Raw genomic sequence first — 141,029 nt, 5'->3', positions numbered from 1 at the left:
GGTTCCCAATAAATTATTGGACATTATTATCACCGAAAATTGGGTGAAGCCTGAAAACAATTAAGATTTTACGGGTAACAAGAGGATAATATAATAAACTAGGGTTTGGCCCGCCCTACGGGCGGGTGAATTTACACTAAAAAACTATTATACTAAAATATATTTTAATTTTATAAAACATGAGAAATTTTTTATTTTTATCTGATGGTATGAGTTGAAAAGAATACTCATATTGTTTTGTTAGAAACAAAATTATTAAATTAAAAATCAATATAGTTGAAGAAAATCTAAAGTAAGAATAACTAATATATTTTAATTTCTAAGAGTATTAGATTTTAATATTGAACGTCTAAACAAATTTTATTATATGGGCATGCACGGTTTTAAATGAACCGCTGTGTTTGATATAATGATAGTAAAGTTTTCTATGTTTTGCATGTATTCAAAAAAAGTTTGCGCATTTACTCTTTTGTTTTGTTCTGAAAGTGCGTTATTTAATTATATTGATGATGGTGAATAATTTGCGGTTGTTACATATTCACTCCTAAAGTTCTCATCTTCGTCTCTAGCCCCTCTCAAATATTGATTCGCTTCCCTTCCTTATAACTTAAAAGTGTTAACACTTCATCTCATAAACCAATAAAAATTGATTTCATTTACTTTACCGTTAATGCTCACACCGTCAATCATCAATATTCCTTTCTTTAGTTTGTGATGGCTACAAATTCTTGCTTTTCTCAACTGAAAATCACACCATCTTCTTCCCAAAACTATCTTCACGTGTTCAGAATCGAACAGTTAACTGATCCCTTGTAGATATATCTCATCCTTACTTTATTAAAAAAATAATCACCAATGCTAACAGATCTGAAGATTAATAACAAACCCAACTATATAATTGAGAATTCATAGTGATGTAATGGTTGATACAACAAAGAGTAATGCAACTTAATTACATAGTCAAAAGCAAAACATTTCTTGATGCTAACTCTTATACAGAATCTTTCACTTGATGTTTCCCGTTAAATTCTTCAGAAAACACTTGCCGCTAGTGTAATGTAAATAGACGGAGTCATAGGTGATGGGAACTACAAACTTAATATAGACCTGCACTGAAGAAAAAAATTTGGTCGCAGAAAGAAGACAAAACAGAAACCATCATCTATTAACTTCTTCAATACTCTAGCAATCTAGTTAGTGGATTCAAGGAGAACGTAACTTACAGAGGCAGGAAACTTCAACCACACATACTTCATAGTGTATGGTCTCTCTCAAATTCTTCGATATTAAAAATGTTTACCTCTTTCTCGTGACCATATAACGAAGTACAACCGATGTGTTTCTACCCAATCTAAAATCGAAAAGAGAGTCTATGTAAGTCCAAATCAAATACAAAAGGCGCAAGACAAAAACCGAAGGGTTGACGTGTAATACCTCAATCGCTTGTTTGATTGTTGACATAACCAAGGTTTCGAGACTTAACGAAGGTAACTTGGCACCAATACTCTTCCTAGTGAAAATCTGAATCTTCTTCTTTCAGCTCAGTTGCTTCTTCCCCTTTCCCTGACAGTGACCTAAACGTCCACGTTGAAGCTGGGCAAATTTTCATGAAATATTACTGTTAGTGCGTCGAACACACTCATGCAAACAAAAGATACATCCCTATACAGGTGTAATGATAGAAGTGGAGTTAATCGTTTCAATGTTTATTATAGATGAAGCTTCTTCAATGAAGAAGTGCTCACACAGGACGTTTTCACTGACCTTTGAATTCTAATAGTTTCCATGACACGTTCTTTGTCGTGTGTGGCATCATTCAACTTGTGCCTGATTGCTTTCAGTTCGCCAATAATGTCTTCCCGAGAGAGAAAATGAACATTGTCAATAGCATAATGATATCTGAATTCTCTGTTTTAAAAGCAAAGGATAAGAGACTAACCAGTAAGATGTATATTGGTGTTTGCCAAAAAGTAATTATTCTTAATTTCGGAACCGGAACAGCTCCGTAGGGAGTGGATTAACCGGGTCGGTTATCTCAGTGTAGGCGGTCTCTGGTCATTGAATCATATGGAGAGATTAGAGTCTGAGAGCTTGAAGTTACCATTGCTAAGCTTTATGTAGGATTTTCTGATGGATGCTAATAGAGCCCTAGATGAGCGTGTCTGCATCAATAAAAGATCTGAAGAATTTTAAATATCCACAAGGACTTTCAGAAAAACATATTCAGTGAACAGAAAATACCTTCTCACAACCAAGGACGAATTAACAAAATCTCTAGGCACGGCTCTGCTTCACATTCCCTGCTTCCATTCACATTCTCTGTTTCCCAAAAATGGAGGAGGCGTGTGACATCAATATCCTTACACCAACCAGCCTTCAGCTTCATACAGAAGCTGTAGCCATGATTATACCAATTCTTACACATAGTTTGGTATAATAGAATAGCGGGACGAACAGATGAACAGAACCCTCTTTGATGTCAAAAGAAAAAAAAAGAACAGAACCCTCTCCTTCAGCTTCATATATATAGTGTAGTTTGGTATAATAGAATAGCGGGACGAACAGATGAACAGAACCCTCTTTGATGTCAAAAGAAAAAAAAGAACAGAACCCTCTCCTTCAGCTTCATATATATAGTGTGAAAAATTTGTGAAGAAGGAAGGGAAGCTGGAAGGATGTGGAGTTGTAGATTGATGTAAGTCGTCATTAAGAACTTACAATAAATCGCCGGTCAGTAAAGCTCAAAGTAACAGTGACGGTTACAAAGAGGCAGGGGAATGAGGAGTACAGTACTCTCGAACTCCAAAGTTATTAATACTCTATCCCCATCTGGGCCTACACAAAACATTAGCATAAAAGTCCAAATACAATACAATATCTGCTAAAACATGAGAAACGATTGGGTCATACGCTTTTGTCACAAAACGAAGAGAAAGTTATAATATTAGAAGAAGCCACGTGTCTCTATTTGCCCATCTCTACATGCTGATGTGGCTTAATGAGGAGAGACCCAAATCTCCTTTATTATATAAGATAGGAAAAGGAAGGAAAATAAAAATCAAAAAGAAATTTCTCTACTTCTCTAAAATACATTTTATAACTTCAAATATGAAGTTTTTTGCTCTATGAAAAAAGAACTTCAAAACTTCAATTGACGTTTCATATTTGTTTACATTTTGGTTCCGACAGTTACACATCACATTTATGATTTTTAAATATTTTTTTTGTTTATCTTTTTAATCTTTAAAAATTTTATATCTCATAAATTTTTCATTTTTTTTATAAATTTAAGTTTTACAATTAAAATTAAATAAAACTTTAGAATAATATTTAAAATATTTTAAAACTAAATTTAGAAAACAACATTATATAAAAGAAACTTACAAAAACAAGCATTAAAAATTACATGAAGACATAACTATTACACAAATCTTAATATTACATCAACACTAATATTCATGTAATTTGACCTGAAACCTCCAAAATATTGTTCAAACAATTTTTTTTGTAACCGAAAATGTTTGTTGTTGTTAGTTGATGTCTTTTCCGTATAAATCATTCTTATTCAGATCGAATGTATTCACGTGAATAATTGTTAAATAACTAGTTAAGTCTTTTAACAATATTTTTTTCCTATTTTACTTTCTTGTTCAGATCTAATGTATTTACAAGTATTAATATCACTCGATTTCACTATTTTTTAGTTCGTAATCTACAAATTAAAAATAAAAAAGTCATTTTCACTTCGAAATGCATTACAGAAATAATTTTATGGATAATATGGTATTTTTTTTTTGAAATTTATTATTAATTATGTATTTCTATTTAAAATTTTCTATTTTAGTGTAATATTTTATCAATTAATATTGTTGTTGTAATTTTATATACGTGCTAGTTATTTACAATTTTTTATGAATTTAAATTTATTATGACAAATATAAGGACTATAGTGTAAAAGACAAATAGTTTTGAAGTTAATTTTGAAGTTTTGCTTTTGGAGAACACATTTAAATTTCAAATATAGAGTTTTGGAAACTTCAAAATAGAGTTTTTTTAGATGCTTTACATAAGTTAAGTGAATGTTTACAATACGATCAAAACAAATTTAAAATTAAAAAAATAATATTTCTTGAAAATTTATAGAGATTATAGAATAAAAATTTAAAATTATGTAATAACAAAAACAGTTTTTTTATACTTTATTGTCCCTTGAATAAAGGCAGAACTTTGAAATCTAATAAGATGCCAAATTTTAAATTTCTAATTAAAATTTAAATAGAAAAAATGATTGGTGGTTACTTGAAGTATTGACCATCACATGGCTAACTATTCATACTAAACTAGTGTATGCCTAACTACATAAAGTATATGTTATTCATGGCAACATCTCTCAATTTAATAAAATTATGTAGTTAACATCACAAGCTTAATTTCATTAATTAAAAAATAACGTGGACTTCTAAAACGTTAACTCTATTTAATTCTCTTCTTGATCAATAAACCATTGTGAAGACTTCAAAGACTTGCATGTAGCTAACATGCAAGAGTGATGTATCTGTACTTTTCTCTAATGTAGACAACAACGATTTATTTGCATGTAGTTAACATCACAAGTTCAATTTACCTGAAAAGTCTTCAAGGTTGACTTGCAATGTAATTGTCTGAAATCCCTTATATCCAAGAATCTAGCCATCCCAACAGATTCCAAAAACCTGAATCGAGCAAACGTAAATCTACTGTAACGTTGTCAACAACAACAAAAAAAACATTTGAACATTAAGTTCTTCAAAATTTCATATTCGGAGTAAGACTTAGTTATTAGAATTATGAAGAATGAAAAAGTTACAAGTCTCTGAAGAGTCTTGTCATGAAGAGACATCCACCAGAAAGCATTGATTGCATACTAAGAGCAATGTTAGGGATATGAATGCTCTGCCTTATGTGCACGGTGCACCCACCCATACTATTCCCCACTCTTCAATCTTCATCCCTCACCTTTACCCTGAATTATTATTTATGTAAATTAATAAGTTGAATTTCTAATATCATCATATGATATAAAGAATCTGTAAACAAAATAAATTACCTGTACATGTGAGCATCAATGGCAGATTGATGATCATTTGAGTCCACTATGCAACCTTCAATTATCCAACATTCTCCACAAGAGTCTAGTTCCCATCCTTTTAGTTTTCCTTCCTAATAACCATTTAAATTATAATTCTGAAATTTAAAGCTACATCCACAAGGACCACAACTAATCGGATTACTAATAAAGCTATGATACCTCGATATATTGACTGAATGTCGCAATAGCTTCAATGCCTTTTTCTATTGCATCTCTTGGCTCTGACAAAATATTCATCCGCAGCCCAAGCGCTTCTAACGGCTCCTCAAGATCTTTGATCAGACTATCTATACATTCATTTGATCCGGCAAGTCTCATTCTCACCATTTCAATCATAATTTTCACCACTATGTATGCAGCTAAAAACATTAGAAGATTATAATTTAATAACCATATATCAACATAAACCCATAAGAACAAAAGAGGATTTGATCCATGATTGTTTATTTGCGTTTACGTGGAACACACATGCAAATAAACCATTCTGGCCTACATCATAATTAACTAACCATCATCCAAGTAGTGGTTCTCTTTAACAGTACCATGTCTTGAAGTCTCCATAATGACTCATGAGATGTGTCTCGATGCCCTCTCTGTTCAACTCTACTCCCTTGTCGATCACGTTTCTATACCCTACTCTGTACAAACAATGTCTCCCTCCTCTCTCCGTTATAAACCTAGTGAGCCCCATACTCGTTATTGCATTCGTCACTACTGTAATTCCTATATCCGTACTAATTATTATAAGTCGCATAAACTATAATCAATCGATAGGAAACATCCCATCTGGATTAAGATAGAGTGAACAGAATGTTTCGGATCCTAACTTGTCTAGAACGTCCCACGTAAAGAACCCTCCTGACCCATTACCAGCATTCACTACTATCTAATAACATACACCAACAAAAAAAAAAGAATGTTATAATATGTATAGAAACATTAAAGCAGGGAGATCTTATAAAGCTAGACTCTTGCCTTAATTCCTTTGAGAGGAGTATCATAGTGATTGATTCTCTCTTAAATAGTTTATCTAAGGTGCTTAGAGTAAGCGCGACTTTAGACTGTCTATTTGCGTACTTTAATGCAGCTAAATCACATAGTATCTTCTCCACTTCAGAAAACGTTAATCCTCCTCTCTTGGTAAAGAACTTGAGACCGTTTCTTGTATACGGTAAATGAGAAGTTATCATGATATATGAATCATCAGAATACGTCAATCTCTGTCTCTCAGAGTTCTTTACCACCACATTCAACGTTCCTCGACAAAAGAATCAATGTCATGAATGATATTGCCAATATGGTAGACGATTTTGCTCTCTTTAGACTGTCTTGATCTCATTTCCATGCCAACCCAATTTGTGAATCTTAAGGGAACGGCTTGATGTCTATCTGTGCATCTCCTATCTTGACAGTGGATGAAAGTCAACATCGTTGACCTTTTTGTGCTTCGTCCAGCAATATATATATATACATATTCATTAGCAGAAACTAAGAAAAACTTGAAGAGTTTCTAGAAAGTTTGCTTCAATTTTTCAATAGTAGAAATATATACAAATGTACATATATAACGGGTTGTTTTATATTCAACATGTACAGCTAAAGACCAAAGCAGAAATAAAGGCAAACTTGTCTTTCCATGAGGAGAAGAAGAAAATAACAACCACATCGTCACGGTCTCTCTTGAACATTTCTGCACCTTAGTCCAATCGTTTAGTTGCATCCATGGTGTCTTCTTGGATCATGAGATCCTTGTAGCCTGGACCATCAGTCCACTCGAGCATGATCTCCATTTCTCCACGCTCTCCATTCTTTAGTCTAAGAATCATGTCTTGTTTGACCTTCCCATTGTTCCAATTGATGCTGCTCTCTTCAGCCAAACAGTTGGTCCTTCCTGGACGGATCCTCTTGATTGCACAACCATTGGGGAGCTTCTGTAAATCTTAACTCCATCTGATGGGCTTCTAAGAAAGGACTTATGTCTATTTCCACATCACCCATTCATCTCCCGAGAATCAGTTTTTATCTGACATCATATAAGCCAAAAGTAATGCATCAAGTCATCAACAATGTGAAGCTAATAGATTAGGTCAACTAAACATGTTGTGTTGTGTAAATAGTAGGTGAAGATAAAAACGCAGTCACTGGTTTCTCAGGGAGACCATTGTAATAGACGTGAGAGAGCTTACCAGACGGATTGGATCATCCAGATCTTTAATGGAAAGGGTCAGTTGTTCGTTCCACACTGGATTACAGTTACTATTGATCACACGCGTCTTCAGTTTCTAAAGAAACGACCAAATAAAAGGGTTTCAAAAGAGATGAAAAATAAATCCACAAACAGAAAATCAAAAAGTAGTGATGATGCTTCACAGGGTACACAAACTCATGGATACAATCAACTAGGCCAAGTCAGTGATTCAGTCATGTCTCGTTTTCCTTAATACTCGATCTCAGATAACAATTTTCCGCAACTACCCACTAGTGAATTTGAGAGATGGCCTTCAACAAGATTGTGCGTAAGCCTGAACTTATGTTAATTAGCTACGGGAGATGACCTTTGAACAAGATCATGTCGAAACTAAGACACATGTATCGATTACAAAAAGAAAATGCTATAAATTAAAGGAGATTGACCCTTAAACCAGATTATGTACTAGAAAACAAAATGTAGTCTGTTGTTTAGCAAAGAAACGAAGATCAAACTGAGATCTTGCTCACATGGTGGCCACCAATACCGTCACATTGTGACTCCGCGATGTAACTATAACTCTATACGATCTATAAACCTATATTCAATGCTCGAAAGGTCCAATCTTTAATTCAAAAAGCAATAAGCTTTGTTCACTAAATATTAAAAATATTAAAACAAAAAGTGAAAGCAGAGAACATGAAACAAATATTAAAACTTTAGTAACTCTTAATAAGTTAAATAGTCTTACAAAAGCTTTCCAAAGTCGTACCAAAACTTTTGTTATAACTTATTAAGATTTATACTAAACTTTTGGTAAGATTTTGTAACTTATTAAGTGTGTTACTAAAGGTTTAATATTTTTTTATGTTCTCTGGATATGCTTTCAGTTTTTGTTTCCTTTGTTAAAAACTGATATTTTCTGTGAACGGTGAAAACATTTAATAGATTAATATATTAGTCCACTAATTTTTAAATAAAATTATAATATAAATATTTTTAATTAGTTTTGATAGTTAACTTAATAAAACAGTAAAATAAATTCAAAATTTTAAAGATATATCATATTTAAATAAGAGAAGAGCATAACAACATTTGCAACGAAAATAAACTAAGAAAATGTAAAAAGTGAATTCTTAAGTTTAAGAAGTTTAGTCACTTTTAATTTGATACTGTTTTTCTGTTGTTTTCCGTTAGTTACAAAAAAATTGTATTAAATATTGTTACGGTGAATTGAGAGTTTAATATCAATCAATAATAAAATATCTCTCTAACTAAATCTATTTTATTTATAAGATTTTTCGTACAATTATTTAATAAAAAATTATTTCTATTTTATATATCACCATATATTAATAAGTTATTTTCAAATGTGGAATTATAAGTAGGGTTAATTTTGACAATTTCAATTTTGGGGCATTTCAATTAAAAAGTTATATGGACTAAAATATAATAAATTTAAAAATAAACTAGAGTTTATCCTGCACATCGTGCGGGTATATTTTTATTTTATAAATATTTAATTTTGATATTATTATATAAATTTAAATATACAATTTATATCCTAATGTTATGTATTTTATAACTCTTTATTTATTTTTTAGGTTTCTTATTACTTTATTAATATATGGGTTTGTTTTATACATTTTACCTTTTTTATTACGTTTTTGAGTTTTCATAATTTTAAATAATCAAATAAAAAATATTCTTCAACATATGATTTTTAAAAATATATAGCTGTAGAAATAAATTTTTAATATATGTTAATAACTTCATTTGTATAAAAAAACTGACATGATTAACAATTTGAACCCGTTTTAGTGGTAGATGATAATTTATTTAAACGAAAGTATTATATTACTTAATTACGAAATTAATTAATGCAAAATTTAATAAAAATTATTTAAAAATTTAGTAGGATTTTGTTAGAATTTTCTCAACAAATTTTATTATAACTGAAAATAAAATTCAAATCTATAGTTAAAATTAATTTATTATTAATATTTCTATTAATTATTATGTCATATTATGTGATTAATGAAATGGTCTTAGTAGACTTCTAAATAGTAGATAAAAATAGTACTTCTCTTTTAATAGGGAAGATTAATCTATTTTAATTTGGACGGACACCTGTCAGCTAAAAGCATTAAGCATGTTAAAGCTCGCTATAGAGTAAATGTAGATACGTAACTCACATTTATTTTTTAGTGTAAGAAGGTTTTGGCACACTGATATACGTATCTTTTCTTTTCTTTTTTGAAAAAACTGAAATACATATCTTTCTCCATGTTTTCTTTTGGTCCCTAATTTTTCTTTAAGTTTACAGTCTTAACCAACTATGTTTATTTGTTAAAAAAATCTAGATTTTGATCCGCGCTTTGAAAGCGCGAGTTTATTATTATTATTTTTTTTCAATTGACAAATATTTAGTAAATGTCATATGTTCATATATTTGTGTTTTATTTTATAAAATACTTAAACTTTTTATCTTTATTTATCATATTTTATTTTAAATGACTATTTATGTTTAAAAATTAAACTTTATTTTTTAATAAATTAAGTTGGTATAACTTTGATAAATTAGTTCTATTATGTGATTAATATTTTAATAAAAAGTTTATATACTTTTAATAAAGATTTATACTTTTCAATGAAAAAAATTCAATTTTTTTTTATGAATGCTTAAATTATATTAAGAAAAGAAAAAATAATAATTAAGAATAGTTGAAAAAAATTATTTGAACTTAGACTCAATGGCCAAAAGGAAAAAAAATGTGAGAATTGGATCTGATTTCTTAATCGGCCCATATGGCCCAAGAGAGATCTGATATGGGCTGGATCCGAAAAAAATGACCCAATATAAAAGTGTTATTAATATTACTTGATTGCCCTTAATGAAACATACAATGTTAGTAAAGAAAATGACAGGTTAAGGTAAAAAAGATAATAGAATCCTATTTTAATAATATAGATTTAGCACTAAAACAAAACAAATTGGTGTCTCCAAATTGGCTTTTTATGTACACATTTGGTAATTATTTTTCAAATTACATATGAACTATGATATGGTGTCTACAAATCACTAGGTTTTGAACTTTCAGTTTGATGTATCCTTTTGTTTTCAGATTTTCTTCAGTAAAAAAAAAAATTCAGATTATTTCACATTTTAATTGTATTGTATTTTCTTTTAAAAAATATTGTATTGTATTTTCATTTTTATTGTATTGTATATTAATTAACTGTTTTTAAGACAAAATAATTGAGAACGACTGAAGGATTATTGTTGTATAAAGCTGATTAGCAAATCTTAGGTGGAACTCACGTTTATACATCTAAGATATTTTGTTTAATATGGATGAAGTGATACGATATAGACTGATGGATGACAAAAACAACGTGTGACATGTTGAAATGAATGCACCTACTACGTACCTTTGAATCGAGAAGAATTTGTTGTGCGAATGATTCTAAATCAATGGATGTAAGGACATTGAGGAATCTGGCTAATGGCTAATTGAACAGACACATACTGCCTGGAAAATAATTAAAGAGAAGATGTTTATTATTTTATTTTAATTTCTTGATTTCTTCCTAATCGTTACGTTTGAATTAAATTCATAAGATGCCACATTAATAATTTATTTCTAAGAATAATATTAGTTTCGAATATGCTCTTGAGTTTGTAAGTGACATGTAATTATAATATTAAGTATGTACTATATAATTTATATATATAAAGAAATGTTCGCCTCTCTTCCGTGAAGCCACGTCATCAATTCATGCGTTCTGGGAGTGACACGTGTCCCATTTTATATTTAGGACCAAAATAAATGAATGCAGTTAAGGGTAATTGAACCCAACACCTCTAGCACTGGTAATTTCTCTTAGAACCAATAGGCTAAAGTCACTTTTTATAAATATGTGGCTGCGAAAATATTTATTATCGTGTCAGCTGGAAGCCCATGCTTCTTCTGCTTGTGGCCAGGGCCGACACTGAACTGACGTCAAGATGAAGATCGTGAAGTTAAAAACTTTGCTCCAAACAGTTTTGCAATGTTTCCAACCTTTATAACTTGATGCATATAATATATATCAAAATACATTTGTTGTACACGCTTTTATTAGTTTTGCTTTTAAAAGAAGGTATTTACAGTTATAAATGTTTTGTGCCAGTGAAGTAATGGTTGAAAAATCTCTATACATATGTCATTTTAAAATAACACCCAACTTCTATATATAGTCAATACATATGTCCATGTTATATTCTAGACTAAATATTTTCTCTTTTAAAAATATAGAAAACAATTTTTTTAGTCTACAAGCAAATGTTGTAGAGCAAGTATGCATTATACAAAATAATATATATTTAAAATCCATACACAAAAACATAAAAATTGTTATAGGGCTCTTTCTGACACATGCACACTCCACTATGAATAAGAATTAAAAAAAAAAACAGTATTGTCATCAAACTTTTTCACAAATCCACATTTGTACATCTATAATTATGAGTTGGACAATTAGTTAATTTGATACAATACCAAAGCAAGAATAATCGAAAAATAACTATACCACCGCATACTAATAAGTAAGACATAACAGATAACCAAATTCTTGAATCTTAAAACAAATTTCAACTCGAACATTTAGTGAATATCAAATTAACTAATATCCCGTCCGTAGGGCGGGCCGACCCTAGTATGTTAATAATGACATGTTATTATAACATGCTTCTTGTCTTTTACTAGAGGGAAATTCAAAATTTGGCCGTTTATTTGACTGGCGTATAATGTTTAAATATCTATTAACGTACAAATATGATTTTTAACTTGCATGTAATTTTGTTGGGGTCAGCCTAATACAATGGTCGCAAGGCCACTATCATAACTTTCAGGTAAATTAGGACTGACATGGAAGATTTTGGAGCTACTAGGACATCTACTCTCATCATGTATTAAATTTAAATCAATAAATTTTTGTTTATTTAGGTAGAGGTGCATAAATCATAGTATTAGAACTAAAATAAAATGATTTCATAAACCAAAAATATAATCAATTTTACATTTCCAATATAACTTTATATATTAAATCTATTTTTATCCTTTTAAATAACCAATAGAATTTTATTTAAAACATTTTCATGTAACTAATCGCACATTAAATAAATATATATTAGTCTATCATACAGTTTTCTTAATTTCCGTGAAATATATCAAAATGACATTGTTTAAGAAATCAACAAACATTAGTGACACATGCATAAACATTCTAGTTGATTCAATATCACTGGTTTGGCTTTCCGAACCGGTGGGTATTTTATCATAGTTTAGTCATTGTTGTCATAACAAAAAAAAAACATCTACATGAAAAGCACAATCAATTTTCTCATAAGATGATTTATGTAGGTAAGTGGAAGTAACATGGAAGTGGTATTGTACGTTAAAAAAAACATACTCGGGGTAATCAAATATTTTTCTTTCACTAGGACGGTGTTCGAGCTCAGGTTATATTTCTCCACAATAAATTTTTAAGTCCGATGGCAGCCGCAACTATCCTCCAAAGAGCCACATGACAGCCGCAAAGAAAAGAAAGTTTGTGTCTCCAACGGAATATGATTTTCTGTCAATTAAACTTAGAGTCCGATGGACAAAAAAAGAAAAGAGGGAGGGAGCATCTTCACGGACCGACGTCAGACGCCGAAGACCGGATAAGCTCCTCTCAGATTGAGAATTTGGAAAAAAAAATTGAGAAAAAATGTGCATGAGTTTACTCGCCACTCAAACACCCTTGAAATTATAAAAAGAGAGTTTGATGTGCATGTCAGAAAAGAAACACATCATCTGGAGATAATCGATTAATTTCTTTTATGCTGTAAATATTGTATTTTGGATAAATTAGAGTCTAATCTTATATGATATAAGTTTTAGTGAGACACTCTAGAAAATCTCTGTATATCTCTACTAGCCATGGCTATTTGCATAAATATGTAAAATATATATGTGAAGTTAAAGGCAATGTAAAAAGGATTCTCTTTCTAATAAACACAAATGTAAACGCAGTACATATCGTACGGAAATTCATCTTCACGCTAAAATATTGGTAAACAAAACAAGTTGCTTCGGTCTAGTGGTAAAGGAGCTCCAGCTGGAGTATCCGCCTCTGGGTTCCAGTCTTGGCCACAACGAAATTTACATATGGGCTGCAGCATCCGAGACCAAAGACCGTTATACGGTGAGCCACCTGATGACCTTCGGATCCATGCTCACTTTAGTCTCTAGTCTGGACCACCACGGTAGAATCAGGATACTCTGTTAGCAAAAAAAAATATCTTGGTAAACAAAAAGGTAACTGGTTGGACTATAAAACTTTTCTTAATCTTTAATTTCTCTCTGGTCCGCCTAGTAATTGTAAAGGATCATATTCAAAATATTAAAATAGACCCTTGTTTTATATGTAAACTAGATGACTTCCCACGATAGCGCGGAATAATATCATCTAAACATTACTTGTATTAAGTAAATTTTGTATATATTTGAAATTTATAACAATTTTGATAAATTAAATTTGTTAATAAAAAATTGATAGAGAGATTTTTATTAGTTAACAATGAAAGAATAACTTTAAATTTATTACATTATATTAATCATTTTAACAAATGAATTTCCGACGAAATCCGATTAACATATTTCTGACAAAATTTTGACAGACAGAATTCTGACGAACTTGAACTTGAAATCCCTATTGAAATCCCAAAATTATAATATTCTGTCGAAATTTTATCGGATATTTCCGACGAACATGAAATTATATGTTTCGTCGGAATTTCGTCAAAGAAAACCGACGAAAATATTATCCGTCAGAATGTAGTGTGTTTTCTTGTAGCGTAATCCTTTTGTTGAGCCCAAGAAAATACTTCTTTTTTGTCAACAACCCAAAAAAACTATTAAAAATATAGTTGTCTTAATCAGAATCAAGAATCAAGATTGAAAATTCCATATCTATATTCAAATCTACGCGCTTGAATTGAATTCAGAATTTTATCAGGTTCTTACCTTGCTATTTGAATCAAACAAAAACCAAAATAAGTAAACTTAAACCAGACTCAAATTTATAAATAATCAGACGGTTCATATATTTTTTGAACCAAAAACTAAAAACCACAACCAAACCGAAAACAAAAAGTACAATCTAGAAGCGAACCAAAAACCAAATGCACATGCCTAAATATATTAGCTAACAAATCGACATGTTGATAAATTTGTCAACAAAAAATAATCCCGTGCTTTGAAAGCGCGGATTCTATCCTAATATTATTTATAAATCTCAATCCAGAAAAAAATTAGTTGTAAATCCTTATTTACTAAAGTAAATTTTTGCGTTTAGATTTTACAACTATATCGAATAAAGTATAGAAAATTTTTTTATAGATTAAATTTTACACCACAAAGTTTAAAGCTATATTTCACTCAATCATCTTAAAATTTTCATTTAATCGATTTTTTCTTTTATTGCATTGAACCGAACCGACTCTGATTTTCTATTCTGGTCCTGATTACTCGTCAGACACACGGGAGAAAATAAAACACGTTTTAGAAAAAGCAACAAAACGGAATTTTCCCAAAAAAAAACTAAAACCCTAACTAACCTATTTAAACACCCCTCGGCTCAACAATCACATCCATTCTCTGTCTTGGTCACAATCTTGTCTGCTTTCTCGCATCGCCAAAACCAAAAGTGCTTTCTCCCTTCCACGATTTCGATCTTAATCTTACCGTGGAACCGTTTGTGAATGGTGGAAACGAATCCGATCGGTGATAAGTTTACTTTCTCCCTTCACCTCCAAAGAGCAAGCTTCCTCCTCCCCCTCTCTTCTTCCTCTGCTTTCTCTTTCGGTTCCTGTAAAGAAGGCTGGTACTTTCGCTGCCTCGGCCTCGACCCGTGAATCTCAGTCTCATCAACAAGCCCTAGTTTCATCTCGTAAATTTAGGGTTTTATTTCTCTTGAAATTTTTCGAAGATGTTGCTCTACAACAAGCAGAAGAAGAACGCTAAGGGAAACAGAATCCTTATAAGCGTTACCGTTCTCGGTAGCGCCGGTCCGATCCGGTTCCTTGCGTACGAAGAAGATCTCGTAGCTTCGGTTATCGACACTGCTCTCAAGTGCTACGCTCGTGAAGGTCGTCTTCCTCTTCTCGGATCCGACTTCAATGATTTCATTCTCTATTGTCCCATGGTTGGACCTGAATGTAAGTAACCAATTAATTTCCTAATCCTCACTCGAATTGATTTTCTTGTAACCTAATTGGTTTACTAAACCGGTTTTTTGGTTTTGTTTTGACAGCTATAAGCCCGTGGAAAGGGATTGGATCGCTTGGTGCAAGGAACTTTACTCTGTGTAGGAAGCCAGAGGAGAAGAATAAAGTGGTTAAGGAAGGTGATGGAGCTAGAAAAGGAAGCTTCAAAGCTTGGATCAACAAGTCCTTCAGTCTAAGAGTCTCCACCCATTAAAGATTCTTTCTTTTTCAGACCCAACTTTTATTTTCTTATGATTTGAATCCAGAAGCTTCTGTTGACAATATTGGCTTTGTCGGAAATAAAAGTTTCAGTTTTTTTTTCCACTCTTTGGCTTTTATTTGATCAAAGTATTAGCTGTGTCGTGTGAATAACCAAACGTCACTAGTCTATTACTTTATAGTGGTATAATATGTGTTGTGTCCGTGATGGGAATAATATGGTGAAGAGGAGACGTCGTCGCATAATCCAAAAATAAAAATGATCAAATATGCTTTGATTAAAAAAGGCGAAAGAAACTTTGCAACAGAAGAAACAAAAAGAAAAAGTACAGATAATGATCAATACAGTAGAGTAGATTCCGTACTAACCGTGCATCATTCCACAGCCTTGCCGTGCTTCACGTGTTTTACTTCTTCCATCACGAAAACGATCCCTGCCCAACTCTCATTATCCAACACTTATATTTCTAGATGCTTCTAGAAGTACTAAAATGACACGATGTGTTTGTGTCTCGCTGAAACGTGTACATCAAGCTAAGGTTTTGAGACGTATACAGTATATATAGTAAACTATTATGACTAAGCTCTACACAATCACTACACACAATTTACTCGAGAAGAAAATATATTAGATTATCCTTTTCTTTCTTAGTTTCCTCAGGTACCATACTTGCGGTACTTGTTGTTTATGTATGTTGTGAATTCGTACATCTGTAAACTTGGAAAAAATTAACACAACTTCGGTGAGGAAGCTAGAAGAAGAATATGGCGAAAAATATCAACGAGAGATTCAAATAAACTAAGGGCTTTTAAGGTCCAAACTATTAGAAGTTTAATGGGCTGGATAGCTAAAACATACAAGACTCGATTTTTGAACAGACCATTGAATTTCTTCAATAGAGGAAATACAATCTACTTCTCATGGGAGACCAGTTTTTCACTCTCAATAACAATTTGAACTAAGCTAAATTTTCAGTTGATAAGTGAAACTTAAGTAAAATTTAGACCATTTGCACCTGATGCCTCATTTTCAAAACACGTCTATTTCTTCAAAGGGCAAAGCCCAACAATCGTCTGGGCCATATATCTCTTCGTTTTTCCATTTTCTAGTTCTCACAGTCTAAGGGTTGTTCAAAAAAAAAAAGTTCTCACAGTCAAGTCTTTGGAAGACACCGCACCAAGGTCACAAGATCATTCTTGATCACATGTTTCATTTGTTCACACGGACAAACTCACTTAACGAAAAGGTCTTTTGCGACAACAACAATCAGGAGACAAGTACCTCCCCCTCGCAAAAGTTTTAATCACTAGCAACCAATATGTTTTGTCTTTGCACATAGAAGTATGTTTTGAGTTTTCACCAAAGAATTGAAATATGTATAGCAACAGAAAAAGTTGTTGAGAAACTATTCTGTAACTGATTACATAAAAATAGCAGATAGTTAAACAAAAACCAAAGTGGATCCAAACTGAAATATCTTGATATATTTTTTGAGCTACAAAATATTTTATTTTTTATTAATAGTTAGTTAAATGTTGTGCTTATTTGCAAAGTGAAAACTATAGTAGTGGTTAGTGACTGAATAGCCATTTTGATTAATATAGTTAGAGAAATGTTGTGTTAAAATATTGTCTATCACATTACATTTGCTGAAAATAGAATTTAGATTAATCTTTTTGTGATTTAATGGTGAAAAACACAAATGATCACATGTTTTTTTTGTCAACTACCCATTTAGGAAACGAACAAAGATCATGAAGATCCTTCTACTACATATGTTAGGTTGAAAATTTAAAATGGTAATCAAAAATGTTGGAAGTTTAAACTGCCACTTTGAATATTTTTAATGTGATTTTCCCATAACTTATGTTACTTGGGCACATATTTTTGACTATACGTGGTCTAATTCACCACCACCATAGACATCAGTTTCCATATACTGTTCACTCTCTAGAAACATTTAGCAATGAGTTTTCATCTTTTTAGAACTCTGCAGGTTCTTAAAAACATAAACCTTTAATATGAAGAATACTCATTAAAAACTTTATATTATTTATTGTTACCTACATGTGCATGTGGATTTTGTTCTCTCGAGAGAAAAAACATGTACTGATGAATACCGAAGATTTTATTAAAGAATACAGCTATTTTTGTATCGAGTTAGTCGGGGGTTGGGGTTTAGTTGACGATATCTTAGTTGCACTTTAACATGTGGATTTTTGTTCATTTACTAGATAAAAGTTCAATTTTTTTTTTCTTCTGTGGGACCTTTGACGTTTGCTAGCATTAGAAATGACATGTAAATTGAAACGTTACGTATATAAATTTATGCTACTTTATAATTAAAAAGACGAATGATGATTTGAAATTTGAACTTTGAAACCAAGATCATGTTGACAAAATAGGAGTATCCGACTTTGGAAACGTTATCTAAAGTGTAATTATTATTTTTAATAAAAAAAGGTATAAATTCTCTAATTACGTATGTTAGCCTTATCACTTATGTAAATTTTTCCGTCTATTTTGTTGAATTAATAATAACAAGCCGAAACGTAAGACTTTATGAGAGTGACAGGCTAGTGGAAACTCGTGTCATGGATCATTTTACCATATCTCTAAAATAATGAAACAAACGTTACCAAAACAACATATTGGATACCGGATCTTTTAGGTGATCAAAAAAAAAAAGGATATCGGATCTTTTTATTGAAAAATCTGATTAGAATATAGAACATCTATATTTACAGTTAAATAAAGAGTAAATTAGGTGAATATACATAGAATATAAAATGTTTAGGCAATCGGTAAAAACTTTTCAAAATTAGGTTAGATTGTAAGGACCAAAATGTCCGAAAACATTTAAACAGAGGTTGATAAAAAAAAAACAATTTTCACCCTTTTCTAAATCTTTGGAGAAAAATAATCACTAATCCTAAAACAATGAAACTAAAAACGTGATTAATTAAAAAAGAAACAAATCCCAAAATGATTGGCTCATAATCTGGTAGACATATATAACAATGGCAAATTCGTAGATTAAAAGGATATTGTTTTTATCTCCCTCTTCCCTAATTTCCCATATATAAAAAACATTTCTTCCCTCGTCTACTTTGGTCTCTGTTTTTTCACGCCGGAGAGAGAGAGAGAAAAAGCTACAAACTTTACAATGGATCCGATCGAATCTATCGACTACGACGGCTTCGAGACCTACAACGGCAACACCACCCACGTCGACCACGGCTGGAAGAAAGTCGTCTACCCAAAACGCCACCGCAAACAGAAACCGGCGGATCAGACGGCGACTAACGGCCAAAATGCTAACGGCGATAACGTCTTCCGTTCGCTCGAGGAGCAAGCCGAGGATCGAAGGAAGCGGATCCTCGCGGCGAAGATGGCTGCTGTTGACGTGGAGGATGAACCCAACGGCTCGAGATCTTACGGTTACGATGAGAGCGACGATGAGATCGCGGCGATGAATGAGAAGAAGAAGGCGGAGGAGACTAAGAAGCCGAAACCTAAGAAGGAGAAGAAGCCTAAAGTGTCGTTGCCTGAAGCTGCTGCCAAGATCGATCCTTCAAATCTCGAAGCTTTCCTCATCGAAGCTTCGGTAAGGGTTTGAATTGTGATGTGAAATCGAAAACCCACAAATCAAAATTTTGAATTCTGATCTGAAATCGAAAACCCACAAATCAAAATTCAAACTTTTTGTTGAATTCTGATCTGAAATCGAAAACCCACAAATCAAAATTCAAACTTTTTGTTGAATTCTGATCTGAAATCGAAAACCCACAAATCAAAATTCAAACTTTTTGTTGAATTCTGATCTGAGATCGAAAACACAAATAAAAATGTAAACTTTCTTGTTCGTGTTGTTGTTTGTTGATAGGAAGCGTATGCTACTCAGCCGGAGATTCAGCTGATGAGGTTTGCTGATTACTTTGGGAGAGCACTTTCAGGAGTGTCGTCTGTGCAGTTTCCATGGGTGAAGATGTTCAAAGAGTCTCCTTTGTCCAAGTTGATTGATGTAAGCTTCGTTTATGTGAGATTGATTGTCTAATCAGACTTTCGTAAAGCTGACTCCTTTTAACCAACAGGTTCCGTTGTCTCATATTCCTGAGCCTGTCTACAAAACATCAGTGGATTGGATCAACCAACGTCCAGTTGAGGCTCTTGGAGGGTTTGTGTTGTGGGCGTTTGATTGTATTCTCACAGACTTGGCAGCTCATCAAGGAGGTGCTAAAGGTGGGAAGAAAGGTGCACAACAGACTCCTTCCAAATCTCAGGTAACGTTTGAAAACCCGCATCGTTGGTCGTTCCACTCATTAGTTTGGATCAGTGACTCGGTTATGTTATGTTCTCTAGGTGGCAATTTTTGTCGCATTAGCAATGGTGTTGCGTAGGAAGCCTGATGCTTTGACTAATGTATTGCCAACTCTGAGGGAGAATGCTAAGTATCAAGGACAGGACAAGCTTCCTGTTACAGTTTGGATGATGGCTCAGGTTTGTTTGTTTGATTCCTTATGTGAATTGGTGTTGAAATTTGTGTGTTAAATATCTGAAATTTTGTAAAATGTGGAATGTGGACAGGCCTCTCAAGGTGATCTATCCGTAGGGTTGTTGTCATGGGCACACAACTTGTTACCTGTAGTCGGTAATAAGAACTGCAACCCTCAGTCAAGAGATCTCATCCTGCAGTTGGTAGAGAAGTGAGTCATTTTTGTTGTGATCTCCTTTGCCTTTATGTTTGACTACATCATCTAATCTTGTTTTATGCAATTTTTGTTATCAGAATGTTGTCGAATCCAAAGGCTAGGACCATACTTGTAAACGGAGCTGTTAGGAAGGGAGAGCGATTGATTCCACCTCCCATGTTTGAGATCTTGGTCCGGATTACATTCCCTGCTTCATCCGCAAGAGTTAAGGTAAGTAGTAAAGTATTGGAATTTATAAAACAATAAAAGCTTGATTCTGATCACAAGCATGGTCTCTGATGCACACAGGCTACAGAGAGGTTTGAGGCAGTATATCCCTTGCTGAAGGAAGTTGCTCTTGCCGGTGCACCAGGGAGCAAGGCCATGAAACAAGTCACACAACAGATATTCACTTTCTCTCTGAGATTAGCTGGAGAAGGTATTAGTAACAAACGAAGCCTTTAATCTAGGCCTAGACATTGGGTTCCGGTTCGGTTATTAGGTTCTTCAGTTCTTTTGGTTTTAGAGGTTGAGGATCTGTTCGGATATTTAGAAAATTGTTCCCTTGTGGTTCGGTCTTTTCCTTTTTCGGTTCGGTTCAGGTAACAAAGTTAGGAATCGGTTTCATATCCTATTCGGTTGCGGTTTGGTTCAAATTTTTTGGTTAATTCGGGTTAAAAACTTAGAAAATCCGGGTTTTTTCGGATTAAAGATCAGATTTTTCGGGCTTTCGGATAAAATTTTGAATAATTTGGATAATTTAAAATATTTTGGATAAAAAGTATTTTGGTAATTCGGTTTATAATTTTGAATAAAATTTTGGTTCCCGATAAATGTGCTCACCTACTTTAATCCTTGACTCTCTTCTACCAATAGAGTTGTAATGTGTTTCCGTTGTTACAGGAAACCCTGTTCTGGCCAAGGAAGCTACAGCAATCGCTATATGGGCCGTGTCTGAAAACGTTGATTGCTGCAAGCACTGGGACAATCTCTACAAGGAGAATCTTGAAGCTAGTGTTGCTGTTCTCAAAAGGCTTGTTGATGAATGGAAGGACCATTCTGTCAAGCTATCATCATCACCGAGTGATACCGCCACTCTCAACCGAACCATGAAGAGCTTCAGGCTAAAGGTAACGCCTCTTACTCTATTAAACTAACTAATTTCACTCTGAACTCATCTCTGAACTTTCCTGTGATGTTTCTAGAACGAGGAAGCCATCACTGAAGGAAGAGCCAATGTTTCTCTCTACAAAGAAGCTGACAAGTCATGCAAAGTGATATCAGGGAGACTCTCCCGTGGAAGTGGCTGCCTCAAAGGAACAGCCATTACTGTTGTGGTTCTAGCTGCTGCAGCAGCTGTTCTATCATCCAACCCTGAGGTTACAACCGAGCTGAAGAACCTGGTGGACTCATTGGAGCTGCACCAATACTATAATCCAATCATCACAGCTTTAAAGAACTGAGAGAAGAGAGACGAAAACAACCTGAGGACGATAAGTTATCGTCCGTGTAGAGAATTTACTTGAAAGTTAAAAGCCTTTTACTCCCAAAGATACAAAGTTTTGAAAGAAATTTGACAATGAGAATAAAGTTATTTCTGTTTATTATATGTTTTGAGTTTAATAGTCATATGATTATATTGAACATAGAGCCTTAAGCCTGAGTATAAGAAGAGTATATACAGTCACAAGATATATAACAAACTTTCTGTAAATGAAGATTTTAGTAGTCATAATCTTCTGGCTGAGCAAATGGGTACTTAAGGTAACCGTTCTTGATAGTGGAAGGGTCTTTTGGTTTGTCCCAAGGATTCTTCATAGACGGATCTCTTGGGAACTTTCTGAAGTTGAGAAATGGTGCCCATAGAAGTAGCCTGCAAAGTTATAAAACTTTGGTAATAACCAGAGAGAGAAAGCAAGCATCAAGGCGAATAATGTATTAATGTGGTGTGTATGAATACTATACTTACCCGGGGAAGAACAAGAAGACGCACATGAACTGTAGATACATCTCGAAGAACTTCCTTCTGTACCATCTTACTCTCAGCCAGTTCATGATAATTGGCTAATAACACAATTTTGAAGTAATATCGATCAGGAAACATGCAAGTCTTTGAAAATGCTACAATGGTTTACACCATATACTTACTGGCATTACTAGGAAGTACCAGACCGATATGATACCGATATCGAGCACGACGCTGCTCAGTTCCTGCTCGTGGTTGACTCCAGTTATTGCCAAGGCCGGGTGATCAATCTGCAAAACTAAAGTTTTTTTTAGTACTACTCTTTTCTCTCATATTTTTCAATGGTAGATGAGGTCTTATATGTTTCTTTACCGTGGCGAGAACTGTCCCGAGTTGAGCTGCAAAGATTGTCTTCTTTGCTCCAAAGAAGTCACCAGCCTTTGCTCTCATCTTGGCAATATTCTGTGGTAAATCATAAAAGTCAAACCCAAGTTATCAGAGATGGCTCTAATCATCACAAGTTAGAAGGGGAGTCTTACATGAAGAAGAGAATCGGTGTTAGAGATGGGTTTGGTGTGAGATGTAATAGAGAGAGGAGCTTTGACACTGCGAGGGGTTGAAGAAAGAGACAACGCATTCGGGGCACAGAGCCCAAGAGAGCAGCAACGGCTCATCTCTCTCTCTCTGTGTTCTGTCTTGTGAAGTTTTATTTTCCTTATCTCTTGAGTTTGATTCTAGTGGCAGAGGGAGTATTTAGCTTCAAGCAGCCTTGGATTATTTTCTTTTGAATCCTATAAATTCCACATGTCATTAGGGACTAGGGAGGCCTCACGTTTTCTTTTGGCATATAGTATCTTATTGTGGATCCTCAAGGTGTGGTGTTGCAAGTTTAATGATTTTCTAGAATTATTAGTCTTTTTTTTTCTTTCTTTCTCTGTGATTTCACAGTAATGTTGTTTGTTTATAGAGAGTCCTTGATGTGTATAGACTGAGAGATTGAAGCTGGCTACTGAGAAAAACATGTAACTCTTGATTGAGCTAATAAGAATGTTTAGTAGTGTTATTATACAGGCCTGGTTATATATCCTCAGCAGCAGCAAATGCTTGTGAAGAAGCTCACGGAAGTAGAATCCTTTGACCAGATAACACTTTCTCTTTATGTTCATCACAGGAGACGCATGGATATTTGAATGTCAAAAGTCTAAAAGTGAATTTTTTCTATTATTAAATTGTGCTTAAGTTTATGAAACTAATAACAAGGGAACCTCTGGTATAATAATCATGAATTTGGAATGGGATTAATGATTTATATAAAAGATTATTATTTTACTCCATTTTGAAAGAAAAAAAATGGAGTTTACATGCTCTAACTTGGTAGTAACTATGCGTGTAAACTCGATCTGCAAAGGCCAGTCTTTTGTCTTGTTTTCGTTGATATCATCAATCTACTCTCGCATTTGTTAGTATACTTTTTGTATTGTTTATTTGTGTCTTTATAAAAACTCAGACGTATGTTTAGAGAGAAAGGGTTGTAAATTGTTATGCAAATGATTATACGATCGTCGAAATCTGTTGCAGAAGTATTAATGACTACAAAACGTATAAGATTTAATTACTGTTGTTGCTCACTAGAAACTTCAAACAACACATGTCGCTGGCCGCTTTTGATGATCAAGACCTATATTTTTTTTTTGTTTCTTATTCTTAGCTCTATATATGATTTATTGTTTTGTCACTTCCATTAGAAAACAACGGCGCATATATCATACTGGACCGGTATTCTAAACAATATTCTTAAACTATGAAAATAGCATAAAATCTTTTGAGTACATGGTTTTATATGACAACTAGGTAGCCAGATAACACCCAAATCATGCCACAGTCTGCTGAAATCACTAAAACAATAATTACTTTATATTTTAGATAATTTAGAGTCGCATTTCGATCATATTATAAATGTATAAATATGTTATATAAAGCGAGTCCATTTATAGTGGGTGAGAAGAAAGTATGGTTCGTACTTTAATTTCTAAAATAACCGAGAGATCGAAATTTTTACTTTCGGCTAACGATCTTCTTAAAGCTCAGACGCTCATGTGTCCTTAATTATCCGCACAACCTTCAGCTACGCATAATCTAACGTTTTCTTTTACATCAAAAAATCTTTTATTACTCAAATTATATAGTATAATCTATCTAACCAGACTGGAATAAAACAATTGACAATGTATATATAATTTCCTATAAAACAATCTAGTAATCTTAGCTAGTGAATCAACCGTAGAATTTTCTGGTGGAAAAAGTATCCATAGAAATTATGGAATCTTCTTTTTCATGATGATAGCTCATAGAAATTATGGAATCTTCTTTTTCATGATGATAGCTCAGTTCCGTCGAAAAACTAGACCATACTTCTGAATTTGTGAATCATGGTAATCAGGTTTGGCAAATTTGTTCCAAAACCTATACATTGTCTATTCAATTTATTTAACGCCAATGGTTTATAAAATCGTCAATGTAATATTTTTCATAGTTTGTAATAACAGAAAACTCCAACGGTTTTATTTGCACATATGTAACCATCATTTTTTTTTTTGATAAATTCTATCAGCTGATTTGGTCGGCCTCAGAAGGAACGCACTTATTGCTATAGAGTGGACTAGTTACCACACTGCCTTATCCGAGTTTGGAATACCTTCCGGCTATTGTTAAGGGGTGAATCAATCATCTGTTACGATCCACCATGTAAATCACTTGGGCCAAAATCCAAACCCAAATTGGACAAGTGATAATAATTTAGTTACCAGAAAGAATCAAACCCATAACTAATGTGACTACACACTAAACCCCAAAAAATTACCACTAGTAATCATCATGTTATTACTAACATCTTGGTTACATAACAAAAATGTATGTTGTAAAAGTGGTGAGTGATACAATAATTCAAATGGTGTAAAAAGTGTGTTTTTGAGGGAGAAAAAGAATCCCACACTTTCAGAAAATCTAAATAATATAAGACCATCATTGAAATTTTTTTGTTCTAACTAGAAATTTTGCGTAACGATAATGTTATTGTGTTTGTATTAGTTTTGAGGATTTTATTCTATATATTGACACCCCCCCCCCAGGTGAAATATGTGTACCGGATTTCTGATTAATGCAGACAAAGGTGTGCATAATCATCAGTTAATTGACCCGAGTCCCACCAACTGTACGGCCTGATTAGATGGGTGCTTTAACGGAGAACTAGAGAAGTCAAGATATTCATTGTTCACGCGAGGAAAGGACCATTAATTAAGAATACTACATTTGGTCAGTATTACTTGAAGGCTACGCTTCTTTTCTTTTGTAGTTACATATTTGACAAATAAAGCATGTGCGTTGAATACACACACACACACAAAAACAAATACCGTTCGTCTCTTTCAAAGTCTTCTTAAAAATTATGTTTTTCATTGGAAATTATACTGAGGATCCACCTATAAATTAGATTTCTCAGATGGTCGCTCACCTATAAAGATATGATAATCTCTCATATGAGATAATTATCAAAAAGTTATTAGTATTTCTTAGAAACACATATCCTTTATTTAATTAATGATGCTCTTAGAAAGTTATAATAAAACAACATAGTGGGAATAACCAAAAATCAAAACCAAAACCATCTAGATGATTTGAAAACATTAACACACACACACCCAAACAAATAATCGTGTGCATGACTTGGTGTGATATGTTGTACCCTACGACTATTTCAAAGTATAATCTCTTTAAACTAGTCTGTAAGTTTCCAAAAATGTGTATTCCTGTTCCCTTAGATCGCGACCTCCCTTTGACAAATCTGGCCATTAAAGCTTCTAATTATCCAGATAGGAATGTTCATTAATTAACATAAATCAGTAATAGATATAGCAAGCAAGCTAAGCGTTTCAAAAGATTTTATTTCGTTGCCTTGGATTAAATTACTTTGACCGGAGAGGGATTCAAAAGGTTAAGGGAGGTACGATTATGTGTGTAATTTTGTTGTAAGTTACGACTTACGAAATTAAATCCTTCTTAATAGATTCTTCGAAGATACAATTGAATATAGTCTTGTTATTTATTAATTTCTTTTCTAGAAAGTCGTCTTGTTATAACTTAATAGTTTTGGTAACGTTTACATCGGTTTTAGTTCTAAAGTACATACATATGCAGACTAAGAGCATCTCCGATGTAAAACTCCATTTTTTCCTCCAAAATGGAGTAAAAGTGCAAATGGAGTAAAATTGCTCCAACCCTACTCCATTTCTCACTCCATAATGGAGTGATGAACAAACAAAAAATAGATTACTCCATTTATGGAGTAAATTTCATTATGGAGTGAGATATGGAGTTGGGTTGGAGCATTCTTCACTCCATATTCACTTTCACTCTATTTTAGAGAAAAAAATGGAGTGGGGATGGAGATGCCCTAAAACAACTAAATATAAATGCCGCGTAATTTGTATCATATGTGATGTTGTATGGTTTTCGTTGACGATTGTTGCAACTTCTTTTGGTTGGATACTTCAAAACTTTTTTTACGGCCTAAGTTTTCTTGTTTATTTTTCAGTTAGGCAGTGAGCATTAATTAATCTTCACTATATATTATGAGATACTCCATTCGTTTCAAAATGTTACATATTTTAAAAATTTTACACATTTTAATAAAACATTAAATTTGCATATTTTTTTGTGATTATCAATTTCTCATAATTTTAAACCAATAAAAATCTAATAAATACAATTAAGTTTTTTTAAAAAAAAATTGTAATTAGTTAATAAAATATGCATTGTAAATGTAAAAATAGATCTTTTTGAAACAATTTTTTTTTAGAATATTTAATCTTATGGAACGGATAGAATATTTGTTTTTGGTATTTAATTAACGATAATGCTATGGGTTGCATGAAAAACAAACAAAAGAAAACAAAGGGGACAAATTAAACTTGACCGGGTAAATCAAGTAAATAGAAACGCATCTTGGGTGATGGTATTTTATGCCAAGTGGTGTTGAATTTCTACTTTTGAGCGTAATCGTCAATGATGTCATGTAAGATAAGATTTTTGGTCACCATAAAACATAAATTAGAAACCCTACACTAGCTTTAACTTGGTTTTGGGAGAATGACTATAAAATGCATGCTCCTACTAGGCCTAGGCCTGGGCATTTTGGGTTTCGGTTCATTTCAGTTCGGGTATTTCGAGCATCGGTTAGTTCGGGTATTTCGAGTATCGGTTAGTTTAGGTAGAAGGTTAGAGGATCTATTTACTACTGGACATATTTTTGGTTCGGTTCGGTTCAGATAGTTTCGGGTTCGGTTCGGATACTAAAACTAGGAACCTGAAAATACCATAAAAAATCGGTTTTCATTTGGTTTCTGTTCCGGTTTGGGTAGTTCAGGTAGTTCGGAAAGTTCGGATAGTTTGGGTAAAATATCGGTTATTTAGGGTAAATTACTAAAAAAATTAGGATAATTTAGATAAAAATTTCAGATATTTCAGATTACTTTGGATATTTCAGATAATACTATCCGGACAGTTTCAGATACTTTCGGGTAGTTCGGATAATTTATAATTATTTATTATTTTCAAATATTTTTTGGTACTTTTAATAGATTTTTAAATTATAAATATATATTTAGCTATGTTATATGTATATATAATTAATATTGCTATATATTCGGATATCCGTTCGGTTCTCGGTTCGATTCGGATTCGGTTCGGTTATTTTGGATATAAAAATATAGGAACCGTTCAGATATTTAAGGGTCTCGGTCCGGTTTTGGTTTTGGGTATTTCGGTTCGATTCTGGTTCAGTTCTTCGGTTCTGGATTTTTTTACTCAGGCCTAGCTCCTACCATGCGGTCCATACCACCACATATTAAACGGCTATATTAATATGATTCACCCAGTCTGGTTTGTCATAAAATTTAAGGTTAAGTTATAAAAGTTAGAAGAAAAACAAAATGAGTGCACATATTGGGTATATCACAGGGGTGTTCAATCTGGATATCAGTTCGGTTTAGGTTCGGTTTTTTTTGGTTTTTTGTATTTCGGTTAGTAAAATATAACTACCATTCTAAATCCATATTTACTTTGGTTCGGTTCGGTTTATATACCATCGGTTTTTAGTTTATTCGGTTTTATACCAAAAAACATAATTAATTATTTTGAGATCATATTATATGAATTTTAGAGTCATATTGTCAACACAATTATTTATTAAAAATGTATTACATGTTCAAATAAATGAACAAAAAAATAAAAATGCTTCTACCATCAAATAAAATAATCAAATCTATAACTAAAATGAAAGCTTAAACTTTTGAAAATAAAAATATGAAACAAAACAGAAACATGAAATAAAAGTTTTTCCACTCTTCCATATTTAGTGTTCATTAAAGTCATGCTTTTTCAATTGAACACGAAACTCTGTTTATTTACAGATAAAAAAAAATTGTGAAAATTTTCCATTAATTATTGTCCATCAAATTTATAATTTTCATATTAATTTAGTGACGACTAAAATAAAACAAAAAGATCAAAAGAAGACTTAGAAAATAAGATGTGTGAATTGTGATGTATTGTTATTTAATTATAGTTCAAGTGTTCGTTTTTTTTTTTTTTTTTGTCGACTATATTACAGACTCATACAGACTCTATAAACCACACCGGGAGATATTGGTCCATGTGAACGACGAAAGACGGCTGTTTTCTGGCACTGCGTGCTAGACTATCCGCCTTTTTATTTTGCGTCTTTGGTACATGTATTATATCGGAGTATGTGAAGCTCTCTTTCAGATTTTTGATGTCTTCCAAATAACTTGCAAAAGCTGGCCATTCTCCTGGTTCTGAAACTATCTTCACCAGTTGAGAACAGTCCGTTGCAAACGTAACCTGAAATTGTCTTAAGTTTCTCATACATTCCATTTCCCATAGTAACGCCTCGAACTCTGCATGCAGAGGGGAAAGAGACGCTCTGACATTCCTAGCTCCCATTAGACCCGCAAATCCAATCAAAGTACTGAACCATCCCTGACCAGAGAACCTATCCCCCTCCTTCCATGAACCGTCTGTAAAACACCATCTACCTGGGTTCGACGGGGGGAGCATAACTTGAGGCTCTGCTCCCATCTTCTGATTTTTCTGCAATTGGGCATCAGTCCAGAGTGTTGATTTCGTCTCGGCCAATTTAAGAGTATCTCTAGGATCTATCTCCAGATTACTAAAGACCTTACTATTTCTTCCTTTCCAAATGTACCAAAGTATCCATGCAAATTGATTATCTTCCATAGGTGGAGCGACTCTCCAGAATAGATGATCCATATTTGTAAATAAAGAAGCTGTCGGAAAAATAGCTTGATTGGTTGGAATCTTTGACAGAGCCCACACCTGAATAGCTGGAGGGCATTCAAAAAACACATGGTTAATTGATTCCTCCTCTGCTCCACATCTTGCACAGCTTATCTCCCCTTGCATCCCTCTTGCCTGCAAATTCTTCTTGACTGCTATACATCCTGAGATCAATTGCCAAAGAAAGTGTTTCATCTTTGGTGGACATCGAATTTTCCAGCAAAAAGCCTTTAGGGCATCAACCGTAGAACCAATGAAGGGCGGTATTCTCTCCCTATCTGGGTAAGTCCTCTCCACTTGGTACCCTGATTTGACCGTGAATTTTCCATTCTTTGTGAAATGCCATCCATCTCTGTCTGCCATCTGATGCCTACTCAGAGGAATACTCTCTATAATTTTCACATCCTGTGGGTCCACCAAAGTCCGAAGAACCTGCGAATTCCATCTTCGCGAAGTGGAGTCAACAAGGGAATCCACTGTCAGGTCTGGAAACAAATTGTGTTGATTTTTATTTGCTGGTCTCGGGCGAGTGGTTGGGAGCCAAGGATCGTTCCATACTGATATAGAAGATCCTGTTCCCACCCTTTTGATTAGTCATTTGCTTACCAGAGATCTAGCAGAGACAATACTCCTCCAGCCGTATGACGGAGAGTATGATCGAACCGGTTCAAGTGGTGAGGCATTCCTAAAATACCTACCCTTAAAAACCCGGGAAAATAACGTGTGTGGCTTTTCTATAAGCCTCCATAACTGTTTACCGAGCATTGCTGTATTGAAATCAGTTATATCCTTAAAACATAATCCCCCATCTTCCTTGCTGACACATACCTTATCCCAAGATTTCCAATGTAGTCCTTTTGTACTACCTCCAGGGCTCCACCAGAATTTTGCTACCGCACTCGTTAGCTTTTTTGCGGTGGATTTAGGTAAGCGGTAACAAGACATCGTATGATTCGGCAATGCCGTAATCACTGATTTAATAATCACATCCTTTCCTCCTTTTGTGAAAAATTTAAAAGTCCATCCATTTATCCTATTATTTAAACGATCCTGAACAAAACCAAAAACTTGAATCTTAATCAAGTGTTCTACAAATTAAGATTCTTTATTACTATAAAATTATGGTAATAGTTATTAACAAAAATTTAACTTATGTAACAAATAGATTTCATGTATTGTTATAAAATAGATACATATTTACATGTTTCTACTTTTAATCTTTTTTATTCGGTTTATTCGGTTTAATCGGTTATATACCAAACCATATCCAAATCCTACGGTTTTTATAAAATTACATCCATTCGGCTTTATATGGTATATACAAAAACCAAACCATATTGTCTATTTTTTGTTCGGTTCGGTTCGGTACGGTTCGGTCTTACCATATTGAACAGCTCTAGGTATATGCTGCAAGCCCTGGTTTTTATGGAAATTTGTTCAACGCTAGTGGCTTTATAAATGTATAGATAATGTTTATTAATTACGTCATTAGTTAAAGACAGGATATATATACTCCTAGTTTCGGTTTGGTTCAGTTTGGGTATTTCGGGTATCGGTTAGTTTGGGTAAGAGGTTAAAGGATCCATTTACTACTTGACATATTTTTGGTTCGGTTCGGTTCAGATAGTTTCGGGTTCAGTTCAGATAGTAAAACTAAGAACCGGAAAATACCCGAAAAAATTGGTTCTCATTGCGTTTCGGTTCCGGTTCGGATAGTTCGGATAGTTCGGGTAAAATATTGGTTATTTAGGGTAAAATATTAAAAAATTAGGATGATTTAGATAAAAATTTCGGATATTTCAAATTAGTTTAGATATTTTGGACAATACTATATGGATAGTTTCAGATACTTTTGGGTAGTTCGGATACTTTATAATTTAGTTATTTTCAAATATATTTTTTGGTACTTTTAATAGATTTTTAAATTATAAATATATATTTAGGTATGTTATATGTATATATAATTAATATTGTTATATATTCAGGTACCCGTTCGGTTCTCGGTTCAGTTCGGTTATTTTGAATATAGAAATATAGGAACCGTTCGGATATTTGAGGATCTCAGTCCGGTTCTGGTATCGGATATTTCGGTTTCCGTTTTTCTTTTGCCCAAGTCTAGCTCCTATCATGCGGTCCATACCACCACATATTAAACGGCTATATTAATATGATTCACCCAGTCTGGTTTCTCATAAAATTTAAGGTTAAGTTTTAAAAGTTAGAAGAAAAACAAAGTGAGTGCACATATTGGGTAAATATGCTGCAAGCCCTGGTTTTTATGGAAATTTGTTCAACGCTAGTGGCTTTATAAATATAGAGATAAGGTTTATTAATTACGTTATTAGTTAAAGACAGGATTATATATACTGCAGATCGGTACCACTTTTTGCATTTATTCTATCTTAACTCGCTAATCGTTTATATATATATAAACCAAACCTTGTCACTCACGTTCTCTAGGGCTGCACGTCTCTTCTTCTAAGAGATCAATTTTATACTTCTAGCTGGTTTGCAAGTCAAGAGAAACCAACTACTTGGAAAATATAGGCTGCAACTGGATTAACTATTTTTGAAATTGAATGCTTTGAAATAATCAATTTCACGAGTTTTATAAATTGTTTTACTATTTTACATGAATAGAATAAAAATGCTCATTTTATCAATTTAAAAAAAAAATACAAAGCAAATCATTCTATAACAATTTTGTTAAAGAATAAATGAAATGAATCTATTTCATTTTCTACCGCATTTGATTCATTTTATTCAATTCTTCTATATTCTATGTATTCTTGTTTTAATTCACCAGTTATAGCTATAAATTAGAAATAGTAAAAAAATGGAGAGAGAACAAATAGTAAATATATGGATGTTAAATAAAAATTTGTTAGTTTTTCTTGCTTGTAACCTTAGATATTTTTTGCTTGTAATCAATATATGAATGGTAAATCAAAAATAGTTTTTTCTTGCTTGTAAATATAGAGATTTCTTAATGTTTCGTGCTTGTAAATATTTTATTTAAAAATAAAAATTGTTGGAAGTATTAAAAACAACAAATCTGGAACTTTAAAAACTCATTGACCCAAAAATAAAAACTCATCTATGATAAAAACAAGAGAAAAAGACTAAAATAGCACTAAACCAAGTTTTTGTTCCCAAAGTAGCACTCAAGACTAAAAGTCACAAAAAATAGGTTTCATTAAAGAGGTAATATACACTTATACCCTTTGGATTAATTAATCCAAACCTTAGGGTTTAGAGTTAAGGGGTGGGGTTTTGGAATTAGGGTTTAAAATTTTATAAAAAATAAATTCTAAAATAAAAAATAAAAATTTTAAAAACAGTTTCAAAATGTATTTTTAAATTATAAAAAGAAAATTTGAAAAAAAAAAAATTGAAAAAAAATAAAAATAAAAATTTCGAATCTGAAAACATATAATCTGAAACTATAAAAAAAAAATTTCTTTTTTTCATTTTTTTATTTTTATTTTATTTATTTTTATTTATTTTTGTTTGTTTATTTAATTTTAAACCAAGGGTATTATGGATATTTTACCCTTTAATGAATGTCATTTTGTGACTTTTTCCTTTTAGTACTATTTTTGAGACATAAACTTCAAAATGTGCTATTATTGACAATTGCCCTAAAAACAATTTCACCACGTTTTTTTTTTGTCAACAATTTCACCACGTTTTTATTCAGGCTTTAACCCCTTCTTGGACTTTTATTTATTTATACTAATAAATATGTTGAATTGAAGCCAGACTTTGACTTTTATTTATCCATATAACATCCTTCTTACTCACACTTCTTCTTTTACCTCCCTTCCTCCGCTCAGCTCAGCTCAACTCAGCTCAACTCACCCCAAAATTACAATCTGGGATTTTGAGACTACAACCGGTGAAACGTAAGAACTCTCAGAAGAGCAGTGGTCTGGGCATGACCAAGCCCAAGCCCATGAATTTCTTTCAGAATATCATCAAACCCTTCAAACGCACCTCCAATTCAGGTAAATTCTCCTTTGATTCAAGCTTTTCCATTTTTGGGTTTATAATTCGTCTTCGTTGAACCCATAGGTCTTGAAGACGACATCGAGAGAATCGCAGCTCTGGAGCAGAAAGTTTTCTCCTTTCAAGTCTTAGTCTCAGCTACCAAAGATTTCAACCCGACCCACAAACTCGGCGAAGGTGGGTTCGGTCCCGTCTTCAAGGTAAAGATTTAACTCTGAAGGGTGGCTTTTGTTATGTTTTGGCTGATGAGATTGAATTGTAAATAGGGAAGGTTACCTGACGGGAGAGACGTAGCGGTGAAGAAGCTGTCTCAGGCTTCAAGGCAAGGGAAGAACGAGTTTGTCAACGAGGCCAAGTTGTTAGCTAAAGTCCAGCACCGGAACGTTGTTAACCTCTGGGGCTATTGCACGCACGGAGATGATAAGCTTTTGGTCTATGAGTACGTCGCTAATGAGAGCCTCGACAAGGTCCTCTTCAGTAAGTTTTCTCATCTTTTAGTTTTGTCTCGAGATTGGCTTGTACATTAGCATTGGTTTCTGTTTTTGGATGCAGAATCGAACAGAAGGTCGGAGATAGACTGGAAGCAGAGGTTTGAGATCATAACTGGCATTGCTCGAGGACTGCTCTATCTCCATGAAGACGCACCAAACTGCATCATCCACAGGGACATCAAGGCTGGCAACATTTTGCTTGATGAGAAATGGGTTCCTAAGATTGCGGATTTTGGGATGGCCAGGCTCTATCAGGAAGACGCAACTCACGTCAACACCCGCGTCGCCGGCACCAAGTATGTTCTCTATCACTAATGTCATTGTCATGGTAGAATGGTGATTAATGTTAACTTTTTCTTAGTGGTTATATGGCTCCGGAATATGTAATGCACGGTGTTCTATCGGTAAAAGCAGACGTATTCAGCTTTGGGGTTGTGGTTTTGGAGCTCATTAGTGGCCAGAAGAACTCGAGTTTTAGTATGAGACACCCTGACCAGACTCTTCTTGAATGGGTAAAGCCTCTAGTCTCTCTGCTCTCTCATGTTCCATTGTTCCCCGTCAGGGCCGGTCCTAAGCATAGGCTAGTGAATCATTGGGCCATATATAAACTCTTACTAAATTGTTTATAGCTCCCAAAATCTCAGAACTGGCCTTGTCTCTGGGTTGTTTGGATACTAACAACTTCCTAATTTTGACACAGGCATATAAGTTATACAAGAAAGGCAGGACGAACGAGATACTAGACACGGAGATAGCAGCTTCGGCTGATCCTGAACAAGTGAGACTCTGCGTTCAGATTGGCCTGCTCAGTGTTCAAGGAGATCCTCACCAGAGGCCAGCGATGAGACGAATAGCTATGCTTCTCACAAGAAAACCAGGACATCTCGAAGAACCAGAGCGTCCTGGTGTCCCCGGGTCTAGATACGGGCGTCCAAGGCATGGTCCTTCAGTAACATCCTCGGTTGGTACATTATCGACACCTGGATCGAGTGCTGGTTCGTTTGGTTCGAACTTGAAGACAAACACTGGAAGCAACACAGGGAGTGGTGGAGTTACACCAGCTTCTTCTAGGACTCCGACTAGAAGTGTAGGTGGTGCGAGCTCTAGCTCAGACCCTCACGGGAAACGACCTATGAGTTATTAATGTAGATAAAATCTTGTTTCAATTTGTTTGTAAATTAGTATTATTTTTTGGCTGTGGTAGTAAGTGATTTATAGGACAGGGCTTAGTGGTGTTGATTCTCTTCTCATGTAAGAAACAAAAAAATTCATTCATTTGTATATATTGAAACTAATGTTAAGCTGTTGCACTGGTGCGGCAAGATGGTGTGTTTAATCTTATACTTCTAAATCTCTTTTAAAGACAACGCACTGCATAGTTTGATGAGTTGAAATCGTCTTTGGAGGACTGTTGAAATTGTATCATAGTTTGTATAAAGTCTTTGTTCAAAAAAAAAAAAAAGTTTGTATAAAGTCTTGTAAAAAATGAGAAAATATGAGCATTCACGGGTTTTTTTTTTGGTTTTTAAATCCGAAAGACAGGAGAGGTTATCTGTAACCCTCCGACCATCCACGGCTAATGGGTCATCTATGCTCGCTTTTGGTCTGTGGACCTCATCCCGTTCCAACTGTTGGCGAGTAAATTTTCCAAGATTCGGAATCATTGTTTACTAATCCTGTAATTATTATCTGACATTTTTCTGTGCTTTGGTCTTACTCACATATATATATAGTTGATGGGTTAGGCTGTAGCTATCTATTACATATATGAATATTTCTCTTCTGTAATGAAATCATGGAGGGTAAACTTTTTCTAAGTAACACAAATTTGTTTGGTCAAAAAAAAAGAGTTGACTCATAATTTTTAGACGTCAACTACTACTTTTTTTTGTTGATAAGTATGTGAATTCATTATAGAAGTAATGGTCCAAGAGATACATCAGTCCTTGAAGGATCAAATTCTACTGCATCTAAGATTGCTAACAAAGCATGGGTCAAGGAAAGCCCCCAAAAAAAGATAAAAAAGACTTTCAATGACAATAAGGTCTAGTCAACTACTACTTGTTGCTTTGATTGTAGTTCAAAGGATGGTCTTCCGCATAAACCAATTATTTCTAGATAATGGATGTCGAAAGATAGAATGATACCATGCAAAACTCAGACTAAGCAAACTTTTAAATTACTTGTTGAGGAACAGTATAATACTAAATGCATTAAACATTATATATAGTAACATGCGATAAATTCGTCTGTATTACTTTAAATTGTACTATTGTACGAAAATATATGTACAAAGCATATGATCACTAAAACAATACCAAAATTATTGATTGTACTTCCCTCGTTTATCTCATCTTCAAATTATATTTAGATAGTGATAGCGCGTCAACCGAAAGATATGGTATATTGAAAATAAATTATAACAAATTTCTACTATTTTTTATGTATACTATATTATGTATAGAAAATCATGAGTCCAGACGTCCAGTGATTGAATATTTTTATGTTTTCTCATTCGTAATAACATTATAATCTAAACACGAGTTCTGTCATCTAATAATATCCGGTATTTGGCTCATTTCTTATATTTTTACGACAATCGATTAAGGAGAAGTGAATAATATACCTTACTTTTTGGCTTTATGGAAAACTCATATGAATAAGCATATGTAGGTATACCAAACACTATGTGTATATAAGCTTATTCATCTTGAATGAATATATTTTGGAGAGACGTTGAATTATTTTTTCTGGATGTGAGTTGTAGTGAAAGATGGCATATGTGCTTTAAGAAATGGTAACTTTCGCCTATATGAAAAACAGATTTTTACTCGAGGTTCCTAAACGTGTTTTTCTTGGTTATGCTTTCATGTTCGTTGAAGTATTTAACTTTTTGAAAATTGAGAGCCATAATTGAGCGTGTTACTTATATATAGGACAACCGAATGCAAGTTTCACAAATACAGATGAAACCAAGTATATATATTATAATAAAGTTCCAGGTGGAAGTGATCCTAGTGGAATTACAGCGCATGCATGGGCACATATCAAATTATCAATTATGCATCAACAAGTCAAGAATATTATTTATAGACGCCAAACGCATAACTCATACATCTATTTTATCACGTTCTTTTATCGAGCGTATATATATTGATATAATTAATGAAAATCCTTAAACGATAACTGAAGGGAAGAAAAATGAAAAGATTAACTGATTCTTTTCACAAACTCGTTTTGTATTATTTCCATGTAAATAATAATTTCGACACAAAACATATTATACAACTAAGGGAAACTCACATATAGTATTAGCCAACAACGAATTTTACTGTTTATCATTTACATATTTATTTTATGTATAAAGCTCATTTATTCAAGATAAAGGAAGACTTGATCGATGAATTATAAAGGTATTGCCTTATCGGCGTAGCGATTAACTAAAGCAAGCGCAATGCTAGTCAGCTTCTTAACGTCGTCCACTCGTGAGGATACGTCATCTTTGATGGAGCCGTTCTCGTGGAAGTCCTCGAATCCGTCAGTACAGGTATACTGGTTAGTGAGAGCTGCGCTGAGCCAAGTCTTGACGTTACTCATCTGGAACCTAAAGGACTGGACCGAGCCCGTGGAAACAAGCTCCTTCATCTGCTTCATCGAGTCTCTCATCTCGTCGACAGCATCCTTAAGATTCTCAGAACAGTCCTTTATGATAGCAGCGGTTGGGCCATCACAACCATGGTCAACGCAGTTGCCGTAAGCGTTTTGGAGGTAGGAGACAAGGTGGAGAGTGTTGGAGAGAGTGAGAGAGATGGCTACGCGTGCGAGACGGTTTGAGTCGTTGTGGATGGAGTTGGCGAAAGTGGAGAGAGAGGAGAAGCATAGGTCGGGGTAAAGTGTGGTGTTGCAACTCGTACGGATGAAATCTGAGCCGTCTGGTGATGGGAGTGGGGGATCAACGGTGAGGATTGATGGGAGAAGGGATGATAAGAGAAGGAGGAGAATAGGTTTCATCATTGTTGCTACTAACGTTGTGTGATGTGTTTGGATTGATGAGCTTTCCTTAGAGTATTTATAGGGTTTTGAAGTGGCTTTATTCGTTCGTTATAGTATAACTTTAATGTACTTAGCTGAGTTTGGACTTTGGAGGTTAACCGGAATACTCTGCCACCAATGGTCGGCACATAAGTTTAATGGGCCGGGCCGAATCCCAATCTAAAACGTATGATGTATTTTCAATCTAGAATGGTATTTTTTAAATTTGAAGTTGTTTTCGAACAAGTGTAGTTGCATTACTGAATATTGAATATAGACTTCGAATGATGATTAAGGTTTCTGAATATTGAATATAGACTTCGAATGATGATTAAGGTTTAAGATAATGGGCTTTGACTTTGTAATGTTGGGGCAGCTTTTAAGGAATAAAGATGTTACACGATATCGACGTATTACATCCCCTTGACTAGGGCTGTCCAATATGGTAAAACCGAACCGTACCGAACCGAACCGAACCGAAATAGACAATATGGTTTGGTTTTGGTATATACCATATAAACCGAATGAATATAATTTTATAAAAACCGTAGGATTTGGATATGGTTTGGTATATAACCGATTAAACCGAATAAACCGAACAAAACCGATTAAAAGTAGAAACATGTAAATATGTATCTATTTTATAACAATACATTAAAATCTATTTGTTACATAAGTTAAATTTGTGTTAATAACTATTATAATTTTATAGTAATAAAAAACCTTAATTTGTAAAATACTTGAAATATAACTAAATAACAATACATCACAATTCAGACATGTTATTTTCTAAGTCTTTTTTTTTTGATATTTTTGTTTTATTTTAGTGTTTACTAAATTAATACGAAGATTATTAATTTGAGGGACAATAAATAATGGAAAATTTTCAATTGAAAAAGCATGAATTTAATGAACACTAAATATAGAAGAGTGAAAAAACTTTTCTTACATGTTTCTGTTTTGTTTCATATTTTTATTTTCAAAATTTCAAATTTTGATTTTAGTTATAGATTTGATTATTTTATTTGATGGTAGAAGCATTTTTACTTTTTTGTTCATTTATTTGAACATGTAATAATAAATGATTGTGTTGAGACTATGACTCTAAAATTCATATAATATGATTTCAAACAAAATAATTATGTTTTTTGGTATAAAACCGAATAAACCGAAAACCGACGGTATATATACCGAACCGAACCGAAGTAAATATGGATTTAGAATGGTAGTCATATTTTACTAACCGAAATACCGAAACCCGAAAAAAACCGAACCGAAACCGAACCGATATCCGGATTGAACACCCCTACCCTTGACAGACTAACTCGGTACCTGATCTTAGTAAATTTAATTCACGACATATAACCGCCAATCAAACCATGAGCCGTTTTTAACTTCTGTTCTATGAAAAGTAGCTGCTAGAAGTCTAAGCTGATATAGCCTTTTTTCCCGCATATGAGAACCCTTTATATACTTAGGTAATAATACTACAGTATACAGATTTGAATCTAAACAGTGAGGAGTGAAGACACTTATACAAACAACTACCATACATGTATTGATCGTAAAATATAACTATTAGACTAAAATTGATGCTAAAACCTTACTCATTTTTATAAGTAATGTTTATCTAGTTTTGTTTTATAAAAAAATGTTTTCCATTTCTATATAGGAATATTGTATTTGTTTTTTTAATTACCTTTGGAACAAACAAAACACGTTTTAATGTATTAATAATCGATGTAAATAAAGTAGGTACATACTATATTCTCCCTTTTATCATATGAAGAGGAGGAAGCAGTAGCAGAGTTACTATCGCAACCTGTGAAGATGAAGCTTAAGAGTCGGGATAGGGAAGATGAGCTCAACGCTTCCACGATTGTTAGGTTAAGCATTAATGGGCTTGAACTGACTTTTTATCTCTGGACAGCCCAGACGAAAACACAGTTTCTCTAAAGAACAGAAACAGTTATGACGTGTTAAAAAAGAGAGTTTTGATTGACTAATTTTTTAATCATACGTGAATAGCTTTAGGATTGAGTATATCTTCCTTTTAATATAGTTAGATAACTGTATTAGCCAAATATCTATATTATTAAAACTGAAGTACATTTGAGAGTTGTTTGGAAACTTGGATAATAGTATAAATGGGAATTGTTTGGAAACATGGATAGTAGTATAAATGAGAATTGTTTGGAAGCATGGATAACAGTAGAAAATAATACTTGCTTATCTTAATTGATTTTTTAAAAGATTTTTATTATATTGTTAATCAATTCTAACCCTTCATCTATTATATTTACTAAATAAGTTAATCTCATTTATTACAGAAGTACAAAACAAAATTTATTTGTTAAATTTATTTGTTTTCAATTTTTATTTTATCTTTTGCATTCATTTTTCTCAATTTTAATTATTTCTATACAAAATTCAAATCAAAATAATAATTTAAAATTAATTTATATAAATAATTGATTCAAATATATATATATATATATATATATATATATATATATATATATATATATATTTTAAAAAAATTTACTAAAATATTTTCCAATAACCATTTAAAAAATATTTTCACTATATATAAGAAAAATACAATACATAACTTAATTAAAAACACCAACTTAAATTATGGTTTTTATATTTCATATTAAGTTTATAAATATAATATATGTGATTATTTATATGATGGTATGTATAAAATAATATTAATTATATGATTACTTATATTATGGTACATATAAAATATGATTAATTATATGATGACATATATATGATATATAATAGTGACATGAAAAACAAAACTTATTTGTTTTCAATTTTTTTTATTTTATCTTTTACATTCATTTTCTCACTTTTTAACTATCTCATTAATTATATTTACTATAATATTTTGCCAGGATTATTTACATATTAACTATAATAATTCGACATATTTGAATAAAACCACTCTATTTGTGATAAGAATTCAAAATGGTTAACAATTTTTTTTATTTACTTATGTATCGGTTAGACATGGACATTCGGATAACTATTCAGCTACGAGTTATTTCTGTGGGTTATCATGCTTTTTGAGTTTTGAAACTAGACTTCATTTCGGTATTATAAATTTTCGTGTGTGTTTCGAATCGGGTCCAGATGAATTCAGTCTTGATATATACAAACCTACAAATATCCAAAAACTAATGTATTTGACGCCGGTACGGATATTTGTATGAAAAGTAAGAATATTAACCGATTCAATTCAGGTATGTTGAATTCAAATTAAACTAAAAATAACCAAATAACCAAAAGTAATCATATTACTCTATTTGATTCAGGTTCGATTATGATGTATAGAAATCTAAAAGTACTTATGCAATTAATTATATTATGACACATATAAAATATATAATACTAATCATAAAAATAAAATATCGATTTATAAGAAAGTAAAAATTAACACCCGCACGGGCGTGCGGGTCAATCTCTAGTTTTCATTAAAAATAATGTTTTCAATTTTAATTTTGTATTGATCATTAATATAAAATGTGTAGTAACCAAGTGGTCTTGGTCTAGTGGTAAAAGAATTTCAGCTAGAACTTCCGCCATGGGTTTGATTTCCTTTGGCCACCTATAGACGTCTTAAATGGCAAGAAAATCTGGATTTTTATGAGCCTCTTGGTGATTAGTCATTAGATCTAGAAAGCCTTTGGGATAACACCGAGGTTATCAAAAAAAAATTAAAAAAAAAAGCGTAGTATAAGATATTTCTTTGCAGTTACATTACTACGTCTGCATTTGATTTCCAATGTAAAAATATGTTACCCCCACCTCCGTTTTATATTATGCTACTCAGTGTAGCTATTTTTTCTTCATCGTGCATGTTTCACACTGTATTTTTTATGTTTTGAATCATCCAAATGGCTTAAGCTGCATGTTCTTGGCCATGCTAGCGTCAAGGTTTGGGCTTCTAATTTATAAGGATGCTGTTAAGAAGTTATAACAAAAATATTATCTGTAAGAATATATTAGAAAATTGACAAAAAGAAATAAAGTAAAATTAGATTGATGAATAATGTATGTCCAAAAGTTAATTAATTAAAAAATGAAACTATAATGAACTAATATTATATTTTTATGTAAGTTTCATTTTGTTGAAAACTTCATAATCATTTTCTTTAAAACAATTACAAAGCTTGAGAATTATAGTTTATTTAAGATATTTGTGGTAATCAAAATTAGTGTTTTTGGCATAAAATCTAATTTATTTCAGGATGACCTCTGAATCTAAAATTGAAAGTTTATCTCAGACATATGTAATACAGACATGTTATTTATATGATTACAACCAATGGATGAAAGTAGGGTTGGACACGGATCAAATGCTAGTAGAATTTTCAGTATTTATGATTTGCTTCAAATGTTACAGATATCTAATTTTCCGATTTGCTTTGCTTTGGGATAATACAGATATCTGGAAAACCGGATATCCGAAAAATATATAGATATTTGCGGATATTTACAAAATCCTTATGCATATCTCATATATTTTGTTTATGGAAAATAAACTAGAAAAAGATACAAATTTGTTCTTAAAATACCTGTTAACATGATATATAAAATAAAATTAAAATAAGTATTGAAATTACATTTAATGTAAATTTTAAATTTAGTTAAAACATAATAATAAAACAACTTAAGAAAAAGCTATAATTTTCATAAAAGTTATTTTATTTTCTTGATTAATACTTTTATAAATAATAATGTGAATATAATTATTAAACCATGTATTAGAATGAAAATTGTATAACTCTATTCATTTAAAACTCTAAATTTAATCAAGATATTCATGTATTTATATATCTTGTGGAGCAGAGCGGATATCAGCTTCTTAAAATTTTAGTATTTGTGTTTTGCTTCGTTAACGAATATTAAATTTTAGTATTTGTTTTTCTTCGAAAGTTTACGCAGATCCAGATTTTTTCGGATCGAATCGAAACGAATAATGAATAAAATCAAATTTTACGGATAAAATTTTCAGTCCTATATGAAAGTGATACACATATCATTTCGAACAACAACCCGTAAAAGGAAGAAACAAATTCAGGTATATATATATATATATTCCAATTTATTTTTTTGAAAAAAAAGACGTATGTTTTTGGTTAATTTATTTTAAATTGTTGATTGGAGATATTGATGTTCAGTCTTTGTATCGTTGTGTTGTGTTGGGGTGTTTTGAGAAGAACATCTCCCCACAAAGCTTAAAAACAATATGCTCACACAAAATGTAGAGATAATACAAGTTCTTAAACCCGAAAAAAATACTTGAGAGATAATACATGTGTACTTTTGTATTAATGAAAATGTCTAAAATAACACAGACAACAGATATATTGTTTCTTAAATGACATTTGTCAACACTATTTTCAACAGATCATAGATTGACTATTTGTTTGAGTCTAAAATTTTATAGATATCGAGATCTTTCTTAATCGAGTTAGAAGAAGTATTGAATCAAATTGGATTTACTGGATATCTTTCGTATAGTCAAAATGGATTTTAAATTTTTTTTTACAACTAAGTACTAACCACAAGAAATTTAATAAAAGGAGTACTACGTTCTCAGACAAGATACATTTATGGCGCTAAAAGCATCTCCAAAGATACTTTATAACTTCAAATATGAAGTTTTTTGCTTTATAAATTTTTTTTTGAAGTTTTGAGAAGTAAAACTTTATATTTGAAGTTTCACTACTCAAAATTTCAAATTTGAAGTTTAATATATATTTATTTGCATTTTGGTCCTTACAATTACATATTACATTTATGTTTCTTAAATATTTTCTCGTATATCATTTTAATCCTTAAAAATTAAATATCTCACAAATAGTTCGAATTTTGTTTATAAATTTAAATTTTACACATAAATTAAATAAACCTTTAAAATAATATTTAAAATATTCTAAAACTAAATTTAGACAACAACAATATACGAAATAAACTTCACAAAAAAACTTTTAAAAAATTACATGAAGACATAACTATTACACAAATTTAAATATTACAACAACACTAATACGAAGGTAAATTTGATCTGGAACCTTCAAAATTTCCAAATTTTTGTCCAATTTGTTTTTGTAACTGAAGATGGTTGTTGTTATTTTTGATGTCTTTACGTACGATTCTTTTTTTGTTCAGATCGAATGTATTCATGAGTATTAATATTATCGATAAAATTTAGTCTCTTAGCAATATTTTATTTTTCTCTTTTACTTTCTTGTTCAGATCTAATGTATTTACAAGTATTAATATCATCTTATTTCAATATTTTTTAGCTCGTACTCTACAGTTAAAAATGAAGAGAGTAATTTTTTTTACTTCAGAATGCACTTTTTGATCATATATGCATTACATAATCATTTTATGGAATAATATTGTATTATTCTTAAAATTTTATATTAATTATGTTATTTCTATTTAAAATTTAAAATTTTATATTAATATAATATATTATTTATTAATATTGTTGTAATATTTTTATAAGTGAGAGTTATTTACAAAAGTTTTATGAATTCTTAGTTATGACCAATATAAGGACCATATTATAAAATGCAAATAGTTTTGAAATTAGGATTGAAAATTTTCTTTTGGGGAAGAACACATTTAAACTTCAATTACAAAGTTTTAGAAACTTCAAATTAGAGTTTCTTTTTGGAGATGCTCTAAGGGATATTTTATTGAATAGGAACAGTAGCCTATTTAAAAAACTTTTTTTTAAAAAAATCAACAAAAAACTTAACATTTTTAATAAAAGAATTAGTGGCTAAAATTTTTGAATCGCCTAAATAAATAAATTAAAATATCACATGTTCAAATCTTATTGGGAATCATTTTCTTTCCGAAAGAATAAATAAATTACGTGATATAAGCTTCTAAAAGCATCTTCAAAAGAAACTCTATAACTTCATATATAGAGTTTTTTGTTCTCCAAAAACAAACTTAAAAACTTCAAATATAGAGTTTTGAGTAGTGAAACTTCAAATATGAGATTATACTTCAAATATGAAGTTTTACTTCTGAAAACTCTATATCTGAAGTTTCATACTTTTATTTGTATTTTAGTCTTTACATTAATTACATATCACATCTATGATTCTTAAAAATTTCTCTTTTATCGTTTTAATCCTTAAATTTTTTATATCTCATAAATATTTTAAATTTGATTTTATAAATTCAAATTTTACAAATAAAATTAAATAAAAATTTAAATAACATTTATAATATTTTAAAACTAGAATTAGATAACAAGAATATTACAAATAAACTTAATAAAAACACTTTTAAAAGAGGTACATGAAGACATAATTATTATACAAATTTAAATATTACAACAAAACAAGTAGTCTGGTAAATTTTCTCCAGAACCTCCAAAGTCTCCAAAATATTGTCGAGACAAATTTTGTGTAACCGAAGACAGAGAATTACAAAAATATTTTTATGGAATATGGTATTTTCTTGTAGCTTACTATTTGATTATGTATTTATTTTTATGATTTTATATTTTAGTGTGAGATTTTATTAATTAATATTGTTGTAATATTTTTATATACATGCTAGTTATTTTTAATGGATTAATTTAATTATGACAAATATAATTAAGGACTATACTGTAAAATATAAATAAATTTAAAGTTAAATTTGAAGTTTTGATTTTGAAGAAAAGTACCTAGAAACTACAAATATAGAGTTTTAGAAATTTCAAAATAAATAGTCTTTTTGGAGATTCTCTAGTACCGAACTACAATGGCAGAACCTTATAATGTATTATATTTATATGAACAAAAAGTTTTCTTGTGTAAGTTTTCATCATGAGCTTGTAACAAACACAAACAAGTTGTTTGTTAAATTAAATAGGAATTTGCAAAAGTGTTTAGAAAAAATTGAAAATTTCTGAAAACCTCTACAAATTTTCAAAAATTATAATTCACTATATTTTGACAAAATATACTATTCTTTCGGTGGGGAAAGGTGTTTATGATTTTAAAGTGGTCGGAGAGATGAAAAGGTGTTAGGAAGATAATGGGTTTGATTGGTTGAAGCTGTAGCTTTCTATTTTTTTGCTCTAAGATTTAGGCTTTAAACTTTTAGCTTTGGCTTTCATTAATTTTGCTGTAAAAATTTTTCCAAAGCACTAAATAAAAGCTCTAGAAAAAGTGCTTTCTAAAGCTAACATATTTCCTATTTCAATGTTTTGGCTTTGGATTCAATTTTAAAAGTATAAGCATGATTGCTTTTAAAAATGGATGTAGAAATTAAAAGTTCGTCTACAGTTTTTGAAATAAAATCATGAATATTTTAAAAGATGGCTTTAGAAATAAAAAAGGTTGTCCACAGTTTCTACAGTCATCACCAATCATCCCCATTATTTTAATGAGAACTAGAGCTTGACCCGCGCACCCGCGCGTATATTCATTTTTGGTTTGCAAAAAAAAAAAATTTATCTTATGTAAATGGTAATCTATGTTTTTAAAATTTAAATATATATATATATATATATATATATATATATATAATTATTTAATATATTTCTAAACACAATCATTTTAGAATTTATAATGAATAATTTTATTTTATTTTTTGATCCGTCAACTGTACAACCCTATTTTAAAATATAACTCGTGTGTTCGTGCAAATGTATTTTTTATGGATCAAAATTTTAATGTAAAAGAAAATGGTTATCTATTTTTATATTTGATTTATATGATTAAATAATTCAATCTATTATTTAAAATTGTATGGTTTATATTATGTATTTTTATAACGCTTTTATGTTTTTTAGACGTAGTTAATATACCAAAATAAAAAATAACCACCCCGTAATAATAAAATCTTGTACTTTTGACATTGATTAAGTATAATTTATTGTTTACCCAGATTATAGGAAACATTTTTAAATAAATAAACATAAATATTTTTACTTTATTTTAAGAAAATACATTAATTAAACTATAAAAGACAAGAATACTAAAAGGTAGGTAAATTTATTACTTCAGTGGCATTCAAATGTAAATAACTTTAAAAACTAAGGGGCAATTTATATTGGTACTTCTCTTTTAATAATAGAGATGAATGAGTGTTGATCATTTAATTAAAATAAATTTAAAACTAGAATTAAAAGGGATATATGAGGAGTAGGGAGAGTGTCCACGTCAGCTAATTAAATCGTCCAATGGAAAGCTGTGTTTTTGCCATGTCACGCGGGAGAATGGGCTGTTTTCTTTACTCAATCCGTGAGATGTAAAATTTGGCCCAAAAGCCGAGTTCAAAAGAAACCCTACAAGGCTTCGATGGTCGGCGGTGACGCCTGAGATTCTCTACGCTGAGACTCGACTTAAGCTTCATTACAGTCGTTTCGTGTTCATTCCTATTCTCCCCTTTTCAAAGCCACATTCTATGTTACTTTACCCTGCTCAAGGCGGTGTTTTTAAAATTATAAATAGGTAGAATGGAAACTTCATATGTTCTTCTTCGTGATCTTAAGGCTGGTCGATGTCTTCAAAAGTGGAGGTCCGATTGCTGAGATTTTGGGCGGCTCGAAATGTCAAGCGTCCTCCTCTTGATGCTCAGGTGTGTTTGATTTTAAATCTCAAAATCAAAGTTTCTCTGTCCAAAACCGACGAAGTTGAGGTCCCTGTCCTTCGCCGCTCACCGTCGCCTTTCACGGTGTCAGTCTCCGCCGCCACAGATGACGAAGAAGAAGAAACTAAAGTCCAAGTCTGCAAGCGGTAGCCCCGCTGGTTCTGCCTCCTCCAATTCCTCTGTCTGCCGATCTTCTGCGCCTCTCTCTTCGGAGATAGCTGTTGAAGTAACCTCAGATCTAGGCCTTCCTGGTGATATCTAGTGAGTTTGATGAGTTTTAGATTCATAATTTAGATTATTATGATCATTCTAGATTGCGTTTAGGTGTATATATAGCATACATTTGTCCTTTTGCATTTAACAGGGTTTGGAAAGCACAATTGTGAGTTTTGGGTCAATTCGCAAGGTCATTTCTGCAATTTAAGAAGTATGGTGTCAGAAACGAAGTCATCAACAGATCGGGGACCATTCTGCAAATACCGAGGGGTCTAAATGTTCAATTGAAAGTTTCTGGGTCAATTCGGGAGGTCCTTTGTACACAATCCAAAGGTTTGGGGCGAATACGTGAATAGTCAAGATTCCGGGGACCTGTCTTGCAAATACTGAAGAAGTCTCCATTGGAGGAGATCGAGAGCTTGGTTTCGACGAGAACGACGGCGAGGCTGATTCCAACCACGGCGAAGCTCAACGACGACGAGAATGGAGCACCTGAGACCACGGCTTGGATCTGGGAGTGAGACGCGGAGATAGAGAGGTCGTGAACCCGTGATGACGAGAAGAGACGAAGACGCTTGGTCGCGTTGAAGCTCCGAGACGGTGAAGCTCGATTCCGACGGCGACGAAGAGACGGCACGGCCACGCGGAGACTGATGCGACGACTCCTGATGGCGATTGCGGAGCTTCCACGCGGGGTCGAGCAACGCGGGATCGTGTCTCGCGTGCACACAGAGAGACAGTGTCGACGATTGACGCGGGGTGAAGGCCGCGGGTTCCACTACCCGCTCGCATGAAACGGAGCTGCTCGAGGGTCCAACGCGGGGTGAAGGCTGCGGGTTCCACTACCCGCTCGCATGAAACGGAGCTGCTCGACGGTCCAACGCGGGGAAACCAACTCGGGTTGTTGCCCGTGATTTCTACCCGGGTCGCGTCTTTTACTTAGTCGATTTTAGACATTTTTTAAGGGCATTTTAGACTTTTTAAAGTAAGCCATTAGGTTTATCAAAGAGATATAAATACTCTTGTAATCCCAAAGTTGGGATGATCTAATTTTCTATCTAATCAAAAAGAATTTCTAGTTGAAAGATCTAATTTTTGCTTAATTATCTTACTCTCTAATCATGTTTAGCCTTGAATCCATGGTTTTGGGGTTATTCATGTTTATTAGTGAGTAGACTAATCTTGGATTCATGGGCTAGGGTGATTAGAGAAGATCTAGGGTGTTTATTGCTAGATAAACTTGTTTCTTTGCTTGTTGAGGGTTCTCAATGCTATTTTAGTCATGATCATACTAAAATAGATCTCTAGGTATTTCCTGCCCACAAGGTGTAAGTTGAAATGCCTTAACCAACTCTTCAATGCTTTTAGCCTGCTTTACCTAAGAGATTAGTTGCTAAAGGAGTTAATATTGCTATTAGACTTGTTCTCTATGTTTGATTTAGTAACATTCAACCTAAGAGATTAGATGCTTGAGTTGCTTTATCAAAAGAACATTCATCTAGAGATAGAGCTTGTTTAGCTTAGTGTCTAGGCATAAGGAAAGTGTTTGATTGATAGCTTGCAACCTCTAGATTGGATCTACATCACCCAAAATCAAATGCCTAGCCCAATGAGTCCTCTTGCTTCATATTGAGAAAAGAAAGATCATTACTTTATTGCATTAGCTTATTAGTTCTTTGTTCATACCATCTTTAAAACCGGATTGCACTTAGCTTAAGCATGAACTTGCATTTCCTTTGCTTTAGAATCACCTAGGATTGGTTCGACAATCTTTTATACTATAACATTTGATTAGGAGCTTTGAAAACTCGTAACATCAAATTGGCGCCGTTGCCGGAGAACTAGTAGATTTATCATTAGGATTTCAATCTTTCTTGAGACTAAGCTTTATTTTCTTGCTTTGTTTTTCTTTTGTATAGTTACTAACCTTACTTCTAGCTTTTGTTCTTGCAGTGATGGCTTCAAGTTGTTTTGAGAAGCCACAAGAAGAGGAAGATCACATCGAAGATGAGCCATATGTTTATGTGGAGCCACCACCCTTTGATGCAAGTATACTCACACCAGCACAGCTTGTGACGTTAAATGAGCTTCAGAAGACATCCCTAGCACGAAGGATCCGGGTGGAGCTTATTAAGGATCGAGCAGAGCTTGAAGGAAGGGAGGTTACACAGTATGAGTTTGATGCTGCTTATGCTCTTAAAGAGGTAATGTATTGGGTTCCACCACCCCAGCTGGAAGGTATATGCATTTCCACTTTAGAACTACAACTTGAGGAACTTTGCTTGCCTTGTGGTGAGAATATTGCCCATGATCTTGATTCTCTTGTGCTCATAAATGAATGTCTTGATCTAGTATGTGAAACTAGGAAGCTAGATGAGTTGAGAATAGAAAAGCTTGCTAGAGATCATATTGAAGTTTGTTTTGACAAGAACTATCTTTGTGCTTTAATTGATCTTGAGTATGAGTTTTTGATGTTTGATGAACCTAGACCTCTTCTTGAACTTGTTGATTTAGGGGATGAACTTGATGTGGATATGCTCTTGCTTAGGATAGAAAACCCCCCATGTCAAAGACAATCATGAGAATGAAAACATTGTGTTTTATTTGATTGATGGAGATAGTTAACTACTTTGTTAAAACCTCGTTTGAGTCTGTAGTTGACTGTGTGTTTCCACCATATGCATTTGATTCTCATGACCATCTGAACCTCAAGGAGCATTTCATAATTCATGTCACATCTTTAGTGAAGCTCTTTGAGGAAAAATCTGTCTATTTTCTATGGACAGTGGTGTGCTCCTTTGCATACTTGGTTCCTTGTTCTTGTAGGAGAAGGACCAAAGGTGCATTGGCTCAACCTTTTGATACCTATGATTAACAAGCACACAAAGTCAAGCTAGAGACTTAAAACAAGCTCACTTGGGAGGAAATTCCATGTTTATCCATTGTATATTTTTTTTTATCTTCTCTTTTTAGGTTATTTAATAAGCATGGTTGAGGTTTTTCAGGTCAAGTCTTACTTACCATGGCTGATGTGAAGCATTGTGACTCTAGACACTTGACTTCTCCGCTTCAGCCCATGTCTACAAGTGAAATAAATCTGAGGCCAAGGGTCCTCTACCACCCAATTCAGCCAATAACTCCAAGTAAGTGTCACTCCAACCTGGTAAATATTTAGTTTTCATGTTTATTTATTTCTCTTAGATCTCTTCTTTGAGCTTACTCTCACACAAGGGACTGTGTGAAGTAAGTTTGGGGGAGAGTCTACTATCTCACATCATTTTATGTTTTGTTTACTTGTCATGAGTCTCATGCATTGCATTGTGAATACTTATTTGCATAGAAAATCCATAAAATTTTGATTTTAAAAAAAAAAACTATTCATGTAGTTTCACTTGATCCATTTGCATCTTTAGGATTGAGTCTAGAAGCATTTAGATTGCATTCATGCATTGGGAGAAACCTTGTAAAGAACACATGTCTAGAACTCAATTTGACATCCTAGCTAAACATATCAAGTAGCTTAAGCATCTCTTAAAAAAGCTTGTAAGCTTCGAGCCTTGAAAACTCTTCTTGAAACATGTTGTTTGCTTGATGATTGGCATTGTTCTTGAAACCAACTCCAAATGAACTATGGCTTAATGAACTTAATCTCTCTTGCATATGAGCATTTGCATACTTGATCATGGATATTATACACATTTGGGTTATCTTTCTCTCTTTGTACCAATCTTTGTTAACCCAAATGGCACTTACATACCCATTAACCCTCACCATTCTTTGAAACCAACATTAATTTGTTTGAGTGAGGCCTTTTATTGATAGCATGTCATGTGCAAAATCTTGAGAGTATTAGGAGCGACAATGAGTTGTTCTCATCTTTGGCTAGCATTAGGACCTCATTTAGGCTAGCCTCTAGGATGGTTGTTGAGTTTGTGAGCTTAAATTCTTTTGATCTTGGGATTGGGATGTGAGTGAAAGTGAAAAGAAATGAACCAAAAAGAGTGAGAAAAGGAAAGAAAGCCACTAGGGATCAAAAAAAAAAAAAAAAAGACTCTTATGTTTATAAATAAAATCCCTTTTAGAATAATAAAAAAAACATGAAAAGAGTGGGGAAAAGAAAAATAAAAGAGCTGAGTGAATAAAAAAAAAATCCTAGTTGGCTAAAATAAGAAATGAGAATGTGTTCATTGGGTGAGAGGTGAAAGTGAGTGTATCTTTGGGTTTTGGGATGATGAAAAGAAGAAGGGTAGAGCTTGAAATCATTTAGGAATGGGGTAGAATGATGAGAACAAGTCATTGTATGCATGAATTGCTCCTTTTCTTAGATAAATTTTGCATAATGATCTTGCTCCTATTCTTGAGTGTGAGTCACTATAAATAAATGCATTTGAAACTCATCTTTCTTCACATTAGACCATTTTCTCTCACCAAACCAAATGATTGAGATCATGTGCCCATTTGCAAGAACTCACTTTGTATGCTTGTTTAAATGAATGTGAGGGTTGGCTAAAGAACTTGTTGATTGATGAGTGATTAACTTGTGTTGAGGCATAAGAGTCTTGATAGGCCTTGAGAAGCTAGAGTGTATTAAGAGAGTTGCTCATGCTTTTTGCTATGTTTCTTTAGGATGTTAAGTTGAAAGCTATAAAGTGTTCTTTGGGTTATAAGCTCTCAATTTTAAACTTCTTCTCTTTAATTGATATTGAATGTTTACTTGTGGACAAGTAAAGGACTAGTGTGGGGGAGTTGATAACTCATGATCTTAATGGTATTTAGCATCTCATTTAGCTCATTTTAATCATTCTAGGTTGCATTTAGGTCTTAATATTGCATTTACATGCATAATTGCATAAATAGGGGCTAATGTGCACACTTGAGAAGTTTGTGGCAAAATCGCAAGGTTATACTTGCAAATTACACAGTTTGTGGCCAGTTTGAGAACCATCAAGAGTCGGTGGACAATGCTGCAAATTCAGAGGAAGTCACTTGGGTTATTTTGCACAATCAAAAGATTCAGGGCCAATTCGAGAGGTCTTTTATGCAACTTTAAGAGTTTGGGGCGAATGTGTAAATAATCAAGATTCCGGGGACCTGTCTTGCAAATATTGAAGAAGTCTCCATTGGAGGAGATCGAGAGCTTGGTTTCAACGCGAACGACGGCGAGGCTGATTCCAACCACGGCAAAGCTCGACGACGACGAGACTCGAGCACCTGAGAGCACGGCTTGGACGGGATCCCGTAGTGGAGCAAGCGACGGAGATGGAGACACTGACGCCACGGAGGAAGCTTGGTCGCGGCTTGGAGGTTCGCGGTGAAGTGAGACGAGCCGCGACGGAGAGAGATTGGGACACGGCTCGGGAACTCAGCGGGCTCGGTTGCGAGTTCAAGGGAGCGAGGTGTTGTGGTCGCTGTATCTCGGACGCACCTTGGAGCGGACCTGCAACGCGGGATGAAGAAGCCGCGCGCACTTGGACAAACTCGATGTCAACATCACAGCGGTTTGCCACAGCGGGGTGCAAAGGCCGCTCGGAGAAGACAAAGACGCGATCCCAATTTGTTGACCAGTTTAATCCGGTTTGACTTGAATTAAACCAGTACGACTTATACATCACTATAAATAGTTGTAGACCTAAAAACTCTAGTTTTATCTCATTTTCTCTCAAGACTTTGTCTAAACTTGTAAAAGCTTGAATCTTTCTATAATTTAAGGAGGTACTTCATCTTATAATTGTGTTTCTCTTGCTCATTAACATGATTAGCCTTGATCCTTACATGGGTTTAAGGTTTCTCATGGAGATTATTGAGTAGACACATTTTGGATTCATGGGTTAAGGTAGATTAGGGTGATTAAGCTAGATCTAAAGTGTTTTAGTATAGATCCATCTTGTTCCTTGCTAGTAGAGTGCTTTTAATGCAACTCTAGAGTTGGCCTCTCTAAAGTTGAGCTCTAGGCATTTCATACCCGGAAGGTATTTGATGAAATGCCTGAACCAACTCTCCTAAGCTTTTAACATCCTTTACCAAAGGGATTTGTTGTTAAAGGTGTTAAGATGGCTAGTAGACTTGAGATTAATGATTACTTAGATAACATTCAACCAAAGGGATTTGATGCTTGAGTTATCTAGGTAAATGAGCATTCATCTAGGGATAGAGTTTGTTTAGGATTGTGTCTAGGCCTAAGGTAGATAGATTGGTTGAAAGTTGACACCTTTAGATTGAAACTTGATCACCTTATATCAATTATCCTTACCCATGAATCCATCCTTAGCATTTGAAAGTTCTTGCACTTATTTTTTGATTGGATTTGAGATCACCTTGTTTATATTTCTAGGATCTTAGCTTGTTATAAATCATCCATCTTCTTGTTTGCTTAGATTAAGAAAGCTTGTGTATTCTTGGTGTTATAGGTCACTAGTTCCTTGTGGATTCGATCCTAAAATGCTACAATGACATACCATTCGATTGTGGTATTGTTGGCACATTAGGTTAATTGGTGTGTGCTTAAACGCATAATCACCTGGTGCCGTTACAGCCACCGGAGCCGCAACTGATGATCTGTCTACAGTCGAGATGGTTAACCATTCCGGTGACAAGTTATTACTTTTTATTAATCTCATAATCAAACTTTTTATTCCGTTCTTTGTTTAATATCTTTGAATTTTTATCCTGCTCTGTTTTTATTTTTTGCAGGAAGAATATTCGTCTCAACCATAAGGTAGATAAAAAATTCATATTCTCTTTTATCTCAAGTCTCAAACGTCATGTTTCAAATTTGTAATACCTTTCGTACCAATTAGTGGTTTGGTTTTCAAGTTTCTGCATAAAATTTCTGTCCTTCACTGATTTAACTGAGAATTATATGCTAATTGAATATGTTAATTAGTTTTTGAACTTCATGTTTCAGCTTTATGGTAACACTTTTAATTTGCTTAAACACTTTGTCTCACTGATCAACCCGAGATTTAGCTTTGAGTTGTGGGCATATATTGGTTTGCAGATATTTTCTTCTAATGATGAAAGTTGACTTTGGAGGCGTTGAACATGTGAGTCAGTCTCCATGTCAATCTAACCGTAGCAATGAATAGACATGAACCCCAAATGCCCTTGCTCTTTTTATAAAATCAGTTACTTTTCTCCTGTCTAAATTTCTATTAAGCTTTGTATTCTTATGGGTTTGGAAGGCTGCAATCACACATTCGATAAATGATGCAGGTATTCTTATGAGTGTGCAGTTCCTTCGACGTGCAAAGATTACGGGGAAGAAAGTCATGGCTGGTGTTATCTTTGCAAGCCCTCTGGACGCAACACTCAGGCGGCGGCGTTCAGACCGAAGTTAGCTCTAGAGCTTGGGATTCATTGCTCAAAAGAAATTTCTATAGTCTTAAGTTGAGTGTTTTGTGTTTATAACAAACTCCAGTTATGGAGATCATTGTGAAAGTGCATTGCTTTAGTGTTGTTTTCTGCTGTCTACATACATTACTTACATCTTACATAATCTCTGTTTCAAGGACAATGATGCATGTGGTGAAGATCTTGAAGCTGTTGGCGGCAATCTCTACCTTCAAGATTGCTCTTTTTTTGGCTGCAGTTACTCTGCAAGCTCATACATGGTTGGTGAGTAAACGACCCTGCTGATTTGTCATTTTTTTGCTATGTATTGTTCTCAACCAGCTAATATTTTTTTAGATGTAACCATGTTTTGGTTTGCACCAGATACTGATATGCTTTGTAGTGTCTACTAATGGTTGGAATCAGGATAATGCAGTTTCCTACCTGTTCTCAAGAAGCAATTGTCTTGCAGCATGTACTTCACCACTCTCTTTTTTTCTTATGTTGATAATGATGAATTTTTTACTAATCTGTTTTAGCTGTATTGCAGCTTATTGCAGAGTATTCAATCTTTCCATGTTTGAATCATCATGTAAATACACTTTCTTGAATTAAAAAAAAAAACCAAATTCTTAATCAAAATCATCCTTGAATTATAATTTAAATGCAGTTCATGATTAGTTGTATTTCTTATTCTAATTCTTAAATGATTTTTGCAAGAGCGTCAACTCTTCTTTCATATTATATGAGCAACATTATCAAAGTATTATATATGTCATTGCTGGCACTTGCATTCTCAGTTTGGGAAGTTGCCTCTTTTATACCCATGGCCCAGGCTAAAATCATACCCTTATGAGTTAACAGCTGGGTTATACAGTTCTAATGGTCATGACATGTCGACCATACGAGGCAATCTCAGAGATCTTTGCAAATCAATAAAATTTCTCAATTTAGAAAACCTTCCTTAACAAGTTAGGGTTTAGGATTGATTTAAATAAGATAATATATATAAAGATTAGTGAATCATGAATATATTCAATTAGGGTTTACAATATATTTCAATACTAAAAAAAAATAAGATAAGTGAATAACTTAATCATAATTAATTTTTAATTAATTCTTTGTTCAATATTTTCACCATTATTTGTATCTATGTATTTATTAATATTAAATATTCATCTAAAATATTTTTAATTATTCTAAAATTAACATATAATATTTTAATATTTATTAAAATATTACAAAATTCAACTACCATAAAGAAACAAATTAAATATTAAAAGTGTTAAAATTCTTAAAAATCATATATGTCAATATAAAATAGAAATAAGATTTTTATATATTATAGTTACAAAATTATAAGATGAAAATTATAAATTTATAAGCTGTTTAGAGCCTTTGATTAAATCAGTAAATCACATTACAAAGACTTTTTCAAATTGTTACCTCGAGTCTATTAATAATTTAATATATCGTTTGATTTGTCCATCGTTTGTTTATAGTGATATATGAAATAAATGTGTGTAAAGATCAAGGTTAGAGCATCACCAATCAATGCAGTGATTTTTTTTTACAATTTTTTAAAAAAATTCTAATTTACTTCTCGCTATTCCACCGTCTAAAGGTTAAGAATAGTGAAAATATGTTTCTACTTCAACATACAAACGATATTCCAATACCAACGACTAATATATCTGCATGTGTGTAATGAAATCTATTCAAAGTACTTTTATGTAGTAACTAACTAAAAATGGAATCGTTCGTATTGAAATCTACTACAGATTTCACATTTTCATAATAAAATTTTTTACAAATAATAAATGCCAAACAGTTTTAATATTAAAAATAAATGATGGCTTCAAAGCTTAAATAATTACTAAATCATTTTCATGGGTCATCAATATTTACAGATTTCAATATTCAAAATTATTACACATTTATAAAATTATATATTTATATGAAGCAAAGGTTATTTAACTATACTTCAAATAATAATTTAAAAAATCAATCAGATGATCTATAAGAAAATATATAATATACATTAGATAATAGAAGACATTTATATTTTATTAAATGTAGAGTATTTTAAATTTTAAGAAAGAATAAAATATGATTACTAAAAGATTAATAGAAATATCTAATATGTTTAAGATAATATATATATTAAAATAGAAAGTGATGATATTTCTAAGAAAAAAAAAATAATCTTTCAAAAAAAATGATATAATATAAACATTAAAAAACCTTTTAAAAAAATCTAAGGTTTAAGTTATATTTAATATTAAAATTATATAAATTTTATAGACAAATTATTAGAAAATCTAAGGTAAAATATCTAGTTATTATAATAGAGCATCACTACAGTAGGTTCTCACTCAATATCTCATCATTTAATTAAAACAAATTATTAGAAAAGCAGGAAAGAAACAAGTGAAAAAATTCCGTATCAAAATTTAAATTTGAGATGAATTTATGAGACATTTGTAAGAACCTCAATTTCCTTGTGGCGTCTATCAATTAATTCACTTAATATAAAAAAATAAAAGTAAACATATAAATTGACTTTTACAAACAAAAAAAAACATATAATTGACATATCAGTATTTTCCTAAATGTGGTTGCTTTTAGTATCATAAATCCATTAATCCATGAAACTATCTAAAACACACAAACCCTACTAATATTAGCCCAGACCATAAACTTGTGAACAATAAAGTGGTAGTTCAAATTGGGCAACTTGGTGGGGGCATGAAAAGACAAGAAGATTAAAAGAATGAGACAGAGTGAGGTGCAAAATGATAAGACTAGGGTCGTTCTTATCCACTTATGAACGAGAACGTGTTTTCTGTGACCAGTTTACATGTTAATCTCTTTGTTTCCTTCTCCTTACCAACCTTTCTTTTTTCCCAAATATTACTTTCCTACCAGATTTCTTCTGCCTCAATAAATAAAATATCTATGAGATCTTTGATTGTGAACAGAATCTATACATCCTAATCAACCTCGGAGCTACTCTGGTTCACTCACTATACAATCTTCTTTTGTGTCTTCTTTAAGATTGAATGTGATTTTAAAACGCACTTCCTTTACAAGATCCCACCAATAAAACTATTGACGCTATTTTACACATACATATTCCCTTGTGAATATTTCTTTATTTTTGTTCGGTTTTATAGAATATTTCTTTATTTTTTCGGTTGTGTGAAATCATATCATTTTAGTTTTATTACAAGTTAATCAATTATCAATAACAAAGTGGATGGTTCGCCAAGCTCTGTTCAATGTGCACAGAGAGTTTTTAATGAGTCTGCTGTTCTTAGTCTTCAACCCCAAGAGAAGGAATGTTTTTCATAGTAGCAAGAAAAACTAGTTTTCAATTTTTTTTAGCATTTTGTGATGATGCAACATATTCGTATAACCATAAAAATAAACTAGATTACTAAAGACAGTAAAATACTCCTAACAATACTGGTTTTTATTCTCGACACTAACAGACAAGACAAACGTATAAATATATATATGTTAGTGTTTCAAATAAAAAAATGAACCTACAATAACAGACTAAACCATTACAACAATGCTCAAATACATAGACGCCTGACGCCTTCTCCTGCTGGTAACATAATAAATGGTAGCTATAATAATAATCTGTTGATTATATTACAAGTCACCATCGTAATAAAACCTCGCAGAGGCTTTAAAAACGGAAGAAGAAGGGTTTTAGGTATGCGAAGCAGAAGAGTAATTCATTCCACTTGATTCTCCGGTTGACAAATCAAGAAGCATCTTCTTGTACGGCAGTGCACTCATGAGCCTGCACCAAGATCAATTCTTTTTAGATTCAACTTCTCGTCACATATCGAAGAACTCAAGATTCTATAAAGGAAAAACGAGTTAAACTATTTCGCAAAAAAAAAAACGAATTAAACTTCTATTATCAGTTACATTAATTTTAGTGCAAAAAATTAGTTAAGAAAGAAACAAATCAAACCTCTCTTTGCGCTTCTCCAAGAACCGAGCCAATGAGGCTTTACGAGCTTGAGGAACTGAAATTGAAACATCTTTTAGATTAGTGTTAAAGAATAAAAGTCTAGCATCGCTAGTTGGAGTATTAATGAAATAATATGTAAATCGTTATCATCAATCAATTGGTTTTAAGTTGGAAGTGTATCTAAAATTTAAATTTAGCAATTAGACATGACTTATGTGATGAAAATTTTGAATACACAAAAATTGATTTCATGTTGATATATATACCTGAAGGAATCATATTTCCAGGACCTGCTGCGTTGAATGATTCGATCATGCTCATTGCATTAGTCGCACCAACGGGTATGTCTCTACACCTAGAGAAACTATCAGCGTAAGTGGCAGAGCTTGATGATGCCGCAGCAGCAGCGTTATGGACTTGTTTTCCATAAACTCTTTCAGTTTCTTGAACTGGTTTCTTCAAACTGCTCTCTCCAGTTTCTCCTTGCAAACCGTTCCGAGCACATAACATAATAGCTTGAGCCTAATCACACATATAAAATATGTGTAAAATATGTACATGGTACGTCTCGTAAATTTAACTGTATAAAATATGTACTGATTATACCTTATCAGGAGATATATTATTAAAGACGCTAACAGTTCCACCATAGAAGATAGTGAGCTGAGGTAGTGATCCTGAGGAAGCCACTCTGTTCCACAAAGCCCCATAACCAAAATTAAACCTAACTCAACAGTTCTTGCGTCTCAAGTTAGGTCTTATTTTTGAAATCTTAGGTACGTTACCGAGCATCCGCCGACAAGTTAAAAGCAGGACGGAAAGAAGAATGATTTGTTAACGGAACTGAACCGCCAAGTAAAAGCGGATTCGCGTTCTGAAACGCACCACCGCTAAATTGGCTTCTGCGGAGATTGCTGGCCGCAGAAACTGGTCCCCGCTGGTAAGAGCCCGCCTGAAACGTCAACATCTTAACATTTTTTTCACATGTCTTTTAATAGAAAAAGTGCCGACATATGCGTCTATCTAAAACTTCAAAGGCCAGTCGCCACATCTTTTATTATCTAATCTATTAAAATAGAGTCCTATTTAAATGTTACCATGGCATATTTTTAATTTGGACTTATTGAACATGTTGTGACTAAATATAAAAACAAACTAATATATACAATTTGATATGGTAACTGGTATATTTATATTAAACCAGTTATGGTTTGGATTAATATTTGAGTACCAAACCATATTTTTTAATCTGAACCAAAAAAAATACGGTTTGAATGAATTCAAGAGAAATCAATTGAACTTATTAGAATCTCATCTAATAGATAGATTGATTATTGTTGCTCCACGTTTTGAAACCTATAGGTTAAGAGATCAATATGGCCAACTTCCATGGATTAATTCTGAACTCAAAAATCAAGAACTATTAATTGTTTTGACCAATTATAGGAGTGTTTGACCTGTGGTTTATTTTTGTATGAAGACCATCTCATACGTAGTAGTTTTAGATTATAATTAACATCGACTTCTTCTTCTTAACCATGCCACATATTTTATACTCAAATCTCTATTATACACCCAAACACAACATCAACGTGTTATTCCGCGATGGTATATTCCTAAGAAAATATAGCATGCTATAAAACATATTTCAACAATATCATTCTATATAGTTTTAGATAGATTTTTATGTATTCGAAATTCAAAATCTATTTTAAAAATATAGAACATGTCACTGAAACAAATATATCCCTAAATCTATGCATTTTTAATTTTAATTTACCAGCTTCCATTGATACCAAATATTTGATATTAGTAACAATATCAAAACAACATATTACAATATTTTAAATTTATGCTATAATCCCGGGTTGGAATTAATATTCGGTAATTTTGATAATAGCTTCTATTTTCGGAATTTTGTGGTTCTAAACATCAAAACCAAATTAAAACTACTATTATGTAATTAATACACAACAAACATCATATATTATAAATATAAATTCATAACTATAAATAAAAAAATAATCCGTGCAATCCCACAAACACTATAAATAAAGTATAACTAGGCGTTTTCCTGCACTATGCGTAGAAATAAAGCTTTAAATTATATTTATAAATAACTTATTGTTAATTATTGGTTTTATTATTTGCGTACAATATTTTAATTATATGTAAAAATTAAGATAAAATAAATATTTTTATTTACATTTATATTTAATAATATATATATATATATATCTTGGAATTATTTTTATTTATTTATTTTGGTTAATATATATTAAATAAAATTAAAATTAAGGGAAAGTTTTGTTATGATAATTAATAAAACATAAGATTAAATAATGTTTCTAAAATGTGTAAATATTAAAAAGAAAGAATCATAATTTGATTATAATTTTTTTTTGAAAATGCATAAATGTTTTAAGATTTGTTTTAATAATAAAAATTATAAAACCATTTAAAAAAAATTAAATAATATTTTCAAAAATTGTTATATATTACTGTATTTCTAACTTTACTATTTATTGTTATATTAATGGTTATTATAAGTTATTACATTATTCTAAAAATTTATCAAAACTATAAAACAACATTAAATGTAAATGTTCATATCATAATTAGTCCAAATCATGGATGTTTATTAGTATGTCATGTCATAATTTTGCTTTCAAAATTAATGTGGTGATGACATGCGTCAATATCACTTTGTAAATAATGTATAGGAGATTGCAAAATTAGATGAACCAAACCAAAAAACAAAATAACAAAACTCAAATTCATAAACAACCGAACTATTACTATATTTCTTAAACCAAAATCAAAACCAGTAACCAAACCGGAACTAAACCGAAAACTAAAACAATCATCAAATCTTCATAAAATATTAATTTTAAAACATAAATTATAAATACAAATTTAAGTAATCCCGCACAATAGTGCGGGTCTGAATCTAGTTGTTTTCTAATTTTGCGGCTGGCTAGCGACTCTTAAATCTCACTTATAAAGAAAACTATTTTTTTTTCCTTTTACAATTTCCATTAATGATTGGCCACACACAATAGTTTTTTTTTTTCTTTTGATAGATCAATTAAAAATCTTGTTAACAAATCAATAAAAGTTCAAGAAATAAAATTAAAACTCCGACAGGTTTTCCGACCATTCTCCCGGAGCTTTCCGCTGACAGTTGTCCGGGAAAGTAGTTAATGTAACCATTAAATCAGCCACAGCCATAAGATGGTGAAATTGTGAAAGTTCTGTAACCAAACTAGTGATTAAAAGAAGTTGAATTGAATCTTAAAAGCAGTTGAACAAACCTGAAAATCAGGCATGAAACTTGAATTAGGCAAGAGCTTTGCCTTTCCCCATTGTATAGCTGCCTTCTTGCTCAATACTAAAATGATCCAATTTTTATTTACATCAAATAAAATTACTCATTTTGTAAACTCCAAATTCTCATTTTTCATGCATCATTTGATCAAATATTATTATTATCTACGTTTTGGAATCTAAGCAGTTGGTCAAATCTAAGTTAATTCTATTTAAAAACAACAACTTTGGACTATAGTAAACATGCTTATACGGTAGAGAGACAAGAACACAAACCTCGTTCTCCGACATGATCATCGTTGGCCTCGCGTTTAACGTTGCTGAGATACTTCTTGTCGCTCAAACCAAGAAAATCTCTTTCCATCTCGAACTAAAACAAAGAACCACTACGACACAATTTTCTCTCTGTTTCTGCTCAAAAGATTTAATTTAAAAAACAAAACAAAACAAAAGGAGTGGGAATCCAATGGGAAGGTTTCGTTTCGGTAATGTTGCAGACACACTTTTGGAGACGGTGTTCTTTTCTAGTTTTTAAAGGCTTTTGCTTGATTAAAAACCATGTGGGGCTTATTCCACCGGGAAACACAGTTGGTGCGACCTGCTAGACCGGTTAATTTCACATGTTTTTTATGTTTCTCTTTTGATTTTTGATTTTTTTTTTGGCTTTCTCGGGATTGTAGACATCTGTCGGTGGATCTGATTTTAATTCTAACAGAGAATAATGAGGGGTGAATTTGATGGCTATTGGATATTTTATTTCATGAACTCACCACATGTGAAATGTGTGGTTCCTTTTCTTATTCAACGGTTTGATATTTATCAAGGCTAGTAAAATATTTGTATAGTTTGATTTGATTTGTTTTTTGTTTCGATCACACTAAAAAAATTGGATATCTATTTACGAAGTAAAAAATACTTTTTTTTAGGAACAAGTTCTATAATTATATTTTATATAAATTTTACGATATTTTAACTTAATAAATTGTTTTATAATATTTTATTTATTAAATTGATTATATCAATTATTAAAGTTTGAAAATAAATAATTTTCTGTAATAAAATATTTTTATTTTTATTTTTTATTTTTTAATTATCTGAATCGAATCGGATTTCCGATTAAAAATATAAAAAGTTTGAATATCTGAATACCAAATATCTAGATAGCTATAATATCTAGATAGATACAAATCAAATTGATTTGGATAACTGGTTATTCAGATAAACAAATCGAATCACAAATATTTCCAAAAATCTGATATTCAATTTATGCCACCCCTGTTTATCACCACATTTTATTTATTTGAAAAGTATACAGCCTTCAAATCCCACCTTCAATGTATTTGAATTTTCTTTTTAATAATTAATATTTTAAATCGTAATAAATAGTTTAGCGATACCTAAGCTTCCTTTAATATGTCATTTTTATAAATGTTTGACTAATAGAAAAGAAAGAGGTCAATGTATGATTTAGTATATTATTATTAGTTCGTATATGAAATTTAAAACAAATTTATGTTGATGTATGTTTTACTACATGTCATCAGTGTATGTAACGATCCGAATCGCAACACTCTTGTTGATGTATAATTGGCCGATTTCTCCGGCCATTGATGAGGTGACCCTTTCGTAGAGGCGAAGTGTCACTTGTTGGATTACTACACTACTATCCACCGCGTGAATAATCAATGGGCCGAAATAAGTTTCGTTTGCTTACCTAAGTCCGAAAGTTATGTGTTGTCGGCCCAACATTGGTAAGTATTCCACTACGTTAGATTCTATATCTGCTTGTGTGGTCTTCTTTCGAGTTTGTCAAACCAAAAACTGTACTTGCTTGTTGAAAGCATCATCAGCCTGCAGTTTTCTTCTTAAAAATATCGTTATAATATAAATTAATGTAATCATTCATCAAATGAAATGATAAGTGTTCATTTAAATTTTAACTTTTCAATAATAAAAACTTGAACCACTAATGAAAAGATAAGTATAGAGAAAATATTTAACGTTTGTGGAAATCTTTTCGGACGATCGACTCTCTATTTTTCTTCCTTTAATTGTTTTATTAATTGTGAAAGCACCGTAGCCTATTGGTTAAGGTTTAAAGGCTTCTACATCCAGGTTTGGAGTTCGAATCCCAGACTATGCAATTTATTGCAGATTACAGGAAATCCAGGTTTCAAGTCCCGGAGAGAACGGTTTATTAAACAATTATGCAGAGTACAGAGGAAAGGCTTGTAAGGGATCTTCAACATGGTGCAAGTAAATCTGGTCAGACGTACATCTTCATAGGACGGCTCAGATGATGCAGTTAGACGTAGGTCTTCATAAGACATGTAGTATTGTCGGTTGTTGAATCGTCTATGTAATCTTTCATATATCATAATTGTAAGATCATAATAAATCAGCGTTAAAAAAAATTAATAAGAAACTCGAAAAAACCTCGGATGCCTTTAACGATTCAATCTAATCAGGTTTTTGTAGCACAGGTAACCTTTGATTATATAACACATGATACTTTTTGATATAAAATAACTTAATAATGTTATACCAATATGATATTAGAATATTGCTTGAAAACATTGTTCTCTTATACACTGATTTTTATATTATATATGTATTAAATAAACCTTTAAAATCCCTTATATATAAAAAAAAGGCATTACAACATTTTAGCTATGACACATGTTTTCATTAGAATGATTCTTAAAGTATCTAGAAAAATATAATGGCCCACTAAACATATATTATATATTTTTCATTAAACTAACCATGAAATTAATTAACAATCTACAATTATTATTTTTCCTTTTTTCGTTAAATAAAAGCTACAGAATTACTAAAAGTGAAGAAAATATTCATTTGGCAATTAATAATTTTAATAATAAAGATCTGATAAAAATTTACATATCTTCCATTATTTTTAATATTATATTATTAAAATAAATTAAACAATCATATTAATCATATTATAATAATTTAGATGTTTTGTATATGTTATATTTTGAATTCTTAAAAATGACTATAAATTATGAAAACTGTTAAAAGTCTTATATTGAAATTTTTTATGATCTATAGTTTAAAATTTTGTTATAATAAAATAAAAATGATCAGAAAACCGTATGAGTCAAAAATCACATTTAATAGATATTCAGATTAATACATATATATAAAAAGCTTATGACATGATATACTTATGGATGAATATGCAAAAGTTAGTTATTAGAATATATATTTCATTCCGCGCATGTTCGCGGATAATCATTAATTAATGTGCAATCTAGAATTAAAAATTTCAGAAGATTAAAAATATGGAAAAGAGTTAGACGTTGGTTGGTATGTCCAATTCCTAAATCATCTGATAATCGGCTTACAGTTTTATTATATCATTTTAATGATTAAAGCATACATTAGGCCAATTCTTCAATTGAATTCCTTAGTCATTAATTATGAGAATAAATAATGATGAATAAGAAGAAAAGATTCGTAAAGACATTCACAATAGGACGAACAGAATGATTTTCTTCTCGATTCTCACATCCTAATTTTCGGTTTACCATGTTCCATTATTCTGGACACATTCATTTATTTTAAACACATTCCCTCTCCTCCTATGTTTGGTTGTGTGTGTGTGTGTGTGTGTGTTTACGCGCACATGTGCAATAATAAAAGAAGACTAAAATGATATTAGATACCAAATACTCCAGAATGTTGCTACGTCCATATCCAATTAATAAGATAAGAAGGAAGGTTTGTTAATTATTATCCATTATATTTTTTTCTTTCTAAAGTTCGATGACAATACAAAAATCGAGTACAAAATACAATCGTTGAAATACTATATAACTACATCTTGTGAGGCATCCAGTCACAATTTTTTTAATTACCAAAATACAACTAGCATTGCATGGCTTGACTCGTAGTTGATTGACCTCTTTCCCACGTTGACTTTTCATTTACAACATTTCTCGTCTACAAATTCATAGACATAGTAAGAATTTAGATTTTAATTATTGACAAAAGGGGAAAATAGAAATTAAATAGAGAAAATACCTTGTAATTTTCTCAATTGCTTTCCAAGAAAAGCGAGAAACACAACGAGCAAGATGACTAAGGTGATGATCCCAATAATTATCGCCAATGTTTTTCCGACGCCGTCATTATTTTTATCGTCTTTATCTCCTCCTGCTAATTAAACTTTACTATTACATAAATAAATATCAAGACTATCACATATTTAAAAGTCTATCATCCAAATAATATTACCACAATTCAGCACTTGACCATAGAGAGAGGTTGCCATCTATGGCTACATTATAAGTTTTTGTTTTCATTTCCTCCTTGTGTGATTACGACTTTTTATCTATACTACTTTAAAAAAAAAATCTATATTACTTTAAAAATAAAGAAAGCTGACCAAAGTTTGAGTTTGAGTTTGAGTTTGGGGTCTGGCGAGCGTGACTACCACCGTAGCTAAAACGCGCGTAGCACTTGGACAAGTAAACGTATCCTCCCTGGGACATACCACAGTCAGAACTGAGCCGTCCGATTGCATCAGTCAAGCAATCCTGACACTGGGCTGGACTTAGATCACCCATGCACTGAGCCATACCCCGAACATCCCCGTTCCCTCCAGACCTGTCAGATCCACTCCCTGAACTTAACGAACCCATGACGTCACTGACTCTGGTCAACGCATCCTGGTCGTTAAATCCCATCGGCTGTCCACATTTCTTGAGCATCTCTGTTTTGTCCTGAACGCCAAAGAACGAGCTCTTGTCGAACCGGACCAGACAACTTTGCATCTCCAAGAACACTGAGTACGAGTTGGGACATGTGTTTCCGACCAGTGCTGTGGCACGTGATACGCACGATGAGCAAGAAGTTGCGTCTAGGTCAACGCTGCACTGGAAAAGACCATATACAACGGCCGGTTCGGATTTTTCTCCGGTACCGGAGGGAACGGTGAGGTTATTGTAGCGGCTGGCGACGGTGGAGCTAACGAGGGAAGAGAGGAGGGAGTTGAGGTTGGTCTCGTAGGCGGAGCCAGGAGAGAACTTTTCCGGAGAACACTTTGCGAATATGAACGTGTCTGTGGAGGCGGAGGAAGTTGGGCTGTATGTGGCGGTGGAGGAAGTTTGGTCCATCAGAACGACGGTGGTGAGAACGAAACAGAGAAGGGTCGCCGTTGTGGTTGTTTTCAACATGTTTGATCTGACGGTGACTCAAGAGGGAAAGTGTTTAGGCAGAGTAAAATAGAAGTTGAGGAGCGAATAGTTTGCTTTAAAGAGAATTGACGTAAAGAATGGACTAACATATAGTGTATATGTAGTTTCCATGTTGCATGGTTTTTTTTGTTTGTATCTTTTTGGTGGACGTTCTTAAGTTATTTTTCCACAAATTGCAGTTATTCCATATATTATTGAAATCACTAAAATACAACAACTCTTTGTCCGTTCAGACTTAAATGATTAATGCTTTATTGTAGAATTTTGCAAAGTGGGTTTAGTTTAATTAATTTAATGTCCATTACAGTTTTCTTTAAAGCAAGTATATCTTTTTACTCATTTGGATTCAAATTTTGACTTTGACAGTAGTGACGATTTGTGTGAATGAATTCGTTAGCTCCTATATATACCGTACGTTGTTACATTTTATTAATTAATTACCCTTTCTATAAGCCACAAACTGGATGTAATTTCTTATAGTATATGGTGGTCTTCTGTGGAGCTTTTAAAGGCGTATATAAAGGTAATATTTGGGGAATGTCAAGAAATAGATTCAACTTTCTTGACAGATATTTATATTTGTTAATTTTGTTCCACTTGAGTTTCTCTCTCAATCGGTTTCACATCCTCGGTCTAGTTTGTCTTTAACAAGATGATACGAAGAAGCTTCTAGCATTATGTATAGAATCATATATACAATGACCATGTTGTGTCTCTTGGTTGCAAAGACAATATGAATATTACCAAGTAATGAAGACTATACGTCATGAAAACGAGTTTGGTTATTAACTTATATATAATATAGCGTATAGAGTTTGAATAGGCAATGGCACATGAAAGTGATCTTAAGAAGATGAAAATTAAATATATGGAAAGGGATATTGGCGTGTTGGTCGAGATGTATCATCTTTTTCTTTTCATTTATATAAATGAGATTGTACTTGGGGGCCGACGAAGATGTTTTAGCCACCAAAAGGCACTTTTGTAGCTAAACTTTCTTCTGCAGGAAAAAATTCACATTCACATAAAAGGAAAATAGATAAACAATAAAGAAAACTTCCAATGTCAAAGTTTAGTTACGGGACCGGTAAACACATATAGTGATATAGAGAAGGCAATAATGGTCTTTGACCTTCTTTGTGTGGTTCTTAAAAACAAAACACCATCGTTGTATAGACTTTTTCTTTGACTATAGATTGTTGTAGACTTTGTATACTTCTTTGACTTTCTGTTTGAACTGAAAATAGTTTCTAGAACAAAAACCCACTAAGTAGTATTTGTAACGAGCGCTACAGAGTCTTTATTGTTATATTCTAATTTTAAGCTCTGGGAAGTCAATTACTTGTTTTGATGCTAAAAATGGACATGTAATCTTGAGTTGTTAATTCATAGCTGGTGTTGACATGCGAGATAACACTTACCTTTGTGTTCGAGTCGAAGCTCCAGTCCATGATGGGATAAGAAGTTTACTTAATTTAGTCAAGTCGAAACTTGTTAGAATAAATATAGGATAGTACTAATCTCATCGTTCAAGTTCCAATTACCAAAAACATTACACATATACGGACTGCATGTGTTCTAGATGTCTAAAATGAGTTGTAGCAAATCCTCTAATTTTATTGTTTTTGAACAATCAAGGGAAATTGCCCCCCTATATGCATAAAACACACAAATTCACTATCTAACCACAAACACTCTCTCTCTCCTCATTTCTCTTCCTATCCCTCTCTAATTTCTCATAGAAATCTAATTACCCCTTTTTTGGTTATTTGGCACAGGAAGCATTCACGACACCAGAACGTTACTTACAATTACTAATGAGTAGTAAATAATGACACAATGACAATAATGTCACAATACAACGTAGTTAAGGAGTTAAATTAATAAACAAATACTTAAGATGACATAATCGATAGCAGAAAGATTGGGTGATTGCATGGTTGCTTTGATCAATCCTATTACTTTCCAAAATATTATTTTATTTTGACGTAACATAAGAATAAAAAAGGACAGATTAGAAGTTGTGTCATTTTTTCACTAACGAACATGGCCCTACCAAAAGGAAAAGTTACGTTATCTAAATAACATGAACATTTCTCAATTTACCGAGACTAAGATGTATCTAAAGTTCACACACGATGGTTAATTTAAACGTAAGTGCTTAACTAAACATTTTTTCTTTGTCTTCCTTGGGTGGATTCGTAATCATTATTTTCAGTACAGAACAGTATTAAATTTAGGAGGGATTAAACTGATGCAGAGATTAAGGGATTTTGGTGAGTAATTTCGTGCTTGACTTGATATATTCTTGACTTGATATATAAGTCATTGGTCTATTTCTTGAATAATAATAATAATATCTTATCGTGGAGTCGATAATTTTTTTAAAATTAGACTAACCTTTTTTTTTTGACAGCAAATTAGACTAACCTAATACGGTTGACTCATTCGTTAATTTCAAAAGGAAAACATTTCTTGAAAACTTGGTAGACATATTTCAAGATTGAAATTAGAGACATCCAATATAACTACCCATTAACTAGTACAGAGTTGAAAGGACTTTGGTATTCTAGCTATTGTTTGATTAAAGACAATCTCTGGTTACAAATCATAATCAATTAATCAGGATCGTCTTGTTTTCATCAAAAACTCGATTCAAAAGTTATAAAGTGACAAGATCAACTTCCCTCTGTTTTACTTTTTGTCTTGTCAAAGTTTGCCTACTCTCACATGAATAAGTTCGAATCAATATCATATATAACATTCCTCCTTTTCTCTTCTTACGCATCAATGAGTGGATCTGTTTACAAGTGTAACGAGTAAAAATCATATATATAGAATGTTTTTTAAGTCTTGTTGATTTTATGATTTTTTGTTTGATACTGTATACATATATATATAGACCATCATATATATTCTGAATGTGTAATTAAAAAGGGATATTTATAGAATTTAATCAGTGCCATATCTGAAAGTATATTAATTATGGTTAAGGATAAGACATGGTTTGTCAGCTCTAATTGTTTTTGAGGAATAAAGGTTTTTTTAAACCCTATCACGGACTGTCCCTTTGAACAAAAGTTTTCTGTATACAATAATGTAACAGCACACATGCTAGATTAGACACCACAATTAGCATACCTCTGGTATAATATAATTTTTTACATGGGTGCATCACTTTTACATTTGTACGTTGATGATCTTAATTAAAGTATAAGCGAATATAATAGTTTTTGAGAAGAATATAATAGTTTTTGTCTATGGCCACCAAGCCAAATTTTGGAATACTATAATTGTAATAACAATAAACTTTTATTTCATATTCAAGAGGCATATACACCAAGAAGGCTATACTTCGGGAACAGAGATAGCTAAGCTACCAAGTAATCTCTTTTTATCATCAACATCCAACATCCACACTTAAGGAACATGCGTTTGGATCAACAACATGGTCTACTTGTATGTAGAGAGTTTTTTGGTATGAAGGTATGTACAGAGTTGCATCAAAAGATGATAGTGACCAAAACTATAGATAAAAAAAAGCACAAAGACCCAAACTTGATGATAAAAAACCAACAGAACTTGCCAAAACCACCAGGGAAGCCACTCAAAGGCCCATGTTGTTATTAATGTTGAAGTGCGTGCGCATCTCTTCTGGAGTCTTGCCTATCATCATATCCGCTACAGTCTTACACGTCGGGTTAAGAAGTCCAGTGATGCTCAAATAGTTAGCAGCCTACAAAACAAATCATCAAAACTACTCCATTTTAACTCAAAACCAATCGTACCCTAAATCGTATTTGATCAAAAACCCAAAAATTTGATACCATCAAAGGACTCAATGTTTACACAAAATCAATCATTACTCAAAATCGTATGCGATCAAAAACCATCAAAAGACTCAATATTTACTCAAATTCAATGATACTCAACTTTGACGAACTCGGAGTCCCAATTCTTGAGCTCAGTGTCCTCGGTGTTTCCATAGATATCCTTCTCACTGGTGTTAGCTTTGTCCCACTCTCCATTAATGTTCTCTTCTCTCTATCCTCTTCACCATCATCAATGGCTTTCTCTTTATCCTTCACCTCCTTCATCCTCCTCCTTTCCCTCCGTCGCCGCTTTCCTCCTCTTACTGTGCTGCACTTGTTTCCGACGATTGTCTTTCCTCCAGGATGTCTTAAGCTTCAACTCCTAGGCAAGAGCTCATAGCGAGAGGAGTTTGTCATTGTGTTCTGCAAAAAAATTAGAGTTCATATGATTGTGATGAATAAAACGATGAGATTTTCAGAAGCAAGACTCACCTATTTATATATGTAGATTCATCGTCTGAAAGAAAGGTGGGAACATTGAATGAAGAATCGTGGAAGGAGTGGGGGAAGAGATAGAGTTAAGAAGAACTTTAACGACACTGATTGAATCTGGTTGAGTTCTGTAACGTTTTTGATCTCCCATTGCAGGAGGGGGAAGAAATCATGTATGTTGATTGTGGTGACAATCAAACAACGCAATGGAAACCCTTCGAGTTGATTCCTCATGTTGACTGCAGCTTTCGAACGGCGGACAACAAAGAACGGGATGAAAACAAATTCCGAAGACATGCAGGTTGAGAGGGTTAGGTCACTTGCTATCGGCCTAGGTTTCATGAGATTTCTATGGTTGCTTGATGAAACGCATCGTATAACTAGATGGACACGTGTCAACTCGTGAAGCTTCAACTTTATGATGTGGTACTGGCGTGTCCTCACCAAGATAGAGAAAGCATGTTTTAATTATATAAGACTAGGGCGAGCCTGCGCTTCGCGCGGGATTTTGACGTAGTTTAAGTGTTCAGATCATTGTGTTTTAAGTTTTGAAAAATTAGTTATCTATTTTTATGAAGCATTATTGACATGTGATCTTTTTTATAGAACATGTTAACAATATTGATAACTGAAGTAAGTGTGGACGCCTAAATTACATAATTACATAGTTCTGATTCTTTGAATAAAATAATAATTATTTTTTATTTAGATGATGCATTTCCTTTGTTTTCTTTGATTTATTTGAGATTATCCATCGTCATATGTTTTCTTTGTAAACTTTTGTATATTGCGGTTAATCATAACCTTGTAGTTATTTACTTAGTTATAAAAGTTCAAGAAACAATGTTATGATGTCATTTCGCTACTTCAAAAGTGTGTGAATACTTGGTGATAGTCATATGGATATTTTTATTATTATTTGTTAGATAATTTTACTTTTTAAAAATAAAATATTTTGAGTATGTATATTCACTGCTTGTGCTTTTCCATCAATCGCATATCAATTTGTATAGTATGAAATAGTTGTGAAAATACATTTTTTTTCGTTTGTCTGAGTTTGATAAAACATGAAAAATTATATCACAAATGTACTTCCTTTCTTTTTATTATTATGATTTTCAGATATTTTGGTAGTTTATATATTAGATTAGATCATATATTAGATTAGATCATGCATTTCACTAAATTATTGTTTGTTGATTTATTTTCGCAATTTTATTATGTATTTTCAATAAATTTTTTAATTTTTATTTGTTATATCTTCTAAAAATTAATTTTAAACTAATTTTTATAAAAATATTTGTTCTGATTGTTTATTGATCATTCGTTATGGTTTCCATTTTTATTTTTGTTAATTTATTTAACTTGAGCTTAGTGACAAAAAAAATAGCAAATTTCATGAGAATCACTTCAAAAACAATATTGTAATTAGATTGTTCTTTTTCGTTCTAAAAGATTTTCTATTTATCTCGGAAATTTTTGTATTCAAGTATGAAAACTTGAATAATATGTAACTTGGCAACATTTCATAACTTGGTGTAGTAAGGCTCCTTAACAAAACCTATGTCTTCTCCATTACTTTTGATGATATCTGACGATCTAGGGCTCATAAAAGCTCAAGAGAATCCAAGAAAAGAAAAAGGCCCAATCTGTATTTTTTAAAAGTTACTGCAGAAAAGAAAAGGATTGATATATATTTTGTGTCATCTAGTCGGAAACACATGTGCAGATGAGATGAGACTTTGTATAATATCCGTATATAACTTGTGGCCCATCATGAGTTGTGGACTTGTGGTGTTTCTAGAAGAAAAAGTATTGCGAGTTAATGGCGTGTCGTAGTCCCATTTTGAGCAGTTACATTTTCATCACGAAATCGATAATGTGGGGAGAGCTTACGGGATGTTGTAAAGTTTACTACGTGCAGAGAGTCAATAGAGTTACTAATAAAGTTCCTAATGGTATTTTAAGAAACAAATTGAGAATAAGGACTTGGTGATGTCATCATCAGGTACATACACATAAACTTCCTTACACTGTAGAAAAATATTTAAGTTATTCTAAACTGAAAGTAAGCTTGTTTTGTTCTATAATAATAATAAGCTTGTCTAGTAGAAATAAAGTCTTATGCAAATATCATTATTTAACATTTTTCTCAAGGTTTATTTTACTTTACTATATTCAGTAAGTAAAATACATTAATTGTTTCAAAATCGTTGCTGAAATTCAACTTATAAGTTATGAATTATTTCTACCTTTTATACTTTTTTTTTGAATATACATTAGTTACTCTTATACATTTTCTTTAAACATATTGATTTAGTTAATACCGAAAATAAAATAATTGTTTCACTATTATTATTATTATTATTATTATTATCATTATTATTATTATTATTATTATTATTATTATTATTATTAATTAGGTAGATAGTATAAAATATTATACTACTCGAAACTGATTAGATTTTCCAGAAAATAATATTATTGTTTGGTTTCAGAGTAGTGATTGTTTTATTTTTATTCTATTATTTGTTTTATTTGTTTTTATAATGGTTGTATTATGTATATAACTGATCTTTTTATTTAAACAACTTATTTTCAAAGTGAATACTTTACCTTTTATCAAGTATTTTATAAATAATATATATCATGTTTAAAAATATATCATATGCCAAGTCACATTTGTTCACCGTATCATTTCTTAAAATATAATAACATCATCAAAAATTCTATGTTAAAAAAAACATACAAAAGAGTGCTCCGAGAAAGATTTTCACTATTGTTCTCACCAAAAGCAAGATAGGGAAAAAAGAGTGCTCCGAGAAAGATGATACCTTTCGACCTTTTCTTTTTGCATATCCGTAAAAAAATCAATACTGGAAAAAAATTCTAAATCATATGTAAAAGAGCAACCGGTGAGAAAAGACCAACTAATATAAAAAAAACTATTTTAAGAAGCAGAATATACAACTTTGAAGACTTTAAAAAGATCGATATCATCAGAAGCAGAACGACCCAGGAAAAACTGCATCACTTTGTTTGCATAGGAAGAAGCTGAACCAATAAGAAGTACCAAACTACAAATCAAAGAATAAATGAAACATATATTAATCTCAGTTACTTTCAATCAGCACCCATATATTTCTCGGCAGACTCTCTGATTCCATCAACGAAACTATCCATGAGCTCCCTCCGTTCCTTTCTTTTTTGTCATAGACAAAGTGATTGCAATAACTACAACAAAACAATACCTTTAGGAACCATTCACCAATCGATTCGAAATATAAGCAAAGCTTTAGGCTTTATTCATAAAAAGTTCCTTTAAAATATTTTAGAAACCGTAAACCAATTGACGGCGTGTACAGAAGAACACACATAACAAAGTTGTTATAGTTTCAAGAAACAGAACCATGAAAGCGAGAAGGAAGAAAGTGATCAGACCTTTGTATTGCTTTGACTTACGCATGTCTTCTCTCTTTGAAGCTGCACAACACCAGCATTCCTCACGATCTGAAGCTCATCATCGATCATCTTCTCAGACCACCCTCTCATATTAGCACCACCTACGATGATAATGATCGACTTATGCACGTTCAATTGCAGCATCTCCTCCATCACCAAATTCACATACCCTTCAATTCCATCCCCCAACACACCTTTATCAGCTTCCTGTGTGTGCTTACGAACCCGCCTTGAGATGACGCCATTCTACTGGGAAAAAAAATTCCAAGTGTTATTTGGATCTTTGAAGATGATATTTGAGGTTTGTAGACTAACCTTTTTATAGCAAAGATGCACCACCTTGATATTTGAGGTATGTGAAATCATGGTCGTAGTAGGGCGAAGGAGTTAATAAGGTAGTTAATGAGAGAATCAATTCTTTGCGTAACGGTCCCTAGGAGAATAACCGGAGATGAAACGACACTAAAACTTCTCGATCTGGGAAATTATCATCACGATTCGTATAGAATAACTCTCCCCAAACTCCATCGTTGGAGATGAATGAGAAAGTCGATGAGCATGAGGAACAGATGTCGACAGTCCCATTGTTGAAGAAGTAGCAGAATTAGGTTTTTTTTTTCTGTAACAGGCCCAAATAAAGATTATTCTAGCCCAATAATGTAAAGCCTAAATGTGCCTGAAACAAAAACCATAGAAACATGCCCCATACGTATTGAAACCAAACGCACAATATAACTAAACTAAATGAAGTGATGCGTTTTGTGCAGGCGGGACACGTGTCAAGCCCACAGAAGCCGACTTTCCACGTGGACACTGCAGGAGAAAACCGAACAATTTTTTATATAATTAGATTGTTCGTGTATTATTTTTTTTTGGCTTTCTGTATTCGAAAGTATTAGTTCCAAAATTTGTTGACAAAAAAAAAAGTTCCAAAATTTGAAAAAAATAGAACAAAATAGTAAACTTGATGATAAAATAATTTATCAACGATACTAAGATTTCAATTGGCCAATTTTCGTCAATTATTTTCTCTCTACACGTCTTTTAAAATATTTATACATTTATTTTTGTAGTAAATTTGTAATATGGTGTATGCATTTTGGATTCGATTTCATTTATGTAAAATAAATATTTTATATAATAATAATCAAGTTTTTGTTAAATGAGTTAGTGTTTGATAAAATAGTGTGAGTAATTTAAGGAAGAATTTGTTTGCTTAACCAATTTGAGTTTTATGTTAAGCACTAAATTAAAAAAAAATGAGTGAGAAAGTGTGATTTGGAACAAATTATGAGAAAAATTACTTTTTTTGTCAATGAGAAAAATTGTTTAAACTACCATTTTCCTAATATATGTTTTTATGTTTACCTTAACCAAATTTATCCTTAGTTTTAAAGAGATAAATCTTACTATATATTAATTGAGAAGTTACTTTATTGACTTTTGATTATGTGTCTTTAACAGGTTAAGTTTTAAAAAATAGTTATAATTTGATTGGTTGTTAACATTTATTAGTTATTATTTTAATCATATCTAAAAATAAATGGTAACTCTAGAACTAATTAATACAAATTACAAAATAACACAAATGATATTACAAATAATGATTTATGGTAACTAATTGTAAAATTAGAGAAAGAATATATATGTTTTATCAATTTATTTATTTTTATCAATTAGTTATATATAATTAAATAAAATACTTTAGCATTTTTTAGAGAAATAAATTTAATGGTTATATATTATTATGTAAAATAATTATATTTGTAGGTAAGGAATTATTATAACTTTTATGTTTTTAAAGCCCACACAAAACTGTTTACAAAAGATATTTCATGATAAAAACCTCCAATCATTGTATTGGTCATATTGGAGTTAAAAAAAAACACACTCTTTTTTTTTTGAGAGCTAGAGTATTTTTGGTTTTTCATGTGTTAAACTAAAATATAAAGTAATTCTATTTGAATTAATTATAATATTTTTTTCTGTAAGAGAAAATTTTTTAATGACTAAGGTTTATGTTTTTGAACTATTTTAAATCTCACATATCTTCTAAAAATATATACTTAAATTTTTTATTATCCAAATATTTGAAATTAAAATTTTAAATTTCAAATTATTATTCAAAACTTATTACAGTGTAAATATAATATATATTTCTTTATATAATATATCTACCTACAAAATTGCGGATAAACACCTAGTTTAAATTTAAATGCCACATAACCAAAATCAACAGTGTATAAACCGTATATTAATTATAGAGCCCACTGATATTACTTTGAAATATATTTCATTGTTCTATACTCGGATATATAACAATCAATGATCCACTCCTTCGATATTATACAATTTTCATTGTTTACTACTCGGTTTAATAAAAATTTAGAAAAGTTACTATTGAATAAACACATTCACTGCTAAGTCGTTCTATGATTTTCTTAAAGAAAAATTTGACCGCTAAAAATCGTTTCTGAAATCTAGAACTTATAACGCATCATATCGTCTCTGATCAGTGCCGTGCGAAGGTTTTTGGAGGCCCGAGGCGAGTTTAAAAATATATTTTACATGATATATTTTTAATAATAATATATATATATATAACACTCAAAAGTTTTGAATTATTACATAAACATTTTTTAAATTTTCTTTTAAATCATGAACAAAATGTATGAATCTATACTATTAAAGCAAAATCCTTACTAGGATTTTGTCCTTAGTTTTTCAAATTATTTACATTTCAATGCCACTGTCATTTTTTATTATTTTTAATAAATTTCTGCAACAATAAATACAACCAATCAGATTTATTTTATGATTAATCAAATATTTTAAAGATACTTTAGTATCCACTATATATGGAAAATAACAATACTAACTATATTTTGAAATACAATATCTAGAAAGTTACGATTAAATATGATGCATGTGTTTTCCTAAAACTGAATACCCTATTTTTACTGGTCTCACCAAACGCTTTATTGACAAACCATAACACACAAAAAAAAAATTACCCAATGGCTGTTAATATGTTGGTCGATTACTCACGTCAGCTATTCCATAATCTCAAATTGATACCAGTTTTTATATGATTAAGGATTGCGTATTAGATTTAGGGATTTTAAAAAAAATATAATAATTTTTTTAATAACAAATAAATTATGTAAAAGTTACTACATAATAAAATTTATATTATTAAACTCTTAAAAACTAATTTCTATGAGTATAAATATGCAACTTCTTATATTATGTATTTAGGCCTAACACATATGTATGTACAAACAACACAATTTGTAAATAAGATTAGATTATGTTATATAAAAATTATTTAATCTTATAACTAACAAATATTTATAAAAAAAATTAAAAGGAACAAATCCCGCGCTTTTAAAGCGCGGGTCAAAATCTAGTTTGTAATATAAATACAAAGATATAAATTTTTGATTGAAATGTTATTAGCTGTCAAAAATGTAAATCTTAGCATTTAAATTAACTATAATAAACTATATATTGAAAATATTGTATTTTCTTTATCAAATTCTCATAAGTATATAAAATAAATCTAACTCATAGCATATAAAAGAAAAGACCAATGTGATCAAATATTTACAGTTTTTTAGAAGTATAATCTTTATAGTTTTATTTAAAATATAGCAAAAATGATCACAAACCTAATTACTTAAAACAAAAGTCCAATTTAAATTCAAATAAAAATAAAAATTTAACTAAGAGAATATGTTAACTACTATGTAAAAGTATTTTTTTTTTGTAATTTGGTGCCCTAAAATTTTTACAAAATTTGGGGGCCCTAGGCAAATGCCTTTTTCAAAAGCCTCTAAGCACGGCTCTGTCTCTGATATCATGAAAATAAATTTGACCCTTAAAGAACCTATAACATTCGTTGGTATGTGTTGAGTTTTGAACAAAACATTACTTTGAAATTATTTGAGACAACTTGGTATGCATAATGCTGAAAAACCTTTATTGAAGAACCTTACTCATCGTATAAATAACTCATTATAAAAAAAACAGTTGGAAGAATCATATGTGGGAATGCGTTCGTCATGAGAACGACAACAAATGATTACAATAAAAATTTTTGCACTTTATTAAATCAAAAATGAAAAAGTTTGCTGTGAATCATAAAAAATAATATTATATAAGCATACTTTGGAGCAAAACATATGTTTTTTTGGGCGATCATAACTATATGTCACAAAAAAAAAACATTAAGTTAATGAAATCGTCGAGTATTAAATTGGGGTTTTTACCAAAACTAACCCATAACTTGATTTTAATTCTAAACCTATACCCAAACTTGAATCAAATGCAAAACTAACCTAAAAGCCTAGTGAAATTACAGCTCAGCCCCTTGTGACCAAACAAAAAAACAGAAGCCATTTTTACGAATATAGCCCCAGTAAATCGTCTGAGTCGTCTGAGATGTTGGAAGTCGTTTGGACGACTGAAATGTAAGTCGTCTGGTACCAGTTTATTTTAAAAATAATTTATAAATCTTGTAAAAAAATATTTTGATGCGTAAAAAATAAAAATCAAGTAATTATAAACAGTTTTAACTGATATAAATTAAGATATGATAAAATTGATTTGTTTTGAAGATAGATGAGTGGAAGTAGTGAATCATGAAATACTTTGGTTTAGGAGTTTGGCAAACATATGTTGTAGTATTGTATGTATTGTTAGGGTTAGATTTTGGAAAACTAAAATGTTTTTTTCAAAAATTAGTTTTCACCTATATGTGTTTATTTCTGTGTATAGTAAACACTTTTCAAGTTTGATTTGGTTTTATGAAGTGTTTAATTAGATAATTAAGTTTAGGGGTTATGTTTAGGGTGTGGACGACTTATATTTCAGTCGTCTGTTGAATAATTTACCCGGACGACGTATATTTCAGTCGTCCAGACGACTTACTTGTAAGTCGTCTAGAAAGTCTTCTATTTTAGTTTCCCGCTAAAAATATTTAATTTCCCGCTAAAAATATTACTCTTTTGGACGACTTACATGTAAGTCGTCTGTTTTAATTTCTTCACCAGACGACTGAAATGTAAGTCGTCCAGGAAGTCGTCTGAGTCAAAAATATTAAATCTAATTGGATTTTTTGTCTCCCTATATAAAGAAAAATTTACACATTCTCTCTCCTCCTCTCAAATGGCTGCAACAAAAATGTAGTGTTCATCATTCTAAAACTCTCCAACCTCTCTCTAATCTCTTTGACTTGAAAACACCAAACTTTATATGAATTTTTCAGTTTTGTCTCATGTATTTCTTACTAATCTATCTCTTTTGCAGGTTTTTAATCAAATGGTACTCATCTTCCACTAATTTAGAGGTAGATCTATTAATTTTAGATATGTATTTTTGTGTGTTCTATAAATGTAGATTTATCTAATCTTCCACTCATTTTCTCTATTTTTAAGTCATTTGAACGGTTTTGAATATGCAGGTTTTTCAGATCTGGATTTGATGTGCAGGTTTTTCAGATCTGGAAGACTTCTGGGACGACTTACCTGTTAGTCGTCTGGAAGTCGTCTGGAAGTCGTCTGGACTTCTTGGAAGTCTTCTGACAAAGTCGTCTGGACTTCCAGGAAGTCGTCTGGACTTCCAGGAAGTCGTCTGGACTTTTAGGAAGTCGTCCGGACTTCTAGGAAGTCGTCTGGATTTTTCTGAGCGTTTTGGTAAGTTCTTATGTCTGATTTTTCTTCATTTGGTAACTTCTTGTTGTATAAAGTTCTTACTTTTTTCCCAAACTAAAACTCTCCAAACCCACTCTAATCTCTTTGACTTGAAAACACCAAACTTTATATGAATTTTTCAATTTTGTCTCATGTCTTTGTTACTAATCTATTTTTTTTTTCCAGGTTTTTAATTATTTGGTACTCATCTTCCACTAATTTAAAGGTAGATCTATTATTTTTAGATATGCATTTTTGTGTGTTCTGTAAAGGTAGATTTATCTAATCTTCCACTCATTTTTTCTGTTTTTAAGCCATTTGAACGTTTTTGAATATGCAGGTTTTTCAGATCTGGATTTAATATGCAGGTTTTTCAGATCTGGAAGACTTCTGGGACGACTTACTTGTTAGTCGTCTGGAAGTCGTTTGGAAGTCGTCTGGAAGTCGTCTGGAAGTCGTCTGGACTTCCTAAAAGTCGTCTGGACTTCCTGTAAAGTCGTCTGGAAGTCGTCTGAACTTCCTAAAAGTCTTCTGGCAAAGTCGTCTGAACTTCCTGGAAGTCGTCTGGACTTCTTAGAAGTCGTCTGGACTTCTTAAAAGTTGTCTGGTCTTGTCTACTCAAGTGGAATCCAAGCTTGTCTTTGTAGATGAATGATCTATAATAGTTTTGTTTGTGGTCTGTTTTATGAATTGCATGTATACTCTTTTAGTTGTGAATTTTTTGTAAAATCAGTAATAATGTTTTCCAAGATGTATTAAATGTGCTAACAATGTGTTTACACATTTACAAATCAATGAAATAATAGACTTCAGTAGCCTTTTTCTTATCTTTGGATCTCTCATATGCAATAATAAACTCCAATGGCCTTTTTTCATCTTAATAAACAAGAATGTTGGTAAGAGATGGAAACAAACAATAGTAACTAGTCAAAGCATATCATATTTTTTATAAGTTTGCATTGAAAAACTTAGTCAAATTTAGTAAAACTAAGGGAGAGAACATATTTTGTAAATATGAGTTTTACATATCTTGAAGTTACTTATCACTCTTAAAAATACAAGTTATTCAAAAACTAACGTAGAAGACTTAAAAACTAGTGGAGAAGACGCGGACGACTTCAATCTAAGTTGTCTAGACGACTAAACTATATGTCGTCTGGTCAACGCAGAGGTTATTTTTGCAATTGACTTTGAAATCTGTTATTTCGGACGACTGAAAGTTAAGTCGTCTATTATTGTTTGGTTAAAAAAAAAACTTCAAAAAAGCTAGACGACTTACATTTCAGTCGTCAGAGGTTAGTTTTGCATTTGACTGGATTATTTCAGAAGTTTGACTTTTTGGACGACTTACATTTCAGTCGTCTAGTGAAAATTAAAATAATAATATTTTTTTAAAAGTAGACGACTTACAGTTAAGTCGTCATAGGTTAGTTTTGCAATTGAAAAAAAAAAACTTCAAGATTTAATTATATACAGACGACTTATAATTAAGTCGTCCACGAGACGACTGAAATGTAAGTCGTCCAGGATTTACGAGGTTTGACCAGAATCTCGGAAAAAAATCCTGGACGACTTACAATTAAGTCGTCTGGTGGACGACTGAATTATAAGTCGTCTGTGTATAATTAAATCTTGAAGTTTTTTTTTTCAATTGCAAAACTAACCTATGACTACTTAATTGTAAGTCGTTTACTTTAAAAAAAATATTATTATTTTAATTTTTGCCAGACGACTGAAATGTAAGTCGTCTGGGGAAGTCAAACTTCTGAAATTATCCAGTCAAATACAAAACTAACCTATGACGACTGAAATGTAAGTCGTCTAGGTTCTTTGGAATTTTTTTTGAAACCAAACAATAGTAGACGACTTAACTTTCAGTCGTCTCAGGTTACAAATTTCAAAGTCAATTGCAAAAATAAACTCTGCGTTGACCAGACGACTTCCAGGTAAGTCGTCTACAGCCAGACGACTGAAAGGTAAGTCGTCTACAGCCAGACGACTTCCCAAGTAAGTCGTCTGACGAACAGATCTGGAAAAAAACTCGATGTCATACCTTAAATTGGTGAGATAAGTTCCTTAGCATACATAAGGCTTCTCCAAGCACGCAGAATCACAAACGGAAGTCACCCACCCATAATCGTTAGCTTCTATGACTCTATGAACCATAAAAATTTTAGAATCAAAATCTTGGGGTTTTTTAACTCATTGTGGAGAGAAAGTGAGAGATATGTTGTGTTTAGTTCACAAGAATGGAAAAAGAAGAAGGGTAAATCGATTTTGGGAGCATTAAGAGCTTCAAATTGGTTGTTCATGGTGGTTGTGGTATTGATGACAATGGCAATCTTGTAATTACTTGAAGATGATGAGGGTGAGAGAGTAAAAATGTCATTTTCGAAAAAAAAAAAAAAAATTGATGGCATTTTCGTAAATTATATGAACTTGTGTGGTAAATAGGGCAAAACCAATTTTCAAAAAAAAAGGAGGTTAGTTTTGTGTTTGACTTTAAGTTTTAGGTCAATTTTGCAAAAATCCTATTAAATTTATCATATATATTTATACTTGGGTTAATACAAGTTTTTCTACCAATTAGATTTTAAACTTACTAATTTTTCAATTGATTATTATAATGTTACGAAGCTAAATTGACATCTTAATTAAAAAATAATTAAAACTATTTTTTAATTAATACAAACAATCTTAATTAAAAGATAATTAAAACTATTTTTTAATTAATACAAACTTAATATTACAATTTTTTAATAATTCTCTATTAATATATAGGAGATTACTAATTGTATAATTTTCTATTTGACGTATATAATCATTTATTGGAAGAGATAAGAACGTACACACTTAAGTAAAATACACACAAAAAAGGGACAAGAACTATAAATTTTTGAAAATCAAACATTGCAATCTTTACGCATTTTCACTAATAAAATGCGTTATAAACAAACAGATTCACAAATCACAAGCATAGAAGAGTTTGTTTTTAAAATGGTGGTTTAAGCATGTTTCTTGGAAGCTTTTTGTTTCTCGAGTTTCTCGAAAAGAGAACCATCATAGACAGCTCTGACTGTATCTTTGTGCAACAACCCGTTCTTGTCTTTGCATAGATAATACAAGATCTTCCACTCCGTAAATGCAGCAATCCTGTAAATTTTTAATTCACATACTAGTATCTATTTAGAATCAAGTCCATACAATTAAACCGAAATGAACCAACCCGGTTCGAATACTTACGCTCCTTTACGATCATTAGCCTCTTTGTTTGAGTTGAGAAGTTGTTTGAGTTCCTTGTTTGTCAATGCATCGGGATGTGTCTTTGAATGCTTAGCAAATATCTCCTCGAACTTCGATTCCACAAATCTCCAAAAGTTTGATTATAACAAAAACAAACAAAATTAATAAACAAACTTAATAAACACAATACACTTTAAAAAAAAATACACTTTATCTCCCTTTCTTATATAATATACATAATTAAGAGTATTTTTGTTTCAAAATATAAATTATTTTCCCAGTTCTATATAATTTTCATATTTATTAGATACTGCACAACTAATTTAGTTGGAAAATTTTCAGAATCAATTGAATTTATAGGTTTAATTAAATATTTGAAGGAAAACAATATTTTCACATTTTTTCTTTAGTTAAAACAACTATTATAAACCATTTAAGATATTAAAACTATTGGATATTATGTAATTTAAATTGGAAAATTAAAAAGAGAAGGAGATACCTTCCATTCTTGTCGTAAACGCCTGAATCACTGCCATGTTTGGCTAGATGGATATTCTTTAACTCTATCGGAAATGATAACGAGAAACCTTTTCCCTGCAAATCAAAATACACATCATTTAAAAAAAAACTTTTGTAATAATGTATTGCAATTAGCTGTGTCAATCTTTAATTTTTTAACTGTATTAGTAATAGTTAATTTTTAAATATACCGGACGAGTTTTGCTGCTTAGACCCATATTGATGAACAGAGAAGCGAATGCCGACAAGAGATATCCACATCCAATTGCTCTAAACCCTGTATTGTTTTGTTTGTCATGTTTCAACAGTAAAAACATCAAAAACGTACTTTAATCACAGATGAGAGTCATAAGAGCCATACATATATACAGAAAACAAAAAGATCTCTAAGACAAATCTATTTTTAGCTATTACGAGATTAGTTAAGACATTTGGTCGAGTTTTATTACAAGAAGAACGTACCTTGAAATGTCTCTGAGGGATAAACGATGCCATCTTTGTTCCTATCAAAGAAGGCTACATGTCTCTGTAAGAAGTTATCTTCTTCTGGCACAAATTTCGCTCCTAAGAAAACAAAACAAAAACCTTTTAAGCGACCGATTTTGTTACGGGTGCAGATGCAGAATCACAAACTTTAAGTTCAGAATGTGAATGTAAGAAAGAGTACCAGAGGATGCAGAGGAAGCCATGATCAGAGAGACGGCAAAAAGGAAATGGTCGAGAGAGAGAGAATGAGGTAACAGAAAAAGGTGAAGAGAGAATGGCGAAACACACGCTTCTTTTATCCTTAGTTTTTTAATCTTTAGAATTAAGAAATGTATTGATAATAATGCAATCAAAGATTAAATTCGATGTGTAATTTATTATAAATTGCATACCAAAACGTGTAAGCGAGTGGGAAGCGTAGGGCATTTGTTATTGCCTCATTCATGCACCACGTAGCTTTCGCTGATACCATCCATGTATAGCCCATTTCCTTTTTGTTTGACTTCAGTTTTTCTAAATAAAATTCTCAATTATCTATATATCTATATTAACAAGAAACATTACTACTTATTTTTGTAGTCATATATGATCACTAGGATGATTTCTTAAAATCACTAAAAAATAAATTGGTCTATCAAATTATATACTCTTTCCGTTCCTAAAAGATCCATATTTTAGAAAAAACTTTTGTTTCAAAAAGATACATATTTTATATTTTCAATGAAATTTTTGTCAATTAATAATGAGAAATTATGACGTTCAAGAACATTAATTGCATTTCTTGAAATCTTATTAGTTTAAAAATATAAGAATATAAAATTACAAAAACATATGCATTTATAGCTAGGTTTTAATATGTTTTACTAAAAAGTGTGAAAATTTAAAACATGGACCTTTTAGGAACGGATGAAGTAGTAAAATTTTATTAAATTAACCAAAAATTTATTATTAATGTTTTTTATTATTTTTCTAAAAAAAAGTTATGGAATTGTCTAATATGCCTAAAGTGTATATATCAATTAATGATTTTGAATAATTAAAATTTGATAAAAATTAGTTTATCTTCTATCATATTTGTTTAATTTTAAACTATTAAAATACATTAATCAACCACGTTAACCACATAATAAAAAAATAATTTTTCCGTATATGTTATATTTTGAATTTTTAAAAACGACAGTAAATTATTAAAACTGTTAAAAGTCTCACATTTAAATTTTGTGATCTATGATTAAAACTTTTGTTATGACATGATTAAAACTTTTGTTATAACAAAATACAAATGATTACAAAATCATATTAGTAAAAAGTTTAATTTAATTAATTATTAAGATTGAGATTATTTAATTTATTTTAATAATATAAATTAAAATTTGATATAAAATACATAAGTTGTTATCAAATCTTTTATTATCAAAAATTATTGATTGTCATATATATATGTGTATATATATATATTAATCATATTAGATAATCCCTTAGCTTTTATTTATTTTTTAAAAGAAGAAAGAATATTTTTAAACATTAATACTTAATTTTATGATTACTTTAATAAAAATATAATATGTGTTTAGATAGATGAACCTAATTTTATAAGAATTTCAAAAATCATTCTAATGATATCATATGGCATAGTTCAAATGTTGCAGTGATTCTCAAATAATATATAAGTGATTTTGTTTTTATAATGTGGTTATAGTTTAGAGAAATTTTAAGTACTTTCTGTCAATAACAACTGATAGAAGTGGATAGGTTGTGAATGGTTTTTCCACTGATTGGATTTACGAAACAATTAGTATGTCATGAAAATGAAGAGAGTTTGTAAGGGTATATACAGTTTGAGACTTTAAAAAAAATATTATACATTATTCGTCTTCTTCCCCTTCACTTTGAGATTTGATTTTAGTAGAATATATTTTAATAGACTTTAAAAACGGTGTTAACAGTTCACACGCATTGGATGATTGCATTAATCAAAATGTCATGCGTAAAGCCGAGTGCAACGGATTCTTTATGCTTCGATCTATTGTCTTGTCCAAAGCCAAAGGCTGGTGTCTGGTGATGACAACGCTACAGCTTTTTTCCACACATTCACATTAGGTATAGATCGTTGCTTCTACAAATTACCAAAAACATTCCCTTTTTATATTACAATCCATTTTCTTTTTTTTGAAGATATTACAATCCATTTTCGTTATTATACTATTATTATTCTACAAAAAAAAGAAGAAAAATCACATCACACAAATCACGATAAACAATCTAACGGGTAATAATAGAACTAAGATCAGCTAAATCTTTTTTATTGGTCTTGCGATTAAAAAAAAAACAGTTTTGGACCATTAAAAATATATTTCTATTAGGACATTTCCAACAATAACACCAAATTTTGTGTTGAAATCACACTAAATTTGATATTTTAGTGTCATAATTATTTTGTCACCTCTAGCAATAATACCAAATTTTATACCAAAAGTAATACTATATATTATTGGATATTTTCAATTTTAACTTTTTCAATTTTTATTATTTGTAATTGATAAATAATTATTTTATCACATTTAGATGATTATTTATTTATTTATTTTATTTGTAAGTGATAAATGATAATAGTAATTTAGTTATTTATTTTGAAAATAAAAATTAAAAAAAAAAATATTTTTAGTTTTTTAAATATCTGAAACTAAATTAAAAATACAGATAATACAATATATTTATGTTTAATTATAATTTAATAATAATTGAACTTATTATATATAACATAATAAAGTAAGTTTTTTTTCAATGGTGTGATGAATCACATTACACCAAATTTGGTGGGATGGTGTCAAATTTAGTGTCTTGTTGGAGAAAAAATCATAAAATTACACTAAATTTGGTGTTTTGATGTCTTGTTGGAGATGGTCTAAAAGCAATTTCATTTTTTAAGTTGGCAAGATTTAATTTAAAATTTGAAGATGTTCCTCTCCAAAAAAAAACTTCAAATTTAGTTTTAGATTTTTATAATTTTTTTTTAAATTTACGTATTATTTAATTCTTTTCTAATTGGAGGGAGGGGGAGCATCAGAACAGTGACTACGCTACCGTGGCATCACCGGAGAAATGGTGAGATCTAGGTTACAAGCAAGAAAAATCAATAATCAAGAATAAATCTAAGCAGAAAGAAGATTAGATTGAGGGAAAGAAGACACAGGAAGCACATCCTCCTCTTCCGGGTGAAAACTGAATTTTTATTTTTGTTTGTAAATTACAAAAATAAAATTGTAGAAATATTGTATTTTTGTATTTTTTTTACAACAGAAATATTATTTCTTTTGTTAATTGATGAAGTAGGTATGTTTTCATATAATTTATTTTCATTTTATATTTTGATTAAATGTGTATTGGAACATTGTTTTGTATAATACTTCGTTTTATTGTTATTAATATATTTAAGTTTTGCATTAAGATAAAAAAAAATTACAAAAGACTAAAATGATAATTATAAAGTTAACAAAATTATTTGAAAGATAAATAATGGAAAGGACTTAAAATTTTTGAAATTTCAAATATGAAATTTGAACAGTAAAATTTGAACTTCAAAAATTTAAAATCGCTTTTGAAGTATGAAAAATCTTCAGATTTGGAATTGCTTTTAGAGATTCCTTTACAAAAAAAAAAAATTAGTAAAAAAGTTATTTCAGAACTATTTATTAGATATCGGTTTAAGTGACAGCTGCAGTCACTTGGTACTTTTGTTGTCTTGTAAAATGTATGGTTACTGCAAGAAGTCAAAGAGTAGATAGAATGCATCTACACTTGCATGACTAGAAACACCTGCCATGATTCTACCCAAATACTGTATAAAAGTAATATGCTTTCCCACCCTCCCAACTTTAACTTTTTCAGCTATCTATGCAAAAGTCACTTATTTTGATGCCCTTTTTTCCCTCAGATTGGGCCACACACACACAAAAGTAAAGAAAAGGTGAGCGAGGAGAAGACCTAGAGTTTATTAGGAATTGATATATTATCATAACTAGGATTACATAATAGATAATCAAATGGGTAGGATTAAGATCGTCTCCAATGACACACTATAATTTTCTCTATATTTCACTCTAAAATAAAATAACTAGATGCCCTAAGGCCTGTAGAAAAAAGGAGTCCGAGGCAGACAATGTCAAAGCATTAAAATATGATATTTATATATACACTGTTTTTGTCTCTATAATTCTCTTACAAATTCCTCATGTTTGCCTTTTGCTTCACATGACACAACATTTCACCACAAGCCCCTTTGGGTCTGTTCTCCCTTCCTCATTACCTGATTGTGAGACATTTAGTTTTCTGTTAGAGCATCATTATCCAAAGTTTCTTAAGGCGGGATTCTTAGGAAAATATAAAAAACTATTTCTTGATTTTTAATTAAAAAGTTAAAGAAACTGTTTCTTAAAGTACTTTTATATTTCCCTAAGAATCCTTTCTTAAAAAATCCTGGATAATGATGTTCTTAGAATCCAAACCGGGTATGTAAGAAGTTACCTTGTCAACCCAAAGATTTCAAAACCAAATACAATTCCTGATGCCAATTAAAAGAAATTTTACCTTCCAAGGGTTGAGACAACTTGCGGTTATGGGGTGACATCATCTCTTTTTTAAGCTGCATAAGTAAATCTTCTATTGTGTATTCTCTTCTCCAGTTGGAAAGCATAGGGAAGTGACTTGGTTCGACCTGATGGTTTTATTTGACACAGCTTGTTAAAAAACCTATGTATGTTGCTGAATTATGCAAAACAAACTCTCCTTATCACACTTATGTTGTTAGTTGTTGAAGCTTACCACTCCATTATCAGGGTTAACGCAAGACATGTTAATCCGGGTGTGGAACCTGACAGTAGGTGGGCTTTGAGGGTAGTCTTTTCCACAAAAAAGCTTCAGCTGAAAGATTTTTCCTTCATAGGCAGTCTGATAATTCACATCAAACAAAAACATCAACCAGATGCCAAAAGTGGAAATATATATTTCCATTTGGTCTCTCTGTCTCATTTACTAAAACTGGTATAAGCTCCATATAGTTAAACGCAGCTAAGGAGTCATTTGCAGTTAAACCCTAACATACTATTGGATTCATACCATATAGCAGAAACTTATATTTAGACAAGGGAACATTGAAACAGATCATGTTGCTGTAGTAATTCAAAAACTGTTTGCATTTTTTCTCCATTTAACACACATATATTATATTAATAAGGGTACGATGTAGGAAGAAACCAACGTACACTATGAGGACCAATGATGGTGCCAGTCCAAGATTGCATGAGAATATCGTCAGCATCATCCATTCCATAGCTGACGGTACCGTCTCCGATACCTTTCTCACCTCTTTCAAGCTCTTCTAACAATCTAAAGTTTCTTGGAACTGCAACCGAAAAACAAAGGTTATAGAATCTACCAACCATTTACAGATCATAAAACACACAAAACCCTAGATTTCTCCAAAATCGAATTGAAAAAAAAAAACACGTCATGGAAAAAGGATTGGAACTTACCAACGACCTTCTCTTCCTCCGAACCCATCGCCTAAGATTGTAGACGGAGATTTATTATGTCCGTTATCTGAAGGCTTCCGACGGCGAAGAGTATGGGAAGAAAGAGGAGAGAAGAGAGAGAGTCCTACCTAGTGTTCATAATATGGAGAAATAATGGAAGAAGAAAGGGAGATGGTCAAGTGTGGGTGATCTCACGCTCGTTATTCTGCAACTCTATTTTTAGGAGTATTTTTATTACATCCCCTCAAATATCATTTTACTCTCGACGCGTGTGATAACATGCTTCATTATTCAATTACTCCACTAAATTATTCAATTTATGAATTATTATAGCAAATCAACAGCAGATATGGAATTATCATAACCTAACCCCACAAAAAAAATCATAACCGATTTTATGCTTTTTTCACTATCACCAAATACGACACTAACCAAAAGCCAAAATAATTAATAGAACCTACTACCGGTTTGGCTTAGAATAGTTTTTTGTTGGAAAAAAAATAGAACCATAGCATTATCGAACAATAAAGAACCAATAAAAAATCTACTGTTAAAACAAATAAATACTCTTACGTTACACCATTTATTAGAAATGGAAAAGGTTGGATGATTGTATTTGTAATTATTCAACGTTTAATATACAAAACTAGCAATGTTTTCTCCGAAAAGAAATGGACGAGAAAAATAAGCATGTTACTGTTTGCTTATTTTTTATAAAAGGTATTTACTCTTCTACAGTAGACGCCTCATGGTCAAATAATTTGATTTATTAAGGAAAATCATCGAACCAAAAGAAAAAAACAATAGAACCAAATATATACTCGTTCCTCAATAATAGATTTTTTAGAAGAAAAAATTATTTCAGAAAGATGTATTTTTAGTGTAATCTATAAAAAAAATTAATTGACTTTATTAAACTACTATTAGTTAAAATTTATTGAAAATTAAAAAAAAGATACATTTGTTATGATAATTTAGTGTGTTTTCTTACTACATGTGAAAATATTAAAATATATGTTTTTGTTGAATGGAGAAAGTATTCCCTCTGTTCATAAATATAATATGTTTAGGTAGAAACACATATATTAAGAAAACTACTTTTTGTCTAGAAAATATAATTAAAACTATAAATGAATAGTATTCAACCAATTACAAAATAGACTATTAAAATATGATTGAATACATAATTTTTAATAAAGTAAAATTTACTAAAAAAATAAAAAACATTTTATATACTGAAACATCAAAATTTTGTAAAACATCCTAATTTTAGGAACAGAAAGAGTAGTATTTATTTTCAACTAGGGTAAACCCGCCCTACGGGCGGGCGATCGAGTAAATAAATTAATAACACAAATTTATTTAAAATCTTTAATTTACTTTGAACCACTATTAAGGTTCATAATTGTTTTACAACAATTTTATTTATGTATTTTAGTATTCTTTTTTTGTCAGATGTATTTTATTATTCATTTTAGAAATTATAAACTTGTCTAGTTATGATAAAAAAATGTAATTATTTACTTTCTCTCAATGTTTATTTTAGTTTAAATATATACCAGTAAGATACATAGACTTTTTTTTTTAATTACAAAACACTATGAAACATTAGATATTTTAAAAATTTATGTTTTTATTATTAAATTTTTACTATATTTTATTTGATTGATTCTTATTATTATGTTTATTAACTTTTACAGTTAAAATTGTTTGATACTATGATATTCAAATTTAATTTCGTTACGTTTTACTAAATTTCATAATATAATGTTAAAATTTAATGGGCTTTTTTGGCGGTGCGAATATTTTGATATGTTTATTTTATTAGATCATCTAGTTCAATTACTAATATTATTGTCGGTGTCCGGTTATTTTATACTCCCTCTGTTTCATATTAAGTGTCATTGTAACCTTGTGCACACAAATTAAGAAAATAATTAATTTTGTATATTTCCTATATAAAAACACAATTACCTATACACCTAATCATATTTCAACCTATAGAAAAATAAATTACTACATAAAATTAATAAATTTTGCATTAAAAATCGAAAACGACACTTATTTTGTAACGAAAAAAATTCTCTACAACGACACTTAATGTGAAACGGAGGGAGTATTACATTACTCTTTTAGATTTTGCCAACAACTTTTTTTTTCATATCAATATTGGGTATGTTTTCTTTAAATTTGTGACATAATATTTTTTAAAAATTACACATTTATTTATATATAATTACTTAGCTTCACAAATTTAATTTTCGAGTTTAAATGTGGCTATATATCGGTTTATATGGTTAAACCAGTACCTAACTGAAAATATTCGATCTTTTTGGGTCAACGCCTATTTCTTTGAAGATGTTTTGTTATGACACTCAAAAATTCCATAAAAAGGAAACAGGTCATTTGAGCGCTTCTGCTTTGTTGATTCAGCATGCTTATCTTCTTCTTCATATTTCCCTTATAATCTCTGGCTCTTTGTTCTTAGTTTTGTAGTTAAACCATATCACGTACACTGGTGTTGGTGAGGCAGAGGAAGATCAATTGTTCTCCTAAATTAAATCTGAGAGCAAATCAAAAGAAGCCCCTTTTGTATGGTTAAATGGAGGACCTGGCTGATTTTCTATCTCTGCTTGTTTATGAAAATGATAAATATAAAATCTTCCATATTTAACTCATATTCAGCGCTTGTTTGACTTGAGTAAATCATGTCCGCTTACTTTCACGGTTGAGGATCCCTTCCTTAGAATCTGCTATATATTCATGAACTTGGACTAATGTAACAATGAGTTAAATTCATACTCATGAGTCATGATGCTCAATTAAATATTTTTCATCTTCAAGTTAAGAAGTATAACTTCTTTTCAGGTGCCAAATATAATCTATAATCAACATGTTGGGACTGACTTCTCTTAATTTAGAAATCCAATTTCTGATATACCGAGTGACACATGGTTGGTAAAATAAGTATCTTTATAATGTAAAACAGAAAGCGACAAAGAAATGAAAACTAAATGACCATACTTGTTTTGAAGGTGTAACTTTTAGAGGTTGTAGTTGGTACTTCTTAACAGTCTGAGAAGTCAATCTTGATCCACCTGTTATATCATCCAGATGTACCGCTCGTTTAACATGCACATGCAATCTTCCACGCCACGAACTTCCTTTGGTAAAATTTGCTTCCTTGGCTGTTGATCCCTGAAGACATCCATGATAAAGTTGAGGATCAATATAGTAATACTGTCTCAATCCCAAGTAAGTTAAGATACTGCCGGGACATGTATATCTACTATGGCATTTTGAACCAATACTTGAGAGTACCATTTTAATGCTAGGATGTTAACAATTCTAAATTAGAAAATAAGATTTGTTACGAATTTGCACAAAAGCAAACATTGGAATGATAAGAAGAATATAGAGGGTTACTGGAAGTTTACCCCAAGTAATATGAGGCTGTCAAGAATAATCAATTTGGCCCCAATATATATTTCGCAAGTGCTTTTGCTAATATTTTCTGATAAATTTCAAAGCCGTAAAATAATCTGTATGGATTTTTTTGTTAGCAATATAGTAATGACAAACAAAATACTAATTAAAGACAATAATCAGAGATAGTTTTCTTCTTACCAGCTGGTCCAGAGAGCAAGATACGGGGACACATTGTAGACAGATATGATGCATTCTTTGCAAACTTGCTTCCACAATTTATATGGACATAAGTTGATGTTACTAAAACATCCTTAGTCGTGCAACCATGACAGTTTAGAAAGTTGTTATCAATACTTGGAAGACCATAATTTAAATTGTCCATCTTAAATGCAAAAAAAAAAAAAAAAAAAAACCTTTACTTAAAGCGTGGTATTGCAGTCCTTGTTAAAGTTCCTCAATGATTTCGTCAACAAAAACCCTACTCAAATCCAAAGGAGATAGAACTCGTTAGTGAACAAATCAATCGAGAGTTTAATACAATGGATCCATTGAATCAAAGTGAAACTTACTCCCATCAGATAGCTTTAGCGTAACTTTTCTGTGGTCACTGTAGAAAGGATCAAGATCGGGGACCTAGTGAGAGATAAAACACACAAAGAATACGAACATATCTTCAGAAACCAAGAGAGAAAAATCTTCTAAAATAATCCACAGCTGATCTTAAGAAATATGGGAAGTTCATAGAAGAAACTTCTGTGTCCTCAGGATTGAGTACTTCTGCTCACAGACAATCCTTATGCGACGGAAGCTGACCCTGGAGGAGACGGAGTAGAGATGATTCTTTGCAATTATTTGAGAAAATCGACAAATCTCAATCCAAGTTCCACTCTTTTTCATCAACAACTTACATGATAAGTCATAGAGGCATCGATGGATATCTTGAAACGCATAGATGCGGTGAATTTATGTTCTTCCCAAGGCGGAGCGTTATCAGTCACATGAACAGAGAAAAAAAATCCATCTTAGTGAGGAATGAAATGATGAATTTTAGGTATACAAAATCACCTATTTATAGCTACAGACTCAACGACTGGGAGAAAGAGAGACGCAATGAATGAGAAATCATGTAAGGAGTGGGGGAGATGGATTTAATTGAAACGTTAAATGCATCCGAGTTACATAACGTTCTGGTTTCCATAGCAGGTGAGAATATAATATCGGAATGCGAGTCAACACAATAGGCGGCTGCCACCAGAGATTGCTCGGAAACGACCCTCATTACCAAGTCAAAGCTCCATACTCATACTCAGTTGGATAAACATGAGCTCAAACTCATCAATGGCAGAAACCCTCGACGGCTGTTTCTTTCATCAACATTGGGAAGAAGAAGGCAATTATAATGCATTTCAATAAATTGTATTATAGGCCCAGTTGACCAATTCTCGTAAGTCCAAAGCATCGAATGCAGTAAATATGAAAGCCCAATATTTTCAAATCATCAACGATTGAAAAAGAGAGATTTTAAATGGACACGTGTCACTATTACATGAGACTAATTTCACAGATGGAAGAAGATGACTAACCCTAATTCTCTCTATTGTCTCTCGCGAAAGAGGTATACGGAGCCTGAAAATTGACACGACAAAAACATATAATAGAAGAGCAGCCCATTATTGGATGAAGCCCATCAAACAACAAAAACATCCGAGTTAATGAACCGCTGCGTTTTGAAGAGGCCGGACACGTGTCACCAGCAGAGAACTCGAATTAGTGACGTGGCAGACGACGTGGACACCCTGGAAGAGATTAAAAGTGTCTTTTATATATATAGATAGATAGATAGATAGATAGATTTTAAAGCAAACCTATCCTCCACTGCATCTCTCCATCATCACTATCGTTATTTTTATTCTTTTTGTTACTACCAACGTGATGATGATCCATCAAAACTCCGATGTGATGACCACCAACACTCTTTGAATCCAACGTCACGTCTGGAGCCCTTTTGTCTCTTGTATTGTGATCCACACTTCAAACATATTAAGTTTCTTCTAATTAAAGTTGATGTAATAGCACCTGATCATGTGTCAAAGATGATCATGACATCTATGGTTCGAGCACCTTTCTCTTCTAGTGCTTGTTCGTAGGCCCTTTCACATTTCCCTCTCAAGTTGCAAGAACAACACACACTTACTAAAGAAGCTGTTTAAAGTTTCGTGAAGTAAGTTTCAAAGTGAAACCTCCGAAAATCAAAAGAGCTAAAGGCCATAACTGTGTGAATCCACCTTATGTGATATGATATGTATTTCGGTTATATGTTAGAAAATGAATCATCTAAATGAAGTATATAATAAATCTTCAAACGTCAGAAGAAAATTAACTTCTACAACACAAAAAGAAAGCTGCATACTGTCGAGAAGATAGCTTTCGACTTTTGTAACAGAACAAAAACAAAAAGGGTTTCTTCTACAAGCTAGCTTCAAGTGTGGCCTCTAAGCTCAGTGTGCGGTTTTCAGTGTTTGTCTCACGTCTCCATCCTCTTGCTCGACCTTGAGAGAGAAATAGACAGACATATAATAAGATGATGATGATATGGACATAAAACACTTGAAAGAATTAGGTAGTGTGAATCTCACCTCAACAACTACTCTCTTCTTCTTCTTTGATTTTCCAACATCATCAGCCTTTCTTGAATCTCTTTTTCCTTTCTTATGAATCACAACTTGCTCCTCCACGTCATCGTCTTCCTCCTCATCACCTGAATCTGTAAGAAAGTAAGTTATCCACAATGAGAAAGACCTGATCTGACTAAAAACCCTCCCAAGAGATCAATGGTTTTCAAAAAGGATCTTACCAAGTTCATCATCATCGTCGAAGCCAGACCCATTAGAGGGAAAACCAGAGAAATCTTCCATGTCCTCCTCTTCTTCAAGTTCTTCATAGCCTTCAACATATTCAATCTCTGGTTCCTCCTAATCCAATTCAACAGAGAATATCTGTAAAACAAAGGTCTACAAAGCCAAGAAAGAAAAACACATTATCAGGTACCTCTTCTTGTTCCTCAACACCCTCAGCCACTTGCTTTTCTTCATCAAGAACCTTGTTCCACTCAAGCTCTGGGTAATTGTATATGTCACCATAAATACCTTTCTTCAAACGCTCCAGCAACTCGGTCTCAATGGCCTGTTCACAAGACACGCTTATGAGTTATGAACAAAAGAGAAGGAAACATCAAAACACCATAAATAGATAGATATGGTGGTGACCTTATCCAACACTGCTGCTTTGATAGCCTTCTCCTCTCTTCTTGATTCTCTCTTCTTATCCCTCCTAGGTGTAGTCATTATCTTCTCCCTGTCAACACACAAATCAAAACCCATCAAAACACAACAAAACAAACTAGCAAGCAGCAACAAGAAAGACAACTACTAACCTTGTTTTGAGAGCAAGTTTCCTCATACGAATGCGCATCTGAGTCATTTTGGTCAGTCTTTGTTTGATCTTGTGCTGTAACAACTTTGGCCAATACAACTGAAAAGAAACAGAATCAAACCCATGCTCTTGTTTGCATCAATGGACAAGGTAAGCTCACTAACCAAGTGCTTGTCAATGGTTTCAAGAGCCTTCTCGTAGTTTCTTGGCAACTTCACCCTCTCCCACAAGTTCTTTGGCATATGGGCTCTCTCTATTGTCTTCATATACAAATAAAAAACGCCTAAAACAGAGAGAATAATCAAAACAGAGTTAAACACAAAAACCATTAAAAAAATGTCAAACTTTGAGTTTCCGACAAGTAGTAGTACTTTGGTGTTCTCTAATGGTGGCATAGCGACTGTTAGCGAGAGGACAAGAGCTTCGGTTGCAGATTCCCGTTACGTTGTAAGGGTTTCGACAGAAAATTCCCGTTTCGATTCTACAGAGCATGACAAAATCAGTGAATGATGTCGGAAGACGAAAACGAGAAACAAAGCAAAGAAGAGCTTGTACTTGGCCATGTAACTGCAGTGCTTGTGCCTGATGACTTGCCATATAACCTCGTCATGCTGCATCTTGAACTCGAAATCCGGCGGCGCAGGGTGGTGGAGATGATCGGAACAGAGGGGTTTATGCGAAACTAGGTTTGCTTTTGTTGGCGAGTGTGTAGTAAAATCTCGTAGGTTTTGTAAATATTTAAAAGTTGGAGGGGTATACTCAACTTTAAAATTTTATGTAATAGTAATATTCAATTGAACCAACAAAATTAACGATGAACTAACTATATAGGGTTAAATTAAACCAATGTTTGTGTTTATTCTCACAATCACAATTTATTTTCACTTTTTTGCAGGTTGAATCCAAAACGTTTTAAGAATACATGTTGAGATGGCCTATGACTATGAATGACCAAGTAGTAGCTTAGTGGCGAGAACTAATGGAGTACCAAATACCAATAAGCCTGGCGAAAGAGGAAGGAGATGTACATTATAAACATGGCATGTCCAAATCTTTCTACTGAAATGTAGATCACTCAAAAGGCTAGTACTGAGACAATAATCAACTGAGAGAGCAATTATTCATAGAAAGAAACGGAATGCAAAGAGAATTGCTCAAGTGGAATCAAGAAAAGACGGGAGCCAAATTTTTGGTTGAAGGGTTTAGCAGAAGAAGAAGAGTTGTTTGTGTTGGGTGAATAAAACAAGTCTGACTTGGGAAGACAGAGAGAGCCATAAGCGGATACGACACATATATGACCATCGACGATTCAGAGGTAGACCACCAACAAAGTTTGCACCATACAATTACATAGGAAAAGCTTATTAAACCAAACACTACATAGTCAAATCAGAACAAACAGTCAAAAAAAAAATCTTTGGACATCTCCGTCTCAAACCAGTGAGTGACTTTATACCCATGCCCAGTTACCATTACCCAAACCCCATTGATCAACCAAGGCACATCCAGAATCACCAAATCTCTGCGCACAGCATTGTCCTGGCCACGGTTTTGCTCAACTGTGTTCATTAATCCCGATGTCGCCTGCGGGGGGATCTGGACCTTGACCGCTTTGACCTGTATAGCAAACCATATTTGAGTTCCACTAAAAAGTAAAAAGCATAAGGTAGCAAAATGTTTTTTTTTTTTAAATTAGAGGAAAAACAAAAGTTCCAGCTTTAACCACCTGTCAATAGAGAGAGAAGTATCATATGAAATTGGAAATATGTACCTGGATTTTTCATGAGAAGAGTAGGAACTGTGCTTGTTCTCAGAATGCTTGCTATGTGGTGACCGCGAAGTAATATGTCTATACAATCAAAACATATATAATATTTTGTCTCGTGAGTTTCTTGCTACCTTATTCCGCTTTGAACGATGCTTACCCATCTCTCTAGGTCAAACTTTTGCTTTCAAAAGTTCTCTAACTTCACTAAGTCTAACAGACATATAGAAACACTAGTGACCTCGAAATGGTAACAGTAGAGAAAAATTACCTTTTTCTGGACCTTCCGGGAGATGGTGACCGATTCCTTCTTCTAGAAGAAGACTTCCTGAAGAAGGCCAAAACGATCGTTAGCATCAGAAAAAGAAGTGAAAAGAACAAAAGTCAAAGCAGAAAACTCTATTGTCACCTTCTTGAATCATCAGAAGATTCATCACTCGATGGAGAAGAGCGTTTTCTTCTGGCCCTAACAGGAGATGGTGATATATTCCTTTTTCTCGAACGGGACTTTCTGAAAATAGGCAAAAAAATAATCATTGTGAGTACTGGAAAACACTGTTAGAACAACTTAATGTAAGAACATCGCATGCCACCTTATTGAGTCATCAGAGGATCCATTACTAGTTGGAGAGCGTCTTCTTTTGTCTTTGCTTGAGCCTTGAGAATGTCTGTGTCTTGACCGTTCTTCCTTTTCCTTCTCCCTCTTTTTACCCCGGTCTTCCTTAGAATTTGTTCTGTGATGCCTCTCTGCATCCTTGGAGTCCTTTTTTACATCCAGATCAGTAGATTTTTTATTTGATTCAAAGCCTTTAACTTCCTCTGCTGACTTCATGTCCTTTTGCTTCACTCTATCTTTTGAGCCATTCCGAGAATCTCCCTTCTCTTTTCCACTTTTCATTTCATCTCCTCTACTTTTATCCCTACTCAAATCGTCACTCAAGTCTTTCCCGGAACTTTTATTGCTGTCCTGACGAAGGCTGCAATCTGATTCCAAGCCAGAGTTCTTCCTGTGAGGCTGTTCTAGTATTGCTTCTTTATCACTGACTGTTCTGTCAGGATCGTTTGTTCTGCATCCTGAAGCATCATCAGAGCTGGCACTTACGTTAACAGTTTTGTTACCTTCACTGAATGAATTTCTCCTGGACCCCAGCATCTGATCCAAGCCTGCCTTATTGTGATTGTGAGATACATCACCGGCTACAACTTCTGGATTTAATCTCGTGTCGACCGTTGCTTTAGGTTCAGGAGGATTATCCGCGCTTGGCTGCTGAGTAACATCGTTTCTCGACCCCATGCCATGACTTTCAACTCCATCACCATCATCGACATCAGCACTAGAGGCAGCATCAGTATCCGCATCATCATCATCAGACGCATAGCTAGCAAGGCCTAGTACATCTGCTTTTTTATCTGTGCCTCCTACTGAGACCAAAACTTTTGCCGAAGACTTGTGCGTTGGATCAGCTGCCGACAGAAAAGAAGATGATGACTTAGGTTCGTGCTGGACAAGTAATGATGAATAGCACAGAATAACAGCAAACAAACCTTTTTGTATTGCTCCATCTTCATTAATGACTTTGGTTGCAATTTCATCAAATAATTCATCTGTAACCTGTTTAAAAAAATATGTTAACTGTTGCGAAAATGTGTTTGTAGACCAATTCTATCAGGCTATCTACCTTGAGAAGAACTTCAGTCAAGATACGCTTTATCTCAGAGTTAATTGCTGTGCTTCTAGCTGCATCCATCTCATCCTACAAGTAGCAAACCATGGGTGTAAATGATGGTGCTGAATAAAGTTGTAAGTACCAGGGGAGCTTGAATCGTCATAAAGAACCTCATCCTTCTCCTCATCCTCCTCTTCTTCGTCGGAAGATTTAGAAGCGCTGAACCTTTTGTTGTCACGCTGATCAAATTTCTCGGTAGGTTTATAAAGTATATCATCGTCCATAGCCTCTCTCTCCTCAAAACTCCCTGAAGAAGGCTTTCCATGAGATGGTTTGATCTTCGATAACTCTTCCTTGAGCCAGTTAGGTAAATTAACCTGTAAACCACCTAATTAGACAGAATCATGGAAGGTACTGAACTACACTAGAATATATTTATTCTTACGTTTTTAGAAGGAACAGACGATGCTGCATATGAGTCGTCCATGAAAGCAGTAACAGAGTGAATAGGCGGCTTTGTCCCAAAAGCATAAGGGGGTCCAACAGGCTGGAGATTTGGTGGGGTATACCCTCCATATGGAGGCATGTTATGACCCGTAACAGGAGGCATAGCCATAGATGAATTATGCTGCCAAAAAAAGCATACATCATACTTGTCAATACAAAAATGAAAGATAAAACTGAAAGCGTTAGAGTACCTCTGGCATTGAAGGTACCGACGAAGGAATAGGAGGATAAACTACTCCGGTTGAGGCATGGGGCAGCCACGCGTTATGATGACTAGAGTAATCAGAACTCTCTCTGGTAGCAAACTGTAAAGGCTGGTCGTGAAGGTTAGTAATTGGAGCGACTGTTTGATCCCCATATGCGTATTGCATTTGCTGCTCTGCATGAACAGGCCCCCCACCATTCGGCACTCCTATCTGCACATGATGCTGTGTTGCATTGCCAGATTCTTCTCTCCCTACAAACAGAGTAACGAGTTTAAGTTCTGGAGGTGCTAACAGCTTAATTAGTCTTCCCAACAAAACTACCGTTTCCTATTCAGTGAGAAAAAGCGCAAGGAGAATGATAATCGGTAAATGTCTAATCTATGTGCGGTTACACAACACATGACTATGCATATTATTAAGCATAGACTTAGGTCAGAGAAACTTTGAAGACATCCGTAGAATTAATAGTTACAAGGAAACCCACATAGAGTGCTTTGACTAGAACTCTAGAAGCTAGAATGATGTTCCAAGTAAAAGGTTACCTGCAACAGAAGAATAACTATAAGGTACCTCCTGCTGATGAACAGGCATGTTTTCTTGATGCGACAATCCAGCTGTTGCATAATTTGGATATCTCTCCGGCGGTGGAGCTGGAAACTGCTGATAGCTAGGGAGCTGGAGAGCTGGAGCCGTCTGTTGATGAACATCTTGATAGCCTTGATCAGGGTGTTGGTGGTAGACTTGTCCACTAGGTTGGTTCGTTGCAGAGCGTTGAACCTCTGCCCATTCTTTAGCTTTTAGTGCCCAATCCTCAGCGTTACTATTAGCTGTGTCATCACGAGATTAGTCAGAAAGCTAAACCCTAGTACTACTAACTCAATAACATTGAGTGCGATCAAGAAAGCAAACCTTGAGCGTTGTGATCTTGTTGAGACCATTCCTAATAAGCAAAATCAAAATCAAATCTAAGAATCAGCAATTCGACACAAGATCAATACAACGACGGAGCAAACCTGCGGATATGGCTGACGAGGCGGCGGTCCAGCAGGCGAGGGCGCAAACTGACTGTTTCCGTTGGCGGCTGCGTTAAACGGCTGCTGGTGAGAGTGAATCGGGTAAGGAGGAGGATAGGCAGGAGGTGGTCCCCAGTGCTGCGGTGGTGGCGATGGAGAGTGAGGGCTATGGAATTGATTGGAGTAACCACCAGGCTGCGGAGGAGGAGGCAACGGTGGCCTCCCCGTATGTTGATAATATTGGTGGTAAGGATCCGCCGCTGGCGGTGGTACAGACGGCGGTCTCATGTACGGGCGCGGTGGCTGGTACGCGTCCATTCCGATTCGCGAGAGATTATTGACAATGTCTTTCGAGTCTTCACAACTTTAGACCTACGGATCTACAAAACAGCAGGTCGTCTTCAGTGTTTTACTTTAACTTCCGTGCCGTTAAAAAGCGTCTAAACGTCAGGTAGTTTCGATTAACTATAGAAAAACAGAATTAAAGAATGATCTCCGGTTAACACCATTTACACGGTTTTTAAAAATTGAAACCCCAACCGATCTATATTTCTAAAATCTGAAGGATCCGAACCCAAACCAAAGACCTGAATTCGATGCCTAACCAAAACAATCTGCAAACCGATGTGGGGTCCACCACCGAATTCGTCGGCCACGAAGTTACACCGGCGCGTGAGAAATTGTGCGTGGAGACCCGACCGTGTGATGCTGAACTATTATTCCCTTTTCCAACCAAATCCTTCCATCTAAACGACACCATTTCAATATTCTTATTGGGCTTAATCCTTATTAGGCCCATTTAATATACAAGCCCAGATCAAATATGAAAAACCTAGGTCATCACTATAAGTGTGTGCTGCTTGCTTCTTCAGAAAACCCTAGCCGCAGGGGGAAAATGACGACGAGATTCAAGAAGAACAGGAAGAAGCGTGGCCACGTCAGCGCCGGACATGGTCGTATCGGAAAGCACCGAAAGCATCCCGGAGGTCGTGGTAACGCCGGAGGAATGCACCACCACAGGATCCTCTTCGACAAGTACCATCCCGGTTACTTCGGTAAAGTCGGTATGCGATACTTCCACAAGCTTCGCAACAAGTTCTTCTGCCCGATCGTCAACCTCGACAGGCTTTGGTCGCTCGTCCCCGAGGACGTGAAGGCGAAAGCTACAAAGGACAAGGTTCCTTTGATCGATGTGACGCAGCACGGGTTCTTCAAGGTGTTGGGGAAAGGTCATTTGCCTGCGAACAAGCCTTTTGTGGTGAAGGCGAAGCTTATCTCGAAGACTGCTGAGAAGAAGATTAAGGAAGCTGGTGGTGCTGTTGTTCTTACAGCTTAGGTTTTGTTATAACTTGTCTTGTTTTGGATCTTGAGTTTTGGAACTTATGTTGGATTTTATAAATGGTTGTTATGACATTTGGGTTTAGGATTGTGATTCAGCTATTAATCGTTCATGTTCTGGAATAATTAGTGAATTATCGCTAGGTTGAGGTTAAAAGAGTCGATTACTTTGACACCACGGTACTCGAAGATAATAAGAAGCTTAGCGAGTAGCTTGTAATGCACGCCAGTTATTGGCTTTAAGACTAGTAGCTGTTACAAGACACAAGTCAAACATTTTCTCACTAATGTTTTGTTGCCTCGTGATGCATTTCTTCAGAAATTTATCGACTTAACCATTCACACACTCTCAAAATCAGTTATTTAACGGAAAAATGTTGGTTTTCTGTAAACACATGTAAATTATTTCTTATTTCTGGGTTGAAACCCATTATTTTTTCTTAAAATTAAAAACAACAAATATATAATATTAATTTCGTTGTAGACATCAAAGAACAAACTATGTATTAGTGAGAATCTTATGCGACTTATTTATGTGTTTTTGAGAAGAAAGTGTTCAAATCTTGAATGGTCTTTTGTCGGATTCCGCTGCGATCAGGAAGCGGAGGCTTACCTTTCGACGGAGCCTGAGGAGTCTTAGGCTGTGGTGGATTTCTAGATTGCACTTCTTTTGGTGTGGTGAATCCATCTTCTTCTTTCTCCGGCTTGTTATTGATCGGAGCGGGCGCCGGAATGTTCACTTTAAACGACTTTCTCGGAGGAGCCATGGCCTAAACAAAGAAAAACGAACTGCTTTATGTTAATTACTTAAAAACGTAAAAGTAAAAAAGCTTTTCTTCTTCAGAGACAGGTGAGAACCTGATTTTCTTGAGTTTTCTTGAGTAGTAAGTAAACTCAAAGTTTCTTTAAAACTATATCTGATTGAAGAAGCTTTGGAGGAATATATATAACAGCAAAAGAGCTTTGACTAGCGGCTCAATTTCTAGTTACACCAAAAGGTCTTAAGAACATACTCTCAGCTAAGCTTTTGAGTGACTAGTGGCTATCTGTTTAAGTGTGAATAGACAAAAATAATAATGTTTCTGAGTCCTTAATTTCTCTAACATTCTTCAGTACACAAAGTTATGATGACGTAGTTATCAAAATTTTTGAAACTATCCATAATCTCGCAACCTCAGCTAGTAACAAATTGTTTTGATTAATTAATGTGGATAAAACTTTTTTTTTTTGAACTTTAGATAAAAAATTTGGTCGCTAGAAAAGAATTACAATATGTGACTGTCTAATAAAGTTGACACTATATGACTTGCATGATACTTCTACGATTTCACCGGATAAGAGAGTTTCCTACAAAAATAAATAACATTATAGTATGAAATTATTGATGATTGTGATGCATAGGATTATATTCAGCTCGAAGCCGACTATTCAATTTACACTTCCATTACCATTTACCAAACATGATGTACTTCTATTTAGACTTCATGTAATTTTTGTGTGGCCGTGTGGGTCAACTTTCTCTAGTTCTAATATTTTTAACATTAAAGGTTTAAGGAAAAGTTGTAGCATGTGGCAGATTGAGTAGTTATAAAATCCAAAGTCGAAGCATGTGGCAGATTGAATTGTTATAAAATCCAAAGTCGAAGCATGTAGCAGATTGAACCATGTGACCAAATACTTACTGATTTTGGATATAAAATCCAAAGTTGAAGCATGTGGCAGATTGAATAGTTATGTTGATTCTTTTCGTTGTGAACAATCAAATTTCTGATAAAAATAAGATAAATAGTTATGCAACATATAAGACGAAGAAAAGAATGACTCAACTATGAATTTTCCATTCACTTATACTTATTACAAGTTCAAATCGTTGAAATATAAAATTACAATGTCCTCGTCCAGACACCAAGAAGATTATAGATCCAAAATCCATTAAATCTTACAAAAAGTGTATGAATTTTAGTTGATTCATATCTTTAGTTCGATGGCAGACGAAATAATTCTCCTAAAAAATATAAAAACTTCTAAATCGTAACTAAAACACTAAAATAAAATGCATATACAAACCATTAATGAACGCACTAAAAGGCTAAATATGTATCAGTGAGAATCTTGTGTTATTATGTTTGTGTTCTTGAGAAGAAAGTGTTCAAATCTTCAATGTTGACGGAGGTAAGTCTCCCTGCTGGGGTGGATATTTTCCGACGTTTTTGGATGGCCTTTTGTTGGATGCCGCCGCGTGCAGGAGCCGGAGGACACTTAACCTGCGATGGAATACTAAATTGCACTCCCTTTGGTGGTGAATCCATCTTCATCTTCTCCTTCTCTCTCTTTTTTATCCGGCTTCTCATTGATCGGAGATTTCACCAGAATAGTCACTTTAAGCGGCTTCCCCGGAGAATCCATGGCCTAAACAAAGAAACGAACTGTTATGTTAATTACTTAAAACGGAAAAGTAAACTTTCTTCTTCAGAGAAAAAGAGAACTGATTTTCTTGAGTTTTCTCTGAAATAATTAAAAAAATGTATTTAACATGATTACCAAAAAAAAAGAGAAATTAAAAAAATGTTTCGTGTAAGGAACAAGAGGAGAAGATTTGGGAGTTACAGTTTCTTTAACGGTATCAGTACGTGAATCACTATCACGCCCATGTTCATTACATTTTTAATATGAAAAAATAAGAAAAATATTGAGAAGCTTCTCCACTTAAGATCTGGATAATTACTCAATTTATAGTTTCACCAAAAATAAGAACATACTTCTTCCGTTTCATATATCAAATATACTTCCGGCTAAGCTTTTTTTACGTAAATTAATGTCATTTTATGGGTTCAGTGAAAAAGTTTATATAAACTCGAGATTATTTGTTTTTTTTTTTTGACAATAAAGCACCATGTTTTATTAAGCCGGTTCGAGTGGGTTAGTCTGAGCTAACTCCGGGGGAACCAAAAAGTTTACATGGGAAAATTCATAACCTTTCGCACGAGCTCCTTTAGCAAGGAGATCAGCACGAGAATTGAAATCACGATAAATAAAAGATAGGGAAAACAAAGTAAACGAAGAACGGAGATGAAAGAATTCATCCAATTCTGAAGCCAAAGCTGGCCAAAACTCTTCTTCTTCGATCAGCTTAACCATTTGCAGGCTATCTGATTCGAAATGCATTGATTCGTGCCCCATACAGAGAGAATTACCCATTGCCCAAAGCAAGGCCTGGAACTCTGCGTGGAGTGGAGAAAGGACCTGATTTCTCCCAAAAGAACCCGAGATCGAGCTCCCATCTTCCTGATCCATAACAAAACCCCCACCGAAAGTAGTATGGTTGGTCGCCCAAGATGCATCCACTTGACATCTCGGTTTGTGCGACCCCATTGTCTCCTCCGTTGGTGATACTCGCTCTCTCGCCTTTCCTGCCTTTGTAACTTCTTGCGCAACATACCACTCTTCACATGAAGTCACCGTACTAAGACATGAAGTCATCATTGAACTTTTTTGAAACCAGTCATAATCCATGGCATTATCCTCAGATGAAAGACCCCTAAAAACAAGAAACCAAATGAACTCAAAGAGGTTGCAAGAACATGATAATGTTTGTTTGATCAGAAAGGGGATATGGGATATTGGTCATCTCGAAGTAACCACCTCGTTGCCCACATAGGTGTGAAAAGATATGAGCTGAACTTCATCGACTTGAATAGGATTAATATGAAAGAATCCCCTTAGATAAATTGTGAATCACATTTATCCTCAAGATTCTGTACATAGCATTCAACATCTATCCACAGAAAGCCCCACAAGCATTAATGCTGTGTGTCCACTCTGTAAAACAACACTCTGATTGCAACAAACGACGATAGATGTCCACAAAAACGAAACAAAAAAGATTCAAGGAAAGGTGTTTCTCTATTCCGTGTAAGATGATTTGTCAAAGACTCCAGATTGTTGGGAGGAGCTATTTCATTTTGCGTGAGACTAAACATGATGTACCTTTCTATTTAGACTTCATGTAATTTTTGTGTTAGCCGTGTGGATCAACTTTCTCGAGTTCGAATATTTTTAACATTAAAGGTTTAAGGAAAAGTTGAAGCATGTGGCAGATTGAATAGTTATAAAATCCAAAGTCGAAGCATGTGGCAGATTGAATAGTTATAAAATCCAAAGTCGAAGCATGTGGCAGATTGATCCATGTGACCAAATACTTACTGGTTTTGGATAAAAATCCAAAGTTGACTTAGTGGCAAAGTTGGCTCTTGCTAATGCTGTTGTAACCTCCTCTCATTACGGAGTGTAAGACTTTCTTTTAATATAATCTATGTTTGCTCAAAAGAGAAAAAAAGCCAAAGTTGAAGCAAGTGGCAGATTGAATAGTTATGTTGATTCTTTTCGTTGCAAACAATCAAATTTCTGATAAAAATGTGATAAATAGTTATGCAACATATAAGACGAAGGAAAGAATGAGTCAATATTCCGTTCACTGATACTTTTCAAGATTACAAGTTTTCAAAAAAAATATATATATGTTCTCGTCCAGGCACCAAGAAGATTATGGATCCCAAATCCATTAAGTCTTACAAAAATGTATGAATTTCAGTTACTTCATATCTTTAATTCAATGGTAGACGAAATATTCTACTAAAAATGTACAAAAAGTTATAGATTGTAACTAAACACTAAAATAAAATCCATGCAACCATTAATGAACGCATTAAAACGCTAAATATGTATTAGTGAGAATCTTATGCGACTTATGTATGTGTTCTAGAGAAGAAAGTGTTCAAATCTTGAACGTTGACGGAGGTAAGCCTCCGTGGGCTGGATCTTTTCCGACGTTTTTCAATGGCCTTTTGTTGTATTCCGCCGCGTGGAGGAGTCGGAGGACAATCAACATGCGGTGGAATCCTAAATTGCACTCCCTTTGGAGTGGTGAATCCATCTTCCTCTTCTCCTTCTCTCTCGTGTGGGTCAACTTTCCTTAGTTCGAATATTTTACTCAAACATTAAAAGGTTGAAAGAAAAGTTTAATCGGATTCAAATGTTGTTTTTATCTTTTTTTGACCATGTGGCAGATTGAATAGTATAATGCTGAGTCTTAGTTTTCGTTGTAAACAATTAAATTTCTAATAAAACGTGATAAATAGTTTATGCAATATATAAATCCGAAGAAAGGAATGATTCAACTTTGAGTCTACGAAAAGAAAGCGTATGAATTTCAGTTGCTTAATCATATATCTGTAATTCGATGGTAGACGAAACAGCTTAGTAAAAATATACTAAGATAAATAATAGTAACAATAATAAATAAAAACAAAATCCATGCAAGGCAGTACTAACGAACACACTTATGTATTAGCGAGGATCATATGCGACTTATATATGTGTTCTTGAGAAGGAAGTGTTCAAATCTTGACTGTTGACGGAGGTATGCTTCCTTGGGGTGGATTTTTTACGACGTTGTTGGATGGTCTTTTTTTTGGACTTCGCCAAGTCCATCCATCTTCTTTCTCCGGAGCTTGCACCGGAAACTTCTCTGGAAACAACTTTCCCTGAGAATCCATGGCCTAAACAACGAAAAGTAACTGGTATGTTAATTACTTCCTTTTTTTTTGCAAAAGGTATGATAATTACTTAAAACGTAAAATTAAAACTTTCTTTTCTTCAGAGACAGATGAGAACCTGATTTTCTTGATTTTGCTTAACAAGTAACTGCAAACTAAATGGTTCCCCCTCTGGAGTGGGGAATCCATCTTCTTCCTCTGGCTTCTTATTGATCGGAGCTTGCACCGGATTCTTCACTGTAAACAACTTTCCCGGAGAATCCATGGCCTAAACAACGAAAATGAATTGGTATGTTAATTACTTTTTGTTTTTTTTTGCAAAAGGTATGGTAAAAGTAAAACTTTCTTTTCTTCAGAGACAGATGAGAACCTGATCTTCTTCTTTCTCCTGCTTGTTATTGATCGGACTCTTCCCTTTAAGCGACTTTGCCGGAGACTCCATGGCCTAAACAAAGAAAGCGAACTGGTATATGTTAATTACTTGAGTTAAAACGTAAAACGAAAAACTTTCTTCTTCAGAGACAGATGAGAACCTGATTTTCTTGAGAAATAAGTAAAAAAGCAAAGTTTCTTTAAAACTGTATATGACTGAAGAAGCTTTGAAGGAATATATATATCAAAAGAGCTTCGAAGGAATATATATACACCAAAAGAGCTTTGACTAGTGGCTATACTTTTCAGCTAAGCTTTGACTAGTGGCTGTAACTACTCAATTTCTAGATTCACCAGAAGGTCTTGAGAATATACTTCTTCACTTCTTCAGTTTCATATATATCAAATATATTTTCAGCTAAGTTTTGACTAGTGGCTATAGCCTTTTGACTTGTGGCTTATAGCTTATTTTAAGAGTGTGAATAGACAAATAATAATGTTCTCTTAGAGCAACATTATGCAAACTTCTTAAATTTAGGTTCCTAGCATATTTTATTAATATTGAGGATTAAGATACAAAGTTAAGAGACATGCGTAAATGTGTAGATTATTGGTAGAAACTTTTCTTGTCTCTTAGGAAAATAGCAACCAAACCCAGATATGTTCGAGATAGATCGACAATGACGAAGGAAAGAGGAAGAACACATACCTGGTTTGGTAATGAATCAGCGGAGAAGCTTGGATGACAGGAAAGAACGGTGTGGAGTGAGCGAGAACAGATCGGTATGCGGTCTTGGTTCAAATCGCCGAGAGATCGCCGTGAAGAGAGAATAGAGAAACGATGAATTTTTTTTCGAGACAGACGCGTGAGTTACCCGACACCCCTTCCCTCTTTCTATTGCTGGATGACACGTGTCCTTAAGGACGCGGTATGAAAACTTCTTAATTAACAAACTTCATCTGCGTTTTTAAGCTATTTAGATTTATTATTTGGGTTATTAATGCTAAGAAACATGCTAATAGCGATAATGTTGCTCTTAGTCCTTTCTTTAACATTCTTTATTTATTTTCTTTAACATTCTTGGGTAGCCAAAGTCATCACCGTGTTACTGTAACATGAAGTAATAATATGAAACCAAATGAGATTAAAAAAGGTTACAAGAACGGGTTACTAGTCATCGACTTGAATAGTGAATCACTCTAAAACGAGCTCAAAGAGGTTACTAATCATCGACTTGAATAGGATTAATATGGAAAAAAATCACTAAGATGAATAGTGAATCACTCATTAACACATCAGAAATTTATAACCATCTCTTCTCTCTTATTACATTCTGTACAGAGACTTAGAGAATTTTGTCCACACAAACGAAACAAAAAAGATTCAAGATTCCGCGTATGCATTTGTCAAGACGCCAGTTTGTTGGAGGAGCTATTTCATCTTGCGTGAGATCTCAATGTAATTCAAAAGCTTCTAGAGCCTTCCCACTGTCAATAGCTTCCTTTGCTCTCTCCATTGCTACAGTAACATCTTCTGCTCCTTCGCACCCCAATAAATGATCTACAATCCCAGCATTTAGGACGATTCCATCACAAGCCGCTCCTTTTTCACCACGCTGCGTTGCCAAATCCAGCTCTATGTTCTTCGACACCTTCTCATTCAATAAAGGTATATCAAGTTCTTTATCTTTCTCTTTTGTGGGTAACCATTGTCCCCAACAGTGTGAAACATAAGAGGTCTTATCGAAGGATCAGTTCAGTTTCTGTTGGCTGAAACCCATAGTTTCTTGCATTCACCTCCAGGTTGAAACTCGGATTACCTAAAACTTGACGCTATTACTTACATGGTACTGCGATTACACCGAAAAATATATAAAATTTACGAATCTTAATGAGAGAAAGAAAAACAATCACAGAGTTAGTATCCTAGAAAGTAAATAACATTATAGTATGAAATTATTGATGACTGTAATGCATAGGATTCTATTCAGCTCGAAACCGACTATTCAATTTAGTTGGACATTACCAACCATGATGTAGACTTCTACTTAGACTTCAAGTAGTTGTAGTTATGCCGTGTGGGTCAACTTTCCTAGTTTGAATATTTTTACTCAGAAAATTCGAGGTTTAAAGAAAAGTTGAATCGGAGTTACATTTTAAAAAAAATCTATTTGACCAAATAATTGTTGATTTTGGATGTAAATCCAAAGTTTAAGCATGTGGCAGACTGAATAGTCTTAAGTTGAACATGTTCCTGTAAGCAATCAAATTTCTAATAAAATGTGACAAATAGTTATGCAACATACAATCAGATTTTCCATTCACTTAATACGCCTCAAAATTACATGTTCAAGTCGTTAGAATATAAAATTTCCAGGCACCGATAAGAATACGGATCTAAAGACTCATAACGTAGAAGGAGTTCACAGAAACTGTATGAATTTCAGTTGCTTCATCATCTTTTATTTTACTAAAAATATACAAAAAAAAAATCAAGATAAAATCGTAACTAAAAAATTGGATAAATTCCATGCAAGGCATTAACGAACGTATTAAAAAGCTAAATATGTATTAGTGAGGATCTTATGCGACTTATGTATGTGTTCTTGCGAAGAAAGAGTTCAAATCTTGAACGTTGACGGAGGTAAGCCTCCGTGGGGTCGTCGTTTGTTGGATTCCGCCGCGCACAGGAGCCGGAGGACACTGAAGCAGCGGTGGAATTTTAAATTGTGTCCCCTTTGGAGTGGTGAATCCATCCTCTTCTTCTCCTTCTTTCTCTAGCTTCTTATTGATCGGAGTCTTCACTTTAAGTGTCTTTCCCGAAGAATCCATTGGCGAAGAAAACTGAATAAACAAAAACAACAAGGAAAATAAACCCTTTGACCTAAACTGGTTTGTTAATTACTTTAAACGAAAAATTAAATTCACTCTTCGAGGGAAAATGATAACTGAGGTTCTTGAGTTTTCTAAGCAAAAGGAGGAACAATAAGAAGATTAGCTCACACCAAAACAAAAAAAATATATAAGAAGATTAGGTTTTAGGGCTTTTTAAGTTTATCTACTTGAAGAAGCTTTGAAGAGAAAATACCAACAAGAAAAAAGAGAGGCAAAGAGTCGTGGAGAATGTGATATCATTTTTAGTTTAATATTATATATAAAGGTGGAATATTTTCCATCTAGAAACTTTATTTTATCAACGATTAGATAACTCTTCGTTTATCCTCATAATGTGAATGAAAATAAACATGAATCACTATCACGTCCATGTTCATAACATTTTTAATATGGTAAAAATAAGAAAAAAAATATATTGAGAAGCTTCTCCACTTAATATCTAGATAATTACTCAATTTCGTGTTTCACCATAAAGAAGAATATACTTCTTCCGTTTCATATATCAAATATATATACTTTCGGCTAAGCTTTTTTTAATTGAAATTAATGTCGTCATTTTATGGATTCAATGAAAAAGTTTATATAAACTTGAGATTATTTTGTGTGGGTTATCCAATAAATACAAAGTATTTTAAAGAGAATAAGAAGGGGTTTTTTAGTTTTTACAGAGTAAGGAACAATAGTTATAGTATTTTAATAGCTAAACAGCAAAGGATCAAAATCCCACCCACAAAGCAATTTCAAAGACCAATGAAACACAAAAAAAAAATGATTATTTTCTTGGAACTGATACAGGGAAGCTCATCTTGCTATATGTTCTGCTGGCACACCTATATGAGCTGAATTATTGTGAATCACTAAAAACACACACACATGAGAAATAAACATTTCTCCTCCAGATTCTGTACATAGCATTCACCAACTATCCACAGAAAAGCCCCCACAAGCATTTTTATCTTATGTGTCCACTCTGTAAGAAAACAACACTCAGTTTGCAACACTCCAGACTTTAGAGAGTTTAGTTTGTCCACAAAAAGAAAAGATTCAAGGGAAAGGTGTATCCATTTCTCTATTCCGTGTATGTCAAGACTCCAGACTGTTGTTGGAACTATTTCATCTTGCGTGAGATCTCAATGTAATTCAAAAGCTTCTTTAGAGCCTTCCCACTGTCAATAGCTTCCTTTGCTCTCTCCATAGCCACAATCACATCCTCTGCACCTTCACCTCCCAACAAATGATCTACAATCCCAGCATTTAGCACGATTCTATCATAAGCAGCTCCTTTCTCACCACGAAGTGCTGCCAAACCCAGCTCTATGTTCTTGGACACCTATCAAGTTTATTCCTTTTTTTGAGTAACCATTGTCCCCAACCAAGTGTGAAATAAATATGTTTTAAGAGGTCTAACCGAACGATCAGTTCTTGGAGTCTCTGTTGGCTCAAACCCATAGTTTCTTGCATCCACCTCAAGGTTGAAACTCTGACGTGACACCCCTACAGTTACAGAAGTTAATTAAGTCATAAGTTGCATTGACCAACAATCTAAACAAGTGACAGCTCTGGATTAGTTTACATAGCAATCTAGAATGGCCAATTCGCTCAAAAACTTATATCTAAGACACCATGACAACTATGGAGCCCCATTGGTTCATACAACATATCAAGCAATAGATTCTGCAATGAGACTAGGAATGTTGTTTTAATTAGTTGTTCTTACCGTCAGCTTCTAGAGCGGTTTCTGAACTCAGAGAACGGAAACCAGAACAGTAGTTAACTGGAAACCCTTTTGAAGCAGTTGCTGCTCGCACCCTTGTTGTCATTGAGAGTGCCCCTTCTTCTCCCTGCATTTACCAAAGACAACTATTATTTATTCCTCCCAAAAACTTTACACTTAGTTCAAAACCTCAAATAGAAACTAGCAACATATGTCAGATTCTAATACTATTCAAATGTGCAGTAGCTTGTAATTCATCACCTTAACCACCAAACCAGAATGGACACCTCTTCTTCTCATAAGCATTAGGAGAGGCTCTTCGTAGCCTTCGTGGTAAAACCCCGCCACGATTGATTCCTTCCCTGTAGCCTGCACTTAAAAGACAGTCCATGAAACGTCTGAATAGTAGTGTATACAAACAGCTTCTCTCAAGCCCTATGGTATTATATCTTCCTCAAGATTTGGTCTTGGTCATCATGACTTATGAGCTATTACTAACATCTGAAGCCATTAATATGTTAACGTGGTGACCTCTGAAAGATCCCCTTACCCTCACAAACTGCTGAACTTTCTCCGTTGTTGCCAGAGGAGGACGCTTCTTTATATGCTCCCTCATTCCCATTAGCGAATATCTGCAAACATCAAAGAAAAAGGTAGTACACATTAGCAATAGCCCCCATATCTAAAGCTTAACCAAAGGAATGGATCAAGCAAAATATATCATACAAAGATGGTCGAGCTTCCCGTAGACTCAGATATGCAAATCCAGCCTTCTCATCCTATTAAAAAACAAAAAAAAAAACAGGGTCACATAGAACAAGTAAACCATAGAGAGTGCCCATGTGGGACATTAGTTAAAACTATTGTAGGCACCTCGATGAGTTCTTTTGCCTGGTGAACAGACAAGCTTGTATTTGCTCCCATAAACTTCAGCATTTGCTCCTCAGTCACACCCCCCTGGACCAAAAACACTAAAGAGTTAACCAAAATAACAATCTAAAAGCATCATCATAATATCATATACTGAAAGAGATTCATATTCGTTATAATTACTTTTGGAGGCATCCATTCAACGCCATGGAGCAGTGACGATTCACCATAGCAAGCTCTAACAGTAGCCACAAACAGCGTGCTCCGAAAGAACCGAGTGTTTCCATCATAAGGCTCCCCATAATGAGTTAACGACTTTACATCAGCAACAGGAGCACCCCCTGAAAAGTTTAGTTAAAACATGCGTTAAAACTCATGTCATAACTTTCATTTGAATAGTCTGGTTTCTTACCAAGCTCGTCATCAAACGCAAGGCAGTAAGCTTTAAGCTCACGATCCGTCTCTCTATTCATACGCTGACCGATCAAAAACGCCGAAAGCAACGACTCGCTCACTCCAGAGGCTAACCCCTCATCTTCACTTCCAAGCGGCAGAACGTCTCTTAAAACACCCTTGACCTCTTCATACCCAAGATGACCTCCAGCCAAAACCTCTCTCAACGCACCAACCAACCTCATCTCCTTAGCTTCATTGCCGACAAAACTTGGCCCAACAGAGTTGCCAGTTCCCAAAAGGGATCCTTCAGGGTCTGCAATGAAGAGCACATCAGGAGGTAGCGCCCGAACAAGAAGTGGCCAGAACACATCCATTGCTCGCTTTTCGCCTTCGCTCCATTGAGTCTCCTCAGGAAATGCGTTTGCACGGATTGTCATCCCAGCAAAGAATGCACCAAGCTGGGCCTTTGACACAGGTTCTTCTCCTTTTAGTTCCCCTCTAGCTGCATCATAGTGAGAACTAGTAAAGAGTCTTTTTTTTTCGTCTAAAAATTCTTTTATTCAATATTGTTTATCAAAAACAATAACATAAAAATTGATATGATACATCGCATCAAAAAAAACAAAACAAGCTCTTGAGAAACAATCAAACCCATTAGAAAATATTATCTGACAAATACGACTATAAAAAAAAATCAACCGAAATTTGGTTCCATGTTGCCAAATACATTTGATATCCACTGAAGAACTATACAGAGTCCAATCACTAAACAGATTGTTGATTCTGGAAATGACAAATCTCAGTGTACTAGTAAAGAACCACATGTATGTATGTATTTTAGGATTATGAAAAAAAACATTTATTAGGATAAAGAATATAGAGTTTTGAGGTTAGTAGAAATACGGATCTATTCATTCACATAATCAATAAACACATATTTTCCTCAATTAGTCTTGTTTTTTGTTTTTGCTCTCTTCTAAAGTTAATTTGCGTTTGTTCATAACACAAACCAAGAAGCTTAACCAAAACAGACTAAGGTCTTTCCATAAGAACATGAAACCAAACAAGCTGAAGACATAAAGTTTGAAACTTTATTATAAAGGCCTAAGCTTTCTTGATAACGATTTAGTCAAACATGAATCCACTGATGCTTTACCTGATCTGAGTATAGTATCAAACACCTTGAAAGCCTGTTCTTCACTGAGAGGTCTTGTCTGAGTAGGTCCGGTGCAAACCCTAGCTTGAGCGTCAAGAACGGTAGGGTTAGCTTTGGGAATCTCCGATCTACGGTAAGTGGAAGAGAGAGCTGGATTCTTGATATCAGACTCCTTGAGCCCAAACTGCTCCATCATTGCAGAGTCCAACACTGCCTTCATCTTCAAACCACCACCGTGAGGGCGGAGCAGCTTCCGCCGCCACGAACGGCCGTTGAAATTGGTTAAAGGGAACCGGAGGCATGAGGGAGGCAGGGCGTCGGAGTAGGTAGACCTCTTGATCTGAAGCGACGAGATGGAGAAGGAAGGTTCGGGGTTGAGGAGAGCTTTCATCGGATTGGATTGTCTCGGTGTGGGAGTTTCTCAGATGACGATGACGGTATGAACCAAACCGTTAAAACTTAACAGTACTTTCTCTACTTTTTTCATTAGTACTTTATCTACTTTTTTATTACATAACTTTTAATCAGACCAAAGTTGGTAATAATAAGATAAATTATTATTTTATTAGGCACATTTTATTAGGCACATTTTTATTACATTGTAAACTTAACGGAAGGTCTCAATGTTAATGAACTTGGTAGGTAGAGAGTTTGAGTTTGGTAGGTACAACATAGAGCAAGCAGAGATTCAAGCTGAATATCCCCAAGACAGCAGCAATCGATTCTCGATTTTGATTAAAAACAGAACATCCAGGGTAGTGTTTGTTGCTTCTGGGGTTTTTCTCTTTATTCATACTAATTTCTGTGAACAAATTTGGCCGGCTGTATTTCCATTGTTCATCCATGCTCCAAAAACTGCATGTAATATCACTCTTTATTCATTTTCACTTTAGAATACTTTTCATTTTAATTGATGTTTTGAAATTAATGCAATAGATTAAGAAGATGCAAAATTTTATATAAATTATTTTGGTTACATAAAAATATCATTAATAAAACTAGTTCAATCAATAAAAAATCTAATATTATGTAACTGATCACGAATCTCAAGCAATATTAAACTTTTATCTTTATTTTTATCAGAAAACTTTTATCTAAGATAACTAAAACATCACTTATTTATTTTGCAACAAAAATAGTTTTTTCTAAATTTTGAATTTACTGATCAAAAGGATATGCATTTACAAAAGAATAGACTAGCTAATGAATATGTAAGCTAAAGTTCAAAAGGAAACTAGTGTAAAATGTTGTAATGGAGGCGAAAAATACTAACGTGCCACTTCAAACCACTGTCGCATAAGCCCTTCAAACTTGTGATCATCTCTATACTTGAGTGAAGAAATGCGATTGCACATAGTTTTATCTATGTATCGCGTTAACTGAGCAGCTGTTGACCCTGAGCAGCTGTTGACCAAGGTTTCTGGTGCCTTCGCCCCATTGAGCTCCCTCCAAATGATGTATATAGTCATCTGGAATAATTTATTTAACTATCAAATAAATTGAGCTCTGCCTGCGAGATGATGGAACACGAGGCTTATCTACTCCGGTTCTATTTTATAGGCGAGTCTATGGGCTGCGATTTTGCGGACAAACTCTAGACGAAAAACTCTTTGATGATTTTCTTTGAACCCACGTTAAGGCAGCTTATTGGGCCTGTAGTTTTGTCATTAGTAATTGAAGAACAAAACTTAAATGTCGACCAAACCTGCGCCAGATCGTCTAGTTCATTTGGTTTGTTGGCTCAGCTCCACCTCTAGGGTATCAAGGCACAGAGAAGAGAAAGAGTGATGATACTATGATAAACATGTGTATGTTAATATCTTAATTAAGGTATTCTCAAATACCTTTTTTAATATTCTTATATAGTTTTCTTTTTTGTCAGGTCATCTAGTATTTAACAATCGAACAAAATTTGGGTTCACCCTCTATGGTGAACTCTCAAATTCACCTCTATAATTAACACCAATCAAATCAAACTGTTATGTAGGATTAGGATAAAAAGAAATATTAAAACTTAGAAAAAAAAGGAAAATAGCTTTAAAAAAAAAAAGTCGACGTCTCCGTAAACTAAAGAAACATACGTGTTCTTTGTTTCATCAATTAGGTTTTGAGAATTCCATTGAAATTTGATAACAGGAAACTGCTCCAAAATAATTATTAGCTTGACTTACCGGTTCGAGCTAGGTTTTGCATCGGTACATTGATCTACTCTCTTTATCCTCTTTCAAGTTAAGAATATCAATTGGTTAGAACCTCCATTAAAATAAGGTCTAATTGTTCTGTAATTTATGTTTTGCTATATAGTTACAATGGAGAATAGTCATTTAAGTGGTCAAGAAACTGTTCCTGTTTAATGTGTCTGCTGAACCTTTAGCAAAGCACACACAATGTCCCGACACTTCGTAAACTGCTGTATTCTTATATCTCCAAACAAAATAAACTAAACACGTTACAAATATAAAGTGTCTCCATGAGGATATATGTTTTGAATCTTTTGATGTCGCTTTTCACTACCACGCTTGAACAACTCTAAAGTGAGTGAGCTTTTTAGCCAGATCCCCAACTTTCTAACCGTTATCAAACTATCCGTATATGGCGGCCTTAGGGATCATTCAGATCCTTCTTGATTCTAGTTCTAGGTGTTGATTTACTTGATTTACATAAGAATAATGGTTTGTCTCTTTCCAACACAGAATAATGTCAGCATTCAAGTAACAGCCTCAAGTTTGTCATTTTTATGTAAATCAAGTTTGTCTCTTTCCAACAAAGAATAATGGTTTCTTGTCATTCAAGTAATAGCCACAGTTCTCAATGAGATTCAGGCAAGTTAATCATCAATCAAGTTTTACTATTGTGTCTTGTTAGCTTTGAATATGAACCTCTTAACAGAATTGTTCATAAAATACACAACTCAGAAACCGTTACAGGTACACTTGAAAAAAAAAAAAGTTTACCGAAGAAAAGAAAAAAACTACAAACTATGGAACAATATTTGTCTACTGCTTCTTCTGTCTTGTTTTCATTGTGGTAGTAGTAAGATTTGCAAAACCTTACTACAACTTTCAAAACCTAATGGAGACAGAAGCAGTAATAGAAGAAGGATTGTTGGACGTGGGAATACTTCCTTGTAACATTAGGAGCTCTGTCTCTGTTCCTGCTAGGAATCACAAGAGCTCTCGGCAACAATAAGGGAAGAGACGAGAACTCGTCCTCCAGTTACGTACTGTGTGAAGTTCGAGTCATTTGACACTATGTCCAAACTGGTCAAAGACAACGGTGACAAGTACGAGTCACATCCTTTCTCAGCCGGTGGATACAATTGGTACGTACACGTATGTTGGATTTAAGTTAAACACATGAGAATTGATTGTCATTGTCAATAACTGGTGAAAATTTGATACTTTTTGCAGGACACATTGAGATCAAGCCCAGCAGAGAACAAAGCTATGAAAAGAGCAAGCTTTGTGGGAGTACAAACTGGCCTGACAACAAGTTCATCACATCTGAATATTCAGTAAACATGCCATTCCTTGGAAAATTCAACATCAACCTCTTCAGAGTAGTGTGGCGAACAGCTTATGTGGTTGGAGTTCTCTCTTTGACAAACCCCTTTGACACTAATCCGATATCCGGACGTACATGGCTTGATTTGAAGTACGTAAGTCATGGTATGTTTGTACAACCGGACGTACATGGCTTGATTTGGATTGGAGAAAAAATCAAAATTCGATTTGAAAGCATAGAATTGGAGACTCAACTTGATAAACACAGCTTCCATCTTCTCTGTGGTTAACAGAGACGGCGATGAAGGAAGCCATCGTTAACAGAGACGGCGACGTTCTTTTATTTTTGTTTAAGCTATTTTCTTTTTTTTTTTCTAAATTTTAATATTCTTTTTTATCTTAATCCTACATAGCAGTTTGATTGGTGTTAATTTATAGAGGTAAATTTGAGAGTTCTCCATAGGGGGTGAACTCAAGTTTTGTTTGGATGAGAAACAAAACATGATACAATATTTGTTCTGTGATAACTGACAAGTAAATTTCTTATAGATCATTAAAATTTCGTATACTTTGATTTTCCATGCCTTATACTTTCAGTTTTTTTTATTGTCTCCTCTTTTCCCTCTGTGGCAATAATCAATCTCTTAACCTTATAAAACTTTCAGTAGTATGCAATTCAAATATTTAGATAAACTGAAAGCATTTATATATTTCACATATAAAAAAGCCCACATATATTTAGACAGACACCGAGAGAGAACCTTTATTGTTTCTACATATATGTAGATGTCTAGGGTAAGCTAGACATACTAAAGAGTACTTAATTATAAAGGCTTTTTATAAACCTTTAACCATTAAACTTTTATATGCGCTTATTATTTTAAAGGTCAATGCTTTTAATGAGCTTCATGTTGGCGAGTCTCTCGAGAAACACATTGAAAACATCTTCACGACTCAGCATACTGACTCGGACATGCTTCTTGTCAGAACCACAACGTTCTCCTGCCCTGCTCATAACCTTCTGTCTCCTCAAATCGTTAACCAGATCCGTCTCTTCCTTCGTCCCCAGCCACGCAAACGCTTGTGTTAGCACATGAAAAACACCAACGGTTACGTCTTATTCAATTCACAAAAATCCAAAAGTTACAATAACATAAAACATGTGTCGTCTAGTATTAGTTACCAGGGTAAGATTCGAGTGTCTTGCCAAAAAAGTTGCAATAGCCTTCGGGGTACTTAGGAAGAGTGAAATCACTTTCCTTCACCACTTCACGAAGCCTCTCCCACCTGTTCTTCATCATCTCACGACCATACTCGAAGAAATTCTCCGTTTCGCTCGTACAAGTCTCCTTGAGAACTTTGAGAATCTTGGCGCTTCGTACCTGAGACTCCTTAGACACACCAATAGAGTTCACTATGATATACTCAACCATCTTCTTTGCCACCTCCTTGTCCTTCACCAGTGCCCACCTTCACCATCCAAACAAACCAAACCCATTAATTAGTTTCAATGATTAATTAGGTTTAAATTCAGCAAACATGCGTTTTAGTCCAATGCATGTTATTGTGAAAGAAGGAAACTAATGCATAACCCAATATCTGACCCGATGCGGGACCCAGCGTGGCCTGTGATCTTGGAGAAAGTGAAGAGCATGATGTCATGGTCTTGACAGTGAGTGATGGGAGTGTAGTGGGGCCAGTAATAAGCAAAGTCATGGATCACTTTAGCTTCTTCGTCGTCTGGACGGTTCACCACAGTCTCTCTGATAGTGCCGTCTGGGTTATTGGGTGACGTCACCAGCTCGATGAACGGACCCTTCTTGTCGAAACGCCACGCGTCTCCTTCCCACTTGTACATACCCGACCGAACATATGTTGTCTCCTCCACATACGTCTGTTTAAAAAATAAAGTTGTAAACATTTTTTATATTCCAAAGAATGAAATTATTTAAGAGAAGAAGAACGGTTTTTGGTAAAAGCGAAAGAAAAAAGTGGGGACATGAGCATGTTACTGATGTCTTTGCACATGAATCCATAAACATGCAGTATGTAAGAAGGAAAAATATTTTTGTAAATTGTTAAATAAAAAAGAATGGTGGATGTGAGGTGTTGTGTTCGATAAACATGTCTGTCACTGTGTCTTTTAGATCTCCAATCTTTGTGATATTGTAAATCTTTGATATTGTAAACAAGACCACCTAAATCTTCACATCAAATCAACTTTTTTTATTAAAAACGACTTTTTGATTAAAAAAAATTATAAACGACTTAGGATTTTATATAAAATTAGAATAAAAAACAAGAATAAGACGTAGCTAATGAATCTTCTTCAAATTTTTATTATATTATGCGTCTATAGTTTTTTTTTCTAAAATGTCATTTATGCAATACTATATGACATCCTAAACAAGTAAAAATAAATAAAACAATGGTTTCTTTGTCGGGTTTACATTTGGCTAGGCAGTTTTAAATAGATAAACCCAAATCAACACCAGAAAAAACAGTCAAAATCAGTTAATATATTTTGTATTTACGTTTAGATTTAGTTTATTTATCTAGAGGTTTTAAGAAACTACTTCTATCTAATATCCAGCAGGTACAAATGTTTATTTTTCTTAATAAACTTAATTTTATTAAACAAAGCACCCAATATAGATCTGGACTTGATCCAAAACCCTACTCGAATTAAAAATAATCCATCACAGATTCAGAGTAGTGGTTTTGTAGCTAAAAAATCGGTTTATTAGTTGTTAATCGGTTTTATTAGTTTTAAAATATATGTCAACGCAAAAAGGAATGATTTAAAATAAATTAAAAAGGGAAAAAGATACGAGGAGAACGAAGATGAGAGTTTAGTTTAGTGGTGGGGGCTTACGGAGTAATAAGGAGCCGCGGCGACGACACTGACAGGTTCGGTCCCACCAGCAAGCAAAGATAATGCGTGGACGGCTGCTTGACAAAGCTGCGTCGAACCGGTCCCGACCACGATGTAACGATCCTCGGTTGCTGCGTTTCCGACGGCACCGTGCAACTCTTTGATCGCTTCGGCTAGTTCCGGTTCAAGGAACCAACACAGGTTGTTCACGTCGCTGAAATAACTCATTAGATCACAACCACGTATCGTCACCGTACATCTGTCACCAATCTTCCTCCAGTATTCTTCGTACGCCGTTGGATCTCCACTGCAACAATTTTTATTTTTTTTAAAACATGAGAAACTGATTTTCTTTTTTGGAGCCGAGGGTTATGCAATGCGGTTAGGGAAATTTGTGATATTAATTAAAAAGAAAGACGTACTGATCAAGGTTGATGATGGAGTCAGACATGGCGATGCTCTTCGTGTTCTCCACTTTCACCATCGTCTTCTTCTTCTTGGTTTTGCTCTTATGTTTTGTTAGTGTGTAATGATTAGGGAATAGTGTAGGGCTGAGTGTATTTATAGGAGGAAAGCGATTTCTTATTTTATTGTTAACCTTTTTTTTTCTTTAAAAAAGAAAAGAAAGGGTGATGTATTCTGGTTTTAAATGGGAAATATCTTTATTAAAAATTATTTACTTTCTAGAGTCAATAATATGACACTTATTGGAAAATCAATTTAATTAATATTTATACTATTAAAATAGAAGTCATCACTCTTTTCATGTGTGATTTTTTTATTTGGACCATCCTTAAAAAATTTATTAAATTTTACATAACTTAATTATAGTATCTTTTAATATCTTTATTTTTATTTGAAATACTAATAAATATCTTAAAGAAATGCCTAACAAAATCTACAAATATCTTTAGAATCTTTTTAAAATATATTTTTGAATTATTTATTTCAAAATTTATAATTATCACAAAGTATAATTACAAACTAAATTTTAGATTAGTTTTGATTGTAAACAAAATTTAATAATAATAAAAACATACATTTAATAATATTTTAATGATAATAATAAGCGCAATTCTCTCGAATAGCCTTTTGTTAATTTTTGTCACAAAAATAGCCATTGAAAAAGACAATGACCAAAATAACCCATTTTTATTTTAAAATTTTGATTTTAAAAAAAAAATTGAAATCCTATCTCAAAATTTCATTCTTTAACTCTAAACCCTAAGTCTAGAATAGTTTACCATAGGGTAAAACTGTATTTTTACCCTATAACAAAACTTATTTTAGTCATTTTTTTCATTGAGTGCTATTTTTGTGAAATAAACTAAAAATTATTATTTTATGAGTGCTATGTTAAATATAAATTTGATAATATAAATAGTTATCATAAGCAAACACAAAGAGTAAAATAAAATTATGTATATCTCTATGATATTATTTGAGAAATCAATTACCTACGTGTTACGTTCACATTATTTTTTATGATGGTTAATTACGTTAACAACCTTAATGAATTAATATTTTATGTAATTGCCATTATCAAAATTTCTATTTTAGTTTCTTATTAATAATAATTTTTTAAATAACAAAAATAAAAATAGCTATATATCTTTCCAAGGTTATTTGGGATGTTTTCTATTGGGATGTTTTGTATGAACCATTATTACGTTTTTCTTTTCAACAGTCAGTAATATATGTATACTGGATTAATAAGATTAAGTTTAACAAATGATTATTTTTTTTAAAAAATATGTCCTTTAAAAACAGAAAATGCAAATAAAAATTGTACTAAAAAATATTTTATCTATTATTTATTTTTAATAAGTATAATCTTTATTTACAAAATATTTTTACAGACTAAAAATATTTACTATTTTCAAAATAAAAGTTACCAGTTATTTAATTTTAAAGTGGAAAATAAATATTTTGAGAAGTTAGTTTCTTATATGTCAAGCTCACGTTAATTATCTTGATGATTAATTATGTCGATAACTTTAATTAATTAATATTATTATGTATTTTCATTATCAAAATTTATATTTTAAATTTTTATTAATAATTTTTTTCTTAAATAAAAAAGGAAAATATCTATATATATTTCAATGGTTACTTGGGATTTTTTATAAACCATTATTACGTTATTGTTTTCAAAACTTAGTAATATATGTATACTGGATTAATAAGATTAAGTTTAACAACTAATTAATTTAAAAATATATATATATTTTTTAAAAATATGTATATAATAAAATATGCTAAACAAATATATATTATTTATTTTTAATAAGTATGAGATCTTTATTTAGTGCTGTCAAAAAAAAAGATCTTTATTCAGTAAATATTTTTATAGAAAAAATATTTACTATTTAAAAAAATAAAATTGACTAATTATTTAAATTAATGTGGGGAAAAATATTTTTAATTATTTTTTTCTTCTAATATTAGCTTTTGAAAACTTATATCAAATTATATAGAATTTTATAAACAAATATTTACATATGTAAGATGAGTAACCAAACTAAATGAAAAGGATGAAATAATTCAAATTTTAGCCAAACTAGAACAAAAATGGAACAAGGATAACAGTTAGTTCAATTTAGAAGAGTTGTTCAAACTAATATGTTTTAAAATAATCAAATAAATTGGTCTGGATTATTGTAACTTAAATTATATGTCAAATTAAGCTAGCAATACAATTTAAAAACTATATTTAATATATATATATATATATATTATAAACCATCTTATATTTTATAAGCAAAAGATTAATAATTTATTAATATTTATTAGAAAATAATCTTATTTGAATATATTTAAAATAAATTTACAAGCGAATAGGATGAATCAAACTAAATATATTTAAAAGAATTTTATTTATATATATTTAAATCTAAAATAAATTATGATTCAATTGAAAAATAGAATATCATAATATAACAGAGAATTAAACTGATATATATTGTTATAATCGAAATTACATATTTAATTAAGATAACAACATAATTTTATTTAAATAAAATATTATATTTACTTTTCATACATGTAGATTATAAAATGATTTAAAATTTATCAACAAGTGGAAACAAAATATTAAATAATTAAATTTTAATTATTTTGTAAATATTAACATATGTGCATGAGCACATTTAGTTTTAGTGAAAACAATAAAAATATACATCTAATATCTTGTAACAAATTGTGAAAATATAAATGAAAAGATGAAATAAACTTTGCTGGATGATTTTTTTGGTTGTGTTGGTAAACGATTGTGGATGTTAAATGATGAAACAAACTATGTATCATCAAGATTTCCAAGATAAAGACTTTAAAATTGGATTTCCTGACCGATTATATTGTACTTATTATTTCGATCTCTTGTAAACAAAAAAATTAATCAGAATGATAGAAACATAATCTTCCATCTCAGTATGGAATGATGTAGGAATTTCAATCTTTCACCCGAGATCATCAATATGTAAATTCTATCATTATTATACTTTTGTCAGGTTAGTCGACTAATTGATCTAGCAACAAGAACATGAAATTCTCAGTTGGTTAATGCAATTATTGTGTCAGAATATGTTATACTTAGCTTAAATGTGTCAATTAGATACAATTTATCATCACACACTTACGGAAGGTAATTTATTGAAGATAACATGGGAAGGAAGATGTGTATCTTTCGAATCAACTATTGTAAACCGTTAAGAATATAAAGTTAAGCCCGTAGAGTCTTTCAAGCCCAAACCCGAAAGTATCGTATGAATTTTATTCCGATAAAGGTAAGTTGATCTAGATATATATCATAATTAGATAAGTTCTAATTTGATGCCAAAAAAAAAAAGATAAGTTCTAATTCTATTAGAAATGTGTTTAAGTCTTGTGCATATATGTACAAATTCATCAGATAGAAACACAATGTTACAACACAATAATACTCTTACTACCTAATCGTACATGATATCAGAAACTCATTTCTGACCCAAATTTAGTGGCACGAAAGGGTTTATTATCGGTATTAAAGTGAGATTCAGTTTGAGATGAGCCGATAAAACCATCATATCAAGGGGACGTGTTGAGATCCCATATCGAAATTTTAAACAGATATGGCTTGGATCATTCTTCTTATAGTCAATTGGTTTTAAGTAAAAATCCATGATAAGCTCAAATTTAACATGGTATCAGAGCCTCATTTGTTGATTCAAGCATGGTGGCCAAAAAGGTTTATTATCAGTCCTAAAATGGGACACAAATCAAATATAAACCACACCTCGAGAGGATGTTTTTAAATCCCACCCCGAAAGTTTACAGAGACCAACACTAATATATAATCAACTTCAGTCAATCCGCTTATGACCACTTGGGTTTAAGTTGGAAACCCAAAAACATAACAAGATATCATGGCTATATACAACTTCATGTAATCCACCAAATAACAACACAATAATATAAACATAATAGTATTCTTACTCTCTAATACTACATAATTAAAAAATCTATAAAAATACGGTTAAGTCAGGATATCGTACCGAAAATAATTTCCTTTTAATGTGTAACTAATCAATATATGGCCCAGGAGGTAATAATTTTACATGCTTTCTTATGGAAATTCAAATGACCCCATTTTGTTTGGTAAATTATTTGACATGTTTATTGGTACCTTAATTCTGAAAGAAAAAAATTGTGATATACAATACGATGATTGTGGAATGGACGGAGAATTACTAAACAATGTATTTTTTTTTAATTTTCATTGGCACTCCAAACATTGACTCTTTTACCAGTTTCATCTAACATATGTGTGTGCTTTTTTTTTCCCCAAATTTAAATTCATATTCCATAGAAAAATACTAATTAAAATACAAAAACTGACGGAAAATCGAACATTCTTCAGACACAAGAGCCCACAGGAGGCGGCAGCTAGAACCCACACAGGGACGACTTACAAACACAAGCCATAAGAACTCAATCCACAACTAAGCAAAGGAAATCCATTAATAACTACACTAGGATATTAAGCAAAACAACTCAGCAGATTTCAAAACATAAGGATGCCAATGACCGGGAATTATCGCTGCACATCAAAGCTTGCCACCCGATAACCTCCACCTCTAGAACCCAATACACCACAACCTATCGTTGCTGCACACGCCCGCCAACCGATAACGTCCAAGAACCTCAAGACTTCATAACCCGACAAGAAGGACCGTTACTCGGTCCACACCACCATCGTATACGGATGCGACGCACTCACAAGCGCCCACTTACCCCTGAATAGAAGACCTGCTAAAACCACACGAAACGGAAGCCTTGCCCATCGAAACTCTCCGGAGTCACTCACCCACGGAAAAAGAAACGAAGAGAAGCACTCATTGTACCCACCACCAGTTGAAACCCAATCTGCTAAGTCAATTGTTAACCCCAAGAATAGAGACATCGAAAACCAAGCTTATCCCACCATAAACAAGCCCATGCTAAACATACGACAACAGCCGTAAAGACCAATACCATCAAACAAACCCAACATTGTCACAAAAACAAAACGTTAAGGACCAATCGTTACTTCAACCCACAAAAGGCAGGGACCCGAGAGACGACTCGAAACGGAACCACCAAGCTTCACCGGCAGCTGGCATGACCAACTAGCCACACGACCTCCACAGAGACCGTGACCCGACACGAGCTCGACGAAACAACACCCTCCGCTTAACCAGATACGAAACCTAAGACAAATTAAATAAGGGATCTACACAAAACAAAGAAGAGGAAACTAACGGGACCGGCGGTGGCGCTAACGGAGCCGCCACGCGCCGGTCACCGGAGAAACAGAGATCTGTGGTTGTAAGTTGAAGAAGAGAGCGTCGAGAGGATGAATTAATGGCTAGATGCAAAATACATATGTGTTTTATATGTCATTAATTTTTTCATATATGGATTATTTATTCAAGAGTGTACTTTCGGAAAGCATACAGTGGTTTTTGGGCTAGGATGGTATAGCAGTCAAGAAGGATAAGATGTCTGGATGAGGTGAAAAATATACTAAGTAATCTCTCACTGTTTTATGCTGAGCTAGAAACACTAATGTGAACAATAAAGTGTAAGATTGCATTCCCATATACAAAGATAATTTTTGCAATACTGGGTAAAAATGATTTCTTAACCAATAGGTTGGCCAATGTTCTCAATCGATTTTGAGGAGATTCAATGATGTAAATAGTTTTCCAATCTTCTCTATTAAAAGAGAAGTACCATTTTTATCTACTATTTAGAAGTCTACTAGAACCATTTCATTAATCACATAATATGACATGATAATTAATATGAATATTAATAATAAATTAATTTTAACTAAAGATTTGAATTTTATTTTCAGTTATAACAAAATCTATTGAGAAAAATCTAACAAAATCCTATTAAATTTTTAAATAATTTTATTAAATATTGCATTAATTAGTTTCGTAATTAAGTAATATAATGCTTTCATTAAAAGAAATTATCATCTACCACTAAAACGGGTTTAAATTTGTTAATCATGTCATATTTTTTTATACAAATGAAGTTATTAATATATGTTAAAACTTTATTTCTACAGCTACATATTTTCAAAAATCATATGTTGAAGAATAGTTTTTATTTGATTATTTCAAATCATGAAAACTCAAAAAACGTAATAAAAAGAGTAAAATGAATAAAACAAACTCCTATATTAATAAAGTAATAAGAAACCTAAAAAATAAAATTAAAGAGTTATAAAATATATAACACTAAAGATATAAATTGTATATTTAAATTTATATAATAATATCAAAATTAAATATTTATAAAATAAAAATATATCCGCAAGATGTGCGGGTTAAACTCTAGTAATGTGTTATCGCTTTAGTCTATCGTACAATCAATACAAATCTAGATAAAATAATACAGTGTGCTCGAACATAACCGTCTTATTTTGTTTTGTAAAAGATTATCACAAATATGTAGTATGAATCATAATAAAATTTGAATTATGTTGTTGACAACATATTTTTATCATAAACAAATACCATAGTTAATTATCAATTGTAAAACCAACACATGAGACCATTATGATTAATAACTCTGTGTAATGTGTATATATATATAATTATATATTTTCAAGGGTCCAAAATTAAAAATACAAATTATTATAGAAATTATGAAAAATAAATTATTTAATACACCAAAATATGTACATATACTAAAAACAATTAAAAACTGTATTGAGCAATTATTATACTAACAAAGTCTTGCTAAAAGATTACTGAATCCTTTTTTTTTCTTGTGAGCGTCTGATGAAAATTTTATTTGTGGTTATCTTAAGTTCTTAGAATTTCAAAATATTATATTGCATTACAAAACCCAATAATTTTACTGATAATTTAAATAGTTTATAACTTTGTATCAAATCTTTTGTATCATTTTATTTTCTAAAAAAAAATGTTTGATTTTCTTTTAACCAATCCCAAAAGAAAACAAATATTTTTTGGTTAGTAATTTTTTTTCAAAACTTCTGTGATTATTTTACACAAATATATTCATGATAAAAATTTTCAAAAAATGCTATTGATAACTTCCAAATATAAAAATGGACACACTTCGAGGATATATTGTAATCTAGTAAAAAAACTACCAACAAAGAGAACCATCTTCTTAGGCAATTGATTAAAATCTCGAAACATGATTGAAGATATGCATATTTATCTCATTAATGAAAGTACTAAACCTCAATCACAAATTTCTACCCGTTAACTCTAAACCCTAAGGTTTAGATTAGTTAACCTAGAGTATAAATGTATATTTATCTCTTTAATGAAAGTATGAAACATTTTGGTCATTTTGATTCTTAGAGTCTATATTTGTGACCAAAACGTTTTTATTGCTATCTTTGGGTATTTCTCTTATAAAAACTTTAGACAATTTTTTTTTGAAACTCACCTAGCATTAGAATCTAAATTTTAAAATTTTCTAATTTGTTTATGTATTCGAATTTTATTATTATAGAAAATTTATTTATTATTGGTGTATTTGTTATTTTAGTTTTTAATATAAATTTCCTATATTTTGATTACATATCGAATAATATATATATATAGATGGCATCTAAGAATATTTACTCAGATTTTATGAAAATTTTAAAATGGAAAATGAAATAAATTTGTGGAAGAAAGAGTTTGACTTTCCGCCTAAAACTTATATTATGTAAAATAAAAGAATAAAAATATAAAAAGTATTTTAAAGATATATAGTATCACTTGAACTACATTATATATAATATCAATATTTTTATAACAAAATCAATTATATGTTATATTAGTTTAAATTTATAATAAAAGTGAAAACAAAACTTACATAAACATGTGGATCCAAATCTAGTGTTTTTTTAATAAATAATAGACGTTGATGGTTTTAAATTTATGGTAAAATATCTATGAACTAATAAAAAAAATATATATATATATATTAAAATAATTATTTTATGAAAGTACATAGTTTTTTCTAAATTCTTACTTTAAAAGATGTTACAGAAAACAAAAACAAAAATGCTTATGAAAAATGCATGAATTTGAAAATATAATTAGTAATCTCGACGATCAAAAATAGAAAAGATTATTTTACTTGTCTGATGAGCTATCCAAGTGAGAGAAAAAAAGATTTGTGACTACTCTGATGACACAATTCAATTATTCTTTTGGATACAGGAAATATTTCTGGATGGTCTGAAAATATGAATAAATATAAATTTTATAGAAGTTTTATAAAACTGATATCTTAATATTATCTTATTCAACTTTACTAATTCTTTCAATGGATTAGTTCATAACCCACAATTTTATTATTTTATTTTTGTTAATTTACACTGATTATACCACATTTACATTATTTGGGTTTATTAATTTACGGAATTGTATTAATTTACATTGATTATAGTACATTCACATTACAGTTATAGTCAAATTGGGAAAGATTAAAAGTGTTTTTATTCAATCCGTAAAAATATCAATAAAATAATAAAAGTTTTTTTTTTTAATAAATCATGATAATTTTTAGGTCCTTTTTAAAAGTTGTAACGTTTAGTGCTTCACTAAAATAGTATAAAATTTTCATATCGCAACAAACTATAAAACTTTCCGATTTTATTTTTATACTCGGAATTTTTATTTCAAAATCAGCTTCATTTATTGCGAGTGGGCGTGGCAAAATCTTGTAGGATTCTCTCTTTAATTTCGTTGGTTTATTCTTTCGTATACATTGAATGAACACCAAAGAAGAAAGTTCAAGGGCAGTTAATGCTTTCAAATTTCTAACGCCATTTTACTTCTTGGCCTCTTGCGAACCACATTACTCTCATGCTTCTTGAGTTCTTGTAGACCACAGTACTGTCATTTACCTATACGTAACCGATGCATGCATAATATTTCATATTTTTCTATATAATGACACATTGACATGTGGTTTTGAGCGTTTTTGAATTGTAGAACTGCTACATTTGTCCATAACCTCGATATATTCCCTTGTAAAAGCTACTTTCATATTTAAAACCTCATATTAGTTATCGAAACGTAAATGTTAGATGTCAGCTATCTAGAGTAACCGATGCATGGTATTTCATATTTTTCTAAATGTTGAAGGTTGGATGAGCAACTGACATGTGGGCCTGTGGTTACGCTCCATTTGTACATAACCTCGACATCTATAAGCTGAGATTTATGCTTAAGATTTCAACGTCATTTTTGGGTCCAATTGTTAAATTTTCAAACGTCATTTTACTTCTTGGCTTCTTGCACATCATAGTACTTTGATTTATCCTCAGCACATAGTGTTTAGATGATTTGTTAGAGCAGGTTATGGTTCGGTTTAATGTGGTATCAGTTATGTGTTGGTAGATAGCGGTATTTGGGGTATAAGCCATTGTAGATACGAGATAAGTATCGAGAAGATATGGGTAGGACGAGATCTAGTATGTTTAGATTCTCTTGTATCACGTATATATATAAGCGTTACTCTGATGAATAACAACACACAACATTCTCAACATATTCTTCCTAGTTTACATGGTCTCAGAGCGATAAGATCCTTTGACATAATTTACTACAACTACTACTATACCGATGTTGGGTCCTCTGTGGATGTTATTCCCACATTGTCCACGCTTCAGACCTAGATGTCTGAGCGTGAGGGAGGGTATTGATGAGAAACATCTCACATCAGAAATATATGAATTAATCTACTACTATATAAAGAGTTAGGGTCAATCCACTCATCGCCAATTGGTTTTAAGTTGGAAGCCCAAGAAACTTAACATGGTATCGGTTATGTGTTGGTAGATAGCGTTACTTGGGGTATAAGCCATTATAGATACGAGATAAGTATCGAGAAGATATGGGTAGAAGGAGATCTAGTATGTTTAGATTCTCTTGTATCACGTATATATGTAAGCGTTACTCTGATGAATAACAACACACAACATTCTCAACATATTCTTCCTAGTTTACATGATTCACCGTAAAAACATTTTTCTTTTGAGAAAAGACTTTGCATACACAAAATAATCTAGAAGGCAGTTGTTTTTTGGGCTTGTCCCATTACATCAAGTTGATAATTAAACATTAGGACGGGTCTGGCCCCATTTGAACTACAAATAAACACAATTACATATAGAGAAACTGAAAAGGTGATTGACCCTGAGTCAGTGATTGCGAAAGGAAGGAGATCATGCTTAGTCATCGAGCCAAATTTGAATCATCTTGGAGACCGAAGAGAGAGATGGGTTGCAGAGCAAAAGCTGGAGATATGATTTATGATGAGAACATCTGCTTGCTTCGAGATGGAAGAGGTGGTGCGGAATTTTTGGCGGTGAAGCCTACTATTTCGCTCAAACCAAAGAAGGTAGATCGTCGCTTGCCATGCTACCTGAGTTAGAAGTTTATGATGTTTACATTTGGCATGCAAACTGGTCCATAAGCCCAATTCCTTGTTGGTGTCCAGTTTTTTTTTCTCGTCAAATCTTACCATAAGTTCTAAGAGAATGGGCATTCAAAGTAGAGGTGAGTTCTTGATTCTCTTTCACTGTTGTATAGGATACATAATGGATCTGTTTGGAGAGCCCAACTTAACATTTGATCCTTTGTAGGACAACTATTCAGAACTGTTTGCCAAGTGAGAAAATTACACCGTGGAATCCCTCTGGATAACCAAACCCCCTTATGCCAAGGTATTGGAAGTTGATGGATTTTGATTGCATTGTAGATCATCCCAGTTGAGTACAACGATTTATGAGTTCCTAAAGGTGACCATTCGAAGATGTATTTCTCCAAAATAAGAATGATGGTGGAGAGGTAGACGTGAAGAGATAGTTGTGTTTCAGAGTTCAGACCATGGATGAGGGAGTAGCCAGCTTCCTCGTTGATATAGATCATGGAGGGTCATTTTCTGTCGAATACCAAGGCTTTAAGATGCAGGGAGGTCAAAATAGAATAGAATTTCAAGTTCTCAGACGGACTCCAGCGGTCTGACCAGAACCTAGTGTTCCTTCCATTTCGAGGTATTGTTTTTATCCAGTTGTAAGCATAATCTCGTAAGATATTTTTAGTCGATGAGGAGTGAGTTTGTTTTTTCTTAATGATCCACATGTTGCTTATGTTACATGAGAGGATGTTTTTGATGAACCAAGCAATCCAAATAGAGCATGCTTTGGAAAAAAGAATCCATATCAACTTGATTGAGCAAGATTTATTCCAAGATACCAACTCTCTGATCCCAAGACTTCCTTCTGACTTCGCTAAGGTGTTTTTTCCCAGTAGAGCTTTGCCATATTGCTTTCTTCTGATGTACCCTTCCAAATATAAGCACCACGTAGAGAGTGGATTAGTTTGATGCATTTTATAGAGATAGTAAAGATAGAACACCAGAAATTAGAAATTCATGAGATCAAACATCCTGCAAACGAAAGAGTTTTTGTTGTCCAGCTATTGATCTTGATCTTAACTTGCTGGATTAATGGTTCACAATTTGATAGGGTTAGCTTCTTTTTACAGAGTGGAACTCCTAAGTAGCGAATATGGAGAGTTTCTAGTGTTAATTATGATTGGGTTTCATCTGCCTGGTTTCAGGTTGTTGAACCCCACATGAGAAGACGAAAGTTTTAGAGATGCTGATTGAGGGTACAAAGAGCTGTTTGAAGTCATTCAGAACCTCAAGGACGTTTTGAACTGAACGGAATGATCCATCATAAAATACTAACAAGTTATCTGCAAAGCAAAGGTACGTGAGTGTGGTCTCTTTACAAGCGTAGTGATAACCACATTTTCCTTCTTCAACTGCTTTATCCAAGAGTAGTGATAGACAATTCATTGCAATGACAAACATGTAAGGAAAAAAAAAGGTCTCTCTGCCTGAGTCCTCTTGTACTTTTGGAGAAGCCTTGGACTGTTCCACTTAATCTTATCATAAAACTTGGCGAAGTAATACAAAAATGGACCCACTTGATGAATTAAGAAGGCAGATTAATCCCACGGAGACAATTGAAGATAAAGTCCCAATTGACTGTATCAAAAGCTTTGACAATGTCTATTTTAATGGTAACTCTACTTTGACATTTATTCCGATGATAACCATGAACTATCTCTGATGCTAGGATTGTATTTTCCACTAATAGTCGACCTTTCACAAAATCTATTTGGTTTGGAAGGATAAGGTATAGAAGTAGATGTTGGACCCAATTTCGGTCAATATGTAAATGGGCCACGATCAACTGAATGGGCCGCGAAGAGTTGAAGCCCACTGCAAGCACTCGAGCTCCAAACGGAGACTTCGAAGACCCGGAGATCGCGGAACGGCTGCTGAGATTGCGGAGCAGTTGCGAACATCATGAGGGCAGCATGCTATAACAAGAAGTCGACGCATAAAGAAGAGACACGTTGAAAATCCTAGAGAGAGCTACACCCACACTTCGACCTTGTATTCATCCATCTTTAGATTTTTTCTCTTAAGCGATCTCGTTGTAACATTCGATCTTGTTTTACTCATTGTATCCGATCTTATTCATCAATAACGTCCATTTTTACCTACCGGAAACTGATTATATCGTTGTGTTCTAAAGATATTGTTGCCTACATCGTTTATCTTATCCTGATTAAACTCCCGATCATTATCAAATTCTTAGTGATTTTAGGATCTACAATAGATGCTTGAGGCGTTTTACCACTATTTTTGAGATGAGCTTGTATAGTTTATTGCAACATGAGATCGGTCGGAAGACCCCAATAGTTGAAGCTCCACTATGTTTGGAAACCAGTGATAAAACTTTTTCATGTTTCTTTTTCCTTCATATTAGATTCAAAACTGAAATGTTGGATGTAATTGTTTTAACGATAACTAATGATATTTCGTATTCTAATTCTATCCATATACTGGGATGTTTTAAAAAATATATATATATTTTTTGGGCTGTGGTTATTGAACTCAAAGAATACAAGGTTTAAGATCAAAGACTAACTTTCTTTATTGCTTTAGAAAATTACTCAAAACTAAAGCTCTCAAACCTTAATTTCTCAACTCATAAGTTATGTCACAACTTTGATATCTCCTTATATATAGAGATAGATAACTCCTAATCTCATTAAGTTTAACTTATTTAGATATCTCCTAAACACGTATATTTCTTAATTCTTTCATAACTAGGTTAGCTTTGAATCCAAGCTAACTTCAAGTTTACTTTTAACATTCTCTTCTTTAAACTTGAAGTCCATTTTTGACAAGTCTTCAATACCGACAAATCCTCTTATCTCTTTGAACTTCAATCTCTCAAGTGCATTTGTCAAGATGTCATCTCTCTGTTCACTCCCGGGTATATGCTGAACCATGATCAAAAATCATTCTCCACACTCTCTCTTATGAGTGATAACATCGATGTATGTGTTTGTTTTGTCCGTGAAATACATGGTTATTTGTGAGGGCTATAGCAGAATTATTATCAATATGAATTGTTACTTTCTCACACGTCCTACTGGTAATCTCTCCAAGAAGTTTTTGTAGCCATATGGCATGCTTAGCCACCTCAGTTTATGTCATAAACTAGGCTTCATAAGGGGATAGTGCAACAATGTCTTACTTTTGAGAATATCACATGATGGAACTATCGGAGAAATAGAAAATGTGTCGACTTGTACTTCTTCCGTCATCAACGTTGTGGCTACTGTCTATATCATATAAGTTTTGCTTTTGCTGCTCGACTAAACACCAAACTGTGTGCAAGAGTTCCTCGTAAGTACCTCAAAATCTGTTTTAAAACTGTTTTGCGATTGTTTGGGAGTTTGCATGTACCTACTTAAAACTTCAACACAAAAGAATAGGTCCGGTCGTGTCTGTATCAAATACCTGAGGCACCCAATGTTTCTTTTATACTCTTTTTCGTCTTTGTTTTGTTCTTTGTGTGCTTTAGAAAGTTTCAAATCCAGTTCCATGTGTGTAAGTACCGTGTTGCATTCTTCCATTTCAGTTTCTGTTAGGCCTTTTTTTAGCATATATCTCTTGTCTCAGTGTAATCCCTTATTGTTATCATGTGATTAAGAAAATACGGAATAATCATGTTATCATGTCAACCTTATGAGGGTCAAACTTTAAACTCTAACCAGCCAAATCCACCTGGGTAAGCTTCTATCAAATAAAATATATAATACGTACACTACAAGAAAACAGCGGTATTCTGACGGACGTTCCGACGGAAAATGAATTCCTCGGAATATACCGAGGCATTTCCGAGGCAATTCCGAGGAAACACAAAATTTTGCTTCCTCGGAATTCCGTCGGAATATTCCGACGGAATTCCGAGGAAAATTCATTTCGTCGGAATATTCCGACGGAATACCGAGGAAACTAGTATTCCTCGGAAAAAACCGATGAATTCCGAGGAAATATTATAGACGTTAGAGAGCCGTTGGAGAGCCGTTGGGGGGATTTTAAAAATTCCGAGAAAATTCCGACGAACTAGCCGTTTGCATCGGAATTCCGTCGGAATTTCCTCGGACCGTCGGCAGGATTTCAACTATAAATACAAGCACCCCTCTTCCTCTTCATTCACACCATATCTTCATCCTCCCTCTCACTTTCTTTACACACGAATTTGATTCATAAAAAACATGTCTTCTTCAAATTATTTTCGTTCTTGGATCGATCGACCTCATTTGGATCCGAACACGAGATTGCTTACGGAAGAATACCAACAAGGTATAACCGAATTCATGGGGTTAGTTCACCGACAACCGGAAGCAAAAACAGGTATGTTAAGATGTCCTTGCTCTAATTGTAAAAATAAAAAAGTTATTAAAGAATGGGATGTTTGGACTCATTTATATTTGAGTGGGTTTACACGAAGTTACAAAATTTGGTATCATCATGGAGAAACTGATTATGAACTTGGTAGTACTAGCGAACCTCAGCCAGCGGTTAGATTAGAAGATCCAATTAGAACGGATGTAGATTACGGTGTAGGTACTGAGCAGATGGTAAATGATCATTTTAGAGGGGAAGATTTACCCAATGCCGAAGCTAAGAGATTTTATGATATGTTGGATGCTGGAAAGCAACCATTGTACGAAGGTTGCAGAGATGGTCATTCAGCTTTATCATCTGCTACAAGATTGATGGGCATTAAGACGGATTATAATTTGGCTGAAGACTGTGTGGATGCGATTGCTGATTATGTAAAAGGTATTCTACCCGAAGATAATGTAGCTCCTGGCTCATACTACGAGGTTCAGAAACTCGTAGCTGGTCTTGGTTTATCGTATCAGGTAATAGATGTATGCAGAGACAACTGCATGATTTATTGGAGGGCGGATGAACAGCGGGTTTCATGCAAATTTTGTGGGAAGCCTCGTTATAAAGATACGAGTGGAAGAGTTCCAGTACCATATAAAAGGATGTGGTATTTGCCTTTGACGGAAAGGTTGCAGAGGCTGTATCTGTCTGAACGCACAGCGCAACCAATGAGATGGCATGCGGAGCACTCAACAGATGGTGAGATCAGACATCCTTCAGATGCAAAAGCGTGGAAGCATTTCCAATCAAAGTATCCCGACTTTGCGTATGAGAGAAGAAATGTCTACCTTGGATTATGTACTGATGGTTTCAGCCCGTTTGGCAAGAGTGGAAGACAGTATTCTCTATGGCCAGTCATTCTTACACCATACAACCTACCCCCAAACTTGTGCTTGCGACGAGAGTTTTTGTTTCTCTCGATTCTCGTTCCCGGACCAGAGCATCCTAAGAGATCACTTGATGTGTTTCTTCAGCCACTAATATATGAGTTGCAACAACTATGGACTCAAGGTGCTGAAACATACGATGTTTCGTATAAAGAAAACTTTCAAATGCGGGCAGTACTAATGTGGACAATAAGTGATTTTCCAGCATATGGTATGTTATCTGGATGGACAACGCATGGAAGGCTATCATGTCCATATTGTCAAGATAACACTGATGCTTTCCAACTAAAACACGGAAGGAAAACGTGTTGGTTTGACTGTCACAGGAGATTTCTACCACCAGATCATCCATATCGTAGAAGTAGGAATTTGTTTACGAAGAACAAGAGGGTGTTTGACAGTCCACCTCCGGAAATTCGTGGGAAAGATTTGAAGACACAACTTAGAGATTTTGGTGCAGAAAGGACGCCAGACGTCGGTGGACATGAGCATTTTCCGGTAGATGGTGTTGGAAACCTACATAACTGGCACAAAAAAAGTATTTTTTGGGATCTGCCATACTGGGAGGATCATCTACTAAGGCATAATTTAGATGTCATGCATATCGAGAAGAACTTTTTTGACAATCTCATGAACACGATCCTTAATGTTCAAGGTAAAACAAAGGATAATTTGAAGTCAAGACTGGATTTAGTCGATATATGTGCTCGTTCAGAACTTCATGTTGATGAGAGTGGTAGGGCTCCTTTTCCCATATACCGACTTG

The 141,029-nt window shown here is 32.9% G+C and overlaps 16 protein-coding genes and 4 long non-coding RNA genes across 32 annotated transcripts; 6 read left to right on the top strand and 14 right to left on the bottom strand.

Moving 5' to 3' along the window:
- Positions 1-6,825: 6,825 nt before the first annotated feature.
- LOC125584184 (protein C2-DOMAIN ABA-RELATED 9-like) lies at positions 6,826-15,290 on the bottom strand. The gene is made up of 4 exons (XM_048752231.1): positions 15,154-15,290; positions 14,369-14,372; positions 7,315-7,410; positions 6,826-7,032 (listed from the first exon to the last, which is right to left on the bottom strand). Exons 1-4 carry the CDS (start codon positions 15,288-15,290, stop codon positions 6,826-6,828), a joined length of 444 nt encoding a protein of 147 aa, XP_048608188.1.
- Positions 12,910-15,940, top strand: LOC125586978 (uncharacterized protein At4g22758-like). The gene is made up of 2 exons (XM_048757011.1): positions 12,910-15,561; positions 15,657-15,940. Exons 1-2 carry the CDS (start codon positions 15,333-15,335, stop codon positions 15,821-15,823), a joined length of 396 nt encoding a protein of 131 aa, XP_048612968.1. The 5' UTR covers positions 12,910-15,332; the 3' UTR covers positions 15,824-15,940.
- Positions 15,941-18,918: 2,978 nt separating this feature from the next.
- Positions 18,919-22,127, top strand: LOC106395151 (transmembrane protein 214-like). The gene is made up of 9 exons (XM_013835672.3): positions 18,919-19,436; positions 19,716-19,853; positions 19,924-20,112; positions 20,192-20,329; positions 20,417-20,535; positions 20,619-20,751; positions 20,830-20,959; positions 21,424-21,650; positions 21,726-22,127. The coding sequence occupies exons 1-9, from the start codon at positions 18,996-18,998 to the stop codon at positions 21,981-21,983; spliced, it is 1,773 nt and encodes a 590-aa protein (XP_013691126.2). The 5' UTR covers positions 18,919-18,995; the 3' UTR covers positions 21,984-22,127.
- On the bottom strand, positions 22,101-23,545 carry LOC106395163 (NAD(P)H-quinone oxidoreductase subunit L, chloroplastic). The gene is made up of 5 exons (XM_048757009.1): positions 23,026-23,545; positions 22,859-22,948; positions 22,669-22,776; positions 22,490-22,584; positions 22,101-22,393 (listed from the first exon to the last, which is right to left on the bottom strand). Exons 1-5 carry the CDS (start codon positions 23,158-23,160, stop codon positions 22,243-22,245), a joined length of 579 nt encoding a protein of 192 aa, XP_048612966.1. The 5' UTR covers positions 23,161-23,545; the 3' UTR covers positions 22,101-22,242.
- A 10,071-nt stretch (positions 23,546-33,616) lies between these two features.
- On the top strand, positions 33,617-38,738 carry LOC106410841 (cysteine-rich receptor-like protein kinase 43). Of its 2 annotated transcripts, XM_048757003.1 has the most exons (7): positions 33,617-33,867; positions 33,935-34,068; positions 34,135-34,345; positions 34,421-34,655; positions 34,721-34,871; positions 35,060-35,193; positions 38,506-38,738. In XM_048757003.1, the coding sequence occupies exons 1-7, from the start codon at positions 33,798-33,800 to the stop codon at positions 38,573-38,575; spliced, it is 1,005 nt and encodes a 334-aa protein (XP_048612960.1). In that variant the 5' UTR covers positions 33,617-33,797; the 3' UTR covers positions 38,576-38,738. The 2 variants fall into 2 exon arrangements, with proteins under 2 accessions (XP_048612960.1, XP_013706916.3); XM_013851462.3 differs by lacking the exon at positions 38,506-38,738 and having other exon boundaries at positions 35,060-35,663.
- On the bottom strand, positions 37,578-38,424 carry LOC106421132 (21 kDa protein; the record flags this gene model as incomplete). Its single annotated transcript, XM_013861979.3, has 1 exon — positions 37,578-38,424. A coding segment is annotated over one exon (660 nt), but the record flags the coding sequence as incomplete, so codon positions are not given.
- Positions 38,739-59,020: 20,282 nt separating the features above from the next.
- Positions 59,021-63,417, bottom strand: LOC106395195 (protein TIFY 7). The gene is made up of 7 exons (XM_013835710.3): positions 63,161-63,417; positions 62,872-62,948; positions 60,343-60,509; positions 60,164-60,248; positions 59,824-60,079; positions 59,558-59,612; positions 59,021-59,380 (listed from the first exon to the last, which is right to left on the bottom strand). The coding sequence occupies exons 1-7, from the start codon at positions 63,246-63,248 to the stop codon at positions 59,287-59,289; spliced, it is 822 nt and encodes a 273-aa protein (XP_013691164.2). The 5' UTR covers positions 63,249-63,417; the 3' UTR covers positions 59,021-59,286.
- A 3,212-nt stretch (positions 63,418-66,629) lies between these two features.
- Positions 66,630-68,179, bottom strand: LOC106395206 (plasmodesmata-located protein 5). Of its 2 annotated transcripts, none has more exons than XM_013835721.3 (3): positions 67,296-68,179; positions 66,932-67,066; positions 66,630-66,850 (listed from the first exon to the last, which is right to left on the bottom strand). In XM_013835721.3, exons 1-3 carry the CDS (start codon positions 68,083-68,085, stop codon positions 66,831-66,833), a joined length of 945 nt encoding a protein of 314 aa, XP_013691175.2. In that variant the 5' UTR covers positions 68,086-68,179; the 3' UTR covers positions 66,630-66,830. The 2 variants fall into 2 exon arrangements, with proteins under 2 accessions (XP_013691175.2, XP_013691181.2); XM_013835727.3 differs by having other exon boundaries at positions 66,932-67,063; positions 67,296-68,176.
- Positions 68,180-71,456: 3,277 nt separating this feature from the next.
- Positions 71,457-72,764, bottom strand: LOC111208919. The gene is made up of 3 exons (XR_002660825.2): positions 72,411-72,764; positions 72,040-72,341; positions 71,457-71,842 (listed from the first exon to the last, which is right to left on the bottom strand). It is a non-coding gene; the product is annotated as an uncharacterized LOC111208919 (long non-coding RNA).
- An 11,598-nt stretch (positions 72,765-84,362) lies between these two features.
- LOC106421152 (probable peroxygenase 4) lies at positions 84,363-86,242 on the bottom strand. Its single transcript, XM_013861997.3, has 6 exons — positions 85,995-86,242; positions 85,790-85,891; positions 85,519-85,604; positions 85,308-85,402; positions 84,809-84,934; positions 84,363-84,718 (listed from the first exon to the last, which is right to left on the bottom strand). Exons 1-6 carry the CDS (start codon positions 86,014-86,016, stop codon positions 84,571-84,573), a joined length of 579 nt encoding a protein of 192 aa, XP_013717451.2. The 5' UTR covers positions 86,017-86,242; the 3' UTR covers positions 84,363-84,570.
- A 3,561-nt stretch (positions 86,243-89,803) lies between these two features.
- LOC106421163 (ubiquitin-conjugating enzyme E2 variant 1B) lies at positions 89,804-91,593 on the bottom strand. The gene is made up of 5 exons (XM_013862009.3): positions 91,345-91,593; positions 91,075-91,214; positions 90,635-90,760; positions 90,401-90,527; positions 89,804-90,119 (listed from the first exon to the last, which is right to left on the bottom strand). Exons 1-5 carry the CDS (start codon positions 91,370-91,372, stop codon positions 90,061-90,063), a joined length of 480 nt encoding a protein of 159 aa, XP_013717463.2. The 5' UTR covers positions 91,373-91,593; the 3' UTR covers positions 89,804-90,060.
- A 2,706-nt stretch (positions 91,594-94,299) lies between these two features.
- LOC125586973 lies at positions 94,300-96,212 on the bottom strand. 2 transcript variants are annotated; one of them, XR_007323527.1, is made up of 6 exons: positions 95,682-96,212; positions 95,343-95,587; positions 95,193-95,251; positions 94,972-95,083; positions 94,782-94,886; positions 94,300-94,542 (listed from the first exon to the last, which is right to left on the bottom strand). It is a non-coding gene; the product is annotated as an uncharacterized LOC125586973 (long non-coding RNA). The 2 variants fall into 2 exon arrangements; XR_007323526.1 differs by having other exon boundaries at positions 95,187-95,251; positions 95,682-96,208.
- An 891-nt stretch (positions 96,213-97,103) lies between these two features.
- LOC106421185 (protein MAK16 homolog) lies at positions 97,104-99,003 on the bottom strand. The gene is made up of 9 exons (XM_013862036.3): positions 98,761-99,003; positions 98,577-98,686; positions 98,370-98,488; positions 98,207-98,304; positions 98,040-98,127; positions 97,822-97,956; positions 97,628-97,745; positions 97,410-97,537; positions 97,104-97,322 (listed from the first exon to the last, which is right to left on the bottom strand). Exons 1-9 carry the CDS (start codon positions 98,820-98,822, stop codon positions 97,272-97,274), a joined length of 909 nt encoding a protein of 302 aa, XP_013717490.2. The 5' UTR covers positions 98,823-99,003; the 3' UTR covers positions 97,104-97,271.
- Positions 99,004-99,551: 548 nt separating this feature from the next.
- Positions 99,552-103,739, bottom strand: LOC106395224 (serine/arginine repetitive matrix protein 2). 5 transcript variants are annotated; one of them, XM_013835758.3, is made up of 13 exons: positions 103,364-103,735; positions 103,260-103,290; positions 102,893-103,177; positions 102,336-102,601; positions 102,083-102,265; positions 101,808-102,014; positions 101,650-101,724; positions 101,516-101,582; positions 100,564-101,434; positions 100,380-100,481; positions 100,242-100,298; positions 99,977-100,054; positions 99,552-99,822 (listed from the first exon to the last, which is right to left on the bottom strand). In XM_013835758.3, exons 1-13 carry the CDS (start codon positions 103,679-103,681, stop codon positions 99,774-99,776), a joined length of 2,589 nt encoding a protein of 862 aa, XP_013691212.2. In that variant the 5' UTR covers positions 103,682-103,735; the 3' UTR covers positions 99,552-99,773. The 5 variants fall into 5 exon arrangements, with proteins under 5 accessions (XP_013691212.2, XP_013691198.2, XP_013691191.2 ...); XM_013835744.3 differs by having other exon boundaries at positions 100,564-101,582; positions 103,364-103,737; XM_013835752.3 differs by lacking the exon at positions 99,552-99,822 and having other exon boundaries at positions 99,846-100,054; positions 103,364-103,736.
- A 376-nt stretch (positions 103,740-104,115) lies between these two features.
- On the top strand, positions 104,116-104,776 carry LOC106395252 (60S ribosomal protein L27a-3-like). The gene has a single exon (XM_013835764.2). It carries the CDS (start codon positions 104,187-104,189, stop codon positions 104,697-104,699), a length of 513 nt encoding a protein of 170 aa, XP_013691218.2. The 5' UTR covers positions 104,116-104,186; the 3' UTR covers positions 104,700-104,776.
- Positions 104,777-109,904: 5,128 nt separating this feature from the next.
- LOC106421195 lies at positions 109,905-111,477 on the bottom strand. The gene is made up of 4 exons (XM_048756961.1): positions 111,338-111,477; positions 110,627-110,701; positions 110,375-110,524; positions 109,905-110,259 (listed from the first exon to the last, which is right to left on the bottom strand). Exons 2-4 carry the CDS (start codon positions 110,696-110,698, stop codon positions 110,098-110,100), a joined length of 384 nt encoding a protein of 127 aa, XP_048612918.1. The 5' UTR covers positions 110,699-110,701; positions 111,338-111,477; the 3' UTR covers positions 109,905-110,097.
- A 2,797-nt stretch (positions 111,478-114,274) lies between these two features.
- LOC106395263 (anthranilate phosphoribosyltransferase-like) lies at positions 114,275-118,165 on the bottom strand. The gene is made up of 10 exons (XM_013835771.3): positions 117,660-118,165; positions 116,520-117,005; positions 116,291-116,448; positions 116,111-116,194; positions 115,964-116,016; positions 115,788-115,869; positions 115,499-115,606; positions 115,241-115,364; positions 114,932-115,017; positions 114,275-114,853 (listed from the first exon to the last, which is right to left on the bottom strand). Exons 1-10 carry the CDS (start codon positions 118,048-118,050, stop codon positions 114,632-114,634), a joined length of 1,794 nt encoding a protein of 597 aa, XP_013691225.2. The 5' UTR covers positions 118,051-118,165; the 3' UTR covers positions 114,275-114,631.
- A 2,448-nt stretch (positions 118,166-120,613) lies between these two features.
- On the top strand, positions 120,614-122,017 carry LOC125587555. Its single transcript, XR_007323841.1, has 2 exons — positions 120,614-120,981; positions 121,070-122,017. It is a non-coding gene; the product is annotated as an uncharacterized LOC125587555 (long non-coding RNA).
- On the bottom strand, positions 121,846-124,647 carry LOC106395273 (L-tryptophan--pyruvate aminotransferase 1). Its single transcript, XM_013835777.3, has 5 exons — positions 124,460-124,647; positions 124,038-124,344; positions 122,767-123,056; positions 122,346-122,632; positions 121,846-122,242 (listed from the first exon to the last, which is right to left on the bottom strand). The coding sequence occupies exons 1-5, from the start codon at positions 124,519-124,521 to the stop codon at positions 122,043-122,045; spliced, it is 1,146 nt and encodes a 381-aa protein (XP_013691231.1). The 5' UTR covers positions 124,522-124,647; the 3' UTR covers positions 121,846-122,042.
- A 9,132-nt stretch (positions 124,648-133,779) lies between these two features.
- On the top strand, positions 133,780-137,125 carry LOC106421216. 6 transcript variants are annotated; one of them, XR_001284138.3, is made up of 6 exons: positions 133,786-134,945; positions 135,045-135,103; positions 135,190-135,842; positions 136,169-136,319; positions 136,430-136,636; positions 136,747-137,125. It is a non-coding gene; the product is annotated as an uncharacterized LOC106421216 (long non-coding RNA). The 6 variants fall into 6 exon arrangements; XR_002658351.2 differs by having other exon boundaries at positions 133,788-135,103; positions 135,190-135,270; positions 135,346-135,842; XR_002658352.2 differs by having other exon boundaries at positions 133,789-135,103; positions 135,190-135,215; positions 135,306-135,842.
- The last annotated feature ends 3,904 nt before the right edge of the window (positions 137,126-141,029 follow it).

This window comes from Brassica napus, chromosome A2, assembly GCF_020379485.1.
Source record: "Brassica napus cultivar Da-Ae chromosome A2, Da-Ae, whole genome shotgun sequence".
NCBI classification, from domain to species: domain Eukaryota; kingdom Viridiplantae; phylum Streptophyta; class Magnoliopsida; order Brassicales; family Brassicaceae; genus Brassica; species Brassica napus.
This window is presented reverse-complemented; position numbering and strand designations above follow the sequence as displayed.

Excerpts from the sequence above, each read along its gene's own strand:
- LOC106395151 (XM_013835672.3), top strand. The coding sequence starts at position 18,996 with ATGGATCCGATCGAATCTATCGACTACGACGGCTTCGAGACCTACAAC. Across the intron at positions 20,330-20,416 it reads CAGTTTGGATGATGGCTCAG|GCCTCTCAAGGTGATCTATC; the intron begins GTTTGTTTGTTT and ends GAATGTGGACAG. Across the intron at positions 20,536-20,618 it reads ATCCTGCAGTTGGTAGAGAA|AATGTTGTCGAATCCAAAGG; the intron begins GTGAGTCATTTT and ends TTTTGTTATCAG.
- LOC106395263 (XM_013835771.3), bottom strand. The coding sequence starts at position 118,050 with ATGAAAGCTCTCCTCAACCCCGAACCTTCCTTCTCCATCTCGTCGCTT. Across the intron at positions 117,006-117,659 it reads TGATACTATACTCAGATCAG|CTAGAGGGGAACTAAAAGGA; the intron begins GTAAAGCATCAG and ends ACTATGATGCAG. Across the intron at positions 115,607-115,787 it reads AAGTTCAGCAGTTTGTGAGG|GCTACAGGGAAGGAATCAAT; the intron begins GTAAGGGGATCT and ends TTTTAAGTGCAG.
- LOC106421195 (XM_048756961.1), bottom strand. The coding sequence starts at position 110,698 with ATGGAGTCTCCGGCAAAGTCGCTTAAAGGGAAGAGTCCGATCAATAAC. Across the intron at positions 110,525-110,626 it reads AGGAGAAAGAAGAAGATCAG|GCCATGGATTCTCCGGGAAA; the intron begins GTTCTCATCTGT and ends TTCGTTGTTTAG. Across the intron at positions 110,260-110,374 it reads AGCAAAATCAAGAAAATCAG|GCCATGGATTCTCAGGGAAA; the intron begins GTTCTCATCTGT and ends TTCGTTGTTTAG.
- LOC125586978 (XM_048757011.1), top strand. The coding sequence starts at position 15,333 with ATGTTGCTCTACAACAAGCAGAAGAAGAACGCTAAGGGAAACAGAATC. Across the intron at positions 15,562-15,656 it reads TCCCATGGTTGGACCTGAAT|CTATAAGCCCGTGGAAAGGG; the intron begins GTAAGTAACCAA and ends TTGTTTTGACAG.
- LOC106395206 (XM_013835721.3), bottom strand. The coding sequence starts at position 68,085 with ATGTTGAAAACAACCACAACGGCGACCCTTCTCTGTTTCGTTCTCACC. Across the intron at positions 67,067-67,295 it reads AAACTCAAACTCAAACTTTG|CAGGAGGAGATAAAGACGAT; the intron begins GTCAGCTTTCTT and ends AAGTTTAATTAG. Across the intron at positions 66,851-66,931 it reads GCAATTGAGAAAATTACAAG|ACGAGAAATGTTGTAAATGA; the intron begins GTATTTTCTCTA and ends ATGAATTTGTAG.
- LOC106395163 (XM_048757009.1), bottom strand. The coding sequence starts at position 23,160 with ATGAGCCGTTGCTGCTCTCTTGGGCTCTGTGCCCCGAATGCGTTGTCT. Across the intron at positions 22,949-23,025 it reads ACACCGATTCTCTTCTTCAT|AATATTGCCAAGATGAGAGC; the intron begins GTAAGACTCCCC and ends GATTTACCACAG. Across the intron at positions 22,585-22,668 it reads GGTACTTCCTAGTAATGCCA|CCAATTATCATGAACTGGCT; the intron begins GTAAGTATATGG and ends TTGTGTTATTAG.
- LOC125584184 (XM_048752231.1), bottom strand. The coding sequence starts at position 15,290 with ATGAAACTAGGGCTTGTTGATGAGACTGAGATTCACGGGTCGAGGCCG. Across the intron at positions 7,033-7,314 it reads TGGATGATCCAATCCGTCTG|AGGATCCGTCCAGGAAGGAC; the intron begins GTAAGCTCTCTC and ends TGTGCAATCAAG.
- LOC106395224 (XM_013835737.3), bottom strand. The coding sequence starts at position 103,681 with ATGGACGCGTACCAGCCACCGCGCCCGTACATGAGACCGCCGTCTGTA. Across the intron at positions 102,015-102,082 it reads CGTCTGTTCCTTCTAAAAAC|GTTAATTTACCTAACTGGCT; the intron begins GTAAGAATAAAT and ends GGTGGTTTACAG. Across the intron at positions 100,482-100,563 it reads TCCTCTGATGACTCAATAAG|AAAGTCCCGTTCGAGAAAAA; the intron begins GTGGCATGCGAT and ends GCCTATTTTCAG.
- LOC106421152 (XM_013861997.3), bottom strand. The coding sequence starts at position 86,016 with ATGGCTTCCTCTGCATCCTCTG. Across the intron at positions 85,605-85,789 it reads TCCCTCAGAGACATTTCAAG|GGTTTAGAGCAATTGGATGT; the intron begins GTACGTTCTTCT and ends AAAACAATACAG. Across the intron at positions 84,935-85,307 it reads GTTTACGACAAGAATGGAAG|ATTTGTGGAATCGAAGTTCG; the intron begins GTATCTCCTTCT and ends AAACTTTTGGAG.
- LOC106395273 (XM_013835777.3), bottom strand. The coding sequence starts at position 124,521 with ATGGTGAAAGTGGAGAACACGAAGAGCATCGCCATGTCTGACTCCATC. Across the intron at positions 124,345-124,459 it reads TCCATCATCAACCTTGATCA|TGGAGATCCAACGGCGTACG; the intron begins GTACGTCTTTCT and ends AAATTGTTGCAG. Across the intron at positions 122,633-122,766 it reads CACGCTGGGTCCCGCATCGG|GTGGGCACTGGTGAAGGACA; the intron begins GTCAGATATTGG and ends TGGATGGTGAAG.
- LOC106421185 (XM_013862036.3), bottom strand. The coding sequence starts at position 98,822 with ATGCAGCATGACGAGGTTATATGGCAAGTCATCAGGCACAAGCACTGC. Across the intron at positions 98,489-98,576 it reads CACCATTAGAGAACACCAAA|GCGTTTTTTATTTGTATATG; the intron begins GTACTACTACTT and ends TCTCTGTTTTAG. Across the intron at positions 97,746-97,821 it reads GTGTTGAGGAACAAGAAGAG|GAGGAACCAGAGATTGAATA; the intron begins GTACCTGATAAT and ends GAATTGGATTAG.
- LOC106421163 (XM_013862009.3), bottom strand. The coding sequence starts at position 91,372 with ATGGGTTCGGAGGAAGAGAAGGTCGTTG. Across the intron at positions 90,761-91,074 it reads CCATCATTGGTCCTCATAGT|ACTGCCTATGAAGGAAAAAT; the intron begins GTACGTTGGTTT and ends GTGAATTATCAG. Across the intron at positions 90,120-90,400 it reads GTTGTCTCAACCCTTGGAAG|GTAATGAGGAAGGGAGAACA; the intron begins GTAAAATTTCTT and ends TCTCACAATCAG.
- LOC106395252 (XM_013835764.2), top strand. The coding sequence starts at position 104,187 with ATGAAAAACCTAGGTCATCACTATAAGTGTGTGCTGCTTGCTTCTTCA.
- LOC106410841 (XM_013851462.3), top strand. The coding sequence starts at position 33,798 with ATGACCAAGCCCAAGCCCATGAATTTCTTTCAGAATATCATCAAACCC. Across the intron at positions 33,868-33,934 it reads CAAACGCACCTCCAATTCAG|GTCTTGAAGACGACATCGAG; the intron begins GTAAATTCTCCT and ends TTGAACCCATAG. Across the intron at positions 34,346-34,420 it reads CCTCGACAAGGTCCTCTTCA|AATCGAACAGAAGGTCGGAG; the intron begins GTAAGTTTTCTC and ends TTTTGGATGCAG.
- LOC106395195 (XM_013835710.3), bottom strand. The coding sequence starts at position 63,248 with ATGGAAAGAGATTTTCTTGGTTTGAGCGACAAGAAGTATCTCAGCAAC. Across the intron at positions 60,249-60,342 it reads AACTTGTCGGCGGATGCTCG|AGTGGCTTCCTCAGGATCAC; the intron begins GTAACGTACCTA and ends TTTGTGGAACAG. Across the intron at positions 60,080-60,163 it reads ATAATATATCTCCTGATAAG|GCTCAAGCTATTATGTTATG; the intron begins GTATAATCAGTA and ends ATGTGTGATTAG.